Raw genomic sequence first — 118270 nt, 5'->3', positions numbered from 1 at the left:
AGGAAGGCATCTGGAATTCCCAGGTTTTATTTATTTATTTATTTATTTATTTATTTATTTAAAGATTTTTTATTTATTTATTTGACAGAGAGAGAGACAGCCAGCGAGAGAGAGAACACAAGCAGGGGGAGTGGGAGAAGCAGGCTACCAGCGTAGGAGCCTGATGTGGGGCTCAATCCGAGAACGCCGGGATCACGCCCTGAGCCGAAGGCAGATGTTTAACGACTGAGCCACGCAGGCGCCCCATGGAATTCCCAGGTTTTAAAAAGTGTTTTGGAGGCGCCTGGCTGGCTCAGTCAGTGGAGCGTGAGACTTTTGACCTGGGGGTAATGAGTTCAAGCCCCACCGCTGGCTGTAGAGATGACTTGAAAATAAAAAAAATTTTAAAGAAAGTGTTTTTAATTAAATGTTGAAATGACAGCATAACATAAAGTTCAAGAAGAGAGGGGGAAATGCTAATAACTTGCCCACGGGCTACTATGTGTGATTCCATTTCCTTCTCTCCTTAACTTCGTATTTCCAAACCTAAATGTAATCACGGTTTGCGCACCATTATTAATCCCGCTTCTTTCGTTGAACAAATCAGGGATTCCTCCCTCTGTCACAGAGCTTGTAAACAGCGTTACGAATGGCGACAATTTCCTACTGCTGGGCATTCAGATTGTCTCCGTATTTAGTAATTACTAATAACGCGGCAGCAAACAGCCTCCAGGGGAGCTTTTTCCCAGAAGTTTCTTTTTGACACTTAAAACTCCCGCCACCCCAGTCGATGCCTACAGCCCCGCCCGCTACAGAATCGTAGTCACGTGTTTAGCTCTCCGCCGCGAGGGTTTCTGGGAGATCGCGCACCCGGAAGCGGAAGTCCAGGGGTCAAGCCCGTCATTTCCTTTAGCGAGAGGAGCGCAACGGACTCCTTTTTCTTTCGCTCGGCTCGTATCTCAGCATGAAGGAGGTAAAGAGCGAGCGGGAGCGGGGGAGCAGGCGGAGGCACCGTGATGGGGACGTGGTGGCGGCGGCAGTGGTGGTGAAGGTGAAGCAGGAACGCCTCAGCCCGGAAGCCGCGCCTCCCGCCCACCGCCGCCCAGATTCCTCTGGCGGTAGCGCGTCCCCGCCGGCCGGCGACCCGGGCCGCCCTGGTCACCGCGGGAACCGAGCCCGAGGAGGTAGCCGGTAAGTGGGAAGGCGCCCGGGATGGACTTGGGTCTGGCTCATTGAGAAAAGACAGGGCTAGCGTCAGAAGCACACCTTGAAATGCTGCGCGCCGCAGTTTGGATTTTATCTTAAGGTGTTGGAAGTGAACCGGTCGTGCTTGTGCTAAAGAATGTTTAATCTGGTACCTGTCACTTGCGCTAAGCGCCTGATGCCTAATGGGTAGGATCCCGCTCCTTCATCTCTGTGCCCAGCTCTTGGCCGAGTACGGCAGAGCAGATAGCACTGATCGGGTTTAAATAAAAGATTTTCCCCATCTGCCTGCAAATGGAGTGCTGGCGTTGGCTTTCCAGTGATCTGCCCCCAAAGGATTCCACGTTGAGAGCCTAGGCTAGCTACCTGGTAGAGATTTGTAAGAAAATCGTCTCTTGCTGGACTCGTTAATTTATTCCTTCAGCATAGTTTTACTGCATGCTAAAGACGGCGTTAGATACAGGGGCCTCAAGGGTGAACAAAATAGATTGTCTTTGCCCTGGAGAAATTGATGTGCTCCAGCCTTGAGACAAAATAACAAGCAGATAAAATAGTTTCAGTTAGTAACAAGTATTAGGTTAAAGAAGAGGTTAAAACAGTATGATAGAGTTTGGAGGGAAGTGAGAGATGGCCTCTCTGAAAAGATGCCATTTGAGTTGAGATCCGAATGGTAAGAATAATCCAGTCTCGTAAAGATCCAGCCTGAGGAAACAATTCACGCAAAGAACCCGAAGCAGAATTAATGTGATTGTTCTAGAAATAGGGGGGAAATTGTCTAGTGATTGAGGAGAGTGGTAGGAGTGAGGTGGGAAAGGGAGGAGATAGAGCCAGAGGACTTGTTGATGGTTTGATGTGGTTGTGGGGGGAGGGCGTGGGGAGCATTGGTGGTGAGAGAGAAAAGAGTCAAGGGTGTTTTCTAGGGTTTTGGCTTGAGGAACAGAGTGGGTGGTGGTACCAGTTCCTGAGATGGCAGAGATGGAGGGAGGAAAGGGTTTTGAGGGATTGGGAAGCAAGAGTTATGCTCAGTGAGAAGTCTCCGTGGGGAGCCTTGTATGTGGGTCTGGAATTCAAGGAAGATGTCAGGGCTGGAGAGTGAGGTTCCCACCTCCTTTAATGTGAAACACAGAGCCGTTGACAAATGTGCTGTTTGTGTTAGTAGGTAAGCCTGATACTTGAAGTGAATTTATATGGGGGAAGGGAAATTGAGATAAAACCCTGTGTGTACCATGCTCTGGAAAGGTCCCCAGCCAAAAAGAAAAACAAGTCCTCAGGGAGAAGAAGCAAGTCTCCTCGAAGTAAGAGAAGCCGAAGCCCTCACCACTCAACAGTCAAAGTGAAACAGGTAAGTGTATTGAGATGTTTTGATACCAGGTCCAAATCTAGAACCTCCTCGGTCATAACAAACACAAAATCGTGTGTGTTTACCTGTACCTGCGATGGGTTTTTCTAGAAACTGGGTTGGTTTTTTGTTTTTTTCCCTGCTTGTTTTGTTAAACTTTTTACTTCGAGGTAATTGTTGATTTACATTCAGTGGTTAAAAAAATACAGAGGTATACTCTTTACTCTGTTTTTCCCACTGGTAATGTCTTACAGAATTCCAGTACAACATCAACAGGGAGAATATTGACATCGCTATAGTCAAGATACAGAACATTTCCATCACCACAAGGATCCATCATGTTGCCCTTGTGAAGTCTCACCTACTTCTCTCCCTCACCCACTTTACTCCTCAAGTCCTGGCAACTTCTAATCTGTTCTCCGTCTCTGTGATGTTGTCACTTGAAGAACTTTATGTAAATGGAATCATACGTGTAACCTTTAGGGATTGGCTTTTTTCACGCAGCACAGTTCTTTGGAAATTCACTCAGGTGGTTGTACCTGTCAGTGGTTCATTCCTTTTTATTGCTGAGTGATAGTCAGTGGTGTGGATTTAACCATTTGCCCATTGAAGAACATCTGGGTCATTTCCAGTTTCTGGCTATTATATATAAGGTTGCTCTGTAACATTTGCGTATAGGTTGTTGTGTGAACACGTCTTCATTTTTCTGGGATAAATGCCCAGGAGTGCAGTCGTTAGATTGTGTGGTAGTTGCATGCCAAACCGTGTTCCAGAGTGGCTGTGTTAGTTTGCTAGGGCTTCCATAACAAACTACCACAGACTGGATACCTTAAACAACAGAAATTAATCTTTTCACAACTGTGAAGGCTGAAGTCCAAGACCAAGGTGTCAGCAGGTTTTGTTTCTCCTGAGGCCTCTTTCCTTGGCTTGCAAATGCTACCTTCTTGTCTGTGTCCTCGCATGGCTCGTATCCTTGGTGTCTCTTCCTCTTCATATAAGGACACCAGTCATATTGGATTAGGGCTTTGCTGTTATCTTAACTTAATCACGTCTTTAAAGACCTTATCTCAATAAGAAAAAACAAAAGAAAAAAAAAAACCACACACACACCTCACAAAAATGGTACATTCTAAGGACGGTGGTTGGGATCTCAACATACGAATTTTGAGGGGGACACGATTCAGTCCCTACCAGTGACTGTACCATTTTACATTCCCACCTGTATTGTGCGTGAAGCAGTTTCTCTGCATCCTTACCAGCGTTTGGTATTGACATTATTTTTTGTTTCAGACATTCCAATAGATGTGTGGTGATATCTCATTGTGATTTATTTACTTTTTATTTATTTTTAATTTTAAGTAGGCTCCACGCCCATCATGGGGCTTGAACTCACGACCTTGAGATCTAGAGTCCCATGCTCTACCACCTGAGCCAGATGCCCCTCTGATTGTGATTTTCCCTTGAGCGTCTTTTCATCTGCTTATTTGTCCTCTGTGTATCTTCTCAGGTGAAATGTCTCTTCATAGTCTTTTGCCTATTTTCTACTTGGGTGGTTGTTGTAGTTTTTTGAGTTTTTTTTTTTTCTTTTCTTAACCGTTGCATTTGTAGAGTTCTATATTACTAGACGTTTTTGGGTACGTGGTTTGCAAATATTTCTCTCCAATCTGTAGTTTGTCTTTTCCTTCACTGAGCAGAGTTTTTCTGAGAGTAAAAATGTTGTCATGAAGTCCAGTTTATCAACTTTTCCCTTAAGTATTTTTTTAATTTTTAAAAGATTTTATTTATTTGTCAGAGAGAGAGAGAATGCGCACAAGCAGGGGGAGCAGCAGGCAGAGGGAGAAGCAGGCTCCCCACTGAGCAAGGAGCTGGATGGGCTGGATCCCAGGGCTGGATCCCAGGATGCTGGAATCATGACCCAAGCTGAAGGCAGACACTTAACCGACTGAGTCACCCAGGCGTCCCTCCACCTTGCTTTGTATGGATTGTGCTTTCGGTGTCATGTCTAAGAACTTTTTACCTAGCTTTAGATCCTGAAGATTGTTTTTTCTTCAAAGTTTTACATTTAAGTCCATGATTTATTTTGAGTTTGTTTTGGTATAAGGTATGAGCCCTGGGTTGAGGTTCATTTTTTTTGCCTATGAATGTTCAGTTGCTGTGGCATCATTTCTTGAAAAGGCTGTCTTTCTTTCCTTAAATTGCTTTTGCTTCTTCATCAAAAATCAATTGGGAATATGTGTGTGGGTTTATTTCTGCTTCTCTATTTTGTTCCATTGATCTCTGTCATTCTGCCAGTACCACACAGTCTTGATTACGGTCGCTATATAGTAAGGCTTGAAATTGGGTAGACAGATTCTTCTCATTTTCTTAAAAATTGTTTAGCTATACTAGTTTCTTTGTCTTTCCATATAAATTTTATTTTTTTTAATTTTTTTATTTTTTTAAGATTTTATTTATTTATTTGACAGAGAGAGACTGCCAGCGAGAGAGGGAACACAAGCAGGGGGAGTGGGAGAGGAAGAAGCAGGCTCCCAGCGGAGGAGCCTGATGTGGGGCTCGATCCCACAACGCCGGGATCACGCCCTGAGCCAAAGGCAAACGCTTAACCGTTGTGCCACCCAGGCGCCCCTCCATATAAATTTTAGAACAATCTTGTCTATATAAAAAAAAATCTTGCTAGTACTTGGGTAGAAATTGCAGGAAGCTGTATTTAGGGAAGAATTGGGTTTTTCTTGTTGTTAAAGATTGTATTTATTTATTTGACAGAGAGAGAAAGCATGTGTGCACACGCAGGGGGAGCGACAGGCAGAGTGAGAGGGAGAAGCCAGCTTGCCACTGAGCAGGGAGCCCGATGCGGGGCTCAATCCCAGGATGCTGATGCTTAATTGACTGAGCCACACAGGTGCCCTGAGAACTGGCTTTTTTTTTTTTTTTAAAGATTTTATTTATTTATTCGACAGATAGAGACAGCCAGCGAGAGAGGGAACACAAGCAGGGGGAGTGGGAGAGGAAGAAGCAGGCTCATAGCGGAAGAGCCTGATGTGGGGCTCGATCCCATAACGCTGGGATCACGCCCTGAGCCGAAGGCAGACGCTTAACCGCTGTGCCACCCAGGCGCCCCGAGAACTGGCTTTTTTAATAAAAAGTGAATCTTCCAGTCCATGAACACTGTATAAGTCGTTTATTTAGGTCTTTGATTTCTTTCTTCGGCATTTGTAGTTCTTAGCATTTAAGTTCTTATATATTTTATTAGATTTACACAAAGTTTTTTCTTTGGGGGAGTGATCATAAGTGATATTTTAAATTTTAGTCCACGTGTTCATTGCTAATCTGTAGAAGTATAATTGATTTTTCTGTTTTTCTTATATCCTGTGGCTTCACTGAACTTAACTTATTTAGTCCGGGAGGGTTTTTTGTAGATTTCTTGGGATTTTTTTTTTTTTTTAAGATTTTATTTATTTATTCGACAGAGACAGCCAGCGAGTGAGGGAACACAAGCAGGGGGAGTGGGAGAGGAAGAAGCAGGCTCACAGCAGAGGAGCCTGATATGGGGCTTGATCCCATAATGCCGGGATCACACCCTGAGCCGAAGGCAGACGCTTAACCGCTGTGCCACCCAGGCACCCCATTCTTGGGATTTTTTACGTAGACAATCATATCTTCACATAGGGACAGTTTTATTTCTTCCTTTACAATCTCTCTGCATTGTATTTCCTTGTCTTGCCTTATTACACTAAGTAGGACTTCCAGCACTGTGTTGAATGAGAGTACTGAGAGCAGACACCCTTGCTTTGCCCTCAAGAGAAGCATTCAGTCTTTTTTTTTTTTTTTAAAGATTATTTTATTTTATTTATTCATTCGACAGAGAGAGAGACAGCCAGCGAGAGAGGGAACACAAGCAGGGGGAGTGGGAGAGGAAGAAGCAGGCTCACAGCGGAAGAGCCTGATGTGGGGCTCGATCCCAACGCCGGGATCACGCCCTGAGCCGAAGGCAGACGCTCAACCGCTGTGCCACCCAGGCGCCCCAGCATTCAGTCTTTTTAAAGAAACTTTGTGTTACAATGTGCAAATAGACATTAAGAAAATGGATTATCCTGTTACTTTGAGAGACTGTGGGCCAGCTTTTTATTATCTTAAAGATACAAAGCCAGACAGCCTTGGAGGTGTGCAGTGTGAATTGATCAGGCACTGCTTTAGCTCTCTCGGAATGCAGCTCCCAGAACCACACCACCCAGATGAGGGCTGTCAACCACTTGTGCTGGTTTTCGTTTTTTTGGTTTTTGTTTTTTTCCAGTGTAGAGCTGGCAGCTCTTTACCTGTGGTTTCTAAATGAACATTTTACAATAAATCCTGGGACTTTTAGAATGGAACTTTTCTGTGCTTATTACTGTTTTGATGTATCTTCATTTGCTTATCTATGTTAACTTCCCTCCTGACCTCAGATTATCTCTTTAAAAGCTAATTTCTGTGTGTTAGTCAGCTGGAAACTTGGAAATGGCTCTTAAGCAATAGGGCTTGACAGGCAGTTGACACTAAGTGACTTTCACATGGCTTAATCCTAAGGAGGAATGCACACAGCGTCTGACTTAAGCATGACTTGTGCTTGCAGGCATTCTCTGAATTCACCTGAACCACCATTTAAGAAATCTTGATAGCGTGCTCATTGTAATAACACAGAAGTACATAAAGTAAAAAGTGAGAGTATGGGATATGTAGTGTATGGTTACTTCTCTCATTATCCCCGAAATCGCAGGCTCACCGCCCCCCCAAAATCACCTGAATCCCCAGAGGCAACCCTTTTAATAGCTTGATATTTATACTTTAAGGCTCTATTATACTTATGTTCTCCTTGTTTCCTTTATGTTTTAGTGTGCATCTCTGTGTGTTTCCTATGCAAAATTTTTAATTTAAAAAGAACCATGGGGTGCCTGGGTGGCTTAGTCGGTTAAGGGTCCTGGGATCAAGCCCTGCTTCCGGCTCCCTGCTGCAGGGAGCCTGCTTCTCCCTCTGCCCCTCCCCATGCTCATGCATTCTCTCTCTCAAATAAATAAATAAAATCTTTTTTAAAAAAATATTATATATATTATCCTGTTTATCAATAATTGAAATCTTAGTTATTTTGTGTTATCTGGTTATATAATTTGTCATACCCTTTTTTACTAATTTTGCCTGGTCTACCTGCCCATCTTTTTTTTTTTTTTACCCTGTGCGACGGGGTGGGGGTGGGCAGAGGGAGAGAGAATCTCCAGCAGACTTCCCACTGAGTGTAGAACCTGACACAGGGCTCAATCTCACAACCCTGAGATCATGACCTGAGCCGAAATCAAAAGTCCGACGTTTAAGCGACTGAGCCACCTAGGTGCCATGGTCTACATGTCTTTAAAAGGAGGACTGAGCATTAATTGGTCATTGGAATAGTGGATGAACAGAGCCTTATGGGGATTAGAATACAAGGGAGGTGGGGGGTGATGACCTAGAGTCTGTGGCTTCTTTTTGTGACTCATTTAATTGGGGATAAAGGACATAATGAGATTAGTCCTGGTAGGTGGTGGTGGCAAGCTTGTGAGTATCTTAAGGTAGAAGGGATGGGCATCTGAGGCTTCCTCTTGATGCTTGTCTTTGGAGGCTAGGAAGTCTAGAAAAACTGAATCCTGCTCTGAGCAAGCAGGCCTACACTTGACCCCTGTGTATAGCAGGGAGAAGGCCTTGGGAGCAGGGGAGGCCGTGAGATCTCAGTGCTCAGGATTTCCTCTTTACCTTTTCTAGGTGGGGCAGTCTTGCTCATAGCATGCAGGGCTCCCTCTTGAACTCTGATGCTTTGGTTATTAGTAAGGATAAGTTTATTATATTCATGTGTTCATTAGATATTTTTTAGGAAAATTGTTAATATCCTTTGCCCATTTTTTTCTGTTGAATTGTCTTTCTTACTGATTTATTTTTTTATTGCTATATTAATAGATGTTATGTGTTGCAGTTTCTACCAGGCTGATTTTCAATACTGAGTCTTTTTCAAGAAACCATGATATGTTTATCAATTTTTTTCAGATCTTTAAAAAATATCACTAAATTTTTACATGTTTCTTATTACATGTCTTACATACTTCTTAAATGTATTCCTTGGTATTGAACAATTTTTGTTACTGTTGAAATGAGATCTTTTAAAATTATTACATTTTCATTTTTGACGTGAGAGATAACTAGTTTTTTCTTTACGTGTTTATCTTGTACATGACTACTTAACTCTGTTAGTTCTGTTTTCTGTATATGCTTCCCTATGAGCGTGACTGTAGCTCCTCTAGTTTCTAGGGCTCTGAACCTGGACTTGCAGCGTTAGAGCTGTAGTCGGGTGACAGCGTGGAAATAGTCTGTGTAGCCTGGCAAGGGAATACAAGCACCACTGCTAATCATATTTCTGGGACATTTTGCTCTGAATACCAAAGTCCAAATCACAAGTGGCTTTTCGAATGCATCTTGTTCATGGAGTGTGGACTGCCTTTCATTTACTGGGTCTGTTTGAATTTTAGGAACGCGAGGATCATCCCCGGAGAGGACGGGAGGAACGGCAGCACCGGGAGCCATCGGGCCAGGAACACAGGCGAGCTAGAAACAGCGACCGCGACAGACACAGGGGCCATTCCCACCAGAGGAAAAGCCCTAATGAGAGGCCCGGGAGTGGGCAGGCTCAGGGACGGGACCGAGACGTTCAGAATCTACAGGCTCAGGACGCAGAGCGGGAGTTTTACAATGCCCGAAGACGGGAGAATCGCCAGAAGAATGAAGTCAGTGCTGGTGGTAATGAGTCTCAGGAGTTGGTTCCCCGACCTGGTGGCAACAGTAAAGACAAAGAGGTGCCCGTGAAAGAAAAGCCAAGCTTTGAACTCTCTGGGGCACTTCTTGAGGACACCAACACCTTCCGGGGTGTCGTCATTAAGTATAGTGAGCCCCCAGAAGCACGTATCCCCAAAAAACGATGGCGCCTCTACCCGTTTAAAAATGACGAGGTGCTTCCTGTCATGTACATCCATCGGCAGAGCGCCTACCTGCTGGGCAGGCACCGCCGCATAGCGGACATCCCAATCGATCATCCCTCCTGCTCGAAGCAGCACGCGGTCTTTCAGTATCGGTGAGTGTACGTTTGCAGGAAGAATCAGAAGTGTGGGCGGGAGCTGAGAGTCTAAGGATTACTAACATTTGTGTACATGTGTATGCAGAAAAATCCCAGACTCCTCAGATCTAATCTTCGTCTTAAGATTATGACTCTAACCGCCCTTTGAATAATCACTTACATTTTGGTGTCAAGAGATCCAGATTTTGAATCCTGCCACTGCTACTTTCCAGACGTTTGACCTGGGGCAGGCCACACTCTGTGCCTCAGTTTCTCCCTACCTCAAAGGGCTATTTTGGGGGTTAAATGGAAGTGTACCTGAAAGTGGCTGGCACGTGTGTTCACTAATCTGTAGTTGACCGTTTGTGTAAGACATCTGTTACTGTTTGATCGTCATAACACTCCTGTGAGGAGGATAGGTCAGCTGTCCATATCCCCATTCGACGGGTGAGAGGATTGAAGCTCAGCAGAGTCTAATAAGTGATCTGGTTCAAAGGTAGCTCTCTTGACTTTGATGTCAAAATCCACTGCTTTGTTCCCATTGGGACAGGAGCTAAAATGTGCTGAAAAACATGTTGAAATCAAGAAGCATTATCTTGATTATAAACAACACAAAAATGTATTCTCTTAATCATGGCAAGAGGTCTTGGATTCTGATTTTAAACTTTTGATCTACCATGAATTTCCTTCCCTACTCCCTCGGTAATCAGTTCCCGCCTTTTCTAAGTATATTTAACTTGCTCCCAATTTCCAGATCCAAGGCCTTACCTTCCCCTTGATTTCCTAGAGTTTGGACTTGAACTGTGTTCAAGGCAGGTCATTGCCAGGTTTAGGCCGTGTTAGCAAAATGCTGGGTGGTCTGAGGTAGGATTTTGCTGACAAGTTTCTCTCTTTTATCCCTGCTAGGCTTGTGGAATATACCCGCGCTGATGGGACAGTTGGCCGAAGGGTGAGGCCCTACATCATTGACCTTGGCTCAGGCAATGGAACGTTCTTGAACAACAAGCGCATTGAGCCACAGAGATACTATGAACTAAAGGAAAAGGATGTACTTAAATTTGGGTTCAGCAGCAGAGAGTATGTCTTGCTTCACGAGTCCTCTGACACCTCCGAAGTAGACAGGAAAGAAGATGAGGATGACGAGGAGGAAGAGGAAGTATCTGACAGCTAGCAAACTAAGAAACAGCCCGAACGCTCGAGAGACCTTTTCTTTCTGCAAAGGTTTTGGGATTGAGTCAGAGAGCATGGTGCTCTCTGTAACGCCTCTTATCGCCTTAAGTCTTCCTCTGTTGCTGACCACCTTATGTTGTAGTGTAAGAAAACTGACTGCTGTTTGGTTGAACTTTTTTCTGTGGCACATCAGCCCCTTGCCTGTGGGCATTTGTTTTCAGAACAGTCTCACCAACACATCGTGTTTTAGTCGAAGCATCGTGGCTTTAGTTGGTGCTTTCAGAACTGCTGCCTAGGAAGCTACAAACCCTTGGTTCAAGGGGAGTCGTGGCTTGTTCTCTTTGTACAGTTACTTTATTTATATAGTGGTTAAGCTTTGTGGACTGGGTTTGTTTTTGTGTTTGTTTTGGGGGGCAAACCCCTGAACAGAGAATCTTCCTAAGCTTTGGTTGTCACCAAAACAGCCTCCATTATATACCAAAGCTTTGACCTGGTTGAGCTCTTGAGTCACAGAAGTTGATTTTGCACTTCATTTTTGGGGGGTGGGAATTGACCACATGACCTCATTATTAACTGTTGGACTTAAACAGATGCTTTGTGGAACCTGCCGAAGCATACGACTGTGTGGGGAGAGCCTGGCTCCCGCAGCGGGTGCTGACTTCACGTCAGGAGAGGCTGAACTGGGTCGCGGATCGGTTTCCTATGAGAGAATTCTGATTTCTCCATAGAGCATGTACATAACAGTTTTGATCATCCTATCTATTCAACTTTGCATTTTTATTCAAATGTTATCTCTTTCCTTCTTGCAAAACAGTGTCATTTATGTAGCACGGTCCTTGCTTTCTTCTAACACGTATGTATATGTGTAAAGGAGGTTGTGTAGTTGACACGTTTCATCTTTTTAAAAAACGTTCTGAGAGGTTGTATTTACTTTCCCAAGGCTGGAAAGCAAGGGAGTTGCCCTGTTTCCTAATTTTCCACAGAGGAATATGTGTAAGTAGCAGAGTTGTAACTACTTACATATAGTGTGTGTGTGAGTGTGTGTGTGTTGTGTGTACATAAACGTGTGAGTGAGAGAACTGCAAACTGATTTTCATATGAGAATGTTTTGTGATCTAAATGTAATACTACATTATAGGCAAAGGCCTCCCTGCATTTGAATAGCAGGTTTTCATTTATATGTATTTTTGGGATAAAAAATAATAAAATTTGTAAATATAGCCCCATTTCAAAGGGTTATCCTTTCTTGGCAGAGAGGACCTTGTGTTTACAGGTCCATTTGCAGCTACAGGAATCTTTGTATCAGTATTTTTGAGGTAAGCGTAGGTAGTTGCAGATGGTGTGCTGGGGCGAGCCCAGGAAATAGTGAGGTTGGGGCCAGCAGCAGCTCTGGAAGCCAGGCCCTCACCCATCAGCGAGTGAGTGCTGGTCCTGATGTAGCACTGTTTTCTGAATTGGGAGGGAAGGGGTTTTCCTTTCCAGAATAGTCCATTAGGGCAGGTTCTACATAGCAGGTCTTGTACCAGTTGATCCCTGTCCCTGCTATGTTGCCCTCGGGTGGTGGGGGGCGGGGGGGGGCGTGATACAACTCAGTGCTGCTGCCCGCCATTCCTCTTGGAAACTTGTTAGACTGTGAGATTGTCTTCCCACCTACCCATGTGGACTCAGGACTAAATGCTGACAAGTGTGGGGAGGGGCAGCTGACTAGTATTGATGCAAAAGAAAGGAAAAGATCCCCTGAAAGAGTGAATACTTAATGAGGTCAGTTAGATGTAGGGAAGCTCTAACAAGAGAGCAGTTAGCATCCCTCCTCCATGTGCTCCACACTGGCCACTGTGACCTCTACTTTCCTAATTTTCCTATCTGCCATAGACCCCCTGTTGCATATGTGTGTCCCTGAAAGGTAGGTTTTGTTTTCATGGATCCAGACCGATGGCTTTCTCTTGCTGCGATTAGGCACTAATCTGGCCTCCAGGGCCTTCTGTTCAGTTTGTGCTCCTACTACTGCTTCCAGTGAGCCTTGGGCTTTGCCGCAAACACCGTCCTGCTCAGGAGCATGATAGGTGACCACTTGGCCTACATTCTTCAATAAGAGGTCCCAATTGTGAAGAAAACTTGCTTTAGTGGAGGAATAGCTTCTTGCATTAAGAGATTCTAAATGTCAAACATCTGGGAAGGTGCCCCCCAACACACCCACATACTTTTTGTTTTTTTAAGAAAGAGGGTCGGGGCGCCCAGGTGGCTCAGTCGGTTAAGCGTCTGACTTTAGCTCAGGTCATGATTTCACGGTCTTGGGATTGAGCTCTGTGTCAGGGTCCTCACTCAGCGCAGGGTCTGCTTGTCCATCTCCCTTCGCCCTGTCCCTCCTTGTGTACGTGCTTGTGCTTGCTCGCTCTCATAAATAAAATCTTTTTTTTTAAGATTTTATTTATTTGAGAGAGAGTGAGAGAGCACACAAGTAGGGAGAGAGGGAGAAGAGGGCTCGATCCCAGGATCCTGGGATCGTGACCCGACCTAAAGGTAGACACCCAAACAACTGAGCCACCCAGGCACCCCATAAATAAATCTTAAAAAAAGAGGGTCAAAGAAGACACTGCCCATTGCCAAAGCCAGATATCACTAGTGGACTTCTCATTTGAAGTTGACATAATCCTAAAGCTTTCGTCTTGAATTCTTTGCTTGGAAACTCATGTTCCTCCCAGCCATTTGCAACTTCTTTATTCTCCAGCATTCTCCCCACTGGCTGCAAATCGGTGTTGTCAAAATCAAGCTATCTACAAAGCAGCACTTTGTTTCTGAGCCCCTCTCCCAAAACCTGTGGTGGTCTGCAGTTCTGCTGAAGTATAGGACAGAATCTTCAGGTTTTCCCCATCAAACCTCTTCTTAGTCACCTCGTTCCCTCATTTGAACATGGACAAAGGACACTTCGTTAAGAGCAACTGGTGATACAGCTTTCAGATACTTTTACTGTATTCTGGTGATAAGTAAAAGCAGAGTAATCAATTCAGATAAGTTTTTTTTTTTAATTTTTGTATTCATGTATGGAGTACGCCAGTATACAATATAGCTTGGTTTTAAAAGGCTTAGAACTGAAATACATACTTCAGGTTGATTATTATTTGATACAGTTCACAGAGGGTTATATATATATATACGTATATATGTATATATATACGTATATATATATATATACGTATATATGTATATATATACGTATATATATATATATACGTATATATGTATATATATACGTATATATATATATATATATATACGTATATATATATATTTTTTAAATTTTATTTATTTGACAGCCAGCGAGAGAGGGAACACAAGCAGGGGGAGTGGGAGAGGAAGAAGCAGGCTCCCCAGCGGAGCAGGGAGCCCTATGCGGGGCTCGATCCCAGGACTCTGGGATCACGCCCTGAGCCAAAGGCAGACACTTAACAACTGAGCCACCCAGGCACCCCAGGGTTATATATATATATATATATATATTTTAAAGATTTTATTTATTCGACAGAGATAGAGACAGCCAGCGAGAGAGGGAACACAAGCAGGGGGAGTGGGAGAGGAAGAAGCAGGCTCACAGCAGAGGAGCCCGATGTGGGGCTCGATCCCATAACGCCGGGATCACGCCCTGAGCCGAAGGCAGACGCTTAACCGCTGTGCCACCCAGGCGCTCCCCCCCCAGGGTTATATTTTCAAACCTCCTTCCCTTTGTGGAAATGAGTCGTGGATGTGAGGAATGAGAAGAAGGCATGTTAATGAAAGACAAAGCGTGACTCGCACACATCAGCCAGCAATGCCTGCTTGTGTCATGGCGTTCCGAATCCATAACATTCCTGGGTATGTGCATTTATACAAGCGAGAAGCCTGCTTGATTTAAATTAAAGCTTTGGAATTTAAAGCTTCATCTGGTCTCTCGCGTGAAGTTTCCGTTTAGCAAGTGGGAAACAATTGAAAGACAGTTGATTTGTTCACATCTACTCTTAAGTTGAAGTGAGTTAATCCAACGAACGATTGCATAGGTTTCCTGTGCCGACAGCTGAATGACAACTGCGAGAAACGGAGGAGTCCTCTGGAGGTGTACCTGATGCAAGAGTTGGCATTTGTGGTGTGCCTTAGAGAACAGGTTGATTTTGAACCAGTAGCAGAAGACGGCATTGTTACAGACCGAGCAGTCCGGGGGACAGCAGGACTGGAGCTGGGTATGCGGAAAGAGTTCTGTAAAATAAAGCTGCTTACCTCAAGTCCCACACCAAGGCAGGGGTAGAGCTAGGAGGAGAAATCACCTCAGTCCTGGTTCAGCGGTCTTTGCTCTAGACTGTTACCTCCCCGCTCCCTGGCAGTGCTTAGTGCACAGATTCGAGGGAAAAGACAGCTGGTACATTAGGCTTCTTGATTCATAGTGGGTTCAAAGAAATCACAGTGGTTGGACCTTTCAAGGGTAGACAGTGGCTCAGGCAAATCACCTCACCAAGTCAGAGCTGCTTGGAAATCATGTTGATTCATTAAAATACATAAACATTCAATAATCAGGTACCTAGCAAGTGCCATGAGCTAAGACTTTGATAATAAAGTTGGCTAATACTTAGGAGCACTTTTTATGTACAGGCACAATTCTAACCATTTCTCATGAGCATTCATGCAGGCTTGTATTATTTTATTTTGCAGATGCAGAAGCCAAGGCACAAAGAAATTAAGGTCACACCGGGATTCAAACCTACTCTGGTGCCAGGTGCCACACTCTTACCCACTGTGATACACTGCTTCTTACGTAGCTGAGAGATATACAAGGTCTGGCCCTTGCAGAGCAATGTAACTAGCAGCTACAGACAGTGCTAGGTAGGAGAAGCATTGGGGATTGTGGAAGCATAGAGAAATAGGATTTAACAAAGCCTCAGGAGTCAGAGAAGGATGAACAGTTAGCCAGAAGAGGTCAGTGGGGTTGAGGAAAGAAAGCAATATTTCTAGGTAGAGAGGCCAGCGCTTAGAAATGCCTGAGGTGATAAACTAATGAGGTTTTGGAAGTGCTCGAAGTTCAATAGGGGAAACAGTGAGTGAAACTTCTGGTTTCTGTTAATGAGGGACCAAGTTATTTTGTGTGTCTGTGAATCCTGCTGCAAGAAGCCAAAACTTCTGGATAAAATACAAGCAAAAAAAAATTTCTGAAAGCATTCAAGAACTGACAAATGAGTAGAAATGTTATCAGGCCAAAAGCGAAGACAAACAAGAGTTCGGGGAGCAATGGATCATAGATTCCTGGAAACCACATTTGATTCTAGCCAATGAGACCTTACCCTGCGTTGATTTGGGCAGAATCAAAACCCAGAACCCACATACAATGAATAGACTGTTAGAAGATGTTTCCCACAAAAAGCTGGCATGCCAAATGGCTATCGTTTTCAGAGTAAAAGAGGTGAGCAGAAATCAGATCCTCCCAAGGATTTGCAGCCTGGGAGCTCAGGAAAATTCAAGCCTTGAACTTGGTTTAAGATGATCCTGTACTATTGACGCCTCCAGTGTATGATAGAAGTAAATGAAATTACTTTTTGAGGAAGGGACTTTTTAAAATCTCCCCTCAGTTACTTCCACACTTTTTTTCCTGCAAAGATACAATTATTTTTTTAAAGCACACCAGAAAAGTTACTGTAGGTGAGAACCAATAGGAAAAACAAACTGATTCTCAAAGACCTTAGATACTTGAATTATAAGATACTATAAAATGTTCATGGTTACTATTCTTAAAGAAACAGTAAACTTGAAAATAGAGGGAACAAGAAATGGCAGCAAGTGAAATAGAAATTTTTTAAAAGACCACCAAAACTTTTAGAAACGAAAATACAGTAACTGTAAAGCCATCCAGATGGCTTTAACAGAAGCTTCAGGGAGAATTAGTGAACTGGAAGATAGAAATTATCCATGCACATAAATTTAACGAAATGCGCCAATTTTTCAAAAATCATGAACTACCAAAATTCACCTGATATGAAATAGATAATCTGAATAGTCCTATAATTATTTAAGAAACTGAATTTGTAATTGAAAAAGCTTCCAGGGGCACCTGGGCGGCACAGTTGGTTAAAAGTCGGACTCTTGGTTTTGGCTCAGGTTGTGATCTCAGGGTCCTGAGATGGAGCCCCGGTCAGGCTCAGTGCTCAGCACAGAGTCGGCTTGAGGTTCTCTCTCCTCCCTCTGCTCCTCCTCAAATAATTATAAATAAAAAGCTTCCAAAAAGAAGTGTCCAGGCCCAGATGGTGATGGTTTCACTGAAGACGCCTACCAAATTTTAAGAAGAATTAGCACCATTCTATATCACCTCTGCCAGAAATTAGAATATCAGGCAATACCTTCTTAACTCATTTTATGAGGGCAGTATTACTTTGATATCAAAGCCAAATAGGACAGTACCAAAAAAAAAAAAAAAAAAAAGGAGAAGAGGAAGAAGAAACAAAAACCCTACAGACCAATATCCCAGAAATTTAGCCACAAAAATTCTGGATATTAGCAAATTGAATCCAGCATACATAAAAAGAGTTAGACAACATGACCAAGTGAGGTTTATTCCAGATATGCAAGACTGGTTTAACATGTGGAAATAAATCTATATAATCCACTATCCCAAGAGGCTAGAAAAAAATGATCATGTCAATTGGTGTAGAAAAAAGCATTTAACAAAATTAAATACCCATTAATGATAAAAACTATCAGTAAACCAAGTGTAGAGGGGGAACTTCCTCAACTTAATAAAGAGCATCTACAAAAATCCTACAGCTAATGTACTTAATGGTGAAAGACTGAATACTTTCCTTCTAAGATACGGAAGGAGTCGAGGATGTCTACTGTGACCACTCTTATTCACTGTAGAACTGGAAGTCCTAGCCAGCACAATAAGGTAAGAAAAAGAAAAAGCATGTAGATTGGAAAGGGGGGAAAAAAGAAAAGAAAACACAAACCTTATTTGCAGATGAAATGATTGTCATGTAAAAAAAACAAGGAATCTACAGTAAAACCCTCCTAGAATTAATAAGGGAGTTCAGCAAGATTCAGGTTACAAGAGCAACACACAAGAGAAATTATCCGGAATGCAGCAGAGAGACAAAAAGATGGGAAACAGTGGGTAAAAAAATAAAGGATTATTATGTTCAATTTGAGTTCCAGAAGGAGAGAGGAAAATGAGGCAGAGGAATATCTTAAGAAAAAGAGCTGAGAATTTCTCAGAACTAGTGGAAGATACCAATCTATAGATCGTAGAAACCTGAAGACTTCCAAGCAAGGTGGAAAAAAAAAAAATATATGAAAAAAAAAATCCTGTTTATGGTAGTGGAGCTGCAGAACCCTGAAAGATGGAGAGCAGAGGCTGGAGAAGTAAGCAAGGGCCAAATGAAAACCAAGTTAACGATGCTGGTCTTCATGGTAAAAACGAATATTTGCATAATTCGTATTACTTGCCAAGCTCCTAGGTGAAGTGACTTAACTCCTCCGGACAATTGTACGAGATAAGTACTATTACTACCTCCATTTTGCAGATGAGAAGTTGAGACTAGTGAAATTTACTCGTGCAAAATGGCACAGCGTAGCTATGGTAGAGGTAGGATTTTGAACAAGGTAGTTCTGGCTTCGGTTTGTGACCTTAACCGCTACACAAACTTGTTTTTCTAAAGGGCAGTGGGAAGGCATCGAAAGGTTTTAACCAGGGGAGTGACGCCACATTTGCTTTCCAAACACCAACCATCCTGGCACCACTGTGGATAAGGATCCAACAGAGCTTAGGGTGGGAAGAGGCGGCTGTGGGAATAATGGAGCTAAAAATAGGGAAGGCCTGGACGAAGGGGAGGTGGCCGACAAAAGCGAGTGGACTGCGGGCTCCTCCGGAGGCGAGTCCTCAGGATTTGGTTTTGTGGGGGAGAGGAGAGCGACGATGATATTCACGTTTCTGACTCCGGCAATTCGGCGGACAGTGCAAGTCATTCACTGAGGTGACTTGGGAGGAGTCTGGTTTTGGACAAGATGAATTTGTGGTGTCTGTGAAGCTAAGCCGGCCGCCAAGGGGCCGAGGGCGGCTAGGACCCAGAGTCGGGTCCATCACCTGCCCGTCCAGGAGCGGCGCGCGGCTCCGGAAACCGCGCGCGCAGGCGCAGTGCAGCGCGGGCGCCCCCTGGCGGGCGGCTGCGCGCAGGGACCGCCCCCAACCTGGCGCCGCCGCCGCCTGCCTCAGCCCAACATGGCGATGCATAACAAGGCGGCGCCGCCGCAGATCCCGGACACCCGGAGGGAGCTGGCGGAGCTCGTGAAGCGGAAGCAGGAGCTGGCGGTGAGGGGTCGGCAGCGGGGGCGCTCGGTGGGGGCTCGCGCCCGTCCCCGCCTCCAGGCCCCGGCCCGATCGCGCCAGGCCGTTACTCCCCCGGCGCAACGCGGCGGCCGGGAGCCCGGCGGCCTGAGGCCGGCTGCGCGTTCCCCGGCCCGCCGGCGCCACGGCTTCCCGGGGCGCGGCTCCGGAGCGGGGTAGTCGGGGCTGGGGGGCGGGGCACGGAGCGGGGGAGGGGGAAGGGGCCGGGGCCGGGGCCGGCGGGGGCGTGGAGGCGGGATGGCGCCTGAGGTGGGGGGCTTCTGTGTGGGAGCTCGAGGAAGGCGAGTGTCTGTGAGCTATGGGCTAGGGGCGGTTGTGTCCTTGGCCTTTGCGAGGTGGGTGAGGGCGGGGAGGTCTGTGGTCTTTGAGGGGTGGGTTCGGGTGTGTCTGGGGGCCGTAGGAGACTGGTTCGGACTTGCCAGTGGGCTTGGAGGGGGTGGGGTAGGAGGCGAGTGTGGGAGGGGGACCCAGCCATCCAGTCTGGCCTTTGGAGGATGGAGGGGACGCATGTCCTTTTGAGGACTAGGAGATGCGTTGGATGGGGTTTTTGACGGGCATGGCTGTGATGTTTTCGGGAACATGTAGAAGGTGACAGGCGAGGGGGAAAGGACTCAGTCCAGGGAATTGAGAATTGTGACATGCACTCAGGGTTCCAGGCACCCTGGTGGCCACCCCTTCCCCCCCCCCCCCCCCGCGTTTAGGCTTGGGCACCGGGGAGGGCCATCTCACCTGAAGCCGCCCTTCCACGTTTCCATGGCAACTGACAGCCCAGTGCCGGCGTTCTCTCAGAGCCTGCGGGGAGGGGAGCGAGCTGGCGCTGGAAGGCTGCTCGCCCTTTCCTCTCCCCAGTAGCAGTACCTTTGTGCGTGGGAGTGGAGACTGCTCACGTTCTGCCTGAGCGGGGGTTCTTGGCAGCTGGGTTTCCACGAGCCCTCTGAAGTATATGCAGAATTTTGCACATTTTTCTGGAGACAGGCTCTATACGCTCCCTTCTATTATCAAAGGGCTCCAACAAGACAGGTCTAAGGTCTAGACTGTCTTAGTCTAAAACAGCCTTCCTCTCCCCATGTCTTGTCTTTTCCAACCGGGGTGGCTTCCTGTAGTGGAACTTGAATGTCTAAGGCTAATATTCAGTTTGGTTTGGTCAGAGTTAACGTTTGCATTTAAAAGGCATTATCCATTTCCTTGTTTTTCATCTCCCAGGAAACACTGGCAAACTTGGAGAGACAAATCTATGCTTTTGAAGGAAGCTACCTGGAAGACACTCAGATGTATGGCAATATTATTCGTGGCTGGGATCGGTATCTGACCAACCAGAAGTGAGTGTCAGAAGCTTGTGGCGTTGGTATTGTGCCCTAGTAATTGTTTTTTGGACTGTCTGTGTTCTTGCTAGCAACTTTGCAGGGAGGCAGTAGTAAAGTGATGGTGTGGGAAGTCGTCTGGGGTTCGACTTGGACTCTGGCTTAGCCTCTGCCTCACTGAGTAATTGTGGACAAATCCTACATCTGGGAAATAGGGAAAGTCGGGCCCATGGTACAGGGTTGTGTGAGGCGTAAACAAAGTGCAGCAAATGACAGTACCTGACATATCATTTTATTAGTGTTTTCCATTTTTTAATCAGTTGTGAGTTTGACCTTTACAAACTTTGTCACACCTGTGTGCTGACCATACTGCAATTTATTTAGTAATAACTATTCTTGAAAACTGTCTAAACTTTTTAAAAATTTTCAAATTGGAAACACTTTAAGTTGAAATAGTACTGTGCACACTTGATACCTTTCGCCTGCATCCATCAGTTGTTACCATGTTGCCACATTTGCTTTCTCTCTAATGTGTATAAACATACACACACCTATATCTGTACTTAAACATTTTTAGAGGCTCCTGGGTGGCTCAGTCAGTTAAGCGTCTGGCTCTTGATTTCAGTTCAGGTCATGATCTCAGGGTCTGGGATTGAGCCCCATGTCGGTTGCATTGCTGGGCATGGAGCCTGCTTAAGTTTCTCTCTCTTGCTCCCTGCCCCTCCCCCTCCTCTCTAAAAAAAATTTTTTTTTTAAATTTTGATATAATTACAGATAACATAGGAAGTTGCGGCAATAGAGCGGTCCCATGTACCCTCACCCAGCCTTCCCCAGTGGTTGGGTTTTATGTAACTAGTAGAATATCAAGCTCAGGAAACTGACGTTGGTACGATGTGTGTGTGTAGTTCTGTCACCGTGTGTAGATTCCTGCGAGCGCCACTGCAGTCAAGATATAGAAGCCCTTCATCACCACACAGATATCCTGCCTGCTACCCCCTTATAGTTATAGCTTCCCTTTACCCCACTTTTTTTTTTTTTTTTTTTTTTTTTTTTTTACTTTGGTAACCATTTAAACTGATAACATGACACTTTGCCCATAATTATGTCAGCAGTTACCTCCTAGGAATATTTTTCTTACCTAACCACAGTTATCACACATAGAAAATTAGCATTACACTAATAGTATCATCTACTGTGGTCTTTATTCAAATTCCCCTAAGCGTCCCCAACGTACTTTGCTGCCTTGTTTTGATCCATTCAATGTTCATGTACTGTATTTGGCTATTAGGCCTCTTTCGTCTCAGTTTAGGAGAGTCTCCTACCCTTTTTGGTGGTGAAGTTGTTCATGACACTGTCTTGCAGAATGTCCCAATTCCAGATTTTTCTTTTTGTGACCTCGTGAGAGAGTCTTTAAGGATTTTTGGCCAAAATGTTGCATAAGTGATTTGTATGCCTGGTGTGTCATTTACCTCTATTTTATTGGGAGGCACATGATGTCATATTGTCCCATTATTGGTATGAAGTTTGAGCATATGATTTCTCCCTTGTAAAAATTCATTTTTTTCTTTTTGTAATTGGAGGCTATACTTTTAGACAGTGTGAATATATTGCTCCTCCAATTTTTATTCAGTGGTTTTAATATCCATTGTTGATTTTTACCTGACTCACTTAATATACTGCTGATTCTGATCCTTGTATGTGGATTACTGGCATGTGGAAAGAAGAATCTTCCTTTCATATCTTCTCTCCCTTTTGTTCTCTATCTCTGGCCCTCTCTCTTTAATATCACTAGAGACCAATGGATTAAAAAAAAAAAAGTCAGCGTGTTGAAATCTAATGCTGTCACTTTTTTACTGTAGAGCCTTATTTTTTACTATAAACTTATTGAAATATACACAGAGAAGTGCATACATCATAGACATACAGCTTAGTGACCAAGCAAACACACCCATCCTTACCCTTTTCAGTGCTTGGTTTGCCCCATATGTGGACAGCCTCCTCCTGCTGATTCCTTTGTCTTTTTGACGTGACCCTTTAATCTTTGAGCATTTTTGTGACTTTCTGTCCCAACAAGGTGTCTTAGACTCATCTTGTCCTTTTCTTATCCCAGAACTGATACCAGCTATTTCCTTAAGGAACCCTGGTTTGTTCTTTAAAAAAAATTTTTTTTTTAAGATTTTATTTTTTTAAGTAATCTCTAAACCCAGTCTGGGGCTCAAACTCACAACCCTGAGATCCACAGTCTCCTGCTCCACCGACTGTGCCAGCCAGGCACCCTGTGTTCTTTAAATTTTTTCAATTAGGCTTATCTGACAGAAACATTTCATATCACTAGTCTGTGCTAATTGTTTTTAAAAATAAGTATCAAAATAAATACGTATTAAAATGACAGTAACTGTGAACCAACTAAAGTAATGGCCTACAGTGGAGCACCTGCCATGTATTGGTAACCGTTGCTGTCTGTGTAGCCATTCAGCGTAAAGGTCGTTTTGGTCAATCCAAACGGTGTGGAGGCATTTCCGTCTGAAAGTTGGTGTTTAAAAAGAGAGACAATGAGAGAGAGAGTTCCTTACATGTGCCCTGGACTGTCTTCAGCTTGAACCATAGATACAACTTGGTGCTTATGAGTTTCTTGTATGTGTTTTAGAAACTCCAATAGCAAAAACGATCGAAGGAACCGGAAGTTTAAGGAAGCTGAGCGGCTCTTCAGTAAATCCTCAGTCACTTCAGCAGCTGTAAGTGAGGGGGGGGAACCTTTCTGTGGCCCATCGTGGAGGAACACCTCAGTTAAATTTCTGCGAGTTTTCTCTTTCCCTGCTGTCTGAGTGCTCTCCGGAGGTCTGTGATAATTTTTCTAGTAACGGGTGGTTTTTTTCTTTTAGGCAGTAAGTGCGTTGGCAGGAGTTCAGGATCAGCTCATTGAAAAGAGTAAGTTTATTTTTTTACTTTTTTATTACTTTATTTTTAAGCTACAATAGCCCTTATATTTAATTCCTATCCAACCGTGTATCTGAAGACTACATCTCTTATACTCTTGCCTCCTCTTTCTAGAAGTTAGGAACCCTTTTGAGTTTCCTTAATCATGTCTTTTTTTCCTTTTCCTTTTTTTTTTTTTTTTTTTTTTGAGGAAGAAACTTCCATGTCCTTCCTGCCTCTTCTGTCATGCAGAGGTTGGCTGTAGCTACTCAAAGACACAAAGCTATGTCTTCGTTGCTGCTGAGTGTTAGGGACTTTTGTTGTATTTTTTTTTTTTTTTATTTAAAAAGAAAATCTTTTATCATGGAAAATTTCAGATAGATCTGATAAAGCTCCATGTCCCCAATTTAATAATTCTTAGGAAAATCTGATCCTGTGAACAGAATGTACCTGTGTGTTCTTAAATATAAAACACAGAGTACATAGTATTTACTTTGTGAGGAAATTGTATCATTCTCCACAGGTAAGCCATATAGTTTAATTCTATTTTAATGTCTAGTGATGGGATATAGATCTGTACGTTTATCTTTCTGAGTCAGACTCTATGTAGCTGTCTATATTGGACACTTTTCCTGTGCACTGGATCACTCTGAAACATAACCTGCTTTTTGTATTGTGGTTGCGTACTTCTCTCAGATGGTATATCTTGCGGCATCCAGTTTTTGTGTTTGCACTGGGCCAGTGATTTCAGGAAGAGGGATTTTGGTAGTTTGGGGATTAGAACTACTCGGTGACTTTATTATCTCTGTGTACAGGTTTCTGAATAACTAGAAAATTCTAGAAAATGTCTCTTCGTCATTTCCATTCAGATATTCAAGCTCAAACATTTTATCTAAAACCAAACTGTCCTGTTTCCTTCAAAACTTCTCTGCTTAGTTTTTCTGTTATAGTACTTTTTTTCTCCCTCATTTGAAAGTTTGTAGGCATCTTGGACTTTTTCCTGCCAACCTAATCAATTACACCAAGTCCTTTTGATTTTTCATTTGCTATAGCTTAAATAAGTTAAATCTTATTTCTTTTCAATTAATTGCCACTTCTAGAATGTAGAGGTAGTATTATCTGCTTCCTGAAGTCCTGAGACTGATTAAGGAACACCCTGGACCTCACTGCTGTGAGTTGAAGTGGAATGATGTCTGACTCCTCAGTTTTCACAAAAGCCTATAATCCTCCTTCTGGCTCGGTGGATGGTTCAGCATCTGGCTCTGTACTTAACTACCCACACAGAATGGCTGCACCTAGGTACTCATGAGGAAATGAGCCTGAAAGCCACCGCTTGCAGAAGCTTGCCTGAAACAAGCACTTATGTCTTAAAGGTTTTCTGAAGCAGGTGTGGGCCATCCATACCCCTGAGATCGTCCCCTTGAATTGAGCTACATCCCTGGATTATGTCATATTGGTATTTCTTTGTCTTCCCTACAAAGTTGCATTTGATGAATTATATTTTGGTCCTATTAAATGTGCTACTGTATTTATTGTAAGAGAATGTTGCAAATGTTTACTATCATCACTAATTTTTATGATTTTTAGGAATAGTTGTTTTTCCTGAGGGGAGCCTGGGTGGCTCAGTTGGTTGAGTCTCCGGCTTTTGATTTCCGCTCAGGTCATGATCTCGGGGCGGGGGGTAAGATTGAGCCCCACGTTGGGTGCCCCGCTCACCTGGGAGTCTGCTTCTCTCTCTCTCCTCTCCCTCTGCCCCTCCCCCTGCCCCCGCTCACACACGTGCACACACTCTCTCTCCTTTCTCAAATAGATAAATAAATCTTTAAAAAAAAAAAAAAAAAAGGAATAGTTGTTTTCCTTGAACAACTAGTTGGGTTTTACTGAATATCTGATAATGGACTGTTTCTTTATATAGGTGCTAAAATGTTCAGTGGTTCTCCTCTGAAAGCAAGTATGAATTTACAGTATGCATTTTGGGAATGAATCTTAGTGTTGCATCCAGCTTACTTTTCTATTCCTCTTTTTTTAACTTGTCTCATTTTAAATTTGTTTTATTGGATTTTATTATATGACTCTTGGTAAATGCTTTGAATTCTTTCTAGAATAGGGAATTACATAAATACTGGAGTTTATCAGTTCAAATGGTCAGAGCCCCTTTAAAGTAATTCTGTTGAGTTCCGTCTGTTCTGTCTCACCACCTGTCATTACCATTTCCTCCTGCTGTTTTTTTTCTAGAGGAGGGGGAGGGGCAGAGGGAGAGAGAATCTCAAGCAGACCCCCTGCTGAGCAAAGAGTCCGATGTGGAGCTCCATCTCAGGACCTTGAGATCATGACCTGAGCCAAAATCAAGGGTCGGACACTTACCTGACTGAGCCACCCAAATGCCCCTCTTCCTGCCATTTTTTAAGAGTGTATTTTCGTCTTGATTTTCTCCAGTCAACCTCAGTGTGTCTAAGTATGAATTTCTTTGCAGTATCTGGCTTGGGTTTCATTGGACTTCTTGAAATGGTGACTTGGTATTTTTTATCAGTTCTGGAAAATTCCTAGCAGTTACCTCTTCAGATACTGCATTTGTTCTGAGCTCTGTCCCATCTCTTCTCCTACTCTGCTTACATGTATGTTAAACTTTCTCATTGTATCCTTTATGTCTTTTATTAGCCCTTCCATGTCTTCTGTCTTTGCCTCTGGGGTGCCCCACTAATTCACTAATTCTCCTTTCAGTTGAATCTGACTTGCCGTTAAACCTTTCCTTGATTTTTAAAATTTTTTGTTATTAAATTTTTAATTCCCAGAAATTCCACTTAATTATTTCTAAAATCTGCTATGTAATTTTTCAGTAGCTTTCTCTGAAATTATTTTTAAGCTTTCTTTTACTTCTTTAAGCAGAATAAACCTGGTTGTTGTATATTCTATGTTTAATTTCAGTCTCTGAAGTCCTTAAAGATGTGTTTCTGTTGTTTGTTGCTTCCGCTGGTCATTACTCGTAAAGTCTAATTCCCTCTGTGCCTGGTTATTTTTGACTGTGTACTGCTCATTGTAACTTCAGGTATTTGTAGAGTAATTTGAGGGTGAGGATGAAGGTGCCATCTTCCAAAGACTTTATGTTTTCTTCTGCTGGGTGCTTTGACCTCTTTAAATCAGATTGAGGGTCCCTGAAAGACTCAGGTGATGAAACCAAGCTTTAATTCCATGAGAGGAATTGTCTGCTTCACCTTTACTCTTTTTCCTTTGTACAGAATCTCTCCAACGTCTCAGGATTTCTGTATAACAAATCTTGTGGAATGACTCCCTGTGTTCTTGATTTTTGATGTGATGAAATACACATTCTTTTCTGTTAGAATTTGGAGTTACACATTCTTAGATCTCAAGGATTTTGGAGTTCAAACCATTCTGAAAATTTTCTTTAAAAGTGCATTACTTTCTGCTTCCTTTGGCTTATGTACCCGAACTAGAATGATAGAGTGGATTAGCACGGTCCCTCAAGGGGAATTTTGTGCAAATTAGTGAAGGATTGTGTGTTTTTGTAAAAAGAATAAAAGAAAAACAACCAGGCAGATTGTACCCAGTTTCCTTTAAAGGATCAGTGTGGTTTCTACTGTTTGTTTCATCAGACTCCTCTGAAGCTTTCGTCAAACCAGATCTTTCCTCAGCAGGTATGTCGTTCCAGTGGGTAAGCAAATGCTGCACGAGGCATTGTTGGATATCTTTCTTTCCTCTAAAGTTTTTGTGCTGATCAAAGTTAGTGCCTTGGCACTGTTCAATAGGTGTGTTTTGTTTCAATAAGTAAGAGTGTCTCATTTGTAGGTTTATTGCACTTAATCAAAATCTGGCATTCTTTAAAAACAAATTGCTTACTTATATGTCAGTGAGAAATGAACTCAGGTGTCTTTTCCTGGTGAGCCCATTATAGGGTTGACTGACTCACTGCTGCACTTCAGGGTGTTGTAACCCACCCCTTTTGCTCTCACTCCTCTCCTGCTTCCATGAGCCAAGAAAAGACAATTATTGGGGCGCCTGGGTGGTTCAGTCGGTTAAGCATCTGCCTTCAGCTTGGGTCATGATCCCCTGGGGTCTCAGGATCAAGCCTCCGTGCTCGGCAGGGAGTCTGCTTCTCCCTCTGACCTTCCCCCCTCTCGTGCTCTCTCACTCTCTCTCTCTCAAATAAGTAAAATCTAAAAAGAAAAAAGGCAATTATTCTTTGTGGTCGCACTTCGTAATTTAGCAATGTTTAATCTAGTGTCCCTGGCTGCATTCCCTCTTATAAACCACTTCTAGCCCAATAATCCTAAAACGTGGGTTTGTGCAGAGAACTCAGGAAGCATTGTTTGATGTCACTTCTCTGCTTAGAAATACTTGATGACTTTGCTTTATGTCCTGTTAGCTACTATTTTACGGCAAATTGTCTACTGTTTAGAATTTGACTTGCGTGTTTATAGATCTCAAGGATGTTGAGACTTGACCACTTACTGTGTTCTAGATATTACGCAGCCACTTGCCTTTATCTCATTTATTCCTAAACTGCTTCTTGAGGATAGGTACAGATTATAAGCTCCTTGAAAGTAGGGAATGTTGCTGTAGCTCCAGCGACGACCCCAGTGCCTTGTCTATAAGGGATATTCATTGTAGAGACAGATTTCCCATTTTACAGATGGAGAAACAGGGTGTGAAAGGTTAAGCAACAAGTCAGGTCTTTTTTTTTTTTTTTAAAGATTTTATTTATTTGAGAGAGAGAATGAGAGAGTGAGTGCATGAGAGGGGGGAGGGTCAGAGGAAGAAGCAGCCTTCCCGCTGCTGCTGAGTAGGGAGCCCGACATGGGACTCAGTCCTGGGTCTCCAGGATCATGACCTGAGCTGAAGGCAGTCGCTTAACCAACTGAGCCACCCGGGTGCCCCACCAGGTCAGATCTTTAACCATCATCTCATACAGTCTCCATAGGTCAGATCCTTTAATCTGACACTCGTGGCTCTTCTTACACTGTCGTGCTATTATTTCAAAACCTCTCATTTCTCGGGGCGCCTGGGTGGCACAGCGGTTAAGCGTCTGCCTTCGGCTCAGGGCGTGATCCCGGCGTTATGGGATCGAGCCCCACATCAGGCTCCTCCGCTATGAGCCTGCTTCTTCTTCTCCCACTCCCCCTGCTTGTGCTCCCTCTCGCTGGCTGTCTCTATCTCTGTCAAATAAATAAATAAAATCTTAAAAAAAAAAAACAAAAACCTCTCATTTCTCAAACCATCTGCTTAAGGAATGTTTGATTCATTTGTCCCGAATGTACCTTGTGTTTTCTCATCTCTGCACTTTTGCATGTATGATTTTTTGTACTTACTTTGGCTTCTCATTTTTCAAGCTCCAGCTTAAATTCCATCTCCTCAGTGAAGCTTTTCCTGAATAATCCACTCTTTCTTCTCTGGCTCCCGTGGTACTTAATATCCATATCAGTCCTTTGGGACATCTGTTACTGCCTGGGGTGTTATTTCTTCAGAGAAGTGACACAGGTGGATTCTCCATTCACAGGGCTTTGATTCAATTTACACTGTTCTGTATGTTGCTCACGGGTGCTTACAGAACATGACCGACTCATCCATTTACTCAGTACTCCCATAGCAGCTGGTTCAAGATGAGGAAACAGTTGGTTCATTAATGTCATTCGGTAGAATTGCAATGTAGGCAAAATTTGCTGTATCTAACTTACCTTTCTTATTTGTCTCCCACTTTTTTAGTTCATCCTCTCTTCTCGTGCCCAGCCCTACTCTGTCCTGTGCCCCTTCTGTCATCCTGTCTATGATCCAGAGATTTTTTGTGACCTCCTGCGCCATCAGCCTAGTCCATCCCTAATCAGTGCCTCCACCATTTGCAGTTTTAGAGATGACATTTTTATCATAAGAGCAGGACTGGCTATGGGAGAAGAAGGCTGTCCTGATTGTCCTGATCATACTTCTCCGTTTTAGACTCATCTTTTATATTTTGTTAGAGGTTTTTTTTTTATTAGAAAAGTATTATATTCTGATTATACTAAGTCAAACTACTTAGAAGTGAATATGAAACAGGTTAATTACCTCGTGTTGTACTTCAGCCCCAACTTTCTGAGGTAACCAACATTAACAGCTGATATTATCCTAACACAGCCTCCTGTACACACACGCACACGCACACACACAGAGTTGGGGATTTTTTTTCTCACTTGGTATTTTAATTATGTCATCAGGGGGATTTTTTTTTTAAAGAAAGAAATTGGATCCAACCAGTACATATTACCTGCTTTTTCACTTACCATACACGCTCCTGCAGGTTGAGTGCATCCAGAGAGAAGCGTGTAGAGTAGTGATGAAGAGCCTGGGCTTTGGAGCCAAACTGTCCTTGAATGTGAATCCCGACTCGCTTATTAGCTGTGTGACCTTGGGCAGGGTTCTTAAACTCCAGCCTCTTCAGTTCCCTTCTCTGTCAAATGGTCATCATAGTTGTACAGGTTTCTGTGAGGGTTGTAGGTATGATAGATGTAAAGCGTATAGACCAATGCCTGGCCTCTAGTGAGGACTCTGTTAGCTATCGTTATAACCTCACATTCTTTGCAAAAGCTGAAGATACCCAGCAGTCTGGTTGTGCCTCCTCCCTTGGTGAGTATTCACGCTGTCTCCGTTTTCCCCACTATAAACAATGTTGCAGTAAACTTCCTTGTGCACCAGCTTGTTTGTAATGGACTTTTTATTTCTATTTGACAGTGTCCCAGAAGTGACATTACTGTGTCAAGGGTGATTTTCATTAACTTTAGCAGTTACTTTCTGTGGTATAGTGGGAAATAGATATTTGGTCTTTGTCCCCTGCTCCGGCACACAGCTCCCTAAAACCCTCGGAATCTCCGGAGTGCTAACAATGACTAGTGCATGCTGCGTACCAAAGACATGGGGATGACTGAGGACTGGAGGCCCCTACAGAGCTTGAGGATGGGGCTTTGGGGCCCCTTAGAACTTTCAGCCCTACCCGGAACCTCAGAGAGCGGGGGAGGAGGGAGAGACTGAGTTAATCACCAGTAGCCAATGACTTAATTAATCATGACCGCATAATGAAACTTCCTTAAAAACTCCTGAACTCTGGGGCGCCTGGGTGGCTCAGTCGGTTAAGCATCTGACTTTGGCTCAGGTCATGATCTCAGGGTCCTGGGATCGAGTCCCGCATCAGCCTCCCCTCTGAGTGGGGAGTCAGCTTCTCCCTCTGACCCTCCCCCCTACTTGTGTGTGTGTGCACGTACTCTCTCTCTCTCTCTCTCTCTCTTTCAAATAAATAAATAAAATCTTAAAAAAACCCAAAACCCTAAACTGTGGTACTTTTGTTGGTGTACAAAGTGAGGTGCTAGGAGGGTGGCGTGCCCAGAGAAGGCATGGCAGCTCCCCGCTGCTCCCCATACCTTGCCCTATGCATTTGGCTGTTCCTGAGTTGTATCCTTTATAATAGACCATTAACAGTAAATAAATTGTGTCCCTGAGTTCTTGGGGCTGTTGTAGCAAATTATGAAACCTGAAGAAGGAGTTTAGGGTACCCCTGATTTATAGCTTGTTGCTTAGAAGTATGAGAGGCCTGGGACTTGGGACTGGTATTTGAAGTGGGGGGGCATGCTTGTGGAACTGAGCCCTTAACCTGTGGGTTTGCCCTAGTTCTGGCAGTAAGTGTCAGAATGGAATCAAATTGTTGGTGTCTGGAGAATCGGGGAATTGATCTTTGGTTTTGGAAAACACCCTAGAGTTTCCAAAAAGAGTATCTCCATTTACAGTCCTAGAAGCATAGCTTGGGAAGGCCTGTTACAGATATTATTGAGATAAACTACTGGGAAAAGTGAATACTTTTTAACTCTTTATTAAAGTGGATTTTTGAATCCATACAAATAAAGAAGGTAAAAAACAAACCCCTGTGTACCCATCACACTGCCCCAAATCCCAGACCATGGTCAGTGCCCTGTCCATACCCGACCTACTCTCACTTCCACCTCCTGTGTGACATTCAAAATCATAGACGTCATACCATATTCTTGTATATTCATGTTTCAGTATGTATCTCCAAATGATAGGTTTATAAAAATTGTGGTTAAGAACACTAAAAACAGGGAAGCCTGGGTGGCTCTGTTGGTTAAGTGTCTGCCTTCGGTTCAGGTCGTGATCTCGGGGTCTTGGGATCGAGCGCTGCATCGGGCTCTCTGCTCAGCGGCAAGTTGGCTTCTCCCTCTCCCTCTGTGATCTCTCTCTCAAATAAATAAAATCTTAAAAAAAAAAAAAAGAACACTAAAAACAATTTCCACAGATTTTTTTTTTTTTTTTTAAGTAGGCTCCACACCCAGTGAGGGGCTTGAACTCACAACCTGAGATGAAGAGTTTTGTGCCCTACCGACTAGTACAGTGTTGTACAGCAGATCTCTAGAGCCTGTTCATGTCGTGTAACTGAAACTTTCTACTCCCCGTTTCTCCCTTCCCCTGGCAGCCACCATTCTACTCTCTGCTTCCGTTGAGTCTGACTATTGCAGAGACCTCACATAAATGGTGTCATGCAGTATTTGTTCTTGTGTGACTGGTTTATTTCATTTAGCGTGATCTCCTCCTGGTTCATCTGTGTTGTAGCATATGACAGGATTTCCTTCTTTTTTTTAAGGCTGAATAGTATATTCCACTATAGTGATATACCACATTTTCTTTATCCGTTCATGCATTGATGGACATTTAGGTGTTTTTCACCTCTTGGGTAATGTGAATAAAGCTTCAGTGGACATGGGAGTGCAGGTATCTCTTCAAATCCTGACTTCAGTTCTTTTGGATAAATACCCACAGGTAGGATTGCTGGGTTGTACGGTAGTTCTATAAGCTAGGCTCTTACCACTGTAATCACACCAAGGAAGAAACTCCTCAGCAAAGCAAGTATTGCTGTTACATTTCTTTTCAATGCTGAATAGTACTCCGCTATATGAATATACCACATTTTATTTATTTATTCGTCAGTAGTCATTTGGCTAGTAGGTGTAATACTGCTGTGAATATTCATGGCAAGTTTTGTGTGAACCTGTTTTCATTCCTCTTGGGTATATAGCTAGGAGTGGAATTGCTGGATCATTTGGTAATTCTGTCCTTAGCCTTCGAGATACTGCTACACAGTTTCCCAGGTGGCCGCACCGTTTTCTGTTCCCATCAGCCATGTATGAGTGTTCCAGTTTCTCCACATATTTATATATTTTTTCTTGTTAGGCTTCCTTCTGTGGTCATATCTAAGAAACCATTTGCCTAATCAGATGGGTTCTAAGAGTTTTATGTTTTTAGCTCTTACATTTAGGCCTCTGATACATTTTGAGTTAATTTTTGTGTATGGTAGGAGATAGGGGTCCAACTTCATTCTTTTCTTTGAGGATGTCCAGTTGTCCCAGCATTATTTATTGAAAATACGATTCTTTGAATTGTCTTGTCACCCTTGAAAGCCATTTGACCCAACTGTAGAGGTTTATATCTGGACTTTGAATTCTGTTACTCTGTATATCTCTTATGCCAGTACCACACGGTCTTGGTTACTGTAGTTTTGGGTACTAACTGTTTTCCAGTTTTTATATGAACTTGGTTTTCCTGAACCTTTAGAAGCACGATTCATCAGCATACTTTTTCTAGCTTCATAGCTGTAGAGCTCCCTCTTCTGTTGCTTTCATGACGTGTTCAAAAATAGGGTCTCATGATTTCTGAGGTGTGTTCTGTTTCTCTCTTCCGCATTTTGGGGACCATCTCTTTCTTTTACTTTTGTACCCATGTGCGACTCAATTTGAAATCCCTTCCCAGCACTTTATAATACAAAGATATAAGAAGAAGGAAACTGGTCCCTGGTCCTGTTGTCCACATAACCCCTTTTGACAGTTTTTAGAAACAGTGTACAAAAAAGAAAAAAAAAAAAAGAAAGAAACCATGTACATATTTGGGCTCCTTCAATAGTTGACTAAAGTGAAGTGAAAGTATTCTTCCATCCTTATCTATTATGGTTTCAAGAAATTCCTTTCAGGAAAAAATAGGTGTACTTCTGCCAGAATATATGTAATTGTTCTTAAAAATACATATTTATGCAAATTCTTTTTGAATTTGCTTATTTAATATGTATAAAGAATATTTTAAAATTGGGAATATGTGTCAGCTGAGGAATATTACTACCATTTTTTAAATACTATTTTTTTAAAGATTGTTATTTATGAGAGAGAGAGAGAGAGCATGCACACAGGGAGGGGGAGGGGCAGGCAGAGGGAAAGCGAGAAGCAGGTTCCCCGCTGAGCAAGGAGCCTGATGGGGGCTTGATCCCAGGATGGGATCATGACCTGAGCCGAAGGCAGACACTTAACAGACTGAGCAAGCCATCCAGGCATCCCTTAAATACTATTCTTAAGATTTCTCAGAGTAATGGGGCTCCTATCCTCTTGAGCTCCCTTTCTTGATAGACAGGATTCTTGTACAGTTTGGGGAAGGAACCCAGGCTTCTTGTATAATTATTAATCCCATTAGTGTACTTGCTGTTTAAGTGACCTATATGCAGCCAGGAGGGAGGTACTCCTGCTTGCATGGTCCCATCCCCCAGCTGTCCTTAGGTTGCTTCTGGTTACACTGTTTCAGATTACTTGTGTTTCCGGAACTCTGGTAACTTTGATGCTTTGACTGTACAGTATCCTCTCTGTCAGCCAGTATTTTCCTGGCAGTTAGAACGTATGGTCCTGGAAGATGGGAAATAGTTGCTTTTTTTATCTGGCAGTGCTCAACAACATCTTTCCTGGCTGACGGACAGACTGCCTGAGGAGTGCTGCTGATGCTTTTGGGACTTTTGTTTATTCCCTCCAGGGGAGCCAGGAAGTGGGACGGAAAGTGATACTTCTCCAGACTTCCACAATCAGGAGAATGAGCCCAACCAGGAGGACCCTGAGGATCTGGACGGATCTGTGCAGGGAGTGAAGCCTCAGAAGGCTGCTTCTTCTACTTCCTCAGGGAGTCATCACAGCAGCCATAAAAAACGAAAGAATAAAAACCGACACAGGTCAGTGGCAGGGACCTCCCCTCTCCCCCTCCAACCCGGCCGCCCCCACTCCCCTGCCCAGAGCTGCCGTGACCATTGCTGCAAAGGGACTTTATACTAGAGTAAAAATTCGTCGGAATTGGTGCCGTCTTTCTGTCGCAGATGGGGAGAAATTGCTTTGGTCCAAATGAAATAGGCGACATTTTCGCCAGTGGAGGAATGGGTGGGCGTTAGAGTAACGGTGAGGGAAGAGAGCCTTCTCACTGTTTGTAGTGTAGAAGAATTTCATTCCATAAACACTTTTTTTAATATGGTGCATCTGAGGAGGAGAAGGGGAAGTCTGTAAAATAGGACTTGGAATATGGCACTAGTACGTGTTGGGAAGCTGCCAAGTGGAAGAGAGTCTTTTGCTCCTAATCCTGGTCCCTGCCTGCGCTTACTCTCTTGTGGGTGGACAGAGCTGATTGGACATGCCTTTTTTTCTTTTTGAATACAAGGTGTTTGATTGCTTATGATTTCTTTGTTTTATATATCTCTGTAATATGCTGATTTCAGATATCAGAGAAGAATAATATAAAGTCTGTAAGATATGAGAGTACCTTTCTAGATAATGTTTGTCCACTGTGTGTGGTTTTTTTTTGTTTTTGTTTTTTTTTACAGTGCGTAATGAGATAGGAATGACATCAGTGGACAGAGAGGTCAGGTGTCACCCAGAGAGGATTTTAGCATTCATTCTGCCTGGGGTTTGTATGATAATGCCAGGGCCTATTAACTCAGATAATTGGAAATTATACAGCTGTACTCAGAGAGGGTGATGCATAGCTTCTAGAGTGAGCAGTCTGGCCCTCACCTCAAACTTTCTTCTGGCAGGCATGAAAACCAGGTATCCGTATGCTGGCTTTTGTCCTGCTCCTCTCAGGAGTTTACATACTGAGGTGAAAGGGCACCAGCAAGGAAGGGGCGGGGTTCCCTGTCCTCCGGTGCCCTTCTGGGTTGGGTTGCTCTACGGACTGCGGACTGCGGGATATTCCTTCCCACATCGAAGGCATTCACATTGTTAGCTTCGTGGTTGCACATGGGAATGATAGAGAATGAACTTGAACTGGTTTAAGCCTCCTAAGCATCAACAGATTCTTTAATTCTTTTAAGAAATTTTCTTGTCAATGGTGGTGGTGATTTTTATGCTGCAGAAGTAGTATTTCCTCCAAAGAGTGACTCAAGACCGCTGCTTAACACTTTCCTGCAGACCAGAAATCACTATGCCAGTCTCATGACTGCAGTAAGAAATAGCAAGAATTGCACAACTTTTTTTTGTGCGTGTAAGGTTAAAGGCTATTTGATCACTGTGGTAGGACTAATGCTAGCTTGTCACAAACAGTAGCAGGGAGCCATACTCTTAAAATATTTTTTTAAATTGTTAAGGTAATTAAATGTCATGCTCTGTGTTGCTTTTAAATTTACGCCAGTGTTATTTTAAAGTAATGGTTCTTTTCCTGTTTTACAGTGTCTAGATTAGGGGGACAATTCCTTGAAAGTTTCTGGGACATAGTTTCCATTAGTGATACAGTAGATAGCTACTGTTTATTGTAGGTGATACTTCCCTTTTTTTAATGCCATGATCGGCTGACTGATAAAAAGGAATTAGACATGAACTTAACTTCCTCCTGTAGGTTTCTAGTAGATTTCTATAGGAACAGTACTTCTTCCTACCCTTTTTTCCTCTGGTTCCCAGAGCTAACTCCTTCCAGAAAAATAGAAGGATTTATAAAGATCTTGGATGTTATTTATTGCTTTCACAAATGGTGTTTTCTGTTTGGAAAGCAGGATCCCTTTGTCATCCCCTGGTTTACTATCTGGCTGGCCTTCTCCCTTGGCTGTAGGCGCCTATGTGCCCCAAGGGAGCAGAGTGGAGCTGATTTGCCTTCTTTCTGTGTAAAAAGGTTTAGTGCACCAGAGTGGCATCTCGGGGGCCAGTGAAGGTTCTCAGATTCCTGCCATCTTCAGTCAGGAAGTGTCCAAACCCCTTGCCCCCGACTCTTGTCTTTGTGGTTTTTCAGATTGTGGGAGGGTGGAGCACTTTGTTCATACACATTTGTACATTTGCAGTCAGTACAGTACTTGTTTCTCCTCCCAACTTACCACGCCCCATATACTCAGATAAGTCAGTAGTAAATTATTTCAACAAATGTCTGAATGCCATCTGTGCGCCAGGCACTGTTGAGGGGTGAGTCAAGCAAAGTGGAAGTGAATATGTTACTGTAGCAAAAAGGAGTAACTCTCAGATTTGTCCTTAAAAGTTGAAATAATAACTTACAGCTGCTCTTAGAGTTTTTACTAATACACAAACGTCTAGAATTCTTCTAGGTAGTTTGTGACATTTTCATTAAGTAGGTACAGTCTAATTTGTGAACAAAATTAAGTGAGGCTGAAAATTAGATTTTTTTAAAGTTTTATTTATTTATAGTAATCTCCACCCCCAAAGTGGGGCTCAGACTCACAACCCCGAGATCACGAGTCTCTTCCGGCTCTTCCAACTGAGCCGGCCCGATGTCCCTAAAAGTTAAATGTTTGGTTTTAGTTCCTGGTTTGTACCTGGTGTACTCTTCCCCAAATGACTTAAGTGAGGTGGTTGCATAAGAGATATTGAAGTTATGCTTTCTTCCAGCTTCACTCTTGCAAACATGGGCCGGGAGGAAGATAGAGCATTTTGCATATTGTTTTAGCACCTGTCTACAGTGTGAAAGGTGTTGGAGCCAGCCAGAGAGCTGATGTCATGCTCAGGGTTAATGTTTGCTTTGGAGGTCCGCCCAGAACCATGGCCTGTTAGCAGCCATGTGCTAAACAGCCTCCTCCCCTGTACTGTTCCCTTCCAGATCCCCGAGGCGCAGGTGTTTGTGGGTGTCAGCTCTCCTTTGTTTTACGGGGGTGGGGGGGTTGTAGATTTGGGTGTTCTTTTTTTTTTTTTTTAAGATTTTATTTATTTATTTGTCAGAGAGAGAGAGAGCACAAGCAGGGGGAGCAGCAGGCAGAGGGAGAAGCAGGTTCCCCGCTGAGCAAGGAGCCGGACGCGGGACTCGATCCCACGACCCTGGGATCGTGACCTGAGCCAAAGGCAGACGCTTAACCGACTGAGCCACCCGGGCACCCCGATTTGGGTGTGCTTAGTACTAGCCCTGACACAAACAGTTACTAAATCAGGGGCAAAGTGATGTGACTGTGCAGTTTTCTGGAACAAGACTGTCACCGAAGTTTATTCATTTGACCCTTGGCTTTCTAGGATGAATGCTCCAAAAAAAGAGTACCGTGTTCCCTGGACATTCTTAGAACTTACAACTTGAGTTAAAAGTTGCAAAATGTTTTCTTTCAAAAAATTTATAATGTTTTTATCTTTTATGTTAGAGTATATTGTGCTGAATTGTTAGTACTGTCTTCAAAGCACCCTTTCGTTATATGACTAAACCCTTCTTTCTCTATTTCTTCTAATGCCCTATTTATATTTTTCACTACAATTACGTATTTTAAAAGTTCTAACTCTGAATCTGGCAGCTAATAGACGGCTTGCAGGTGCCTCGTTTTCTAATGAAATAACTTTTCCTTTCATAGTCTGTTCTTCTGATACGAAATCCAGTGAGGGAAGGGACTCTCCCAACCACAGAATCTTTGGTGCTTTGATGTTTGAAACTTTATGGCTTAAGATTCTTAAAGCTGATTTTATTTCTACGAATCTTGCTAGGGTGGCTAATCGACTAATTTATTCAATTAGTGTATTAATTTCTATTGCTTTCTTCCTTTCAAATGCTGCCCCTCAGCCCGTCTGGCATGTTTGATTATGACTTTGAGTAAGTTTGATTTGAATTAGTATTTGTGCTGTGTTGTTTAGTGTGTAGAGACCAATATGCCTTTTTGAGACCTTTCTAACCCATAGTTTATCTGTTTAATTGTAGGTATGTATATTAGGTTAGGCTGGGAAGTTTTTTTTAAAAACAGAAAAACGTGATGGAGGTAACATTTTATTTAATAACTTAAGCAAAATTAAGTAAACTTCACTTTTATGCATTTTAATTTCTTTAAAAATAGATAACCTTTAATTCACATTTAAATTGATTTTCTGGCTTTGCTTCATAAGGAGATTAATAGTTTAAGATCTTGATATTTTGCTTTGGAAAGATTTAAAAATTGAAATTTGTTTAATTTCTTTTGTGTTTCATGTCCAGAAATACAAACTCCTAGTCTCTTTCCTGTTCTTAATCATTACGTGTCTCAGTGATTATCAGTGATATAGTTACAAAGCTAACACATTAACATAGAGCATGCCCTCTTAATCCAATCTCTTTAATGCATAGTACTGAATAGTTTTAAAATTATATGGCTTTCATAACTGCTGTATATTTCTTTTTGTCATCTAAGTTTGCCTTGTGGCGAGAGTATCTGCTTATGTTTTAAAATACTTGCTTAATAATATCTGGATAAACAACTAAATACGACATAGTCTATTGAAGAATGTGGGTTTTACTTAACCAAATAGTCTTTGTTATAGCTTGTGCCCTATGCAGTAGCTGATTCCTGGCCCCTCTTTCTGTAAATTAAAATGCAAATATGTTTTATCTTTTCTATCACAGGATTGATCTGAAGTTAAACAAAAAACCACGAGCTGTAAGTATCAGCCAGACCATTTCAGAGAGGCTGGTGATTTTGTAGCTAATTAGAAAATGTGTTCGTCTTCGGAGCTGAGTGTTCCTAATCTCAGGTTACAGCTCTCATTTTAAAGGCTGGGGTATCCATTTGGATACACTTCAACTTTTAGGTGTTACTTAGGTTTTTTTTTATATTTTAGATAGAGAGGTCACACATTTTTACTGAAGAAAAATTCCCTTTGATTAAAGAATGACTTGTTAATACTAGTTGTTTTTATTTTTGTTTTATTTTGTTTTGTTTTTGCTTGGTGAGCTCAGGGAGCCCAACAAGGGCAGAATTGATGTTTCGGTCCCTCTGTGGACTTGGAAGTTGGGACATTTTCAGATGTGAAGTATTGTCTGTTACATTTGAAGTAGAATGTTTGACTATAGAACAGCCCCCTAGCAGAGTTTATGAATTTTTTCTTAGGTTTCAACTAGTGTTCTGAGAGTAAGTTGGGACTCTTGTTTTTCTCTCTTTAGGACTATTAGAAGACTCATTAGTGCAGAAGCTTCCAGGCTGTAGAGCCCTGCTTCCCTCCTCCAACCTCACAAAGATACATACCCCTCACCTGAGTGCGCGGCCATCCACCTCTGCTTTCCCAGACCCAGTGCCTGTGACTCTGAATAGTTTGTTCTGAAACGTGGTGACAAGTCATTTCTGTAAGACCACATTGGATCATTTACTGTGTGTCATTTTTAGTAACAGAACTGCAAGAAGACCAAGACATGGTTATAATTCCAGCAAGTTGCTAACTGTGCATTTCTCCCTTCTTGGAATGAATGTGTCCCCCCAAACTGGCTGGCACCAGCTTCATCTGTGATACCCATCGAGAAACGTTCTCTGGTTTTGTTTTATGCTGAAGGTAGAACATAGGTCACGTTTCAGAGGGAGGCTGTAAATATCGGGCATTTTCTTATTTTGTTTGTGTTTTATTATTTTTCTATTGTTTTTACCATCTTCTTTTCTTTGGGGACTTTTTGTAACGCCCTTGTACAGCTCATACCTTCCTGCCGACATATCTGATCATCTGCTTCATGCAGTTGCCAATATTCTCAACTGAAAATAATCTGGTTTACCATAAAGAAAATGGGGAACTTGGCTCTGTGTTTTTGCAGGGGGAAGGTAAAAAGGGTTTATTTAATAATTACCTATCTTAAATCTTTCTGCCTTGGAAGCAGTTTCATGTTCAAGGAACAGGAGAAGCTGAAAAACCTAAGTTTAAATCAATCCTTTTAAAATAGATATTTTTATTCTTTTATATAAATAAAATTTCACAGGTGTTGACTTCTCATGCTTTACTTTTAAACCTGAGATTGTTTTTTCGCTTATTTTATTTATTCGTATCATGCCTTATGGAAATTTCTTCCTTTTTCCATTTTTCTCTCTTTTCTGGTATCTGCCTGATGAAACATTGCTCTGAAACTCACTTAGGTATATGGAAAGGCTCGACACTGCACCCATAGCTGGTATCGTATGGGGCTCTTGAGCAGATTGAGAGAGAGGATCTGTGAGCACCTGCAATGCCCGGCAGACCCCCTTCCTCACAGGGTCGGCCGGGCTGCGGAGCTTGCCGATTTGTTGAACTGTTACCTGCCTCTAGAGTGGTGCTTGGCCTCAGCTGCTCACGGGAATCACGTGGGAAGCTTAGGGACCCACTGATGCCTGGGTCCTACCCCCAGATACTCCGGCTGGGGTGCAGTCTAGTGACTGGGATTTCCTTCCAAAGAGTCCCTGGGATTCTGATAAGAAGCCAGGTTGAGAACCACTGCATGAGGAGTGTTTGATTGGAATCCTATGTTGTGAATCAGTCTAGAGGATAAGATTTGGGGCCCCATCCTTCCTTCGACGCTGTCTAGTCATAGTCCTTGACTTAGGCCCATATCTTTGTTAGAACAGATATGTTCCATTGTGATGATATTGGTAGAGCCGAATACGGATGGTGTCTGTTAGCAAAACGAATCTTCCTTGTCAGATGTGCAAAAGCTTTCACTCTTGTTCTCTAATAAATTTTTTTTTTTTATTCTGTGGCTAATTAGATGTCTTTGGTAGCAGAACTCCAATGTCAGGGTTTTTAAGAAAATAGTTTCTTATATTTAGATTGTTCCTTAAAAAATGAAAAAAACAATTCTAAAGCTAAAACCATAGGGACCAGAGGATTTCTGTACCCTCCTTTGTCACTTTCTCTCCTTTCCCAGGAGAGAGAAGCAGGCCTTCCTGCAGTCTCCGTGGCCTGGAGGAGAGCACACAGCAAACCTGAGAATATTTCTTTCATAGTTTTACATTTGCTTGAGATCTGGTGGGATTACCCTTAAAAAGCTGTGCTACGTAAAAACATACCTGTGTATATGAGTACACATGTATGTCTGTGACCATGGTTAGAGGTAGGCTGCTTGCTTTATACTTAGTTTCTCTGTAAGGTTTTCAGTCATTGATTAGGGGACTCCCAGGTTTTTCTGTAAACTGGCCACAGGCTGAAGATATTTCAGTTCTGAGAGCCTGCTTATGTCCTCTAAATTGGGGAGGTTTAGGCAAAACCCCCAGGAGATGCCTACCATGCTTGTGATATTTGTCACTTTGGTTACGAACTAAGTTTGTTCGACAGACTTAGATGTGACCAGTGACCCTGTCAGAGTGGCTGCCAGGACCCCTGAGAGGGGCTTCCTTCTAGGCAGGCCTTCACCGGATTATTGGGGTCTGGAATAGTATTTTGCTTTAGGCCTTTAGCCTTCTCATCTCCACAATGGGAAGAAGTTGCCCTTTGCTTCTGTTGGTTATAAGACATTTTAAAAAATCCAGGCCCGTGGTAGTTCTATTTTATGTCTTCTTCTGGGAGGATGGTGTCTGTACACAGCTCCCGAGGGAGGCTCAAGTATGCTTGCTCTTCCAGGGGCTGAGGAAATCGTTGATTTTGTTGAAACTCCAAATGTTCTAAGTAGCATCAGACCCCGCAAGCTGAAGATGGAGAGCCGGGACACCCCACAAAGGAGAAGACCGGCAGCTCTGTGGGGCCAACGGGAGGGCCTGAGGGAAGTGCCAGGAGCTGGACGGGGCCGGCGTGGGCTGAGAGCACGGGCGTTCAGAGCTGCTGTCCGTCTTGGGGGCCTCGGGAGTGCTCTGAGAAACGGAGCCTTTGGGTGCTGTGGAATACTCTGTAAGTACCCTACAAGGAGGGTTGTTGATACCTTGACCTGTGTGATGAATAAGGGAATTGAAGCAAGTATTTAAATGGCCTAACTTTGAAAGGAGTAAATATGCTGTTTTGAAACACTCTGAGACCTAGTTTTTGCTTTTATTCTGACTTCTCTGCCCCTCAGCCTCACTCCCAACTACTGAGGCATGAATGACGACGTGTAAAAGTGCATGTGTGAAGCCCGCCACCAGGGCTGCTTTCCCGGGGCCGTGTGGAGCGCCGAGCGTGTGTCTTACACGTATACTTCTTCGGATTGCTGCCCTGCTCGGGGCCGGGGAAGGTGACTAAGGAGAAGGAATTGGGACTCTCACTGCTGTGTTCATGTAAATGTTACCGCGTCTGAGTTTTCTAAGTGGTAAGCTTCAGGACTGGAAACAATTTTCACTTTGGAAAACTCTTTCTGTAGAGTAGAAGTTCTCACTGCTAAGATGGGCTGCGGTGTTGATTCCGACCCCCACACCAGCGCAGGGTGGTGGTCCCCAGGGAGGAGCGTATGGAGGATGGCCCATGGCTTGGGGGGGGGGGTTTTGGGGGACACATAGCAGGCCTTCAATTTGTATTTATTTTCTGGCTCAGCCTTTTTTAGTTGTCACTTTGAATGTGTTCTATAATATGCATAAATATTCATTAGTACATGTAGATTATTGATAAATAAACGGTAGGTTGAACCACAAGCAGTTGCTGCACTTCAGCCATTTTGATCTTCAAACCGGGCAGTTACCCTGATTTAACAACATAACACGTGTTGGGGGTATGTATGCGCTGCGTGTTTACCGTTCGGGTACAAGAATAACCTTCGGAGGCCCCTGGCCGATGGGACCCTCCTCAGATCCCCACCCCCATAACTTATTTCTGTACCCTAAGGAGGCTTTAAAAGATATAATTTGAATAACTAATGCCTGCAAATGGCATATATTCAAAGAGTACGGGAGTATGGTCAGTGAAAAAAGTGAGTCCATCCGTCCTCAGCGGCCAGTTGTCCTTCCCGGAGGCGGTTCCTTGTGTGTCCTTCCAGAGGAGCTTTGTACGCCTACGGGCAGTGCGCACACAGGCACGGGCCTGTCACGGAATGGTAGCGTGCTTCTTCCACCCAGTAATACCGCTGAGACAGCGTTCTGTAGATGCAGCTTACACACCTCAGTTCTGTTGGCTACGGAACGTTCCTTTATATGCGTGCACCACAGTTTACTTAACCGGACCTCTGCCGATGGCATTAATGCGCTTTTTCATCTTTTGCCGTTTCAGGCAGTGTGGTAGTGCCTTACATTTTGCAAATATGATTCTTAGTGGTGGGATTGCTGAGCCATGGGGAATGTGTCAAAGGGTTAAAACACAGATCTCACTGTGACTTGTATCGCCCAGATCACTTTTGAAATGTGAGTGCATGTATTTTTTTCTCCTTTTCCATTCCTTCTTATTCCTCTAGTTCCTGAGGATTTTTCCTGGGTAATTTGTTACCCATAACAGTTGGAATTTTCTGGAGCTGTCAACTTTGTAAAAGACAGGACTGTTACCTCTGGTGATGCCTTCCGGGGTGGAGCTGCAGATGCCATTAAGAATTCCCATTTCGGGGCGCCTGGCTGGCTCAGTTCATAGAGTGTGGGACTTTTGATCTCAAGATCATGAGTTCAAGCTCTGTACTGGGCGTAGAGCTTACGTTTAAAAAAAAACACCAGTAAGCAAAGAAGAATGAATTCCCATTTGCCTTAGCACTTTCCATATTATTCTCTTCAGAGTCTTGGTTTTGGATCCTATTGAAGATGCTTGTCTCTAGGCACTTGGTTCAGGCCAGTGTCGATGGCCGTGAGGGCTCAGCTGCCTCCTGCCTCACAGACAGTCGTACCAGGAGGCTCCAGCAGGTGGCAGGCAGAGCCCCACAAGTGCCCCTGGCCTTTAGTGGGGCTCTAATCTGGAGAGCCGCCAGCATCAGAGCCCTTGGGCCCTTCCCAGATCCAGCAACATGCCCAGTGCAGTGTGGGGTGGGGTGGGGTGCCTGATCCCTTCCTTCTACCTAGTCTTGCAGCCATTTCTTAAATGGGTGAGCAATTTAAGATGGCCAGTACCTGCGTTGAGATGGCCTTCAAAAGGCCACATCCCAGGATGACAGCCTGGGGCCTCCTCCCCATCCAGGAACTAGCTGGAAGGATTTACATACCATGGCCTGGGATGGCCTGAGTTTCCTTAATTGTAGGGCTCTACTTCCTGTCTCTTTTCTGCCAAATCTCCCACACCCTTCCCATGAACAAGGAGGTCCCCAGAACAAGCTCTTACTCACCACCCTCTACTCCACCCACTCTGCTGTGGTCTAGGGGAAAAAACGAGCCAGAGTTTGAGAAGCCCTGGAGCAGAAGTGCTAGGACCCTGGGACTGCCTTTCTTTGGGGCAGGAGCCTCTGGGGACCAGTGAGGCCCAGGGCATGAGGTGGCGGCTCCATCCCCTCCCAACTCCTAGATTTGTGTCCCATTGAATCCCAGTTTCTCTGATGGAGACCTGCCCAGTCCCGCCTTGAGGGCAGGGGTCTTGCCCTTCTGTGTAGGGGAGGAAGGGGCAGGGGTGGGGGGAGTCCACTGCGGCCTCTTCCCAGTTACTGCCCCACACCGCCCTGCAGGAGACCAGCAATGTTTGAGGTGCCAGCAGCACTGGGGCTGTGGGGCCTGGGAGAGCTGCTCCCCTGGAGCCTCGGAGCTCTCTGGCTCCTCACTGAAATTCCCCAGACCTTTAGGGACCGCTGGGTTTTCCTCAGGCGAGTGACATGGGATGGGGACAGAGTGGGTGAGGACAGCCAAGGAAGGGAATTTCATCCATTTGGGGCCAGTTGTCTCTGCCAGTTTCTGTAGTCACGCTGTGCCCCCAGCGGGGTTAACCCGCCTTTGAGACCGAACTGCAAGAAGACTCAGGGTCGGGCCCCTGCTGGTGAGAGCCCCGGGGTGAGGTGGGGGACCTGTGGGGGTTGGGGAGGGTCTGGCAGGAGGCCACCCTCTGGGAGCTCCCCAGGATCATTTCCCAACAATGCAGGGATTTGCATACTCCCTGGTTTCCCCATCAGCTCTCAGCTCCTGGAACCAGGAAGGCAGAGGAGGAAAGGGCACCACGCAAAGGCAACAGCCATCGGAGTCTGATCCCCTCAGCGCCTCGGTGGCTTGAGGTTGTGTCTCAGGATCGGCCCCGCCACCCTCGACTTCCCGCAGGCCCGTGAACCTTACACCTCGCTTGTGAGGCCAGCCAGGAAGCTGAGGCTCTAGGAGGGGAAGTGAGTTGTGCAGGGCCCCACATCCAGGACTATTCCCTCTCAGGCTGGCACCCCACGAACTGAGGGGCCTTCTTGTCAATCCAGAGCAGCGCAGGGATCATGGTGTCTCATTGACAGGTGGCAACAGCCGAGGCCCTGTGAGGGAAGGTGCTTCGGCCCGCGGGGCAGGAGGTGGTCGGGAGAACTTCACAGTTAAAACCCAAGTCCTGGGAAAGACGCGTCCTGGGCATTGGCCCTGGCAGCCAGATTGAGAAAGTGGCCCGGAGGCGTGGCTCCAGGTCCTGGAGGGCCAGCGTAGCCACGCTGAGGCTGCCGGGGAAGCACAGGGTGCGCGCTGAGGCCCACGGGGCCCGGGACTGACTCGAGCCTCCCCCGAGCCCAGCCTCAACTGGCCCTTGCTGCGTGGTCTCTGCTGCCCTCATGGGGGCCTGTCAGTGAGCCAGCAGGGCCAGACGCAGCCTCCAGTCATGGGCCATTCCCAGCCTGGACGGGCTGCCCACTGCCCGCCTGCCTGGAGGATCCTTCCCCCACCCCGCAAAAGCAGAAACAGCAAATGACCAAGAGCTCAGCTCTGGTCAGGGGCCAAATGTGAGCCCTCCAGTCTATGGACAGCTGGCTGGTGGGATGGGAAGAGGGGTGCGGGCACCCTACTTCTCCTTCCAGGCCACTCCCGAGGCCTCATGGCCTTCACGTCCCACGTGGTGTACAGATAGAGGGGGCTTGGTGGGTGTGGCTGCTGGGGCGCCCACTGCTGAGCAGGGGGGTGGGGGGTCCTTTCACACTCATGCTTGAGGGAGTCTTGGTGGTGGCTGTACACCTAACAGGGTTGCGAGGTGCGGGCTGAGGGCACCCCCTGCCTCCCTCCCTCTCGGGCCTGAGAGTTGTTGCAAACCGGTGTCTGGGGTCCTTCCTTCTGGTGTGTGGGAGCCAGGGCCCCAAAGTCGAGGGCCTATTCCAACCTGTCCTCGTCTCTGGGACCTCAGGCAAACCACTCAGCCTGGCTTTGCCGGTGGCTTTGCCAGTGGCCTTCCTTCGCCATGCCAGTGGCTGATAATGAACTGGACAGTCTGGTCTTTTAGCTTTCTGTCCCATAAAAGCAAACAAAGACTCATAAATAGCCTTTTAATCTGGAATACAGTACTTGACTGGAGAAAATATAAGGAAGGCAATGACATTTCTTCGTGAAGTAAAACCTTGCAAGGAGGCTGGAAGAAATGGGCATGGGGTGCCTTGAGGAGGACGTGAGGGGGCTTCAAGTAACGTCTGCTGAGATCATTCCCACCTTGCACCTGGGTTCCTGCTTTAAATGCAAGCTTCTAAAGAATGCTTAGAGTGGGGTGCCTGGGTGGCGCAGTAGGTTGAGTGTCCGACTCCTGATTTCAGCTCAGGCCATGATCCCAGGGTTGTGGGATCGAGCCCCACATTGGGCTCCACACTCAGCTCGGAGTCTGCTGGGCATTCTCTTTCCCCCTTTCCCTCTCCCCCCAACTCGTGCTTTCCCCTCTCTCTCTCTCAAAATAAATAAATCTTAAAAAAAAAAAATGTTCAGGGTGAAGAATGCGGTGGGGGCCCAGCGTGCAGGGAGGCGGCCAGTGTGGCATTTTCCTCCTCATGCTGCGCAGATGTTCTGTGGTAAAGCGGTTTCTTAAAAAAAAAAAAAAATACAGATACTATACAAGCTTCACAAACACTAAGTACAGATTAGGTGAGATATTCAAATACAGAATTATTAAAACTGTATTTTTTCCATTTTCTCCTGCTGATGGTGTTTGGGGATCATTTGACAGCCCGGCTTTTCACTTAAAATCTTTAACATTTGTATCTCATTTTTTCATCTGAAAAAAATGTATATTCCTGCCTGGCTTCCTTCCTTCTAGGGGCAGCTAAGAAGGTTGAGGTGGTGAGGTGAGCACAGCCCACAGGCAGCAACACCAGAGGCCCTTTGATGAGCACTTACTATGTGCCAGGATTGGGTCATGTGGTCAACAGGCAGGCTCTCATGTCCTCCCTACAATCCTGTAAGGTAGGTACCATTATTACCCCCACTTCACAGAGGAGGAAACTGAGGCCAGAGAGGGGTAGTCACTTGTCCCTGAGGTAAAACTGGTGGCAGAGCCAGTTCCTCAGTTTGGGACCAGGACCCCTGACCTCCCGCGTGGGGGCTACCCTGGCGTCGTCTCTCCAGGCTCCTTCTGTGCCCCTTGCTCCACTCTGTGACTCTGCGGCTAGAACTCAGCAGCGTCTGGGAGGATGAGGCCAGAGCCGAGCACCCAAGGGCTCCCCAACCACCTTCTCTCCTCAACTATCCTGGAAGCCCTCTTCCCAGCCAGATGGTTTTCTGTCCTCAGCTCTGGTCACAGGACAGAAAAGGGGAACAGCCCGATCCCACCCCCACCCCGCCCCCACCCCCTGCCACCCCTCGCCACCCCACAGCCTCAGGACTTCAACTCCCAACTTTCCCCCACCCTGCCTGGCCCATGGCCTCGGTAAGGAAGGCCCTGCCCCCAAGGGACTGAGCGCCTTGGGTTAGGTGCACACCTGCTGACCTTCCACTGCCCAAAGGCCCGCTCAACCCCCAAGGACAACCAAGACCGTCATCTCTTAAAGGGACTCACATTGTATTTTATTGACATGTTAAGGGAGGCAAGGACTTAAAGTATTTAACATTATATCTGTACACATACATATACGCATCCCCACTCTTGCAGAAGGGAGAGAGGACTCGGAGTAGAGAGGAAGGGGAAGAGAGAGTGGGGACAGAGGACCCTTGACCCCTGGTGGGGGCAAGGAGACAGGCGAACAGAGTGGAACAGAAGATGGGTTATTAAGAAGCATCTTGCTTACTAACATGAAGCCTGGTGCCCGGCGAGAGCACCGATGAGGCCTCATTGGCGTAGAGGAGGGGCCCTTGGAGGGCAGGCACACAGTGCCTAACTAGCCAGCTGAGGCCGGCATCCCAGGGACGGGGTGGAGGTGGGGGGCCGTGCACAGGGCCCCCAGCCCAGGCCTCTGCTCCCCACCGCCTCCCTCCCCGCCCTCTGAGAGAAAGGAGGGTTTGGGCTTCAGCCACGGACTGATGCCTTTACGGCAGCGTCTCCTTAAACTACAGATACAATGTGCATCAACAGGGTGATCGCTCCCGCCCCACTCGGCAGCCGGCGCCAGGTGCCGGGTGGGCCAGAACCAATCCTACAGTATCTTTGGTTTGTGGGTTCCATTCCCTACTTTAATCCTCCCTCAGTCCAGCCTTGGGGGCGGCCACCACAGCGCAGCTGGCTCACTCACTGGGGTGCCGGGGCTGGTAAGAAAGGATCTCCGCAGCCAGCCGCTGGGGGTCCAGGACCTGTGGGAAGCGCCCCATCACAGCCTCTACCAGGTGCGGGGGGAAGACCCCGCACAGCTTGGTGTACAGGCTGGCTCGCTCCTTGGCTAGGCTGCCAGCCCCACCCCATGGGCCCCTGTCAGCTCCCGGGCCTGGCGCGGGCCGGTCCTGCAGGACTGGGGTGGGGGGAGGCAGCTGGTAAGGCTCAGACCAGTACTCTCGAGGTGGAAAGGCAGCCGGCGGGGGGGCATAGTCAGCAGGGACGCTGAAGTGGCCGGCACCCATGGCCCCCCCAAAGGCAGAGAAGGCCCGAGTGGCTGGGAGCTCAGCCCCGTACGGGCCGTAGCCAGCATAAGGGCCCCGAGGTGGGCCGGGCTCACTAGGGCCTCCTCCGCGAACCCCCCACAGTTCTGACATCTGGCTCTCCAGGGAGCCGATGCCCGAGTCCAGACACTCTTGTGAGGTGTATGGGAGAGAATCCGGCGTCTGTGGGAACCAGTCTGCGGGCCCAAAGCTGCCACCACTGCCCCCACTATGTGGGAGGCTCCTGCCCGCTGGGGCAAAGGGCTGTGTCAGACCCTCTCGGTGCGGCCCCGGGGATGCCTGGGCTCCCAGCTTCTTCCCATCCAGGATGCACTGCTCATGCTCTGTGGGCACAGAGCCGGGCTGGGATGAGGGTGAAGGCCGCTGGCCACTTGGGTCCTTGCCCGGCGCCCTAGGGGGTGGGAGGAGGGCATTGGCGCGGAGCTCGTCGGCCACAGAGCGCTGGGGGCGGCTGGGCCGCTCCGGGTGGAAGAACCGGCACTTGATCCCATAGGTGCACTTCCTCCCTGGAAGACAGCAAGGGGCCTCTGAGCGGGGGGGCGGAGGCTCCAGAACCAGGGCTGGGACAGGGATGGGGTGGCACAGGAAACTTGGGGTTGGGTGGTCTCCGAGAGGGAGAACCTGGGGCCCAGGTCTCTTACCGTAGGGACACGGCTGCTTCCTGTGCTCTGCTGTGAGTGGCTTCTTACGCAGGAAGTTGTCCAGGCTTGGCCCGTGACGGCCCAAAGGGTCATCGGGGGGCATGAACCTGCAGGGGAGGTGGGAGGTGTGAAGGGGAACTTCCCAGTGCTGAGCGGGGAGGGGGGCGGGCCAGCGAGCCTCACCAGAGCAATGGGAGGGAGAGCAGCTCCTAAAACTGGTGGTCACCCTGCAGGACATCCCTGGGCCCCGGGGTGGGGGGGAGCCCCAAGGGAGGGGAGGAGGCCCCAGCCCGAGGGGCCTTGCAGGCAGTGGGGAGGCCAGCAACCTGAAAATCTCCATCTAAGGTGGCATCCACCCACTGGCCCCTGATCAGGGACTGAGTGTTAGGAACCACTCACCATAGCCCATCGCTGATGCTCCGCCCGCCCCCCCAAACTCATCCCCCTCCCCGTCCTGTCCCCAGCCTGACCCCTTCTACCTGGTGCCAGGTCCCTCTCATTCCCAAAGCTGCCTGGATGCAAGGCCGTGACCCCAGCAGAGCTCCTCCCAGCCACCCCTGACACCTGAGGACACATCTGGCCCCCCCCCCCCCCAGCCCCCTTGGACCGCAGACCGGAGGGCCAGGACCTTACTTGTCATTGACGAAGGAGTACATGAGCAGCCGCTCCTCGATGAAGCGCTTCCACTCCTGCCGCTCGCTCTGGAGATCACGGTACGTGTCGTTGGAGACCACGACCCCATCAGACTCAAAAGCCAGCTTCACGATGAAGCGGTCGTCATAGCACACCACGCGCTTGCCACCAACGCGCCGCGATGGGGTAAACACTAGGATCTTCTTCTTCTCCAGCTCCCGCAGGACGTGCTGGTCTGTGGGACAGCAGCAGCTCAGGTCAGAGCCCGACCTGCACCCAGAGCCTCCTGCTGGCCAGGCACAGGGGCTCTGAACGCCAGGTGCACCGAGGCAGGAAGGGGCTGAGCACAAAGGAAACTGGGCAAAGAGATGCTGGTCCCTGCTTGAGGTCTAGAAGCTGCCAGTCACACCCAAAGGGTCTCTCTTGGGGAGAAGCCCTGCTGGGGCAGGGAGGCCACCCCCTCCTGAGTTGCCACTCACCTGTGATGGGCACATCGGGCCGAGGCTGCTCCTTCCTCCAGGATGGCACAAAGACTGTGATGTCCGTGTGGCCGCGCTCCAGAAACCAGTTCACTGCCAGGAGGATGCCCCGGCAGGAGAACACTTCCTTATTCCCGTGGCTGGGAAGAAGAGGAGGGACAGGGTCAGCCTGCGAGGGTGGCTGACCCACTCTCCCCTAGCCCTGAGCACGAGGGACTTGCTCCCGAGACCCTGGCCTGGCCCGGGTGGCGGAGCGGCTGGGCTCAGCCCACTGCCCTCTGGCCCAAGGCCTGCATTCCCTGCTGGTTCCCACAGCGTCCGGGATGGCCTGACCAGGGACTTTCCCTGAGGTTCCATCTCCCGACAGTGAGGAGCCGCCCAGGAATCTGGCGGCACCCGCTCCCCATGTGGGGGAGGGTCAGGCTGCTTGCAACACACCTGGGGGTGGGGGAAAGGCTCCAGGAGCCTTCTGGTTCCTGCCCCACCCGGGGGTGCTGGGACCACAGGGACACAGACATACACAGGCACACTGAGTCACCAGTCCTCCCTCGCCCGCTGGGCGGTGCTGTGGGTGGGGGTGGGAAGCGACACGCCCCGGCTAACTGAAGAGAAACCAGATTGCTCCGGATTAAACATGGATTAGAGTTCAGTCCTACACAGGCCCCAGGGGCTGGGACTGAGCAGCGCGAAAGGGAAGGAGGCATGATCCATTGTCCCACACGGGGCGGGCGGGCGGGGTGACAGAGTGGAAGAGGCACTCAGGAGTCTTTCAGTCTGAAAGTGAAAGAGCACGGCTTTTCCTCCCAAGGCTGCCAATTCCCCCAAATGCCTGGACTGCCCTGTCCTCTCCTCACCCCTCTCAGGAGGGTGGGAGCTGAGGCAGAAAGGCCATCTGGAAGCCACCCGGGGACTCTCTCTGTTAGCAGGAGGGCTGGGAGGTGGGACATCCCCATGCTGTGATCTGACAGCTGGATGTCACCCCCTCCAAAGGTGGCTGGATCCAGAAACAAGCCCGGACGGGCTGCTGGCTTGCTCTGGCTCAGTTTCCCTATCTGAAAAATGGGCCTGGCAGTCTCCAGTCTCCTTAAAAAGGGCCCATGTCAGTGGCATCACTTTCGTGTTTGAGGCCAGAGACAGTCCAGCAAAGTGGAGGTTCCAACTGGCTTCCTGGGAGGGTTAAGAGGGGGCCGGGGGCTTCCGGGGAACAGTGGGTATTGTAGAAGGCCTCCATGCCCAGGCTGGGGGCGCTGGACGGGGCCAGCTACAGCTCCCTCCCCAACAGCCCCTGCCCCTCACTAACCCCTCCGGGAGCAGCGCAGACACTCATATTTGGCAAATAAAACAGAATAAGTATTACACAAAAGAGGCAAGTCCATGGGCGACCACATCCTGTGGGTGGCTTTGGAGGGGGGGTGGTAGCAGGAGTCCCAAGAGAGGGTAGAGATGGGGGTTGGGGCAGCTGGGGGTCACAGAGGCTGTTTGGGAGAGAGGCTGGGGCTCTCAGGCTGAAGGTCTCCATAAATTGTAGGGGAGGCAAAGTCCAGCTAAAGGCAGTGCTCATCCCCACCAGGTGGTGGGGCCTCCCCCCTGTCCACCAGTGTGCCTATAATAAAAGTTAACATTTACTGAGAGCTGGGAGCCAGGCCCTGATCTAAGGGCGTAGCACGGAATCATCAGCAAGCCTCTGAGGAGGGTCCTATGGTTAAAGGCCCCTTTCCGTTCATTCCCATGAGAAAACCGATCCACAGAGCACGACCACATGCCGCGACGGTGGAACAGAGACGCAGGCCAGAGCCTGTGCTCATAACCACCACCGGTGCTGATGCTCAGACAGGTACAAAGTACCAATCCTGGCAGCGGGGACAGATGGGGGTGAGTGGGCACCGAGCTCCTACTGGAGGCCGACGAGTCCCACACCTGCTTTCTTCATCCTTACAAGGCCACAGTGAAGGCAACCGAGGATCCACAACTCATCTAAGGCTCCCCAGCTAGTGGCAAGAGAAAGAACTTGAACCCGCATCTGGGGCCCCTGGCTCGTCTTCCTGGTCCTTAACTGCAAGACCTGAAGTTTGTACAGCAGAAAGAAAAGCTCCCAAATTTGCATCCGAACAAAGTGTTAAGAGGCAGGGGCAGGCTGGGAACAGGAGACAGGGATGCATTTGGCCAAGTCCCGCTCTTCTGGAGTTCACCCACGTGAAATGGCACTGCCTCTGAGAAGCCTTCCCGGACCTTGCAGGATAGCTCAGATCCCTGTTTCTCTTCACAATGCCCAGTGCTTCTCCCATCACATTTCCCCCCTCCCCCCGGGGCCTCTGCAGCGTCCCTACAACCATGGGGGAATGTGATCCTCCCCGGCTTGGCTCCCTGGCTCAGGTAAGCAGTAGGCACACACACCCACTGGACCCGCTTCTGCATACGCATGCGTACGTGCATGTGCTCCATTGTAGGCCAGCATCCGCAAGCTCAGGGACTTAATCCAGGATAGCCTACTGCCTCTGGGCATCAAAAACCTGGGCTGGGGACAAGTCTGCTCGCAGCTGTCCTAGCCCCTATAATACTCCCTAGGCAGGTAGTGAGAGCCTGGCTCTTGGAAAGAGTTGAACCCACGAGGTAGTTCCACAAGTTGAGCCAGGCCCGGAGTGCCTCCCTAGAGCTAACTTTAGTCCCTCTTGCTGCAATGGAGGAAGCTCTGCTGGCACAGGAAAACCAGACATCCTCCCTCCTCCACCGCAGTCCTGCTTGCCCAGAAGGTCAGCCCCCCCCCCCCCCCCCCGCCGGCCTGGCTAACTAGACACTGGCTAAGCTGTGTGAGGATGTAGGGCACTCCAGCTCGGCTGCTCCCACCGGAGGACAGAGTGCAGGGCCAGGCCAGGCTAGCCAGGTGAAGAGTTCTGCCCGGGCTGGGCCCAGCTAGAGGAGAAAAATTCCCTTAGAAGGAAACAGAGGTGAATTTCCCCGCGATTTGCATACGGTGGGGGCTGGCCTGCCTGCCCTTGGCGGGGGGGGGGGGGGGGGGGGGGGGGGGAGGGGGCAGCAGGGCAGGAACCCAGCAGCAGCTGAGACAGGAAGTTTGAGGCTGGAATTCCCCTCCTGCTACTGCCCCAGCTCAGAAACCCCCCGCGGCTGTGCCTCCCCAGCCGGCTCCTCAGGCCACCCCCTCCTCCCACCCAGGCCCCTCCTCCTCCCGCCAGGATACAAACACACAGAGCACATGGCTGTCCCCGGGGAGGGGCGGGGTGGGGTGGGGGGGAGATGGTCAGCACCGGCTGGCCCGGGCCAGCGCAGCCTGCCCAAGCCTCCAGGGGAAGAAGTCACAGACCTGCACGGCTCCTGGGCCAGCCACAAAGCTCCTGGAGCCAGAGAGGGGACCCCTCTCAAAGCCCAGGTTGCGACCTGCTGCCGCTAGCAGTGGGAGCCAGCTTTACCCAACCTCCTGTGGAGGCTCAGCCCATTTCAGAGGCAGGAAGATTGATCCAAAGGTGGCCAGAACAGGGCCACCTGCACACCAGCTGAGCTAGGCCAGGACCAGCCTGACAGCTGACTTGGCCCAGCTGGATTGGGAGTGGGAGGGGCCAAGGGCACTGAAGCCTTAAGCAGCCTACCTGAGAGACCCTACAGGGCAGCCAGGGAAGGAGCCGTCCCCAGGCCCCGACCAGGGTCTGGGCGGGGGGGGGCGGATATCTTCCTGACAATGCCCACTGGAACTTGTCCTGGTGAACGATCCACCCAGCCCTGACCCAGAGGGCGGGGCCTGGATTGAAGGGAAGTCTGGGCTCCCTAGTGTCAGCCTTGGCCCCCTGCTTCACCGGACCCCATTCCCTGTGACAGTCTTCTTGAAGAGGGGAGGATTACTGGGGTGGAGTCCTGGCTCTGGCCCTGTGGGGCCCCTGGGCCCAGTCGCAGAGGCGACCCAAGTCACAGCTGACCTGCCCACCCCCGTCACCCCCCGTGTAAGCCAGATCCTGGAGGACATGCTTGGTCACAGTGACAAAGGTCTCAGTACCCGGGCCTGCTTCCTCAGAAGTCCAGGTCTGGCACAACAAGGCCTCAGAGGCCCCAGACCCTTAAGTAACGGTAGTAACAACTACTGCTTACTGAGCTTGTGCTTCTGTCCAGGCTCTGTGCCTCCACTCCTCACAATGTCACCTGAGCAGAGGGCAGCTGGGTCTCACTGACAAGGAGAGAAAGCTCTGAGACATTAAGTGACTGGCTCCTACACGGGCGAGCTGGCCCCACAGTCTAATCCCTTACACATACTGCCTGGTGTTGTAGGAGAGGAACTGAGACTGTGCTGGTCTTCAGGCAGAGATGAAGAGCCCAAGGTGAACACCAGAGACAGAAGGACCCGAGTTCGAATGTCTGCTCTACCACTTACCAATGGTGTGTGCCCATGGGCCCATCTTTGAGCCCCTGTCCTCATCCCTAAAACATTCCTAACAAACCCACTTCCAAGAAGGCATGAGGATTAAGGGAGAGCCTCAGTCTGTGAGAACAGTTCAGACTCTTTCCTGAAGGTCCCTCTACCAGAGATGCAGAGACACAAGGCTACCGTTCCCTGCCACAGGCCCTGGTCTTGACCCGGGAGGTGACACGTACCTCATGGCCACGTTGCTCCCGTCGATGACCACAGGTCTCAGGTCACTGCCCTCCTTGTTCTCCTCTGGGGGTGAGGGCTCCAGGGTGGGAGCCTTGGGGGTACCCCCACCCCGGGGGACCAGGGGGGGCTGAGCGCAGGGGTCCGGGGAGGCCTGGCGCTCCCGCTCAGCTGCTGACCCATGTTTGACCAGCTCGCCCAGCACTGTGTTGGTGTCGGCCTGCACCCCCAGCTTCTGCAGGACACTGTGGATCTCAGCGGAGGAGTAGCCCAGCTTCCGGAAGAAATCAACCTTCATCTGCAGTTCCACAGCCGATGTCTCCTCAGTGCTGGGCTCCTGAGCCGGCCTGGGGGTACCTTGGCAGCTGTGGCTGTCAAGTTCCCACACACTCATGGTGGGGCTGGCTTTCTGAGTGGACCTCTCTCCACCTGCCACTCACAGCTCAGACTGATGGAAGGTACTTTGTCACAGCTCCTGGAGGACAACCGTAAGAATCAGAGATGGGAGTGGCTCTCTCTCCCACCCCTCTCCAGCCCCTACCCTACCCAACAGGTTGAGGCCACACTGACCGGTGGCACCAGGCAAAGCCATCTGCATATGTCACCTCTCCTACCCTCTCAAAAGCTGTCCCAGCTAAGAGTCATCATTCCCACTATATAAAGGATGAAACTGAGCCACAGACTTCAAGAACTTAAGGTCATCCAGCTGTTAGCTGGTGGCGCACACACTTGAACTTAGGCAGTCTGGCTCCACCTCCTACCCCGCCCCCAGCCCCACGGCAACCCAGGGGACCCAGAAGTCCTGCGAGGCCTCGAAGGACGTCGCCGCGCCCCCACAGCTGCGGGGCGGGGCTCTCTGATGGAAACCGGGGTTGGAAGTGCGCTGGAGGGGGGAGGGGGTGCCGGGGGCTTCCCCGCTGAGGCCATCGCCTCCGCTCGCGCAGCGCTCCGAGCCCAGGCCCGGAAGGCGCAGGGCCCGCGGCCAGACTCCCGGGCCGGGAAGGGGGAAGTTTCCGGGGCGACCCACCGGCAAGAAAAGTTGCCGGGAAACTCTGGCTGGCCGCCGGGCGCGGGTGACGCGGAGGCTGTCGCGGCCCGGAGCCCCGCGCTCTCTCGGCTCCCCTCTGGACCTTGGCCTCCCTCTCCCAGGCTCCCCCAACTTGGGCTAAGTTGGAGGGGTTCCCGAGAACCGGCGAGATCGGAGGGGACCCGCCCCACGTCCCTCCCCTCCGGCCAGTCCCAGCCGGAGCCCTCCCCGCGCCGCCCGCCCTTCCCCGGGGCCCTCACCCCCGCCCCGCCGCGCGCCTCACCCCGCCGAGCGCTAGCCGCGGCCCGCGGCGTCTCCATGGGGCCGAGTTCTGGGGGCGAGGCCGGCGGCGCCTTTATACGGAGCGGGCAGGTGGCGTTCGGCACCGTGACGCGGAAGCCGGGCAGGGGAGGCGGCAGCCGGCCCGGGCGGTAGGGGGCGGAGCGGCCACCGCCCCTTCCTGCTCCGCCCCCGCGCCGTCCCGCCCCGGCCTCCGGCCCCGCCCCCGCAGCCCGAGCGCGCCCGCTGGCGGGGCCCGGAGGGGGGCAGGGACGCGCGGGACGCGGCCGCGGCGGCGCCCAAGTCTGCGGAGCCGGAGCGCATCCCCGGCAGGCGTCAGGGAGGCGCGGGCCGAGCCAGGTGCGCGCGGACTCACCCGGGTGCGCACGGCGATGCGAGGACCGGTACAGCCACGCACGTTCAGACCTAGGAGCGCCTGACAAGTACGCCCCGACGGACCACCGTACAGTCACGGTCGCGCTGAGTGAATCAGGTCCACAGAGGTGGGTCCACACACCGTTGGAGGTAGGTCCTTAGTTGTAAAGACAGCAGCTTTCAGACTGAGCCAGGAACACTCAACAGGTACACCGTGACTGGAGCAGGTACACAGAGGTGGGGCCGTGGTGAGGACACTTACCAGGATAGAAAAGTACAACCAGGAAGTGCACAATGACCGAGGCGAAAAACCTGGCAAAGACGTACGTTTACACCAATCACCGTGAGCGTTCACACAGTATTCTCTCGCACAGCTCACGGATGCACCCCCCGCGCCCCCTCCCCCCGGGGATGCTTTTAGGGCCCGGGTCAAGCAGTCATGGTCTCTCACTGGAGCACAGCACTTTCCACTATTGACCCATGGGCTTAGGTGAGGAAGACAGAAAAGGCTTAATTGCCCCATCTGGAAAGGATTGGAACGAAGACCGGGAGCTTCCATTCCAGGGCACCAGGAGCCACCTTTGCCACTTACGAAACCACCAGTGACCTAGGGCAGAGGGGAGACTTTTTTGGTGAGAGGATGGGGCCTGACACCTGCCCTCAGGTGTGTGTGTGTGTTTAAAAGGGGAACACAGAACCCACAAGCTAGAGGACAAAGCCTCAGCAGTGTCACCAGCTCACTTTGAAGCTGGGGAAACAGGTGCAGGGAGCCAAAGCCCTCAAAACTGAGAGCTGACTGTGTACCAATACTCTACTTACATTTTCTCTGCCCTATCATGGGCACGCATCGTACAAGGTAGGTATTAGTGTCATAGCCAAAAAGTTTTATTGTAAAACACACCATCTATGCTATATAGGTACAGCTTAATAGATAATAGTAATAACAACAAAATATCCAATAAAATATCTAGCGTCCACTAGAAAATTTAAAAACTAGACCCTTACCTTTGAGTACCTTTGACACCCTCCACATGTCTCCACTGCAGCCTCCTCCCCTCATCCTGAAAGACCACTTTCCTGAATTTTGTTTTAATTGTGCTAATCATTTCCCTAATTTTCTCTTAGTTTTACCACCTTGGTATAAATCCCTAAAGAATATATTGTTTACCTTAGTTTTGCTTCTTTTGTGTGCAAATGGAATCATTCTATAATTATGCGACTCCCTTTTTTCACACAGTATTGTTGGGTTTCTTTTTAAGATTTTATTTTTAACTAGTGTCTACACCGATGTGGGGCTCCAACCCACAACCCTGAGATCAAGAGTTGCACGTTCACCGACTGAGCCAGCCAGGCGCCCCCAACACAGCCTTGTTTTTTAAAATACATTTTTATTGCTGGTGTGCCTATAACTTATTTATTTTACGATTGAATAATATTCCATTTCAGGAATATACCCGTAGTTATTTATCCATTCTGTTCTTGGATGTTATTTCTGGGATTTGTGATATATTTACTTATGTAGCTATTACCAGGAGCGTGCTTTAGAAATTCTCGTACATATCTTAATGTGCTTGTAGCATTGAGGAGACAAAAACTCAGAGTTTCAGAAAGGTGAAGTCAGTTGCCCAGGGACTGGGAGCTGGGATTCACACAGCTCTCTCTGAGGTATCCATCTCCTGTACCTGCCTGTTTTTAAGAGGCCACAGAAGACCCAGGGAGAAGGGAGCGTGCGTTTCTAGCCAGGCCTTGAAGTTGTCCCTCTGGACTTGCCTGACCCTGTCTACCCAAGTCCCTCCTTTGTTACCTCTCAACTCTAAAGACCCCACAGCATTCAGTCTTATGCTCCCCAGGCATAGCAACCCTAGGGGCAGGCCACCAGCCAAGGAGAGAGGGAGAACAAGGCCCCTTTCCAAGGGGGCCCAGGGCTGGTCTCAGCTACTCTGGCTGAGTGCTGTGTATGCCATACCCCCTTTTATAGTGAGGAAAAGCTCAATGACATTAGGCATTTATTCACTGTAGGAACTACCTTTAAGATAGTAAAAATATGAAGAAACAAGCCCAGGTTAATCATTGGACTGATAAGTCAACCACAGCGATAACACCTCACATTTACGGAGTGCTCACTAGGCTGCGGGCTCTGGGCCAGTACTTTGCATCTGCTTCTTCCTTGGCTGGGAGTGCCCTCCCCGCCTTCCCTCGGACTGCTGCCTGGCCAATTCCATTCATCTTTTTGATGATGTCACCTCCTCTGGGAGGCCTCCGAGACTCTTCAAATGCTACTTTGCTTCCTCCCCAGGGATCCCAGGCACCTGGCCTGTGTCCCTACGTGCTGGATTGTGATTCCCTGCCTGGGACCTCCTCTGGGAGGTCCAGCACTGTGCCAGTGGTAGCCTGCAGGACCGGGTGATGAGTCATGCAGCTCTGTCCCCTCCCCAAGTGAGCTGTGAGCCGGAGTCTCACTCTCTTCCGGCTCACGAAGGCGTCTCTTCTCCGAGAAGCTGACTCTTCTGCAGAATCCAGGGCTGCTCCGGGGAACCCCTGCTCCATTTACAGCTGGATTTTGCAAACCTTGGCCCTGGTTCCCAGGAGCACTCTGGATGTAATGGTCCCCAGCCCACACTTGTCTGTCTTGGAGGCTGGGCTTGCCCGCTCTCTTGCCACCTGCCTGCCCCTGGCCAGCCTGGGGGAGGTTTGCAGAGCTCCAGGACTGGTCACCCCCTTGGCAGGGGATGGGGGACCTGGAGGGAGAAAAGTTCCAGGAATTACCTCGGCCTTTGATGGCTCCACTGGGCCACTCAGACTGGGGAGGACACAGAAGCTAGGTCACCTGTGTAGGAAGGGGGTTAGGCAGGCTGCCCCAAGCCTTAGCAGAGTGGCCGCGGAGGTTAAATTCATCAAGGACTTCTAGAAGTGGAGAAAAGATCAGGTCCCTCCCATGTTTTGATGTTCCTAGTATATATTTTTTAAGTTATTTTTAAATATTTTTTTAAAATTTAAGTCCTCTCTACATGGGGCTCGAACTCACAGCCCTGAGATCAAGGGTCGGATGCTCCTCTGACTGAGCCAGCCAGACACCCCATCTCCCAGTATATTTTAAAAAGACATCACAGGAGGGCTACAAAAAAAATTGAAGTAGGTTTTAAACAGTGATTGAACAAAATAACTTTCTAAATCATGTGTTCAAATGCAGTGGACGGCTGACAAGATAGTAATTGGAGGACTGGTTTTAAAAATATATTATTTCCTTAGAGTAATGGCTGATTGTAGGGCTGGGGCAAGTAAAAGGTGAGCCTGGAGCGGCTGGTGGCCCCAGAGTGGGAAAGCGCTTGAAACACAAAAGGAGGGGCGTGTGGAGGGACCCAGGAGCTAAATCCAGTGGCCCAAGCGGCAAAGATGAGAGCAACGAAAGAAATAACAGAGTATTAGATTATAACCCGAAGTATAAAATATGTATCCATGCGTCCACACTGGTAGAAATAAATTATTGAATAGATAGCTAACTGGGAAAGAAGAAAGAAATCTTCCTTACCGAAGAATTCCAAGTCATCTACGTAGATTCTCCCTTCCAGGAGATGGCGCTTCATTATCCCCTTCCCTTCCCTTGACTGCGCACTAGACTTCTGACTGGCTTCTAAGCAATAGAGCAGGAAATGGGAAAACAGCAACCTGACGGTGGAGAATCCTGGCAGACACCACCTTGACCAGGTGCTCAAGGTTGCATCACCAGGAGTGAGCGGAGTGGATATTGTGCACTCCCGATATCATGTGATGGGAAGGACACACCCCTTCTGTGATTTTCTTCCCCCAGACCCACCACCCCAGAGAAACGCCTTAGACGAACACCAACTGAAGGACATTTTACAAAACACTTGACCGGGATTCCTCAAAACAGAAACGGTTCTAAAAAGGATGGAGGGTTGCCTGGCTGGCTCAGTCGGTTAAGCATTCGACTCTTGATTTCGGCTCAAGTCATGATCTCAGGGTCGTGAGATCGAGCCCTGCGTCGGGCTCTGCGCTCAACGCGGAGTCTGCTCGAGATTCTTTCCCTCTCCCTCTGCCCCTCCCCCCAAATAAATAAATAAATCTTCAAAAAAAAATTTAAAGCATGGAAAGACCAAAACAGTTACAGCCCTGAGGACGCTGGGAAACGTGCCTGGTGGATGCAATGTGGTTCTCTGGGTTGGTTCCTGGATCAGAGCAAGTGTTGATGGAAAAGCTAGTTAAGTCCACAGAAGGTCTGGACTTCAATGACGGAAATGTACCAATGTTATGTTGTTTTAGCTTTCACAAATGTGCCACCGTGGTATGAAATGACAGATGACAACAACAGGGAAACAAATGGGATGAGGGGTATATGGGAGCTCTGTACAATCTTTGCAACTCTTCTGTAAATCTAACATTAATTCCAAAAGTTAAAAAGTTGGTGTAAAAAACATCGATGTATATATATACACGTATATATAGAACTTCATTGGCCTTAGAGGCAGTGTGCTTCGGGGGCCGCTGTCGGTTCGTTTCCATGGGTGTGTATGTAGATGGTGACCGAGTGTATTTCCATTTGGAGATAGTGTCCCACGTCTACACTTGGGGCCTTTTTGTCTATGGGGCCCTGGCCAGATGGCCCTCCTGCCTCCCCTCCTCTCTAGATCCACGCCCCCAACTCAGCTACCCCTGCTCCCTCTCTTCTGAACTTGAATTCTGCTCACATTCTGGACAGTTAGAGCTGGAAACCCCCAAGAGACTCTACTTGCCCGGAATCTTTGTTTTATAGATGGGGAGACGGACAGGGAAAGGGACTTGCCCCTGGCCACACAGCAAGTTAATTTGGGCACAGCTGAGGATGGGACTGGCCGGACTTTCTCCATCCCTGGCCTCCCTGGCCCCATTTGCCGCGGGCCTGAGGTTCAGACCCACACAAGTGCTCGGAAGTCCTGGTGACTCACTTAGGGACTAGATCAGGGCAATGCGTAACCCGAAGAGGTGGTCGCATCTCAAGTGTCTGTTAAAGGGGGTGGGTGCAGCAGAAGTTTGCCCTTTGGCCCCACTGTGCACTCCCTTACCCGTAAACCCCATCTGGTTTTGGAGGTCCGGGAAGACATGGAGGCTGAAGGGAGGCAGAAGGGTGAGTCTGCAGGCTCCTGCCCCCAGACCTATTGCACTGAAGTGGCCAGAGAGAATTCTGTAAAGCCTTAAGGGTGTGCACAGGGTTCGAGTCCCCAGTTTTGGGTTGAACACTCCCTAATCTACGCTGGGCAACACAACTTTGGTGATATCCTCGGAGCTTCCAGAGAGGCCCCTGGGCTTCCCTAGGGCCTGGGGCCAAGGTGGCCTTGCTGCAGAGTGCGCTGGGGTAGACACTCGTGCCTTTTGCCCTGGACCCCCACTGCCACCTACGCTATGTTCCCACACTTCACTGTGATGCTCTGGGACCCCTTTCTCCCCACCTGACGGTGGCTCCCCAGGACGGGATTTGGCATGCACAGATATCGGTAAATGCATGGTGAGTCAACGTGTGAGTGAGCCCAAGTGGTTCCAGGTGTGTTTTGCTCTGGGCATCTCCGTTGTACCCTCTTTGCCAAGTGCGGCTCATAAATGTCCCCTCGTGTCTGAAAAGGGCAGCCGTAGGCCTCTCCAGCTGAGCCAGCTGTGAAGGTTCAGATGGGAGTGGAGAACTGGAAGCTGGACGTGGATGAACTTGCATCTAGGCCAGGTCTAACCACAGTCAGGAGCTTGCTGCTGGCCATGCTGACATCAGCTCACGTGGTTAGTGTGCCCGCCCACAGATGGGGTTGTCATCTCCACCAGCTCACAAGATCCCAGAGGTCACTAGTGTGCAGCTCACATGCAGGTCCGAGTGGGGATGGGCTGTTTGCGATGTCACTGGCTGATAAACATGCGGCAGGAAGCTCGCTGGTGGTCTCCGTAGCGCCCTTGCCCGATTCCCCTCCTCACAGTACTGGGAATTTCCCAGCCATGTGATCTGGCCAGAAATGACCCCATTCCGAGGCAGGGCCGAACTAGCTTAAGCAAGTCAGAATATCTCATCCTCCAGGCTCTAGTAATTGGTCAGGAAAAGGCACATGACCCAAATCAGGCCAATCAGGGTTAACGAGTCTCAATTCTGGGTCTTGTCTTTGAGCTAACTGGGAAGCAAGCTCTCTGATTTTTGCCAATCCCAAGTGAGTAAAGCCAGTAGTGCCAGGAGCTTCTGGAAGCCACCTTGTGACACATAACAAGAGGCAGAGCCAAGAGTCCTGAAGAACATAGGTCGTTGGTAACAGCTGCCAGATCAAGCCCTGCCTGAAGCGATTCCTAGCTCTAAGCCTTTTGGCTATGTAAGCACATAGCTTCTGTCACTCAAAATCGAAAATATCCTTTATATTGGTAACAACAATTACTTAATAATTATTAAGTCTGTAATAATTACCTAAACAGCTTACGAGATAAAATCTTAGAAAATATGAGCTCTGTGGGGATGTTTGGAAATAATAAAACAGACTCTTAGTGTTGAAAAGCCCGGCAAACTGCTGACCTAGGTCAAGGTCTGCTGTTTGGCACATAGGTAAGGCCCAGAGAAGTCACAAGATTTGTTCGGGGCTTTATAGCCACTCAATAAGACCTCTGGCTCCCAGTCCACTAATTCTTGATGTTTCATGATAATAATTAGAATGCTTGACTTTATATGCATTCCCTGTGAAATCATCCCTACCTGTTTTTCTCCCCCCTTGTCTGTTTTTCCATGAGGCAGAGAAAGAAGGGCAGTAATCCTCTTCATTTTGCAAATAGGGAGGCAGAGGCCCAGGGAAGCAGAGGCCCAGAGAGGGCCTTAAAGATTTGCTAAGGTCACACAGAAAGGTGGTGGTAGAGCTGGTCCTGGAGGCCAGATGTCCTGCATGTCATTTAAAGTTTAGCCCCTCTACCTCGCCCCTTGTGCTGACCACCTCTGCCTCCATGAGGGTAGGAGTAAAGATTGGGGCATGGCGGGTCCCTTCTTCTGTCCTTTCGTCTCAGCTGCCAAGTGAGTACAGAGGGCTTTGAGTTGTACAGGCTAAAGAAGCGATTGTAGGCCCTGGCAGATGGTCCTCCCCACTACCCCCGCACCCCCCCCCCCACCAGCCTTAGGAAAATCAAAGTTATGTGGCTCAGAGAAAACTTAGGCCAGAGCCTCCAAACGGGGAGGTCAACCTAGAGAGGTAGGAAGCTGTGTGCTTGAGAGTCTGGCTTCACAATCCACGTGGCCCCAGCTCTGACACCTCCCCTCCCCTCCCCAAAAGCCTTCCATGGCTCCCCAACATTTTCAGTAGTCGTGGGATGGATAGGCACAGCTGCCTAGGTGGTGCACTGCCCAATTTGGATTATGATCTGAATGGCACCCCCTGGAGTTGTGTAGTTCACAGCTTGCACAATCCTACACGGTGAGCCTAGGTTTCATTTCTCAACATGTTTGAACGCTCAAACTGGTTTCACAGCCATAAATGACCTCGCAAACACCTTTTGAATAAAAAATAATAATCTCATCTTTTTCACAAGATAAAGAAGATATTTGGAGAAAATTTATTTTACAACAGTCTGATCCCAAAAATTGTACTAAGAAGTTTCTATCCATTAAGGTTCCTTATTTTTTTACAGGTGACTTTTGACCCTTTCCTATTTAGTAAGTAATGCCCACTGTTTAACAGAATTTAAGTTAATTTTATGAGGAAAAGTAAGATTTATAGACGAATAAATTAAACATATTTTGTCAGGCTTGGTTTGAGGACTGAATGTATGCTGAAATTATCATTATAGATTGAAATTTACATGCTGTGAGTTAAAAAACAGGCTTTGCTTTCACTACATGTGAGTTTGGAATTCTTGCATTCTGTGCTTCATTTCTGTGATTTATTTAGTTATTTTAAAAACAAATTTTGTGCTTTGATTCTAAAAGAAGAGATAAGAGAGGAGATATGATCTCCTCAAATAACCCATTTCAGGGACGAATAGCTGTTATTTCCAAAAGATGAAAAGCTAAAATGGCTATATTTTCTCTTCTCAGTGTGGGTTTTTGAAGTACTAGAGCCATTTTGACGTTCCACATAGATTTTTTTTTTTTTGAACAGGTGATACATAAACAATGTAAAAGGTTCAAAAGGTACAGGTGTGTTCATAGTGGAACCAAAGCCTCCTCTCCTTAGTCCTTATAGTGTTTCTCTGAGAACAACTGAAGTTAGCCGTTTCTTATGTATTTTTCTAGACTGAATCTGTGCCTCTCCAAGGGAATATTTGCAAATATACTGTCTAATCTGCTAGCTTTCCCCTTATTTCTATTCAAGAAGGCCCTCTGTACAACCAACGGCAGCTCGCTTTGCTCACTTCATAATAAACCTTTGCGATAACACACTGCATTCGTTATGCCACCTCGTTACTGAAAAATATTCGGCTGAAAAATATTACATGGTCAGGGTGTATCATAATTTGTTCAGGCCGTGTTTGACTGATAGACGTTTGGGCGTTTCTAATCTTCAGCTATCGCAAGCAATACTGCAGTGTAGACCCTGGTCTGCTCAGCCCTTTGGAACTGTACAAATACAGAGCAGGACACATTCGTCTTGTTGGGTCAAAGGGTGTCTTAGTTTGCAAGGGCTGCCATAACCAAGTCCTACACACTGGGGGGTTAACAACAGAAACGTGTTATTTCACACTTCTGGAGGCCTGGAAGTCCAAGATCCAGGACTTGGTTGGTTCATCCCGAGAGATGTGAAGGTAAATACGCCTTCTGGTGGTTTGCTGGCAATTTTTCGTGTTTCTTGGCTCGTAGATGCATCACCCTGTCTCCGCCTTGATGTTCGCGTGGCATTCTCCCTGTGTGTGTCTGTATCCAAATTTCCTCTTTTAATAAGGACATGAGTCCTATTGGATTAGGGGCCCACCCCACTCCCGTATGACACCATTTTAACCGATGACATCTGGAATGACCCTCCTTCTAAATAAAATTATATTCTGAGGTACGGGGGGTTAGGACTTCAACATATGAATTTTGGTGGGGGCGGGGGGAGGAACGCAGTTCAACCCATAACAAAAGGTTTACCTTTTGAGCGTTTATTGCTAAATTGCTCTTCATAGACACCGTACCTTCCCTTCCCGCCAGCAGTGATGAAAATGACCTGGGTCAGATTTCTTTGGCAACACGGTGGGTCATCAGACATTGTCATCTCTGCCAGTCCAGTAGATGAAAAATAGCATCTCATTGTGGCCCCACTTACATTTCACTTAGTATAAGTGAGGATAAGGGTTCTTTTTTCTTACATTCAAGACCAGTTTGCATTTTTTAAAAAGATTTATTTATTTCAGAGAGAAAGAGAGAGCATGCATGAGTGGGAGGGGCAGAGGGAGAGGGAGCGAGAGAATCTCAAGCAGACTCCCCACTGAGCCTGATGCTCCATCCCGTGACCCTGAGATCATGACCTGAGCCGAAATCAAGAGTTGGATGCTTAACCAACTGTGCCACCCAGGCGCCCCCAATTTGCATTTTTTTGGTGGCCGGTTATTTATATCCTTTGCCTGTTTTTGTACTGGATTAGTGGTCTTTTATGCCTTACTGACTTGTAGGAGCTCTTTAAAGATAAGGGGAATTAGGGGCGCCTGGGTGGCGCAGTCGTTAAGCGTCTGCCTTCGGCTCAGGGCGTGATCCCGGCGTTATGGGATCGAGTCCCACATCAGGCTCCTCCGCTATGAGCCTGCTTCTTCCTCTCCCACTCCCCCTGCTTGTGTTCCCTCTCTCGCTGGCTGTCTCTCTCTATCGAATAAATAAATAAAATCTTTAAAAAATAGAATAAAAATAAAGATAAGGGGGATTAACTCTCTGTGAGTACTTCACATTTTCTTTTCCTATGAGTTGTTTGTTATTTGACTTTGTATATAAATTTCTTTTCTCTTTTCTTTTTTCTTTATCCAGGGAAAAAAACTTTCAATTTAATGTACATGGAGAGATTATTTTCTTTTCTGGTTTGAGCGATTTCTGTGATACTTAGGAAGGCTTTCTCCACTCTAACATTATGACACAAACTCTCCCATTATTTTCCCCTGACACATTTATGGTTCCATTTTTTTAAAAAGATTTTATGTATTTATTTGACACAGAGAGAGAGAGAGCATGAGTGGGGGGAAGAGCAGAGGGAGAGAGACAAGCAGATCCCCACTGAGCAGGGAGCCTGACTTGGGGCTCAATCCCAGGATCCAGAGATCATGACGTGAGCTGAAGGCAGATGCTTAACCAATTGAGCCACCCAGATGCCCCTATGGTTTCACTTTTTTTATGTATATAGTTTTAAAAAATCTGTTGGAACATAATTTTGGCATACGTGTAAGGTAAGGACCCAATCTAGCCATCCTGGTGATACTTGGTGGTCCCAACAGCATTTATCAAATAACGTGTGAAAGCCATGATCAGATGTAAGCAGTGTGTCGGGGCGCCTGGGTGGCACAGCGGTTGAGCGTCTGCCTTCGGCTCAGGGCGTGATCCCAGCGTTGTGGGATCGAGCCCCACATCAGGCTCCTCCGCTATGAGCCTGCTTCTTCCTCTCCCACTGCCCCTGCTTGTGTTCCCTCTCTCGCTGGCTGTCTCTATCTATGTCGAATATATAAATAAAATCTTAAAAAAAAAAAAAAGATGTAAGCAGTGTGTCCATACGTGGAATTCGCAGAAATAGTTTCACTAAAAAGTTGTCCTGCCTGGGGCACCTGGCTGGCTCAGTCAGTAGAGTGAGCAACTCTTGATCTCTCGGCATTGTGGGTTTGAACCCTATTTTGGGTGTAGAGATTACTTAAAGATAAAATCTTTTTTTTTAAAGATTTTATTTATTTATTTGACAGAGCACATCAGGGGGAACAGTAGGAGAGGGAGAAGCAGGCTCCCCGCTGAGCAGGAAGCCTGGTGCGGGGCTTGATCCCAGGACCCCGGGATCACGACCTGAGCCAAAGGCAGATGCTTAACCATCTGAGCCACCCAGGCGCCCCTACTTAAAAATAAAATCTTAAAAAAAAGTTGTCCTGATTTTATTTCAACATCATTTTTTTTAAAAGAACGTTTGGGGGCACCTGGGTGGCTCAGTCGGTTAGGCAGCTGGCTCTTGATTTCGGCTCAGGTCATGATCTCAGGGTCATGAAATTAAGCCAGGCCCTTTGTTGGGCTCCTCGCTCAGTGAGGTGTCTGCTCAAGCACTCTCTCTCTCCCTCTGCCCCTCCACCTGCTCTCTCTCTTTCTCTCTCTGAAATAAATATTTTTTTTTTAAAGAATTTTTGTCTTTAACCAATGATCCATTATGGGCATAGACTATGAATTTGTCATTGTAATAAAAATAATTCAAAAACAGTTTCATAGGCAAAGCTACCCCCAGGGCTGGCAATATTCAGCCACAATAAAAGGACTGAGTAACTGTGAATGCCTCAAAAGTTTCCCAAACAGTTCCCTTTTAAAAATTAGTATTTGCTAATTGATTACAATATAGAAATAGCAGATGCCAGTAGTGCATTTAAAGACGTGAATCCCCTGGGAGAACCTCTCTGAACCCTTGGGGTTCACGGGAAGGAGCTAAGAGTTTGAATCCTGGCTTGACCACCTCTGGGGCCTGCCTCCTCTGCGAACTTGCTTGACCTCTCTGTGCCACATTTCCCTCCATCTATACAATGGGGACAGGAATAGGGGTAGGTTTTGTGGGGCCTCAAGCTTCTACAATTTGGGGGAGCCCTCTTAAAACTTACAAATGTAAAGCTGAGTGCAGGATCTGGGAAGGGCCTCCGGCCTGTAGATGAAACTTTATTGCCTTCAGCCCAGACTGAGCTCTGAAAATAGTGGCTGCTTCACAGGGCCGTTGGGAGTTCCGACAGAGGCGACACGTCTAAATCATGGGCACCCGGTGAGGGGGCGAGCTGGGTGTGACCCCCAGACTGCACACTCAGGCGTGGAAGAAACATGGCTTCCTTCCTGCACCAACACGTAGTTGAGGTTCCCCCGGCAAGCCTGCGGTTCCTCAGAGCTGGCCAACGCCTTCCCTTGGGTCGTTCTCGAAATTTTCAATCTGCCTTGCTCCGAAGAAGAATCAGGCATGGGGTGAGGGAAGGGGCCCATTTTTCTGTGATCGTTATCTGTCTCTGATCGTCTGTTCACGCATGCCCGCACGCACACGTCACGGTTCAGGCCTAAGTCCCTGTAAACCTTCCGCTCTCCACAGCTGCTGAGCCAGGCGTGGGACTTGGGGTCTTTGAGGGGTGCCCAAGGAATGCTGTTTAGCAGCTCGCAAGAAGATGGCTCTTAGCGGGCCCAATTCTAGGCCATACTGAAGATGCTGGCCAGTGGCTAAAACCGTGGTGGCTAAAAGCACGGAGTGGGTGCCAGACAGAAGTGGGTTAGAATCCTGAAAGTCCCTGTTTTCCTCCTCTGCTGAATGAGGAGGAGGAGACGTCCTCCCTCAGAGAATTGATGTGAGGAATTAAATGTCAGGATGTTAACATAGTGTCTGACTCACAGTGCACGAACTCTCTTAACCGAGGTCATCATTTCACTCTTGCCCATTACCGATGGGGAAACTGAGGTCCCAGAGCCACTCACTGCCTGAGTCAGGATCACCATGCAACACGTCTTTCCGTGGCTGGAGTAAAGGAACAAGAGGCAGCCTTATTCATCTTGCAGAAGACCCAACGCTACACGCAGTGGCTGGTATTTCAAATGATCAAACCAGGGTTCAAAGCATCTAAAGCAGACGACAGGATCGACTAACTCCCCTGAAGTGAGATGGAATAGGGACGGATGTAAAGTGAAAAGACTGGTCATGAGAAAGGTTTTGGCTAAAGATTCCATATAATTCCACGTGAAATGGCTGCCCCAGACTAACGTGATCTCAGGCTGCATTTTTAGAAGTATAGAGTTGAGGATAAGGGAGGTGATTGCTGGAGGGTTTCAGGTTGCCCTGCTTTTGGGGGGACAGGAAGAGGCTAGAGTCCAGTGTCCATGGAGGGCAAAGGACTGTGAAGCACAGGGGACACTGCCCTTGGAGAGGAGAAGACCCAAGGGCGGAGGCAGGCAGGAGCGGAAGGGTCACGCCGCCTGGCTCCAGCGCAGAACTGAGAACCCACGTGGTGTCTGGCGGGAGCAGGTGCAAGTCAGGTGAGGAAAGGATCCTGCTTTGAGCCCTCAGATACTCTCAACCAAAACCCTGGGCCCTTCTGATAAAAAGTCCTCCTTGGCGCTAAATACACATCTTAGAGCCAACAAATAGGTAACCCATAGTTCCCCCATTCTAAGGTGTACTTAAAAGTGAATATTACTGAAACTGGGACTGTCTTACAATCAATGTGTATATTGAATGCATCCTTCTTTTCTGAAAAGTTGTTACTTAAGCATGTTTGAATCAGCAAAGTGTACAATTGGGAAAGGTTTTTTTGGACAATCTATTTCATCAGACTCTTGTCCCGTTAGAATGCATGTCTTGAATTAAAAGAAATCTACCTAAATAAATAACGCATTAAAAAAAAAATCCAACATTCTCTTCTTAGTGAAGCCACACTCAATCTACTGAATCCGTCAGCAGGTGACATTCACCTTGTCCCTGGCACCCTGGCATCTGAAGTAGGATGGAGACAGGCTATTAAGTCGGTTTTAAAACATTCAGAGCAGCAGGTTTTTGGCTGGGAGGGAAAAAAAAATCCACTTCTTAAGAGATGTTATTCCTTCAAAGGAGAACCTACTTCTTCATAAAGAGAATTTGGAGAGAGCTCTTTGTTGTGCCGGGACAACATCTGGATTTGAATATGTCCATCCTCAAAAGGAGATTTCTCATAATGGACCAAACTGCAACCACTCAGAGCACAAGGACCGGCGAGCTTTCAAAAGGAGACCCTCGCGGAGCCGTCTGAGGGCCCTCGGGTCCCGCCGGCGCGCTCGCGGGGTCGCAGCAGGGCCCGGCAGGAGAGCCGCGGACTCCGCTGCTGGAACAGGAGTGCCCCCCCCCCCCCCCCCCCCCGGTACCGGGCCTGAATTCATTTCAAAACACGTGTCCTTTCAAGAGGCTCTTTTTTATGATACAGCCGCCGAGGAGAGCTTAGCATGAAAGACCGTTGAGAGCCGGGACGAAGGACGCTAGGCCAAGCCCGCGGGGTTGGTCAAGGCTGCTGCGTGGGGCCCGGTCACCTGCGGACCGTGCCGGCGGGCACCGAGCCGGGTCCGGACCTGGCGTGCCGGGCCCTTCCGCGCGACCTTGGGGAAGTTGTGTAACCTCTGCGCCCCGCGGCGCCCTTTCCTGGAGCCCGGAGCTGGAACGAAGCCCCTCGAAGGCCTGACATCAGAGATGACGCGTCCTTGTAGGCGATGACTAGGCAGAACGCGATGCCACTCCTTTTCCCGTGTCCCGGGGGTGTGTCGCCCTCCCCCGCACCCCCCACCCCAGGTGGCCTTGCTCCTCCGGCAGCTGTCCCGCTGCCCCGCCCCCAGCGTTCCCAGGGCCCGCCGACCCCCACTGGCTCTTGGCGACGCGGCCGGTCCGCCTCTGGCCGGGCCGTGGGCTGGCCTGGGGCGTCCCCTCCTGGTCACCGCAGGGAGGCCGGGCACCCGGGACGCCGTGCCCCCTCTCTGAACTAGAGGAAGTCCTTTCTGGTGTCTAACCTGAATCTCCCCTGCGGCCCTTAGAAGCCCGATGGGCCAAACGAGGGTAGCTTGCTCTTCCCTCTGCCTTAGAAAATCAGGTCACGTGGAGTCAGTTATTTTCCTGGGGTGGCTGGGCTACCTAGAGGCCCAAATGGAAGGGACCGCCTGGGGTGGGCCCTCCGCAGGATTTCTGTGCTAAAAGAGCCATCTGGGGAGCCAGGGTGGCCTGCAGGAGTGGGGCTCTCGCCTGGGTGTGGGAAGGGCAGGGCAGCCCCAAGGGAAAAATGTAGGTTAGGGCTTTTGAGGGAAAAATAAAGTGGTTAGGGAGCCTCTGGCTGAAGGAGGGTTTTGGTACAGGCCCCAACTCACTGACCGAATGGGTTTCCTCCCCTACGTCTTCGGACAGATTATCAGCATTTCTTTTTTCTTTCTTTCTTTCTTTCTTTCTTTCTTTCTTTCTTTCTTTCTTTTTCTTTCTTTCTTTTTTTTTTTTAAGATTTTTATTTATTTATGTGACAGAGAGACAGCCAGCGAGAGAGGGAACACAGCAGGGGAGTGGGAGAGGAAGAAGCAGGCTCCCAGCGGAGGAGCCCGATGTGGGACTCGACCCCAGAACGCCGGGATCACGCCCAGAGCCGAAGGCAGACGCTCAACGACTGCGCTACCCAGGCGCCCCGATTATCAGCATTTCTGCGGTGGTATTGGCAAAGGGCCTTCGGTGAGCCACTTGTCTTCAGAACAGAGGACGCAGGAAGGGTTCGAGCTGAACACCAGGCAGGACTTCTCAATATGAGGGATGTCGGACCTCAGAGAGGAAGGCCAAGCTGGGACTTTCCCATCCAGGAGAGCCCCAAGGCTAGTGGGGTCTGGACAAAGATGGGGAGATGGCCCCAAAGCTCCCTGTCTATCCCAACCGAGGGGCCCATCACTACGGTGTAGTCCTTGGGGTCCCAGGATTGAAAGCCCTTTTGTGTGGTGCTTGGCAGCTGTGGCCTTTGGGGATGGGATGAACTGGGCAGGTGGGGATGGGCAGGGTAAGAAGCCTGGTCCAGAGTCATCGCCCCCGTCACCCTGCAAACTCATCTTCCTAGGCCGCCCCTCAGCTCACCTCCTCTCTGGATGGCTCCTGACCCCCCATGAGAGGGCACACTGTCCTGCTCCATGCTCCCACCACTCCCCTTCTGGAATGGCGGCTCCATGTCCACCCGCCATGCTGGGATATAAGCCCTAGCCTGGCTCTCTCCCCAGCCCCGGGAACACTGCCCGGGCACATCCGTGGTGCTCAGGGAATGCGTGGGGGTTTCAGTTGACTTGGGAAGGTGTCCCAGGTCTTCCCTGGCTTTAGAAAGGGTTTGGGCCGGTAGAGAAGGAGGCAAGCCCCAAGGCTTGACTGTTGAGGGACCTGGGCAGTCCCTCCTCCCTCTGCGTCCCCGACCTCTCAGGCTCTGACCTCCCAGGTGGGACTATCCTTCCCTCCATTCAGACAGCCCCTCACTCTGGGTTGGCCCATGTACGGACCCCTCCTCATCCAATTCAGTCTTGATTTCCCACCCCAGGCCCACTCACCCAGCACGGCGGCCCTCCTTAACCCGACCCAGCTCTGACACCCGCTGCAGGCTGCCTGGTGTGTGGGCGCCCCCTCAGCCCATTCGTACTCCAACTCCCCAGGTCAGGCTGCCCCTTTGTGACAGAGGCTCTCCTCACCCTGTTGGGACTCTGACACCTGTGCTGGCCTGCCTCCCACACGGACTCCTCCTTACCTGGCTCTGGCACCCTGCTCTGGTCCTTTCTGCACCCCCTTCCCAAGCTGGTGTCTCCCTTGCTCTGCTGCACTTAAGGGCTTGAGGACAGATGGGTCAGAAAGGAAGGAAGGAAGGAAGGGAGCATGGGAGGGAGCGGGGAGGGAAGAGGAGGAACAGAGCAGTGTTTTTTAAAAGAATATTCGAACAGTGGAAACTTCCGTGCAAGCAGTATCTTGGATTATATAAAATAGAGGGGCTCTGTTGAAGAGAGAGAGGGGAGGGAGGGGGGAGAGAAGAAAGCAGGTAGAGAGAGGGAGAGGGAGGGAGAGGGAGCTTGCAAGTACACCTGGAACCCCACCCCCTTGGTCTCACTCTCTCAGAACTGTCACTAAGTCCTAGGGGTTCCTTGGTGTACACTCAGGGAACCCCGGAAAAGAAATCCCCCAGAAGAAATGGATGCCGCTCTGCAGCCCCTAAGGTGAGCTCTCAAAGCTTTTCAGAGAAGCAGCCGCGGAGGCCGCTGGCTCCTCGGCCACCCTGGGGTAGCTCTCGCAGGATGGAGTTGGGGACCCGCAGTGGCTGCCGCCTGGAGGAGGTGTCTCTGGGGGGCGCTGGGCCGGTGTGGGGGGCCTGTGGGAGGCGGGTCCGGGGTCTGCCGGACACAGGCTGTGAGTTGCGGGGCTTGCCTGTGCTGAGGGGTGGGGCGGCCCACCCCTTCCCCGTCCCTGAGTCTCTGTGAGTCTCTGCGTTCCCATCTCTGCTTCCCTCTGGGAACAGAGCCTGGGAATTCTGCTCTGCTGGCTGGAGCACGCGGCACTCGCCTGGGAGCAGCGCTTTACAGTTTGCCAACCTTTCACAGCTGTGTGCTGATTTGGTTTGATCTTTGCAGCCATTGGCGAGATAGTCCCTTTACTAAGCCACCGCCCCACCCGCCAAGGAGAGAAGAGGAAGTTAGGGTCAGAGGTTGCGTAAATGGCCCTCTGGCATGAAGAGGAGAGGCCAGGAGGCCCAACAGACTCCAATCCCAGCACCTTAACCGCACCCGGGGTCTTTCCCTGGGCTTCCCCCCGCCCATGTGACCCAAGTTAGGGCTTAGGGTGAGGACTCAGTAGTCAGGCAGAAGACAGGTCAAGGGTCAGGACCCTTTCCCAGCACCTCAGGGCAAGCTCTGAGGGCCCTCCCTGGGGTGGGGGACTTGAAATAGGATGAAATATAATGAGTCATCCAGATTAGGACACTTTTGAGAATGAAAGGAAGCGCCATTAATAATTACCCTGTCGCAACAGCTGAGAAACGGGAGGCAAGGTCACCCTGTTACAGAGCCACCTGCCCGACTCCTTCTCCACCTCCACAGCTTCAGCCCCTGGACCGGATGTGGAAGAGCAGCTAGTCACTGGACAGGCTACAGAGCTTGTTTTATTGGCCCTTCATGACAATGTGTAGCTGATCCAGTTTTTGTTCCCATTTTATTGATGGAGAGACTGATGCCCAAAAGACTTTTGCCCAACAACACACTGCTGGTAATCGGAGCTGGGATTTGAACCCAGGGAGACTGGCTTTCCTTGGAAGGATTATAATAAAATTTTAATGAGTTAGTTTGGGCCACAAGAATTGGACTGTGGAATGGGGGCTCCCCGAGCTTCTACTCAGACCTTCCCCCCATCTCTCTTAGCTCTCTTTAGCTCAGGGACATCATTAAAAGGACAACTTTGAGTGGTGAGGGGATGTGTAGACGAGGGAGGCAGGCAGGTGCACTCAGCAGAGAGAAACGTGTTAAGAGCATGGAGTAGAAGGATAGCAGCAGGAGGAGAATAATAAAAGGTAGCATTTATTAATCACTTGCTGTATCCCAGGTTCTGTTTTAAGTGTTTTCAAGGTATTCACCTGCTTCAGCCTCACAAGAACCCTATAAACTAAGTAATATTATTATTCCCATTTTACAGTTGAGAAAACCGAGGTCATTGCTCTTTATTACACAGCTAGGAAGTGGTAGTGTCAAGGTCACACAGTTGGCGCACCCATCCTGCCGATTGTCCTTAAGGAAGAGGGTGCCGCAGGCCCCGGGGTGGGGGGTGGGGGGCATTGCTGAGTTCCTCTAGCCTGCTTCCTCTAGGACACCAGGCTGCAGATTTTCAGGGAGGAGAGAGTCCACGCTGCAGCCTTGCGGGAGCGCTGGGCTGGCCAAAGGTGTCCACCGACACCCCCGTGGGCTCCTGTCTCCCTGCAGCCCTGCAGTCGGCGGAGGTGGGGCCCCGATCCCTGCCGCCCTCTGCGGCTGCCCATTTTCCTTCATTGTCTTTAAATGCTTCTCGCTCTGTTTTTAAATCTAATTTTTCAGCTTCTTTTTTATCTTCACTCAAGTTGCTTTAATGAAACGAAAGTGTGTCTGTTTCCCTCTGCTGGAGCTGCCCGGGGAATTTCAATATAAAACAAACAAGTTGGCTTTTAAAATTAAAATTTTATGGGTGGCATTTCCTCATTTAATGGGAGTCACAAAAGGCTGGAGTAAACCCAATTAACGCGGGGTTGGGACTCTGTGTTCAGCAAAATTAAACAGCAGCAGGGCGGTGTGCAGGGAGCCGGTGTGAGGCTGGGGGAGGTGTGCAGTTGGGCCACCGAGGGCAGGGCGCCCGGCACCCAGCACCCAGTGCCCCCGGTCGGTGTCGGGCAGGCCTCAGCCCTGCGCCCCGCGCCCAGCACCCCGCACCCGCTGGGCACGGTCACAATGCAGGTGGTTGTGGGGGTGAGCAGACAGGGGATGGCCGCGTCAGATTCCTGCCGCCAGACTTTGGAGAGGCAGCCGGGAACAGCTAAGGCCTCTGCAAGGGCCAGATGCACTGGATAGTTCTCTTCAGGGAAGGTCTGAGTCCTATCCATGAAGGTGGGGGCCTGGTGCTTGATCATGTCTGTGCCCCAGGTCCCAGCCAGTGCCAGGATGGTGGTAGGTGCTCCCCAAATACCGGATGACTGAGCTCTGGCCTCATGTGAGCGGACAATGGTAACAGGGACATGGCAATGAATCACTCGTGGGGCTTCTCAGCCAGTGCAGGATTTTTTGGGGGGTTTTTGGTAGAAAAGGTGCAAACGCCATGTAAGATTGTAGGAGGGAGGGGCAGTGCTGGTGGGGCCCCAGGAAAAGGCCGCTGGAGCCAGGGGGCGGGCAGGAGGAAGGTGTGGAGGTGGGAAGAGGAGTGGCTGAATCTGGCTTAGAAGAAGTGTGTGTGTGTGTGTGTGTGTGTGTGTGTGTGTGTGTGTGTGTGTGTGTGTTTGCAAGAGGCTGAAGCTGGAGAAGTCCCTGGGGACCAGATTGTGACGCATGGGAGGAGGGGCCTTTTTCCGCTGTATCGCTGTATCGCCCCGGGCAGTGAGGATTCTCGGAAATTCCAAAGCAGATTGATATGGCCAGAGGTGGTTTCTGGAGAACTGATTCTGGAGGCTGGTGGGAGGGAAAGGAGGAGTCAGCTAGGTATGGTGGCTTTCATCCAGGCTGAGCAGCCCAGGACCTCAGGCTGGAGGCCCAGCTGACCTGTGACTGCTGGGGGAGGGGAGAGAAGGCTCGGGCTTTGGGGGGACCCCTCCTCTGAGCTGGGGAGCCCTGGAGGAGGAACAGGAGGTACGGTGAGAAATTCTGTATGGCAACAGCAGCCAGCTCCCCGGTGTAGACCTGATTGTGCTGCGGACACAGGAAGTGGATTTCACACTGACAGTCACAACCGGATCCCGTAAATACTTGGTAGGTACTCGGTGCTGCAGCCCCAGGCAGCCCCCAGGAATGCAGCCTCGCAGCTTCAGAGAGAGGGGCAGGACCACCCCTTCTGACCCCTTCATCTCCCTCCTTCCCCTACTGACTCTTTCTGAACCCCACTGGGGCAGCTTTCCCTGCACCTTTTCTGCCCTCTGACCCCTGATTCTATGGAGAAGGCCACTCGGGTTACTGGAATCCCCCAGGCAGCAATAAGATGGGGGAGACCAAGTGCCCCACCTGCTCTGAGTCAGGAAATGGACCGGAAAGCCACCAGTACCTTTAGTCCTCCCCAACCAGGCCTTTGGACGCATTAGAACACCACAGAATCGGGTGGGCCCCGAACAGATGTCCAGCAGGGGTGTGGACAGTGGGTGCCTGGTTCTGGCTCTTTGGGGAGGGTGTCTTTGGGGGATCCGAGGTCAAAGGAACAGGTTCCCTGATGCAGGTCTGGGCTGTGAGCCAGGCCTATTGAAGGACCCAGCCAAGGTCTATCTGAGGGTCCAGGTGAGGGTCTCTTTGAGATCAATTTGAGAACCCTCTGAGGTTTATTTGTAAGTCTGTTTGAGGCCTGTTTAGAGGCCCAAAGACAGTCTGGGTTGGCCTGAGGGCTGGTAGCGTAAAACCAATAAAAATGGCCTGAGGCCAAGGCTGACATTGACCCTTCTCCCTCCATACCACAAAAAGAGAAAATCTGGCCAAGCTGGAAGCAGGCTCTTATGGCCCCGGGGGCTGGGGGAGCGGCCATGTCTTTCCTTTGGTGATGGATGAAGTTTACCCCAAACCGCAAAACAGTTGGCCAGAGCCCCCCATTCCATCCCAACAACCAGTCGGCTCGCCTTGAGAAATCTGGCAAAGACAACAGTTTTTGAGGACCACACCCACCCGCCCCTTCTTTCTGGAGAAAAAAACATGATGTGCCTTATCTGAAATGGGCTTTTAAGTATGAATAGGAGTTCACCTGATGAATAAGGTAGGGACAGTGTTGACCGACACCAGTGAATAGAGAGAAATGTCCAACTATTCTCTGTGGGCTAAGAGAACTACCTGTAAGTACGTCAGTTTTCCTGGCCTTTGGAGCTTGCGAGAGCCAGACATACTAGCATCACACAAAACAACGTAAGAGGAACAGCCTTGCAGCCCGTACAGAGCTACACGAAATGAAGCCTTGCTCAGCCAAGTCTCCTGTTTGTTGTGGGAACCAAATGAGTCAAGATGTGTGAAGATGTATTGTAAACTGGGAAAGTGTTTATAAAAATGTTAATTAATATATTTAGACAGTAGGTAGATCAAGTGTGAGGATGTGGAAATGGAGTAGACAATTAAACTAGCTGCTAATTTCTCTCTTGAATTCACATTTTAGGGAATGTTTATAAACTGAGAATTCTAATTACTCCCCCCCCACCTTTTCTCAGATGAATACACTGTAAGAGAGCTGTAGAAGCGATTGGAAGTATCATCAGCTTTCCGGTACCTGTTGGGATTCTTTATAGAGCCCATTGCAGAGCACCCATCGTAAACGGGCTTAGCCAGGAAAGGAAGGCAGAGTTCATGGGATTTGAAAGTCCAAAGGTAGCATGAGCCTCCATAGATTCGATCCGAAGTGCATTACACCTGATGCTCGGGCCAGCTTCTCTATGTTGGGTGACAATGGCTTCTAGGTTTCTTCCTTCAAATTCTGGGGGAGAGAGGGGCTGCCCTTTGGCCAACTCTCCGACCTACAGAATTCCTGAGCTTTGCTTCTGATTGGACCAACTCGGGTCATGTGGGTGGGGAACACCAGGGCCTGTCTGGTGTGGGTCTGGATCAAGTTTCCATTCCTAAAATAATCACTGCGGGACCGAGGAAGGTGGAATGGGTGCCCACCGTACCTGGTCGCTCAGGTGGACCGCTGGGCTTCAGGTGTGCAGACCTACGGTTTTGTTCGGTTTCTGCCCTAGTTGCTGATTGATCATCTAAACTTTCTCTTCCCTGCAGCTTTCCCCTTGCAGACACGATACTGGTCCAGGGCTCGTCCCACCTCCTCACACAGTTTGCTACGATCTTTTCTGGTTTTTTTAGCTGCTAACTTAGTCCCTAGCCTCTTTGCTCGCCGATAAATTTTGCTCAGTAGCCATACAAAAACTAGCCCGACGCATTTAATCGTAGCAAAGCGCACGTGTTACAGCTGATGGGATAAGACAGAAAACATGATTACAAAATTACCTGTGGGAAAATTATCATCATTTGCCAAAGGTACAATTTTTTCACTGGAAAACCTAATAAAATGAACTCAAAACAATTAATTATGGCGAATGAAGGGTGTAGTAAGACGTCAGACACAAAATCAGAAAAATAAGAAAAACTTCTTTCTGTAATAACAATAATCAGTTCTAAAATATTGTGATGGGTTATCTGTAGGAGAAAGTCTTTATTTATTTATTTATTTTAAAGATGACGAGGAAGCTCATTTGGGGATAGCTGGTTTCTGGAGGTGTAGACACACATGACCTTGAATTAGATGGCTCCCTCCCACACTTCTTAAGAAAGTCAACAGGAGGGAGTCCTTTACATGGTAAGGCAAATACCAGCTGTTTTTCTAGCAAGAGGCCTTGAAGAAGAAATCTAAGTGTAGGAAGGCAAACTCAGTTGGTGAATATTCGGTTTTCTAATGACCACATTTCAAACAGGGCTATGGATGTGACCTAGTTTTATTGCCTGGGGTAGGAGCCAAAGAGAACAAGGATTTTCAGATGAGTGAGAGGGAGAGAGAGAGGAAGAGAGGGAGACAGGGTGAGGGAGAGAGAGAAGGGAGGAGGGAGGCAGGGGAGGGGAGTCAGAAGAAGGAACATGGAGACAGGGGAGGTTACAAGTAGCCCCGGGGCTGTGTCTGGGACACATGAGCACCTGTCCAGTTTCCCCAGATGACAAAGTATAACACTCAAAATGTTAAAAACATAATTCTCATGCAATACCTAGCGAGCACAATCAAAATATTGTTTAACTCAACGAGGGAATCTTCCAACAAAGCTGTTTCAAAGGAGGATATGGAAACGCGTTTGAAAGACAATGATGCAGTAAGATTACTAAATGAGGTACGAAACTGGTTAATATCCTATACAGCACCCCTCCCCCCTGCCCCCCAACCTTTGGTGTTATTTATGGGATGGAAATCATCTGTGCCTTATCAGTTTTCCACAAGTGAACGTCTAACTCCACAGAGCGTGGGCCCTAATCAATAGTCATTAGAGTATCAGACAAAGGTGCGTGCTGCAGAGCCCGCTGACTCCAGAAGGTCTCGTTGGCCGATTCAGCAGATGTGGAGAGGACCCAGAGCCATCCCTTTGCTCTATTTCCAAAGTTTTGACTAGGATTAGAGGAAAGGAACTTCATAGAGGAACATATTTTGTGCAGTGTGACTTTTGGGAGCTCAGAGTCCTTAGAGATGGACCCCGAAAAGAAATATGAGCCAAACTTGGATCCCAACAAGGTGAAGTGGGGATTACAGAAGCAGGGTCACTTGATGCCAGTGGCTTGGAGGGCTCACGTTGCGGGAAAAGCTGTCCTCTACCCCCCCTGTGCCATGCTTCGGAGCATCTCTTCTTGGACTCAGAGTCTCCTCAACCTTGTTATTTTCTGTTTTATTTTTCTGCTTTGAAAAAATTAAATTTTTTATGGTGGTAAAATATGCATATTCATAATATAAACATTACCATTTTACTACAGTTCATTGTTAAGTACATTCACACTGCCGTGCAGCCATCATCACCGTCCATGTCCAGAAATTCTTCCTCTTCCCGAACTGAAACTCTGTCCCCATGAAACGCTAACTTCCCATTCCCCCCTCCTCCTACTTCCTGGCACCCACCAATCTACTTTCTCTGAATTTGACTATGTTAAGTACTTTATATAAGTGTTGGCCCTTTTGTGACTAGCTTATTTTTTTTTAAGATTTTATTTATTTGAGAGAGAGAGAGAGAGAGAGCACGAGGAGGGGGAGGGGCAAAGGGAGAGGGAGAAGCAGGCTCCCCACTGAGCAGGGAGCAGGTGGAGGGTCTTGATTCCAGGACCCCGAGATCATGACCTGAACTGAAGTCAGAGGCTTAACCAACTGAGCCACCCAGGTGCCCCAACGACTAGCTTATTTCAATTAGCACCGTGTCTTCAAGGTTCACCCGTGTTGTACCATATATCAGGGTGCCATTCCTTTTGAAGGCCGACTAATATTCCATTGTACGTATAGACCATATTTTGCTTATTCTTTCATTCACTGAGGGACACTCGGGCTACTTCCACCTTTTGGCCGTGGGGCATAATGCTGCTGTGCATTCGGATGCACAAACGTCTGTTTAAATCCCTGCTTTCAATTCTTTGGGGTACGTGGAACTGCGGCATCACATGATTATTCTCTTTGAGTTTTCGAGGAACCCCCCCTAGGGTTTTCCACAGCAGCGGCTCCATTTTGCATTCCTACCACCACCGCCTGAAAGTTCCAATTCCCACACGATTTGGCCCATGCTTGTTATTTGGTTGTTGTTTTTAAATCATAGCCATCCTAATGGATGTGAATTTTTAGTTTTAAATAATTGCTCTGGACCACTTTATGAGAAGAAAGCCCAGTTGAGAACCTCTCCCTGTCTCTGGATTGACCAGGAATCCCTGTGGCTGATGTGGAGGAAATGACGTCATTCTACCTCCGGGACCACGCCCACTGCTGTTGCTTTTTCTCAGCACACGGTGTCGCTGTTGCAGACTGGTCCTGCACAGTCTGATGCAGGTTGCTTACCCACTGCTCATGATGACGTCTCTGGTGGCTCACGTCGCTCCACGGGCACCGCTAGATCTTCCAGAGGAAACAGAATGCCTGGCTAAGATTACAGTTCCTCAATGAGATTAGACAAATATTTACTGGGTGCCTTACTGGGTGCCAGGCATTGATCTAGGAAGTCATCAGAACAGAGCAGATAATGATCCCTGCCTTTCTGGGGGCTTGGCAATAAACAATGACCACAATAAACGAGTAAATTGCAAAGGGTGTTAAAAGGTGTTAGGCACAATGCGAGAATGGAAAAGTGAAACAGGGCGAGAGGATTAGGGGTGTGTGGTGGGAGGCGGGTGAGAGTGACATCATTGGGAAGACACGGGGCTAAGTCCTGAAAGAGGGGAGTTGCATCTGGACGAAGAGTCCCTGAGAGGTGGGCCAGCCCTAGGGCAGGAGTATGTTGGCTATGTTTGAGGTCGGAGCCAGGAGAGGAACATGGCCATGTGGACCCATGCAGGATTCTGAGCAGAGAAGTGACATGATCTGATTTATGTTTTTATTTTTTTTAATGTAAGTATTTATTACTTTTTTGGGGGCAATTTAAAGACTTTACTTTTTAGGGCAGTTTGAGGTTCACAGCAAAATTGAGGGGCAGATACAGAAATTTCTCATATACCTGTTGCCCCCCCCCAACATACACAGCCTCTGCCATCATCAACGTCACTCCCCCAGCAGGATGGTATATGGGTTACAGTTGATGAAGCTCCACTGTCACCTCATTACCACCCAAAGACCATAAAAACCAGGGCTCATTGATGGTGTATGTTCTATGGCTTTGGACAAATGCGTATGACACGTATCCATCATTTTAGTATCATACACAGTATTTGCCTGCCCTAAAAATCCTCTGTGCTCTCTGGCTTATGCTTTAAAAGATGCACTTTGGCTTACGTGTTGAGACTAAATTGAAGGGGAGGAGGTAGGAACAGAGTGGGGAGACCAGGTCGGAGGCTATGGCCATAAGCCTGGGTCACAGGCACCCTGATTTACAAAATCGTCCCAGCCCAGAGCCTGGCCCCCTCTCCAGTCTCCTCAGCAGCTCCTTCTGCTCTCCCCAGCCATTGCCTGTGTTGGAGGGGCTTTGAAGGGAATCCTGGCTGAGTGAGGGGCTACTATGTGCTACAAATTGCTTTCGGTGCTTTCTGCTGATTATCTCATGTAATCTTCAAAGGCTCACGAGGAAGGGATTGTCTCACAGACATTTCAAAGCCTATGCTATGGATGAATGACGTCCCCCCTCCGCAAATTCATATGTTGGAGCTCTAAACCCCAATGTAGTGGTATTTGGAGATGGGGTCCTTGGGAAGTAATGAGGTTTAGCGGAGGACATGGGGGTGGGGCCCCCATGATGGGATTGGTGCCCTTACAAGAAGAGACACCACAGCGCTTGCTTCCTTCCTCTTCCCCTCTCCCCCTCCCCCCACCGCAAGCGCACTAACCCAGGAAAGGGAAAGGAGCCCACGGGGAGAAGGCAGCCATCTGTAAGCCAGAGGGAGGGCTCTCACGGGGGACTGAATTCATCAGCATCTTGATCTTGGACTCCCCAGCCTCTGGAACTGGGAGAAACTGTTGTTTAAGACCCCTGTCTGGGGTATTTTATAGCAGCTCAAGCCGACCAGACAGCCCATTGTACAGACAAGGAAACTGAAACTCTGCGGTTTGGTGACCCAGTCTCTCAGGTGGGTGTGGCAGAGAGGGCCAGCCTGTGATGGGAGACTGAAGACCAGAGGGTACAGGCCTGGGGCGGGGTGCTGCTTGTCAGGGAGGTGGGGGGGGGTTGGTGCTGGTGGGCTCCTGCCTGGGAGTGGCACCTTCTTGGTGCAGTTTCCCAGGGGCCCAGCTCTGGCTTTTCCAGGCTCGCCGAGGGGTGGGGGGTGGGGTTGGGGGTTGCCTGGGTTCCCAGTGAGGCCCTGCCCTGTGGCCTTCGTGCCTTGCTGAGGCTTGGGCTGTCCAGGCTGGTGCTCCTGGAGGTGGCAGGTGGTGGCAGGGGTGGTGGTGGAGGTGGGGGGCTGCAAAACGGGGAGGGGAAGCCACCCAGAGTCCAATCATGACTCCCCGGGGCCTGTTGGCTGCTCATTCTCAGAGAAGGTGGTGAAGAGGGCAGAGTGTTAATGACAGTAATTGCTTTAATTATTTTTTTGGTTTGGAGAGTCATAAAATGCGGCAGCTTGCTCAGTGCTAATCATGGTAATTAGCAGGGGCTGGGGCCTCGCCTGGACCGCAGGCAGTCGTTAACCAGGGGGAAGCATCAGCCTGCAGACACAGAAATGAACGAGCCTTCCCCCTTTCTCTTTTACCTCCCCTTCCCTCCCTTCCGTCTCCCCTCCGAGGACTTTGAGCTCCTCATCCCCCACCTGGCTTCCTCCCTCTCCCTCTGCCCTGCCCCTTTCCGAGGGACAGAGGGACGCTTCCTCCTGGACGGTGACACAGTGACTGCAGGGAGGGGGCAGTGGCTGTGGCTGGTCTTGAGGACCGGGCTCAGGCCGCGGGGAGCAGCCGTCTGGGGAAAAGGGGTGAGTTCAGCTGCCAACAGAGGTCTGTTCTGCCCTGGGCACCCCTGTGGTGCTCTTCCAGGTCTGGGCAGCTTTGGACCATCTGCTTGGGACCAGGCCCCTTGATCCTTACAGATAAGCCAGGAGCAAGAGCAGAGCTGCGTCTGTGAATGAAGCTGGATGAAGCCTCAAGGAATGGAACTTGGGCTACCTCCCTGCTTCCCTTACCCCTAGCCAAGTGTCACAGGCTCAGCCACCATTTCCTGAGCATCTAGTGTATGCTGGAGGTTCCGTTGAAGAATCAGGCTCCGCCTCGTTCTTGCGTTCCAGGCAGATGGGGAGTTGGACGTGTAAGAAATAATGACCAGCCAGGGGGGCATCAGAGCTTGCAGCACGTAGGCCGAAAGTGCCAACTCTTGGAAAGTCAGGGAAGGCTTCCTGGAGGAGGTGGCAAGGCTGTGTGTGGGTGCTTCCAGGAAAAAGCAGTGTTTTCTGGGTCTTGCAAGGTCAGGAGTGGTCTCCTGATGTGAGGGGCTGGAGGATTCCTGGCTGAGGAGGGGGAGGGTGGGAGATACAGCCTGAGATATGGCTCTGAGCTAGAATTCGAGGGACCTCCAAGACCACGCCATGGAATTTGAGCTTGGCCTACCCTCTGAGATCCCGTATGTGTGGGGCTTGGCTAAGGGCTGGAGTCAGGGAGCTGCTTTTGTGAGGAATAAAGGCACCCACAGGTGAAGCGCCCAGTGAGTACTCACGGGGACAGAAGTGCTGATCCTGGGGACGATGACAGGGACTCCGTCAGGTGCTCAGCCAGGGACAGTGTCTCAGCGCCCCACAGACACGTCCGCGCCATCACACAGACATGCGAGCCACAATCAGACAAAGTACAGTCACCCCCACTCAGACACATACAGACACACACCCCATCATGCACCTTCAAACTACGAACAGCACCTCCTCGGGGATCCCCCGCCACGCTGGAGCCACAGACGTGCTTCAACATCAGGGGGCTTGCAGAGGCCAGAGGAGGCCAGAGGTGTGGACCGAGTCTGCGATCCTGTCACTTCGCTCCCCGGGACCGTGGCTGCAGGGCTGGGGCTGGGGCTGCGTCGGGGAAGCATCTCTGCTCGGCCAGAAGGTGAGCCTTGGCGCTGCAGCTGGACGGCCTGCGGCCAGCTATTCGGGGGAACCGGCCAGCCGAGAGGCCAGCTTTCTGCAGGCAGAGGTGCTACTTAGCCCCCAGGCCTGAGCGACCGGTGAGGGGGACACAGCTGGTTGGGCGAGGGGAGTTTCACCCAAGCTGAACTCTCCCCTCCTCTGAGACCAGGGTCTTGGAGTCACCGCACGTCTCCCGTGGCGGGCTTAGGCAGAGGAGGCGTGAGCGCAGTGTGGAACACACCCGTGCATGCGTGCGTGCGTGCGTGCGAACAGCTGCTGGGAAGGACAAGAGGCTTGCAGCAGGAGGGACAGTGGTTAGACCTCAGGGGGCACTTCTGGATTGCGAGGGAGTGTGTGGAACCACAGGAACAGGAGCGAAGAGCCCCCGGGGTCGGCGAGGAAGCTGGGTGTAGGGAGAGGGAGCTTGCCGCGGGCCGGGCACTGTGCCAGGCTGCGTGTCCTGTATGAGCTCAGTTACCCCTTCCAGCCCGCAGCGTAGCTGGTGTCGCCAGCACCCCGTTTTACAGACGTGGAACTTAGGACCTTGTGCAGTTCCCACGGTCGGAAGGCACCCAGGCCTGCTCCCTCAAAGCCCTCCTCGCACCAGGATTTGATGGCCTGTCATCCTCGAGGAGGAGGACAGTGATGCTTCGTCCTTGGGCACAGTGCGGGCAAGCGTGGTTGCTCTCCAGGTCTGGCTAGAAGGGAGGGAGGGGGGAAGGAGGGGAAGGAGGGAAAGAGGAAAGAAGGAAGGGAGGAAGAAGAGGAAGGGACGGAGGGAAGAAGGAAGGAGGGAAGGATGAGAGGCAGGGGTTGGTCCAGAGCGTCTACGGCCATCTGGCCCCCCCGCCCCCCGTCCTGCCACGGCACCCACTCCCCACCTGTTGGGAGCCCTGCGGCTCCTGCCACTATCCCAGGAGACTCCAGGTCTCCGAAGGCTCAGCTGCCTCCTTGTCCAATTCCATTTTCTTACTGGACAAACGAGGGGCTGGCTCTGCTTCCCATTCACCCCGACAGGCTGGCTGTCAGCTGCACTGGCATCTGCTCTTGTCAGAAAAATTAAGAAGGAGGTGAAAGCAGCTACAGCCCTCGAACTGCCGGCTGGAGAGAGGATGCGGGCCTGGCTTCTCCAGGGAAGATCCTCTCAGTGTCCCGTAAGAGACACCTGAGGCGGCCCGGGCCAGAGTGGACACCAGTCTTCCGCCACCGTTCTCTTCCCTTAAGACAGACGTGTGAACAGTGTGGCCTCCGGGGCCGCCTCCCGGGCTGAATCCCAGTTCTGGGCTGACCAGCTGTGTGTTTGGGCAAGTTACTTGGCCTCTCTGTGCCTTTGTTTTCCCATCTGTGAAATGGAACAGTGAAATGAATGTAAAGCACTTGGAGCAGAATACACACGCAGCACTTGGTGAGAAGTGCTTCATTCGTGTTAGCGTGTTAGGGCTACGATGGCTCTCATGTGTCCTTGTCCTGTTGACCGCTCCTCTGACGGGAGGGCGCTGCCCGGCTGTGAGGTGGGGGAGAGCTCCCCGTGGACTGGGTGGGTCGGAGAAGGCTTCACTCATTCTACAAAACTTTACTGACGCCAGGCCCCTGGTCCCTGCCCTTGGGGACCCTCCTTGTCTGGTCGAGGGAGGCTGACGTGTGAACAGAGGATGATTTATAAGAGGCGAAGAGGAGGAAGCAGCTGACGGTGTGGGAGTGGTGGAGCCAGGAGGTCAGGGAAGGCTTCCTAGAGGAGCTGGCGTGAGCAGGATGTGGAAGAGTGAGTAAGAGTTCGTCAGGCAGCCTCAGGGAGGAAGGCTTTCCAGGGAGACTGGGTGGCTGTGTTCGGGAGCCTGGGCTACACCCTGGGGGCGGTGGGAGGATCCCCCGTGTGGAGTAGACAAAGATGCCATCGGCTTGTGGGACGTGGCTCAGGAGGATGGCTGGGCGTGGGGAGGATGAAAGGGGGGTGGGGGGGAGGGGGCTCTGCCCCAGCTGCCAGGACTGGGCGGCCCAGGTCAATGGCATTACTGGCTACCATCGAGTAAATGAACCCAAAGAAAGGACCTTTGTGATCCTCCAGGCCCAAGATGGCTGGGACTGGAGAGGTGGCTGGGCCTTGGCAGGAAGGGGCAGAGCTGGGGGTTTGGGGAGGGTAAGGGGTTTCTCTCCTGGATGGCGCCCTCCTGGCTCCCTCCACCTGTCAGCCTGCGGTCAGTCCCACTGGGGAGAGCAGGTCTGCAGGCTGCCGGGCTCGGCCGTGTCCGTCCAGCAGGGGGCAGCCGCAGTGCGCGGATGGGGCATGCCTGCCACCGAGGCTCCGCTCTGCACCCGGGACACTTAGGAAAGGGTCTGGTGGTGAGGGGCGGGGTGCGCCAGACCCCAGGTGTCAGGGGCTTCCTGCGTGTGCTGAAGCGCAGGGGGAGGGACACCTTCCCACCCTCAGGATCTCGTGTATTGAGGAGGTCCTGCCGGGGAACGAGGATGCTTGCAGGACCCCAGAGGCCACATCGGTTGCTCCAGTAATTTTCAACCCTGGAAGCACGGTGGAATCACCTGAGCGTTAAAAACATACCCATGTCCCGCGCTCTCCCCACATCAACTGCATCAGAGTCTCTGGGGGTGGGGCCCAGGCATCCGTGATTCAAAAGTCTCTTCTGGTGATTCCGAGGCTCCCGCGCTGAATTCCCTGGTGGCAACTGACACACGCCTGGGCCCTCTTTGGCCCCCATGGGGTAGGTCTGCCTCATTTGCATCTCGTGACCTTGACAGTCTGGAGTGAGTCTGAGGACTCTCCACCCCTGCCCGGACATCTGGAAGCTGAGAGCAGGTGGCGAACAGGGGACCCTACAAGGAGATGCCGGCTCCCACCTGCCCAGGGTGAGGAGCGCAGAGCGGGCTGTAGGGTGTGTGTCCAGGAACACACGCACGCCAGCCTCTGTGCATGTACGGGAGGCACCGTCCTGTGCGGAGCCTCGCGGAACCGTGTCTCTCTGGGCCTGTGTAGGTACTTCCAGCCCCTTCTGCCTGCACGGACCCGTGTCCTTAGCCTCGGTGCTACACGTACGTGTGGGTACACGCGAGAGTCGACTCTGTGTCTGCACGTGTGTCTGCGCACATGCGTGTCTTTGCACACACACGTTTGTCTCCGTGTCCCCGTGTCTGTCGTGGGAGGCTGTCTCAAAGCCGGCCTGTGTGTGCTGTGTTCTTGGGTCTTTAGAAGCCAGTAACCGATTTAAAGCTCTGCCGTTTGAAGGTATTTTTTCCCTCCTTCTCTCCTTCCGGTCTGATGGATATGCTGCTCCCATGCAGCCTCCCCAAAGACCACACACAGGCGGGCTCTGTGTGGACAGAGTCAAGTGTGGGCTTAGAAAAATCCACTGCAGCCTCTTCCGGCACATGGTGTTCTTTCGGCCTCCAGGTGGGCGGCTGGGCTTGCTGGCAAGAGCCTCCTCGATGCTGATGCGGCCAGCCGCGGGTCCCCTGCCCCCTCCCTGGGACATGCCACCTTCCTTCAATCCCCCCCACATCACCCCTCCCATCCCACCTTGGCACATCCCTCCTTACTGCAAACCCTCCTGTGACCCCTCACTTCCTACAGGACGAAGCCCAAGCTCCCAGCCCAGCACGGCAAGCCCCCGACAGCTGAGTCTAATGTACCTCTCTGCCCCGAGCCCACCAGGCGAGGGGCCACCCGGCACCATGTCCTTGGACACCGATGCATTATCAAGCCTCCAGCTGCTCCCTCTGCTGGGCCTCCTACCCCTCTGGGCTGATGTCCCCTCCTCACCCAGCCTGGACAAGCTCCTAGCTCCCCTCTCTGAAAACCTTCTCTGCCCTTCCCACGAGGAATGGATGGCTCTTCCCTCAGTGTCAGCTCCAGACCACCATTGGATCTTCTGCTGTGCATCGTAACGGTCAGTGGGGGTGTGTGTCCCCCCCAAACAGTGGCCTCCTTTGGGGGCTATCTCAGTGGTGTTCCTGGGTCAGCCTGGAACCTCAGGGCCAGACTCCAGCCTCTGGGAGACTCACCCTGAGCAGAATTCCAGCACCCACCCATAGCCCTGTGCATTGACTGTCGGAGACAGTGCTGTCTTCTCTTTCCTCTGTCCTGGCTGGCAGCTGGCCTCAGTTTCCATGCTCCAGGGAGCTTTGTGGTTGGGCAGGAAGAGACATCTGCAAGTCACTTCTCTGTTGGGGTTTCGTTTGCCTGAATTTGGAGCCTCTCCAGGGAATTAAGGTGGGTGTCTTCGTAAGGCAGGGAGAAGATATGGAAGAAAGAGAGAGAGGAATTCCTCCTGACTAGAGGGAGAATCTTTATGGACCCAAGAGACTGGGAGGTGAGGGAAGCCTGGCGTTGCCCAGGCAGGGGGGACTCTTGTCTGTTCCCTGGCAGGGCCTCGGAGGAGGTAGGATGCCCAGGGGGCTGTGCGGGTCCCAGCTTTGCCAAGTGCGCTGGTGGGGCTGAAGGAGTCCTGGGGACCAGGCCAATGGTGTCTCCATAACAACCATTGTTGAATGGTGGCCACGATGAGAGGGGCCGCCCCCGGGGCCTTGGTGCTGCACTGCCAATTCCGAGACCCTGGGCTGCCGCGGCAGGATTGTGGCCAAGTCATTGTGCCTCACCTGTAAAACGGAGATAAAATAGAATCTCCCTCTTCTTTTTTTTTTCTTTTAAGATTTTATTCTTAAATTTTTAAAAAATATTTTATTTGTTAATTTAAGATAGAGAGAGAGAGCATGAGCTGAGGGAGGGGCAAAGGGAGAGGGAGAAGCAGACTCCCTACCGAGCAGGGAGCCTGACGCAGGACTTGATCCTAGGACCCTGGGCTCATGACCTGAGCTGAAGGCAGACGCTTAACCAACTGAACCATCCAGGCACCCTATTAATTTATTTTAGAGAGAGAGAGCAAGAGTAGAGGGAGGGGCAGAGGAAGAGGGAGAGAGAGAAGCCTCAAGCAGACTCCCTGCTGAGCATGGAGCCCAACTTGGGGCTCGATCCCATGACCCTGAGATCATGACCTGAGCTGAAACCAAGAGTCAGATACTTAACCGACTGAGTCACCCAAATGCCCCCAGTATCTCCCTCTTGATGACAGCCTTAAATGAGATAATCAGAGTATTAGTCAACTCTTAAAAGATTCTACCAAATACTGTTGCAAGGACTCCACACACAATAACACATTTAACCCTCATAAAAACCCTGTGTTAGATACTATTATAATTCCCATTTGTGTAGAAGAGGAAACTGAGGTAGTGAGTTGCTCAAGGTTGTAAACAGATAGAGGTGGTCTGGTCCCTGAACTTGGACTCTTAATGGCCCTCCGGACTCTCACTCCACCCCCCACTCCCCCACCCCGTGGCAGGAAGCCCAGTCCTTCGGACAGAGTAAGTGTGCAGTGACTGTTAGCCACACAGAACACGTCTATTTTCAGTAGCACTTGCTTGGAAAGTGTCAAAACGGATGGCTGCTGTCACCACATGACCCATGCCGGACCCTTCCTGGACCCAGCTGAAGGTTTTCTGGACTTGAGCAAATCCTCGGTGGAGAGCTAGTTTTCATCCTTATGTGACAGAACCATCAGCTGCCTCCCCCTTTCCTGGCATAGAAAACCTCGAATTTTTCCTCTTCAGCAAACTGCTCAGTGAATATCTTCACTGGTGTGTGGACCCTTGTGTAGCCCCCGAAAGCACTTAGGTTTTGTTTTGTTTTCTTCTTTATGATTTAATTTAGCTCTGCTGCTTTTTGCTTTCCTCCTGGACAGTTCTCAATGTTAGCTATGAGACGAGAACCTCAGACTTCGTACTCCAGTGTGCAAGAAAGACCACGTTTTATCCCTCTTTCGGCCAATTTTCTTATCTATCATGGAGCCCCCACTGTTTTCCTCTGAGGATCTGGGAAATTCAGCCTCAGCCACTTTTGGGGGGAAGCTGGAGATGTGTGTGTGTTCGCACATGTGCACACAGGAGACAGGTGGAGATGGGGGTTCCTGCACCCAACGTGTTGTGAGGCTGTCGGAGCAGATAGGGAAGCGACAGGGGCGTTCATGGGGGTGCCCCAGGGTAGGCAGGAAGCAGCAAAGTGGAAGGTGCCTTCCTGCCCTGCTAACGTGTGGCCTGGTATTTCTCCCTGGGGACGTGTCCCCATCAGCAGCACCCTGCTCTCTCTGGCCTCCCAGAGCTCTCTCTCTGCGCTCTGTGCCGACCCTGCACACAGCCTCCCTTGGGCTGTGGTGTTGATTCTCTTTGATGCAATTCAGTTTGAGTCTATTCAGTTCAACATGGTGGGACTCTGTGCCAGGTGCTGAAGGTAAAAGAATGAGGACATTAGACTTGACCCTGCAAGTGGTTTAGGGGGGCCATGGGCAGGTAGACGCATGGGGAAAATGCATGGTGCCGTGAGAGTGGGGTATGGACAGGGGCGTCGGTCAAGGTTTTCTAGAAAAGCATGGCATCATAGCCAAAACTGAGGAAGGAAGGGGCAAAGACAGGTGGAGAAGATAAGTCAGAGCGGGTGTGTGTGTGGAGGAGACTGGAGGTGACTTCTCTGGGGCGCAGAGACATCTGGAAGGGCATGGAGAGATGGTAAGGATGGAAGCCAGAGTGATGGGCTGGGGCTGGGCCACACAGGGCTTTGGAGGCCTTACATCGCGGAGTTTGGACTTCACCTGTGGGTAACACAGAGCCCCTGAAGGAGAGTGACATGGTTCTATTTTGCCTTAAAAGAACATCCCATCTATGGTGTGGAGGGTGGGTTTGAAGTTGTGCTGATCAATGTTTACCAATTAGCTCCCTGGAAAAGAGCCCTTCTGCCAATTTCTGTGGTGTAAACACTCCCACCGTGACTGATTCCAGGCTGCCGATGTGATGTCACACATTGGAACGCAAAGCTGGGATACGACCCTGAACTCCTGGCTCATCCCAGCTCCAGCACCCCACTTTTGGGAGGGGGGCAGGGAGGTCTGATTTCCTTACTACAGCAAATGAGCAAGCCAGCTTCTCTCATTTCCCTCCCCTGGCACAGCTCGGCACAGAGTTAGCACCAAGGGCCAGACATTCTGGAGGGTTAAGCAAGGCAGAAGAACCCCCAAGAGGGTCCCATCCCATTTTCTGAAGGAATCCCTAAGAACCAGCACGAGGGAGGAAGTCAGAGGCAGGAAAGGGTGCCCCATGTGATCAGATTTCAGGGCTGAGGACGGGAGGAGAGCACGCTGGGATGGGAGGCTGATGAGCTGATGATAATAATTATGACAATTATGCAAAATACACAAATAATAATTACAGAAAATCATGATTATTATTTGTGGGTGTGTGATGTCTCCGGCTTTTTGGAACTGCACAGAAGCATCAAATGCCCCTTTCCCCGTGGGTGTGTGAGTGTCAGAGCCAAGCTCTGGGCTGTGTGGCAGGAGCTGGGGTTTACAGCCCTCTCCAGACAGCTGTCTTCCACCCCGGGGTCTTGGTGGGATCCAGCCTTCCTCACCCAGTGCCAGGCCCACAAGGTCAGGAGAGGCAGCCCCCCCCCCCCCCGGCCCCTTCTGGCAAAAGCACAGCCGTGGGTGGGTGTGAATTGGCAAAGGGCAAAGGCTAACCTAGGGGAAGAATTCAAAGGCTCAGGAGCCGTGCTTTTCCCATGAGCTAGTTTCCTGGCTCTTGGGTGATTGGATAACTGACCCAAATGGGGTCAATCAGATTCTCTTTTCTGGAAATTTAGCACTGGGACTGGGAGAAGGTGGGGTTGGGATGTCTCACTGGGAAGCTGGGAGTGGGTAGGGTCTATCCAGGGACCAAGTGGCCTGCAGAGGGAAAGAGAAAGGACTGGTTCCTGGTGGCCTTCTGTGTCCTATTTCCAGTCCGTATTCAAGAAATTCCCTGCATCTTTGGATAAAAGCCAGCCCCAAACACACCAGCTCGAGGAGCTGTTACTTGTAGTGAAGATTCTACGTAGGGCTGTACTGCAAAGAGCTGTGAATGTTCTGGTTTCATGGGTCAGCGGTCCACTCGAGCTAGCTCACACAAGACCTTTCTCGCATCATAAGGGCCTTCTTATGGAGAGCCAGTAAGAGGAGCTGTCGCAGGGCTGGAAAACCAAGGCCAACTGGATTTAAGATGGCGCCAGGACCTGCGCAACTGGAGGAAGGGCATTAACTCTGTTGACATGACTGAGGTTCAGTTTCTGGCTTCTGCTTTTTCTGTCCAGCAATTAAGCAGTTTTCTTTACCTTCTAGTACGAACTCCTGAGAGAAGAAATCTGATTGGCTCAGATGATGCCGATTTTCTCCATGTAGAACTTCTTGTGTCAGGCCATGTGATAAGCTATTAGGTAGCCTACGGATGGGCTGCTTTGTGTCAGGTGTTTTTGTGATCCAATCAGATGTCGGCTCTGAAGGGTTTTGGCAGGGAAAATTCAAACAGAAGTTGGGTGCGTGGTGTCCCACTTGTCCAGAGTCAGTGTAAGGCTTGATACTTAATTCAGTAGGGGGCGGGCGAGTTCTGGGGGATTCTTGGGGATGCCATTGGATCAAAGCTGGGATTTGGGAGGGTTAATCTGGCCACAGGGGAGAGGATGATTGGAGGTGGAGAGGGGAGTCATGGAGGGGAGGCAGGGAGGGGAGGTTTTCAGCTGCTGCCTTAGCCCCTTGACTAGGGCGAGCGGCCGAGGTTCCTAAGGAGGCGCTCACTCTCAGGGTCACCACTTGGAAGGACCTGAGAGCACCTCCTTAAATTTGCCGCACTCACCTCATCTGATTGAATCCTGGCCCTGGGTGGGGGGGATGGAGAAGGCAGCTGAATTTTTAAGACTCTAACTGCTGGGTTGCAGGTGGTGAGGGACTGGGTGGATGCAGAGGCTTCTGCTGTTATGGCCTAGAGAAGGGAGAGGTCAGGCCTGGGGATGGGGAAGCAGGAGGAGGGAGGGGCAGGTTTATGGGGGAGGCTGAGAAGCTCACTTTGGGGTATGGTGAGTTTCGGTGGCCTGCTAGACATGGATGGTGAGATTTCTAGCAGACAGTTGGGAATGTGGGTCTGAAGCATGGATGGGAGTCAGAGGTGGAGAGATGCCCTTGATAGAGTCAAGCATGGAGTTGATCATGAGGTGCCACGTGTGCCAGCACAGTGCCTGGCACAGAGCCCAGACTCGGCAGTGTTTGGTAAACAATGCTGGAAGTCGCAGGAATGGACCTGGTCCCCCAGGGAATGTGGTAGGGAGGCATAGGTCTCTAGTGGTGAAAATTCAGACATCTCACGATATTCCCTGGGCCAGGGGACATTTGTGGATAGAGGGAGATTCTTTTGGGGCCCCTTAGGTGACCCTATGCTCCTATTCATGTATCTGCCTTGTCCTCAAGGATGCCTGGAGCATAAATGCCTCGTCGAAGGGTTGAGGCCAAGGGTTAGGGGACCTCCTCCTTCTTCTCTGACTGTGAAGGTCCCTGCTCTCCTGAGAAGTGGCTGCTTGGTAATCCCTTAGAGACCATGCCTGGTCATTAGTGGAACTGAGAGTATAACCCCCATACCTGAATGGAATCTTAAAGATGACTTCACAGTCACAAATTCATTTGAGCTCTGTTCATTTCCTCATGAAGGAGAATGTGCAGGGTTCATTCAGGTCCCCCTTTTACACATGGAGCAGCTGAGGCTCTGAGAGGTTAAATGACTAGCAGAGAGCTATCCAGCTGGGCAGGGAAGGCTCAATTGGAATTCAGATCTACTTAAAAAAACCAACAAACCACAGTCTCCTGAACCTAGAGGTCGTGATGTACTCTAGGCTTTCCTTAGATCTATGATAATAATGTGATGTCAGAGTTCTGCAAATGGCTAATATTGATCAAGAACTCAGGTAGTGGATACTATATTTTATATTTAAACCTCACAACAATTTTATGAGATAGGTACTATCATCCATCTATTGGCAAGAGTAACAAGGGCAGTGATTGTCCGGTTCTGGCCGTGGTGTGGGAAGAGGGCTCTTGCATACATCGCCGGGAGCGAGAATTGCTGTAAATGTTAAGGGACAAAATCAGCAGTAGCAATTAAAATTTAAAATACGGTCACCCTCTGATTCACAAATCCCTCCCTTGAGAATCCATCCTGTGGGAGTAACAGCATCAGAACATAGAGATAAATGTACAAGACATTTATTACAGCACTGTTTGCAGTGATGAAAAGAAATGATCGGCTGCCTATTGAGAGGCAAGTGACCGAATAACCTGGCTGAGCTCCGCTGTGGTCACACCAGCGACGGGGGAGGGACTTCCGTCCACATGCGCCGACCTGGAGGCTTGTCCGAGGTATGTGAAGTGAACAAAGCCAGTTTGGAGTAATGTGAATTCTATTTTTTTTTAAATTAAACACATAAGTAGAAAGAAAGAAAAAAAGGGGGGAAAAAAGCTCACAAATTTTTTGTTTGTATGGGCCTAGAAAATTGTATGAAAGAATGTGCACCATCTGTCGTGACCTCAAGGAAGTGAGACGGAAGGCAGGGAGGGGGAGAAAACGAACTCTTTATACACTTCGGTGTTGCCCAACTCTTGTTGCCTGCGAGTCACAGGTGGCTTCCCAGAGGTGGTGACATTTGAGGTGAGGAGGTGAGTCTTAAAGGGTGAATGAGGTTTGCCAGACAGTGAGGTTGGGAGGGGATAGTGTTTTAAGCAGAGCCGCACATGGGGAGGCGCGTGAGTGCGGAGGGGGGGGGAAGTGCCCCGGTCTTGTGTGGCTGCGCCCCTCCTCCTGGGCACCCCCAGCCGCTCGGAAGAGAAGTGCTCTGAACAGTGGACCGGCAGCCCCTGGGGCACATGAGTTGGGGGGGAGGGGCAGAGGGAGCAGGAGAAGCAGACTTCCCGCTGAGTGTGGAGGCTGACCTGCGACTCAGTCCCACAACCCTGGGATCATGACCTGAGCCCAAATCAAGAGTAGGAAGCCCAACCAACTGAGCCACCCAGGTGCCCCTAGACCATCCAATTCTTGCCATATGTTGGAACATGGATTCAGGATCATGTGTTACAAATGGATATTAGGTACAAAGGATGAAGCAGGGGTGAGGATAAGGGTGGCCGAGTCTGTGGGCAAGAGGGCTTTTTGTTTATTCCTTCTCCTTGCCTTTAAGTCTCTTTGTTTTCTCCCCAAGCCCCTCTTCCTTCTCCTCCCTCTTCCCATTCTCTTGGCCGCCTCCCACAGGCACCTGCAGGGAGAGGGGCACAGCTGAGTGAGTGTCTCATGGCAGGACAGTTGGCTGGACATGCCATGACCCTCCTCAGTCCCTCTGGTACCTCCCTGATCTGGGCCATTCAGGCAAGGTCACAGCCTGTGATGCCAGAGCAACTTGGACTCAAAGTCCTGCTCTTCCACTTACTAGCTGTGTGACCTCAGGCAAGTGGCTTAGCGTCTCTGAGCTGCAGCTTCTTCCTCTGTATGGTGTGCTTGCTGATCCTTCTCGCCCACGGCTGTTGTGAGAGGAAACGGGGAAGTGTTTACATCTAGCACCGACTTTGTAGATCTAGACACAAAACTATTTCAGAATTTTCCTTGACCTCATTTTGGAGGGGATTCTGGCAAAGGCTGTGAATCTCTGCTCTTTCGTTTGAGGGGTTTTCCTCTTGCCTGCGCCTGGAACTTGAACTGTGATTGTCCGCAGCTAGTGTTCAGCTCTCCGCATGTTTCAGGGCTCTGCTTGCGCTCTCTTCCTCCCAAACCCAAAGCAACAAGTGAGTGGAAGCAACTCCAGGCAGCAGAGCCTGCCCGGGAGAGGGGGGCTGTGGGGTGGGTGCAGCCGTGGCGGCTGGGGGCAGACCTCTGAGGATTTGAAGCTCCCCAGCTCCTACCGGAGTCCCCCCACCCTGACCCGGCTCTGTGTGTGCACGTGGGGAACCCCGGGAGGGGCCGGGCAGTGGTGATGGAAAGAGCTCTGAGTTATTAATGGTGTTTGCAGTTGTAAGCTCCACTAATGACCATAATCATGGGCATTGCAATCGCGTGTGTAATGAAAGCTCTGGCAATGAATTAATAGGTCAGTTGTGATGTTGGTGACCATGGTAAGTGAGCTACAGCACGATTCTGTGTTAACAGACCTGGACTCAGCGTGGCATTGAGATGGGGGAGAGGGGTGCAAGGGCAGGAGACGGCCCAGGGTGAAGAGGCAGCCCTGGGCATGGGCCTCCACTCAGTATCTTCAGAGCGGTGTGGCTTGGCCACTGTCGTGTCAGCTCTCTGAGCCTCAGCCTGTCATCTGCAAACTGGCGAGGATGGTAGCCCAGTCCTAGAGGGCTGGGAGGAGTAAGTGAGAGAGTGCACAAGTAGGCTGCACCTGTCCACAGGCACCTTGCCGCTTTTTTTTTTTTTAAAGATTTTATTTATTTATTTATTTGTCAGAGAGAAAGAGAGAGAGCACACAGCAGTGGAAATGACCGAGAGGGAGAAGCAGGCTCCCCGCTGAGCAAGGAGCCCGATGTGGGGCTCGATCCCAGCTCCCTGGGACCATGACCTGCGCCGACCCCGTGTCCCACCTTGCTTCTTTTCTCCAGCTATGCTGGCTGCTGTGCTGCTCCAGGGCACGCCACGCACGCCCTCCTCCCTGGCCGTTCCCGCGGCTGGCATGCTCTCTTCCCAGATGTTTGCGCCTGCCGGCTCGCCTCTCCTTCCAGCCGATCTCTGCTCAAATGTCACATCACCGGGGAGGCCTTTTCTGATCCCCTTATCTAAAACGGCACCCCCACACTCTATGTCAGCTTTATTTTTATTCACAGCTCTTGACATTTTATATATGTAGTGGTTTATTACGTTATTATCTGTCTCTTCCTCTAGACTCTAAGCGTCGCAAGAACAGGGACTGTTTTTGTTCACCGTCGAATCTCCAGTGTCTAGAATGGCTCATCGGAGGCACTCAGGAAGTACTGACTGCATAAATGAAGGAGTAACCCCGTGATGGGCGGAGGGTGTGCGCCCCATAAATGGCCACCAGGTTAAAACCGTGTGAGCAAATGAACGGGCGCCGGTGCAATCAAGGGACTTTATGGTGCAGCTTCTCTCCGAAGGGCTGCCTCTTCATAGAAAACTTCTGAGCAACTGGTGTTCTGCCTGACTCCCTCGCGGGCCCCCTCCCCGGTCACTGAGGGGGAGGACCACAAAGCAGGTAGTGCTCTTGGGTGAGGCTGCAAACCACACCGCTGGGAGTGGTACAGCAGACCTGGGGTGCAGCGTGTCAGCGAGGACAGAGAAGGAGCAGCCGCGAGTGGGGGCGGGCGGGGGTTGTCTTAGGAATCCTGGGGTCAGACCTCTGGATTCCATCTAGGATGTTCCCAAAAGTGGTGTGTGCTCACGAGTGTGTGGTGCATTGTGTCCTTGTGTGTGACTGATAAATCACTGTGTGTGTGTGTGTGTGTGTGTGTGTGCTGTGCGGGCTTGCTTGGCTGTGTTGGGTGGATAATTACTGTGTGTGCGCTGTACAGGAGTGTGCTGGTTGGAGGCATGTGTGGCGGGGACGGCAGTGGGCGACTGTGAGTGTGAGTGCGTGTGAGTTTGTTGTGTGCCTTTGCTTGAGGGGTGGTGGTGTTGAAGTTCATGGGGCTGTGTGTGAGTGAGGGGGTTCGAATGTGTTGTGTGTGTATATTCTAGTTGTGGGAGTGCACACCAGGCTTATGGGGGACCAGTCATTACATGAGGGTATCTATTCACACAGTTCTGTGACGAGCTGATCGAGGCTGTCCGCGGCCTGTTGCGGTCTGTCCGTCAAGCACCCCCCTTGTCCCCCTTGAGACTTCTGCTACCAGAGATATCAGTTGTATCATTTTGCTTGTGTTTGCATGACAAGCTATCCGGGGACACGGAGCTGTGGAGAGAGAGGAGGGTCTCTTGGGAAGCTTTCTGCTGATTGCCACTGTTTCAGTGGAAACACAATTATTTCATAAGGCCGGCTGACAGAGTTGGAAATAGCCGAGTGCAGAGCTGGAGCGACCGGGACCACATCCCATTTGATACTAATTGGTTTGATGATGATAATTGTTGCATTGCAGACGGTGTGACTATCTCCTAATTTAATATAATCAATAAGGTAACAACAGCTCAATGCAAATGAGATGTGGGGAACCGTGGGGCCATTTGTAAGTCGTGTTCTTAATGCATTTTCCTAATTAGCTGTAGCAGGGCTCCCCTACCCCGGAGCGTGGGAGAAGCGATTGTGGCGATGCCATACTTCCTCCAGACCTTCACTTTCAGAGAGGCTCAGGAAGGGCTTATCTTGGGGCTCCTGGGAGCCGCAAACACTTCCTTGCCATCAGCTGACATGGAGGCAGCAGGGTGGGGGGGGGGCGCTGACGGTTCAACAGACACCTGTCCTTGTTCATGACACCCCCAGCGGGGACCTCTGCAGTTTCCCTGCCTCTTCCGTCTGACGGGGAGGTGCTCCAGGGCAGGGACTGGCCTTCCCCCGTCAGACTGTCACTGCGTCATTCAGGGACCCTCTCTTTCTGAGTCAAGGCTCCCAGTGCTGCTGCTGGTCTGTTGTTCTGCTCATTAGACTGGGGCCCTGCCAAGGTATGGGAGGGGCTCTCTTCTACCAGGTGGGCGTCCCCCTCCAGAGCAGAGCTCTGATTCTGCTCCCAGCCTGGTCCTTGCTCAGGGTCCCTACTCAGACCCTGGGTGAGCGTGCGTGGTGCGGTGGGGCACAGGCAGTGAGGCAGGGCTTACCGGAGGGCTTTGGAAGAGACTGGCTGGCTTCGGTTCTCACCGCCACCACCTTCTAGCTGTGTGACCTTGGACAAGTTACTTGACCTCTGTGCCTCAGCTTCTTCATTCTAGAAATGGACAAAATGATAGTCCCTACCCAGAAGTCTCTTGTGAGATTTATTTTTTTAAAAAAGATATTATTTATTCGTTTGAGAGAGAGAGAGAAAGAGCATGAGCAGAGGGAAGGGCCGAGGGAGAGGGACAAGCAGACTCTCTGCTGAGCTGGACACGGGGCTCCATCCCAGGACCCTGAGATCAAGACCTGAGCGGAAGTCAAATGCTTACAACTGAGCCACCTGGGTGCCCCCTCTTGTGCGATTAAAATGGCTTAATATCTTCACTCATTTTAGTATGTATTAGAAGAAAATTAGTTTCTCAGTCTCATTAGCCACGTTCAAGTGTTCACTAGCCACTTGCTGCTCGTGGCTGGAGTATTGGGCAGAGCAGTTGGCCTGTGACATTTCTGTATCATTTCATCATCATGAGAAGTTCCGTTGGCTAGTGCCACTACAGATCTGTGACTGAATGAGCTGAGCAGTGCACGTCCCTGGATCTTGGTGTGGGTGCCCCTGGGTGTTCTTCCAGCTCTAAGTCAGTGCACTGTGCAAACGTCTCTCCTGCTGGCCAAAAGAATCCAGCTCTGTGCCACCGCTTGTCACGGCCCCCACACCTGACACCCAGGCCTGGGAGTCCCAGTGGTGGTTGCACCAGATGGCCTGGGAGTTATTAAGGAGAAGCTGTGTGTGTGTGTGTGTGTGTGTGTGTGTGCACTTGGGGGTCATGTGCTGTGATCATCATTTTGGAGCCTTCTTGGGGAAGTAACAAATGGCGTCCCTACCCAGGAGTCCTCCAGGGGAGGCCCCCTCATAAATCAGAGTGAAAGCCTTCTAGTCCCTGCTGACTGGTCCCGTGGTCCCACAACTAAGTGACCCAAGGGCTGTGGGGCTGCCATGGCCTCACCTCCCACCATCCCTGCCCCGGCTCTCTGGACCTCATGGGCCCCGTGCAGCAGCCCCAGGCCCCAGTCCTGGCTCGAATAACCAGTGGTCTGATCTGAAAGGAATCACCTTTTGTCTTTAGGCCTCAATTTTCCTATCTGTAAAGTTGGAGGGGAAGAAAAGGAACATTATGTAAGCTCAAAGCCCCTTAGAAATGTAATATTTGAGATTTCCAATCAGTTCCCCCTTCCAGCCCAAAGGAAAAATCACAGGACTGTGGGTCCAGTGCAGTGGGGACACTGGAGTCACCTTGTTACACATTCAGATTTCTGGGAACCTTCTCGATCTGCTGCTTCAGGTCTCTGCAGATGATGACTGTGCATTTTTTTTCCTTTTTGAATTTCTGTAGTAATTCCTATGCACCATAATGTTTGAGAACTTTTGGCCTAAGGGCACATTCTGTATCTCCAGTGCCCCTTCTTGTGAAGAGGACGTGGCTGGGGTACTGGGTAGAGGAAGGGGGTTGAGGGAAGGGGCTGCATCTTCCAGGGGACCCTAGCCCAAAGCCAAGTTCCAGACAGTTTGGCAAACTGGGAGTGAGGCCCGGCTTGGAACAGAAGCTCAGACCAGAGATCTGATCTGAGGAGCAGGTGACGTGAGAGGCCTTCCTTTGAGGTAGGGTTGCTTCTCTGCGTTTCTGGAAACAAGATCTGGTCCTGTTGGAAGGGGTGGTAATAACTAGGCAAGAGGGGTGTAGTTAACAGTGGTGGTTAAAATTAACAGGCTTTGGGTGGCTCAGTTGGGTAAGCGTCTGTCTTTGGCTCAGGTCATGATCCCAGGGGCTCCCTGCTCAGCAGAGAGTCTGCTTCTCCCTCCACCCCTCCTCCTGCTTATGTTCCCTCTCCCCCCACCCCTCAAATAAATAAATAAAATCTTTAAAATGCACAGGCTTTGAAGCCACACAAAACTGGGTTCAAATCCTGACTTGGTGGCACCTGAGCCACACGACCTTGGGCAGTGAGTTTAAGCTCATCTGTAGAATGGCAACAGTACTGTCTGCCTCACAGGATTAATTAAGACAGCAGGTGTGAAAACTCCTGGTAGATGGAAATACTTACATGCTCTCCTTTACCAACTAGCTTCCAGAACCCTCCTTGACCAGGCTCAGAGTAATATAGAGGCCCAGATGGGATTTGGATAGTAACAGTAACTGCCCCTTGAGCCCTGTTCTGTAGTTTACCCCATTTTCGTGCCCATGATCTCATGATGGCCTTGTGGCAACCCTGATGGGAATGCTGAGGTGTGGAGAAATTCGGCAACTTGTTCAGGGTCATAGGAAAGGAGAGGGGTATGCGTCCGTCCTAACTGTGACCCACAGTGCTGCAGTTGGCCACCCGCGAGCTGCTGGTGACAGAGCTTTTCTGAACTTGCTGAAGAGGGTGCATTTGTGGGGCAAACTGGGGTGGGGTGGAGCCGCAGGGAGACTGCAGGGGAATTTGCACTTGGGCTGGGCTCCCGCTCAGCCAGCTGATGTGTGGGAATAGGTTTCTGTTGTCAGGGAAGCCTTGCTCTGCCATCAGTTTAGGGCACTCTGGTACGGGTGGGGTGTGGGGAGGGGTGGGTCTTCTTGCAGCCTGGTTTTCTGGGTGCTGGGCCAAGTCCCAGTGCCTCTCCCTATGACGTATTTATCACTCACAGCTCTGTTCTCAGGAACTGAGTGGGAATGGGGCTGCCAGGTTGGGAGGGGCCATGGTGAACAGACCACAAGCACAGGCAGCAGGTAACGGAAGTAGCTGCGTGGCTCTGGGAAGGCAGCCAACAGAGGTAGCAGCCCAGGGCAGCCCAGTCATGAACTGGGGCAGGCTGCAGGGAGTCATGGTCAGGCAGGCAGCAGAGCTGGGCAGGCATCTGGCTCTGGAGTTGGCTGAAGTCAGACAGAACTCGGTGTGGGCTGAGCGCCTCAGGCAGAGGCCACCAGTACCATGGACAGCTCTATAGGCATTCAGATGTTGGACCCTCTGCAGACTTTTATCTCCAGACTCACTTAACCCCTCCCACCAACCCTGCTCTCCAGCCCCCGCCCCCAGCTCTCTGGTTGTTAAAGGGCCTTTGCAAACCCCTTTCTGAGCTTGGTCTCCTTCAACAGCTCTCAAGCTTGTTTTCAGAGGGATGCCTGTGACTTTGACCTCCCTGGGAGGTTTTCTGAAAGGGTTCAGATTCTTCAAGGGCCCACTTTATTGGTGGGTGATCCTTGTCATCTTCTGGGGTCCCCACATTTTTGGTCTAACGCTCAGGCCTGGCCAGGGACTCAGTGTGCTCTGAGTTGGAGGGACTCCGCCTCTTAGCCAGTCATGCTGCCCAGCCCCTCCAGTCCCTGATGCTCTGTAGCAACACTTCTCCCCACCTCCTCATTTTCCTCTCCTTTTGCCTGTGACCGCTTGAGTGAATCAGGGCTGAAGATCAGAAGTCACAGTGGAGAAGCTGTTCCCACTAATGAGCTCTCGAGGGCCGCAGGCAGTCCCTCCCCTTGCCCTGCCCTGCCCTGTTCACTTATTTATGACAAATCGCTGGAGGAAGAAGGACCAATCAGCATTTGGAGGGAAGAAGGGCGGAAGAGGATGACTCAGAGAATTTGCATGGGGGCAAAGTGAGGAGTATGAAACTTTATCATTTTTCTCAGCATAATATTCTCTAGTCCAAATTCCCCTTGTTGCAGATGAGCTGAGGCCCAGAGGCGTGAAGTAGCTTCCCAAACCCACCTGTCCAGTGAGGACCACGCCAAGAACTAGAATGTCGGTCTTTTTGCAGCCCAGTACGGTTTCCACGGTAGAACTTCTTTGGGTGCATTTAATTTGAAAACTGAAACGAGGTCTCTGTTTCAATTTGACAGCTTGGCATTTTTTTTTGTCTGTCAACACTTTGATAAATTTAGAAGAAACGGATCTATTTTGGCACATCTGGGGACTAGCAAAAAGAAACAGGATTGCCACTGTGATGATCGTGTCTTCACTCTGCCCCCTTGAAACAAAATGGCGGTTGACACAAACATTTTCAAGGACACCTGCTGTCTTTAATTTGTAATGGATTTCAACATCATTTGGCTGGGGGTAGAAGTGACTGTGGATATGCCTACACTAAATGTGACCCGTAGATCAGAGTCATTATTCCTTCCGTAGGTGCATTGTCTGTTCTACTGTTGACCAGACAAGCAGAGGAGGTGGTTAAGACAGTCTGTATTCTGAGCGGTCATTACTATTATTGCTGTGTATGATGGTAGGGAGGGAGGCATCTGGTGCTTAGTGTTTTGGGGGGACATGGGCCAGGAGAAGCAGAGTGTGGGATGGTCCATATAAAGCCTGGTATCCTGAGGCCACAAACCTCCTTTCCTGTTCCTCTAGTCACTTCTCTCTCACCATCAAACTCAGGAGGACTGGAGATACCTGAATGTCCCAGACCTGAAGAATCCACAGAGAGTGTTTAGAAATTATTTGGATCCATTTCCTTTTTGTACATAATCACTTTCATAGGCCATAGTGTAAACTTCTCTCCAGAGCCTTGGGAGCTGTCTCTGGGGGTCACTGTGGCAGACTCAGTGCACATGGTCCTTGTGGGAGTTAGGGAGGGGGCAGCAGGAGCCTGAGTTCAGTAGCCTGAGTGCTGGAGTATGGACCACTTTTGCTTTCAATCATTTGTTATCCCCTGCATTCCTTTGCCTTATACCTCAATTCCCCATATCATGGTAGCTTCTTAAAATTTTACTGCCTGGTGCTTATGTGTCAGCTACTATTCTTAAAGTTAGTTGTGTTAACTCCATCTTCATAGTAACTCTGCGAGGTGGGAACTGTTATTATCCCCATTTTGTAGGTGAGGAAACGGAGACACAGAGAGGTTAAATATTTTGCCCAAGGTCATACACAAAGTGAACAGTAGAGCTGAGACCCAGGCTTGGCATTCTACCTCCAGAGGCTGTTTTTTGAGCTACTGTACTGCATGCCAAACCAGTGAAGCACTGGATTTAGTTTTTCCTCCAGATTCTGCCACTCAGATGGACCGCCTTACCCCATCCATCCATCCATCCATCCATCCATCCATCCATCCACCCACCATTTCATTCAACAAATATTTATTGAATATATCTGTTATGTGCCCACCATTCTGCCAGGTGACAGTGGGAGCAAAACCAGACGCAGTCCTTGCTGTCCCAGGGCTGGCAGACTTGCCAGATAGATCACACATTAACACACCAACTCATGGGTATTTACCAGTGGACATCAGTGCTCTGGATGAAAGGGACACAGCTCTGTGTGTCACAGCTCATGAGCCAGAGCTGCGAACCCAAGTCCCTGCATCCCATTTCCCAGCCCTGACCCAGACCCTCGACCCCCATATGATGCAATTTCCTAAGCCTATTGTTGCTGGGGGCTTCCACCAAATTCCCAATGTAATGTCAAAGCATCTTCCTAACCTACCGCAGTTTCCTGAGGTGGACGTGTGTCAGGTGTGGCCAATTCTAGTTGTGCAACCACGACAATGAAGGTTTTGTTGTTGTTGTTGTTTGCCTTTGCTGGTCCCCCAAACCTTCCCTGCTTATTTGATTATAGACATTATTTTCCTTCATCTTCGGCAATGGTCGAAGCTTTTTGGGGAGCATGTATCCCTTTGAGAGATGGACAAAAATTAAGAACATTTTTTGAGAAAAAATGCCTCCCTGGATTTCTGAGCTACCCAATACTAAAAAGTAGCCCCAGATTTGCATCTCAGATTTGGAAGATAATTTTCAAAGCTAAGTGGATTATAATGGCTGAGTAGACAGAAGATAACCCCAGAAGTTCACTTCCTACTGAGATGTGGATGCTTCATCTTCCTCACCCCAGCAGAATTCACTTGTATCTCATTACTCTCTTTCGTCTTGAGCAGGGAGTGAAGCCTTTTTTGGCCATGGCTGTCTTTGAGAGATTGACAAACACTGAAGACCTTCCTTGAGAAAAATGCACATACTTAGAATAATTTGCGTGTGATCTCAAGGGGGTTATACCCCTCCTGTAGCTCATCCGTGAGTCCTAGGTGAAGAACTTCTAACCTGAAAGATGCCTTTTCTTATCTTTATGGCTTGTACTGCCTTTTGACATGACCTCTGAATGCTTAGGTATTGTTCACGTTCCAACAGCAGGTCAGCATCTGGGGGAGTCCAGGGGTTTCCCAGGAAGGGTTTCTAAGATGCCATTCAGGATGCCAGAGAGCAGCCCTAGAGATGGAGATATCTGGTACTCCTCCAGGTTCCACTAGCTGGAGGTCCAAAGAACACAGGTCAGGTTCATGGCTCCCAATTATAACTGCACCCTCCGTTGCACACCCACTGCTCTCGAGTGAGGCACCCAAAGCTCATCTCAATAATTCTCAGCAGGAAATCTAAGTGTGTAGTGCAGGGAAAACAAGTGTGAGATACATGTACGACTTCTCCCGACCCAGCGTCCATGACAGATGTTGCTTATCAATCAGAGTTTTCTTTCCCATTGGGCCCAGATACGGTTTTATAATCTTTTCAAATAACAATTTTGGTAGACATCAGCAATCCATCAGAGTTGGCATGTAGGATGTAATGTATTTACCATCCCGGATGCAAGGGGTGGGGGAGGGGATATGGGCTGGGCACTTGGGCTCTTGGCCCATCTCTTGCCAGTCTAGGGTCTCACACCCCACATCCCAGCTGGCTTATAGCTCCAGGCCTCTGTTGGTTTTGGAGAATCCTCAGATATCATCATCTGGTTGGCCAGCCTACCCTGGGGCTGACCCAGAGTCTCTTTCTGTATTCCTCTGAATTAATTTACCCGTTCTCCAGCTAAAATGTCTCAAGGCATTAAAAAAAAAATCAGCAAGGGTGAAAATTTATGTTTTATTAATGGTTGACTATCAACTTCATGTCCCATTGTCAAAAGCTAGCCTTTTGTTTGTTCGTTTACATTAGAAAATATATAAACATTTCAGTGTTTTATATAAAATACATTTTTTTTTCTTTTTGATCCCCCTCTACCCCCTGCCTCTGACAACCACCAGTCTGTTCTCTGTATCTATGAGCTTGGTTTTTGTTTTGTTTTTGATTTTTAGATTCCACATATAGGCGAGATAATACAATATTTGTCTTTCTCTGACTTATTTCACTGAGCATAATACCCTCTAATCTAGGTTGTTGAAAATGACAAGATTTCATTGCTTTTTATGGCTGAGTAATATTCCATTGTGCATGTGTACCGTAATTTCTTTGTCCATTCATTCATCAATGGACTCTTAGGCTGCTTCCATATCTTGGCTGTTGTAAATAATGCTGCAGTGAACATGGGAGTGCCTGTATCTTTCTGAGTTAAGTGTTTTCATTTTCTTTGTATAAATACCCAAAAGTGGAATTACTGGAGCATACGGTAGTTCTATTTTTAATTTTTTGAGGAGCCTCCATACTGTTTTCCATAATGGTTGCACCAGTTTGCATTCCCACCAACAGTGCACTAGGGTTCCCTTTTCTCCACATCCTCACCAACACTTGTTATTTCTTGTCTTTTTGGTAATAGCTGAGTGTGTGGTGATACCTCATGGAGGTTTTGACTTCTGTTTCCCTGATGATGAATGATGTTGGGGATCTTTTCATGTGTCTGTTGGCCATCTGTATATCTTCTTTGGAAAAATGTCTATTTAGATCTTCCGCCCATTTTTAATGGGATTATTTATTTATTTTTGCTGTTGAGTTGTTCAGCATCCTTTGTTCCCCTCTGCCCACCCCAGCCCCAAGCCAGAAACCTCAGGTTGAACACTTCATTGCCTTTCTCTAGAAGTGTCAAGAATGTCCACATTCTTACAACTCCTATAATCCATGCTCCGTGCCTCTTCAAGCATACATGCATCATATCGTCTCCTTTTTGAAATCCTTCAGTTCTTTAAAAGAGGAAATACACATTTTTTTTAAAAGTAGACTCCATGGCCAATGTGGGGCTTGACTTCATGACCCTGAGATCAAGAGTTGCATGCTCTACTGACTGAGCCAGCCAGGCGCCTCTTCCCCACCCCCCCCTTTTTCTTTTTTGGAGATCCGCATTTTTAACCACTGTGTACACAGCCATTTACAGCCTGGCTCCAGCTTCTTTTCCATTCTTACTCTTTACCATTCCTTGGTGCCTGACAAATTCTTACAAGGTATCATTTCCTGATACTCTGGGCTTTCGCGAACATCCTCATCCTAGCTCATGTTATTCTTTCTGTTTGGAATGCTTCCCCACGCCCTACCCCAGCCCTTTTCTCTGCCTGCTGAACTCCTACTCTTCTTTCAAGACCCTTCTCAAATGCTGTATGTGTTCATGCACGTATTCATGCATGCTGCATGTCTGCTCTGTGAAACCCTCTGTCCCACGCTGGGTTTATGATTCCATTGCCCCCTCCCTACCGAGCTCACCGTGCGTATCTCTATCCTGATACATTTTACTCTGTCTAGTAATTGCTTGTTTACGTGTGAGATAGTGTCAGATGCACCGCAGTGTGCTGGCACCCAACTCAAGACAAGGCACAGAGCAGGGACCTTGTCCACATGCACTGCGTGTGACTTGCAGTGGGTGAAGACCCCCAGCCTTCTCTTCCTGTGCCCCAGGGCAACATTTGCTCTATCACCCTGTCTTGCCAAGTGAAAGCAGCCTTCGTCTTTTAAATGATGGCTTTCCTCCTCCTCGCAGAAAGGGCACCTCATTGAAATTCACCAGGAATGGGCAGTTTCTGACATGAGTCTCTTGGCTGGTCATAGATACAGCTGCCAACACCGGTGCTCTTGGAGGCAGAAGGGTTTTTGATCATGAACTGCAAGCATACCTTTTACCACTAAATTTAGATCCCTGGGGAAAAACAGCCTTTTCCCTTTCTCCACTGGCTTCTTGCAGTCCCTTCTGGCTCCCCCCGACCTTTTTTTTTTTGTTCATGAGGCTGGGGAAGTGAGGGGACTAGGAGCCCCCCAGTGACGGTGGAAATGGGGGTGTGGGAGAAGCTTGCTCACTGTGGTTTGGGAAAGAGCTGGTTGGGTGGAGGGGGATGGAAGCTTTCACTTAGAGCTCAGTCAGTGCATGTGACTCTCATCTGTATCTTTTTTAAAAAAGATTTATTTATTTGTTTTAGAGAGAGAGAGCAGGGGGGAGGGGCAGAAGGAGAGGGAGAGAGAACCTCAAGCAGACTCCGCTGCTGAACATTGAATCCCAACATGGAGCTCGATCTCATGACCCTGAGATCATGACCTGAGCTGAAATCAAGAGTCGGATGCTCAACTGACTGAGCCACACAGACGCCCCTCTCATCTGTATCATTTGATAAACATGGATGATGGGCTCCTCAGTGAGCCCAAGATGATCCAGAGGCTCAAGGCAAGATGGTGGCCTTGGAAATAACAATAAAAATAACATTAGTAAGAAGAATATATCACCATGTAGCCCTGACTGTGCCAGGTACTGCTCTAAATGCTTTTCATATATTAGCTTCTTTAGATTCTTAGCACAACTTTTGTGGTGGGTTTTATTATTATTCCCATTTTACAGATGAGAAAATGGAGGCCACAGAGAGATTATTACCTCACGCTGTTCTCTGGGTAGATGGGGAAACTAAGGCTGGACCAGACACCATTGGAAGGAGGTCATGGATGAGACTGTATTATGAGTATAAGAAGAAGAGGAGCATTGGAAATCCCAAGGACATTCTGGGTGTAGGCTTGAGAGAATTATTTTACTTCTTCAAACTTATTCTTTCTTATCTAAACAGTAGGATAATTATGTCTTATTGGAAGCTTTAACGCAAGGATCAGGTGAACTCATATAAGTAAAATGCCTAGCGTATGATAGATAATCAATAAACAGTAGCTGTCATCATTAATTACCTAATTGCTCCCTCCTTTGTGCTGTGTTTCAGATGTTTCCCTTCCAGAGCCTTATCAGACTTTTTAATGATCTTATCATATATCTGTCTTGCTGTTGTACTCTGAGCCCCTCAAAGGCAATAACTAGCTCTTATCCACTTCTGAGCTCTTTAGCTGACAGATGGGAGGTTCCATATGAGGGGTTGAAAGGAAGCTGTTTGCCCAAGTGGACAAGCTAATAAGTGCAAGAGCCCAGGTCTCTCCCCAAGGTGCTGTGCAGACTTGTATGATCAGTGATCCATGGTCAGGGAGGTGGGTGGTGGAAGACCCCATCCAGGGCCTGTGACTGTCCACATGGGAAGCTGCAGGTTGCTGGGGTGTGTAGCAGGGAAAATGGGGATGTGAGTCAATGAGCTGTCCTGGGCCTGAGCTCACAGGCTCAGCAAGGAGGGTGCCTATAGAAGATGGACAAGACAGGGTCCAGTGAGCAGTGAGATGTGTGGGTGCACAAAAGGGAGGAGTTCAGCTTGACTCCTAGGTTACCTTGGAATACAGGAGGGATATGAGAATATGTGGATAGGAGGGGAGGATCATGAATTTGATTCTGGAAATGCTCAAGGAGAGGAGTTCATAAGACAGGTCTCTAAGGGTCTCTAGCAGGTATTTGCCTGTAAGGAGCTGCGGGCAGGGTGCTGATATCTGCCACAACCTATGATCCTATGACATGGTTGTTCACTGAGCTGGCAAAGTATCACTCTAGACTTGGATTGTAGGACTTGAACCCTGGCTCTGTGGTAGCTTGCTAGCTGTGTGTGACTTCAGGCATGTTACTTAACCTCTCTGGGTCTCAGTTTCATCTTCTGTAAAAGGAGGATGATTGGAAATTACCTCCTAGCGTGTTGTTGTAAAGGTCAAATGAAATAAAATAAATCAATGATGGAACATAGTAAGAGCTCAATAAATGATGCCCATTGTTACCAGCTGTTCTTGCTGCCAGAATGCTGACTACTCCCAACTCCCCTTTCTTAGCACCTTTCTCCCTGTTTCAGCCTTGTCCATCCCACCAGTACTACATACTCAGCTATTCATCATAGGTACTCTAAACCCCTAAACTCATCATAGGTACTCTAGACCTCTAAAGTCATCCTTCAGAGATCCTTGTTCCTTAAGCATCCCCATCAGCCCTTTGGGCAACAGATCAAGGAGAAGCAGAGAGTTGTCACTTGTGTTCCCTCCAGTGAAATGTCACTTGAGTTTAAATCGTATCTTCAGTCCCTTGACCCATGGATTTGACTAATGGAATGTTTGACAGGATGATAGGGTTAGGGCAGTTGTTTGCGGGGGCCAGAGAGATCTTTCTGGTACCAGTCAGACCAACACATTCAGAAGTCGTCTACTGTGTCTTCATGTATGAACATTGGTAATGAATATAAAGCTCAGACTGAGAGGGAATCTGGAAGTTCTCACTTGGGATCAAGTGGAGTTGGGGCACTTCATGCTCTTTTGATTGGGCGGTCTTCTGGCAACTCTGCAGTTCTCTCAGTAGGACCAGGATGTTCTGGGATTATTCCATCTCTCCCTCTGTTCTACTCCCAGCTTCCAGGAAGGCAGGGAAGTAGTGGACAACTGCCTGATGTATAACACATGTCCAAAATGTGGAAGGGAGGGAGGAGAAAGCCATTACCCAAGGATTGGGAAGCCCGTGTTTAAGTCCTGCCCCTACCTTTACCAGGTGTGTGGTCTTAGACAAGTAACTTCCCTTCTCTGAGCCTCAGTTGCCTATGACATGGGGCGGTTATACCTGACTCCTTTAGAATACCAAACATTTAGACCAGTATGTTCCCTTGGCTGCTGCAGAAATTGAAGTCCAGACTGCAAAAGGGCTTGCTTAAGGTCATGAAGCCAGAGGTTGGCTGCAAAACTGAGTCATGTGGTAGTGCTTAGTCAAGTGTTGCAAGAGGGTAAGGGATGGTATAGTATTGGTATGGGACAGATCTGATTTACTTGGTTAGGCCTCAGGCCCATGGAAGGGAAGGAGACTCCCTCTCTGCCGAATCACTTACTGCTACACTTTCAAAGCCAGTGGGGATTCCTAGAGGAAGCTGTAAGTCCCAGAGACTTTGACAGTGTATATGGGTCTCAGGGGTCACAAAGCTCTGGTCACACAGAAGGTGCAGGCTGCCTTTGAAGCTCTTCTCAGTGACTCTCTGCAAAGTTTTAGGTCTCAACTCAGCTACAAAATGAATGAACTGCTCATCTTACCAGCACAGAGCACATTTGGGCCAAAATCCTTGCTCAGTTTTATGGGGCCAATACATCTACAGAATCACTTACCCGTCACTCTGCAGATGGAATGCATTATTTTGGAAAACTTTCTTTTCCCTTTTCCCCCCAAAACTTTTATTCCCTGGCGGAAATGGTTTATCAACGTCTTTAAAAAACTGCTCAGATCTTCTTGGCAACCCCTGATACCATAAAAGAGTGGCAGTACGAATGCAAATGAATTGGAGGGCATTAAAAAACCCTCTTGCTTCGGCAGCTGAAGTGGAGAAGGGCCGGATGATGGATAGCACGCGGCTTTCCGCTGAGCGATTTTGCTCTTTTTACGGCTGCCAATGGCTGATGTATTTCATCTTTTGTTTCCTTTACTGCCGCTTAAGCAAGCACCCTCAGGCTGGGGGTATGTCCCCGGGCACCCACTTCATCTTGCCCCCCAGGGACGGCTTCAGCCAGCTGTTTTGCACTTACTGCCTGATTCAGGGAAGGCACAGGATGGCCCAGCTGGATGGGGCCCTGGGGGAGTGCCCCTCCTATAACTGCTGAGCTTAGAACCAGAGACTGCTGAGGAGGTGGAAGTCCTCCCCACACCACTTTCTATTCCACCTGTGTTTATTGAGGCCCGCTGCATGCCCAACACTGTGCCAGGCACAAGGAGGGCACCACGAAGTGGAGGACATAGCCCTGACTTCAATGACCTTTCCCTCGTGTTGGCAGGGAACTCCCCGAACAGCTACACACGTGTACGTGCACACGGTGAAGGCTTGCAAGGCTTCCCACACCCACTCTGACCCGTGTGTGTTTGCGCACATGTTCACACTCACCTACACCCCAGCACAAATGTATGTGGAAACAGTCACCTACACAGATGCAAGTGTACACACCTGGGTGTGCCCAGAAACACACAACCAAACCCCACCAACTCTCGAACCCACGGGCAACTGCAAACATACACGCACAAACACAAAAGCAGTCTCCTGTACACCCACACATGAGGCAGTTAAGAGAGAATACAGAACCACGTATGAGCTGAAGCCAGAACGAGAGGGCAGATGAGAGAGGATTCAGGGGATGGTGCAGAGAAAATAACGCTGATGTAGGAAGTTTGCCTTCCATACTCAGCTCAGTCTCCTACTAGCTGTGTGACTTTGCTCAGTCTCTTAATCTCTCTGAGCCTCAGGTTCCTTATTTGATTTCTTTTTCTTTTTTTTAACTTTAGAGAGAGAGAGTATGTGTGTGTGAGCTGTGGGAGGGGCAGAGGGAGAGAATCTCAAGCAGACTCTCTGCTGAAGACAGAGCCTGATGCAGGGCTCGACCTCATGACCCTGAGATCATGTACGACTTGAGCCAAAACCAAGCGTCGAACGCTTAACCTGACTGAGCCACCCAGGTGCCTGCAGCTTCCTTATTTGACATAAGGCCCCTCCAGATACCAGAGCCTATGATTTCATGAAATCAGAAGTTCAGAAGTCAATGTGAGCTGACGTAATAATAGTTATAGTAATACCAATAATAGCTAATTATATTGAGCACTTACTGTGTGCTCTGGCCTGTGTTAAGCACTTGATATACATATCTCTTTTAATCTCCACAACAATCCTAAAAGATGAGTACAATTATTCGTTGTGTCTTACAGGTGATGAAACCAGTTTAGAGAGGTGAGGTTACAAGCCCAGGGTCACACAGCAAACAGTGGTAGAATCTGTATTGGAACCCAAGCAGGTTGGCTCCAGGGTCCACACTTCTGGCTACACGGACAATGTGCTGAGTTGGACTGATGCTGGGTACTGGGAGCCGGGACATGAAGGATATACGTTCCCTGCCCTTGAGGCCACAGTTCAGTGGGGAGGCAGCTGTGGGCTGGACAATCAGAGTGAAGTGTTGCTTGATGCTGGGGAGCTGGGGATCCTGGGGACCTACCCCTGTGTGCTTTGACAGCTCTCACTGGTGGCTCTTGTGGATCAGGGCAGCTTGGCCTGGCCCTGGGGGTGTGCTACTGGATGGGGTTTCTCTGGCGTGGGTGGGGACTGTGTATCCAGATAAGGACCTTCTGTTGGTCTCTCAAGAGAGGGAGTAGGGTGACCCTGGGGTGGGGTGGAGACATGGAGGAAGGAGCTAGAAGGAGCTGCCAAACCACAATAGAAACATCCCAATAAAAATAGCTTGTCCAGGGGCGCCTGGGTGGCACAGCGGTTATGCGTCTGCCTTCGGCTCAGGGCGTGATCCCGGTGTTATGGGATCGAGCCCCACATCAGGCTCTTCCGCTATGAGCCTGCTTCTTCCTCTCCCACTCCCCCTGCTTGTGTTCCCTCTCTCGCTGGCTGTCTCTATCTCTGTCGAATAAATAAATAAAATCTTTTAAAAAAATAGAAAAAAAATAGCTTGTCCAGATCACGCATCCAAGGGCCAGTGGCAGGGGTGAAATTTGCATGCGAGTCTGACTCCAAACGTTGGCCACCAAACCATTGTACTCTTCTGTGCCCCAGATCTGCCCTGAGTCCCTGCTCTGTGCTCGCGGGACAGGGTGAGGCTGTAGGACAGAAGTCAGAGGGTGCTAAGACAGCTGTTGACATGGATAATGTGAGCTGATCAGGGAAAATCAGCAACACACATGCGTACTCTCAGAGTGAAGGGAGCAGGTTTGCTGATGGCACTTTGCAGATACAAACTTTTCCCTTGGAGAGGTGGGCCTGACCTTCAGTTTTGCTTTCCTTGTGGTCTTGGCCTCCATTTAGTCCAGCTTAGGGCTGTGCCCTCCACGACAGCAGCGGTTTCTGTCCCAGGGCCTCAGGCACAGCCCGGCACTAGGAGCTATGTGAGGTCCCAGCCCTGGGGCTCTGAAGGGTCCCCGCCCTGGGGCTCTGAAGGGTCCCCTTGAACCTCCCACCTCCCCTGTAAATCTACACAATTCTAGCCTGTCTCTGCTCTCCCTGGCCCGTGGCATCCTTATTTTCAAAAGACTGGATGGTCTAGGTCAACTCTGAGGGTCCTTCCAGAATCCTTTCCACTCTCTTTCCATAAAAATCTCTTGTTCCCTGAAGGCCTAAGTTCTCTTTGACGTGTTATAGGTCTTAATGAGGCCCAACCATGTGCCATGGGGACCCAAGACAGAGGACCCCCGTCTCTTCCCTGAGCCACATGGGTAGATTTGCTCCATCCATCCTGGTGGTGGGGTGGGGGCCCTCGGGGAAGGAAGGTATGGCTGTGGTTGGGGCTCCTACTTTGGTCTTGGGTGAACAGCCAGGTGCTCCCTGAATAGACTCCAGGTGCTGGGGTCTAACCCCAGGGACCAGCCAAGTCTGGCTTTGCCCTTGTATGTTCAGGAAAAAACCTGCCCAGACAACGGGATTCTGAAGCCAGGAGAGGGAAATGCACTTGGCTAAGGTCAGATAGTGAGTTAGTAGCTCCTTCTATTCTTTTTTTTTTTTTTTTTTTAAGGAAAAAATTGCAGGTGATATGTGCTTGCAGTAATAAATGTAACCACTAAGGAAGTAGAAAGTAAAAAGTGAAAGTTTCTCCATCCCTGTCTCCTATTCCACCTTCCAGAGACAACCAATGTAAAAACTGTGCTGTGTCCTTCCTTTTTTCTGCATGTGTGTGCACACACACATCTACTCACCTGTATACACATACACACCTGAAACAGGAGTTATTGTTTGTTCTTGCAAAAATAGGAGTGTACTAGACTTACTGTTCTGTGATGGTGATGATGATGATGACGATGATTTTGTAACCCTTAAAGTCTGGAAGGACCGAGCACTAGACGCGGGGAGCTTATGGTCAGAGTGATGTGCCATGAAACACTGGAAGTCCCTCCATGACATTTATGTGTCCAAAGAAGGCAACATGGGCTTGGGCACCCTGCAGGTGGGGGCTGGATTTATACAGGTGCCGGTGGTGTTAGGACAGGGTGGGGGTGGGGGAAGCCGGCTGAAAAAAGGCTTCCTCGAGCTGAAGGCCTCATGTCAGGAAGTGGGAGGGGGTTGGGCTGAGAGACGGCTTTGAATGCCAAGGAGAGGCAATGGCAAGTTCTACCAGGCAGTGGGGAGCCCCTGGAAGATGTGACGCTGCTGGGAGAAGGAAGACCCTTCGCCATTGTGTGCACATGCTCGTAAGCGCTTGTGTGCGCACCTGCCGCGGAGATGGGGCGTTGGGGACATGGGGTGGAGGGAGTAGGGGCTCTGGCTCTGGAAGCCGCAGGTAGCGGTGAAGTCAAGATTTGTTGGCTGCCCCTAGGACACTGAATCGTGTCTCCAGTGTTCTCGAAGGGGCAAGGCCAAGACTGGCTAGTGCCCCCAGCCTGCCCACTCTGTTCCCCCAGCCCCTGCCTCCCACTGCCCCCTCTTCTGTCCTCTGAGAGCCTCCGTCCTTGTCAGTGCCATTTTCAGGGTTTTGTGAGCACCCCCCCCCCCGCCCCCCGGGGAGGGGCAAGCAGAGAGACAGGACAGAGGAGCAGCAGAAGAACCAGATGTTCCAGTGGCTTCAAAGCTCCCTTTTGTCATGGCAAATAGAGGTAAGGGACAAAGGGGAGCCTCAAACCTTTCTGTAATGAGTTACTGAGGAAGAGGTGGAGGGGGCGAGGCAGGAGAGCTGACGGGGGGGGGGGGTACAAGGGTAAGAATTTAAAGGTTTGGAGGATGTGAGGCTCTGGAGAAAGGCAGAGAAAAGAGGAAAGGGGTTTTTAAGAGTCTGCAGGGTTTGAACTGGGTCACGTTTACAATGCTTTGAGAGATTCAAGTAAAGATTGGAATTCCTTTTTAATTGCCTTTGGCCGCCAGACTGTGGCTTTGGATGTAGAGCCAAGGCAAGCCGGGGCCACACGGGGCAGAGGAATTAATTTGGATTGCATAAGGCGTACTTTCCCCTCCCCTTCTTCACATTTTGTTCTGCAAAGGGGGTGCGTGTATACCTGATGCACATTGTTAGTGAATTAATGATGGAATTTGGGATTCCTGGTGTCAGAGACAGTAGAAAACGTAATCGTGTCCTGGTTGAAGGACTAGAAACCAACTCAAAGTAGCTCAGTCATAAAGGGAGCTTTGCTCTAAGGATGTTGAATGTCTCCTGGAAGGAGGCAACTGATCCTCGGGAAAGGACCAGAACTGCCAGAGAGTGTTCCACCAGCATCTCTCTTGGTCTCTGCTCCTCACTGCATATCCTTCCATCTCTGTCTTGCCTTTTTCCTTCTCTGCAGACCAGCTTCCTCTGTTTCTCGGGTCCCCATGGCAGAAATCTCAGCTCCCGCAGCTCTGGGGGTTACATGAAATGATGCCAAATGCCTTGGAAGGAGCTGAATGTCCCTTGGCTCCAAATCCCAGTTCTTGGAGAATGACTCTCAATGGCCCTGGCAGGGCCCCCCCAACTTGTGGCTGGAGGTGTGGAGGGCACAGCTGCTGGAGACCCACGTGGCCGCCGGAAGCCCCCAACTGCAGCCTGGCGGCAGGCGGCAAACAGCAGTGTTTAGAGACAGAGCCGGCCGGGCAGGCAACCCAGAAGCTGTTCTCAGCAGATATCTCTCCTTTTGAGTGCTTAATTACTATACCAATCCAAGAGTGACTATAAAAATCTGATTTTCTCTGCACTTCAAGACAGAGCTAAGTCCCCTGTGTTTTATCGGCTGCTCTGAAGAGGACCCAGGGGGAAGGCAGAGAAGAGAGGCTCTTTCTCTGGCTGCGGTCCTGCTTCTCTCCCTTACAGCTGTGGCTCGCCCCACCCCGCTGGCCTGGGCCAGCCCTGCTCCCAGCCAGGAGGGATTGCAGCCGAGCACCCTTG

The 118270-nt window shown here is 49.4% G+C and overlaps 3 protein-coding genes and 1 long non-coding RNA gene across 8 annotated transcripts; 3 read left to right on the top strand and 1 right to left on the bottom strand.

Moving 5' to 3' along the window:
* The first annotated feature begins 852 nt into the window (after window positions 1-852).
* Window positions 853-12019, top strand: SNIP1 (Smad nuclear interacting protein 1). Its single transcript, XM_026516638.4, has 4 exons — window positions 853-1170; window positions 2422-2524; window positions 9043-9641; window positions 10530-12019. The coding sequence occupies exons 1-4, from the start codon at window positions 944-946 to the stop codon at window positions 10792-10794; spliced, it is 1194 nt and encodes a 397-aa protein (XP_026372423.1). The 5' UTR covers window positions 853-943; the 3' UTR covers window positions 10795-12019.
* Window positions 12020-18941: 6922 nt separating this feature from the next.
* MEAF6 (MYST/Esa1 associated factor 6) lies at window positions 18942-42313 on the top strand. Of its 4 annotated transcripts, XR_006411432.3 has the most exons (9): window positions 18968-19110; window positions 20350-20465; window positions 23095-23182; window positions 23330-23375; window positions 26975-27016; window positions 34197-34389; window positions 38313-38370; window positions 38988-39021; window positions 39525-42313. XR_006411432.3 is itself a non-coding variant. In XM_044390457.3 (8 exons), exons 1-8 carry the CDS (start codon window positions 19021-19023, stop codon window positions 39531-39533), a joined length of 618 nt encoding a protein of 205 aa, XP_044246392.1. In that variant the 5' UTR covers window positions 18943-19020; the 3' UTR covers window positions 39534-42313. The 4 variants fall into 4 exon arrangements, 3 of the variants coding, with proteins under 3 accessions (XP_026372424.1, XP_044246392.1, XP_057161164.1); XM_044390457.3 differs by lacking the exon at window positions 38313-38370 and having other exon boundaries at window positions 18943-19110; XM_026516639.4 differs by lacking the exons at window positions 26975-27016; window positions 38313-38370 and having other exon boundaries at window positions 18942-19110.
* A 5773-nt stretch (window positions 42314-48086) lies between these two features.
* Window positions 48087-56942, bottom strand: ZC3H12A (zinc finger CCCH-type containing 12A). 2 transcript variants are annotated; one of them, XM_026516641.4, is made up of 6 exons: window positions 56789-56942; window positions 55481-55953; window positions 50885-51024; window positions 50406-50640; window positions 49773-49879; window positions 48087-49637 (listed from the first exon to the last, which is right to left on the bottom strand). In XM_026516641.4, the coding sequence occupies exons 2-6, from the start codon at window positions 55870-55872 to the stop codon at window positions 48763-48765; spliced, it is 1749 nt and encodes a 582-aa protein (XP_026372426.1). In that variant the 5' UTR covers window positions 55873-55953; window positions 56789-56942; the 3' UTR covers window positions 48087-48762. The 2 variants fall into 2 exon arrangements, with proteins under 2 accessions (XP_026372426.1, XP_048077735.1); XM_048221778.2 differs by lacking the exons at window positions 55481-55953; window positions 56789-56942 and adding an exon at window positions 51323-53640.
* Window positions 56943-57049: 107 nt separating this feature from the next.
* LOC130542308 (uncharacterized) lies at window positions 57050-61256 on the top strand. The gene is made up of 2 exons (XR_008956783.1): window positions 57050-57309; window positions 60968-61256. It is a non-coding gene; the product is annotated as an uncharacterized LOC130542308 (long non-coding RNA).
* The last annotated feature ends 57014 nt before the right edge of the window (window positions 61257-118270 follow it).

This window comes from Ursus arctos, unplaced genomic scaffold (genome assembly GCF_023065955.2).
Source record: "Ursus arctos isolate Adak ecotype North America unplaced genomic scaffold, UrsArc2.0 scaffold_32, whole genome shotgun sequence".
In the NCBI taxonomy this organism is placed as follows: Eukaryota; Metazoa; Chordata; class Mammalia; order Carnivora; family Ursidae; genus Ursus; species Ursus arctos.
This window is presented reverse-complemented; position numbering and strand designations above follow the sequence as displayed.

Bases quoted from the DNA above. Each gene is read 5' to 3' on its own strand.
- MEAF6 (XM_057305181.1), top strand. From the start codon at position 19,021: ATGGCGATGCATAACAAGGCGGCGCCGCCGCAGATCCCGGACACCCGG. The intron at 19,111-20,349 runs GTGAGGGGTCGG...TTCATCTCCCAG, and splicing joins AGCGGAAGCAGGAGCTGGCG to GAAACACTGGCAAACTTGGA. The intron at 23,376-34,196 runs GTAAGTTTATTT...TATTCCCTCCAG, and splicing joins GGATCAGCTCATTGAAAAGA to GGGAGCCAGGAAGTGGGACG.
- ZC3H12A (XM_026516641.4), bottom strand. From the start codon at position 55,872: ATGAGTGTGTGGGAACTTGACAGCCACAGCTGCCAAGGTACCCCCAGG. The intron at 49,880-50,405 runs GTAAGGTCCTGG...CCTCCCCTGCAG, and splicing joins TACTCCTTCGTCAATGACAA to GTTCATGCCCCCCGATGACC. The intron at 49,638-49,772 runs GTAAGAGACCTG...GCTGTCTTCCAG, and splicing joins GAAGCAGCCGTGTCCCTACG to GGAGGAAGTGCACCTATGGG.
- SNIP1 (XM_026516638.4), top strand. From the start codon at position 944: ATGAAGGAGGTAAAGAGCGAGCGGGAGCGGGGGAGCAGGCGGAGGCAC. The intron at 1,171-2,421 runs GTAAGTGGGAAG...TGCTCTGGAAAG, and splicing joins CGAGCCCGAGGAGGTAGCCG to GTCCCCAGCCAAAAAGAAAA. The intron at 9,642-10,529 runs GTGAGTGTACGT...TATCCCTGCTAG, and splicing joins CACGCGGTCTTTCAGTATCG to GCTTGTGGAATATACCCGCG.